General features: G+C 41.1%; 6 protein-coding genes and 2 long non-coding RNA genes across 13 annotated transcripts in view; 4 read left to right on the top strand and 4 right to left on the bottom strand.

The window, feature by feature from the left end:
* The window catches only part of mrps35 (mitochondrial ribosomal protein S35), a 17,101-nt gene extending 814 nt beyond the window's left edge, over positions 1-16,287 (top strand). Inside the window, exons 2-8 of the mRNA XM_026175320.1 lie at positions 2,500-2,552; positions 2,732-2,899; positions 10,565-10,625; positions 10,721-10,860; positions 12,384-12,493; positions 12,580-12,649; positions 15,787-16,287. Of these exons, the coding sequence (XP_026031105.1) occupies positions 2,500-2,552; positions 2,732-2,899; positions 10,565-10,625; positions 10,721-10,860; positions 12,384-12,493; positions 12,580-12,649; positions 15,787-16,056 (872 nt within the window). The 3' untranslated portion in view covers positions 16,057-16,287. The remainder of the gene's footprint in view (positions 1-2,499; positions 2,553-2,731; positions 2,900-10,564; positions 10,626-10,720; positions 10,861-12,383; positions 12,494-12,579; positions 12,650-15,786) is intronic.
* Positions 16,288-18,423: 2,136 nt separating this feature from the next.
* On the bottom strand, positions 18,424-21,973 carry mansc4 (MANSC domain containing 4). Its single transcript, XM_026175319.1, has 3 exons — positions 21,452-21,973; positions 21,244-21,378; positions 18,424-19,551 (listed from the first exon to the last, which is right to left on the bottom strand). Exons 1-3 carry the CDS (start codon positions 21,669-21,671, stop codon positions 18,716-18,718), a joined length of 1,191 nt encoding a protein of 396 aa, XP_026031104.1. The 5' UTR covers positions 21,672-21,973; the 3' UTR covers positions 18,424-18,715.
* A 1,948-nt stretch (positions 21,974-23,921) lies between these two features.
* On the bottom strand, positions 23,922-59,977 carry tead4 (TEA domain transcription factor 4; the record flags this gene model as incomplete). Its single annotated transcript, XM_026172254.1, has 12 exons — positions 23,922-25,030; positions 27,101-27,253; positions 28,682-28,822; positions 32,689-32,862; positions 33,424-33,554; positions 33,727-33,788; positions 34,057-34,100; positions 34,417-34,551; positions 36,056-36,118; positions 38,659-38,723; positions 50,610-50,950; positions 59,919-59,977. Coding segments are annotated over 12 exons (1,482 nt in total), but the record flags the coding sequence as incomplete, so codon positions are not given.
* Positions 59,978-60,755: 778 nt separating this feature from the next.
* LOC113027449 (uncharacterized) lies at positions 60,756-62,085 on the top strand. The gene is made up of 2 exons (XR_003273059.1): positions 60,756-61,827; positions 61,906-62,085. It is a non-coding gene; the product is annotated as an uncharacterized LOC113027449 (long non-coding RNA).
* A 2,158-nt stretch (positions 62,086-64,243) lies between these two features.
* Positions 64,244-96,013, bottom strand: LOC113026480 (DENN domain-containing protein 2A). Of its 2 annotated transcripts, XM_026175321.1 has the most exons (20): positions 95,581-96,013; positions 82,147-82,233; positions 78,459-79,493; positions 77,056-77,183; positions 75,699-75,811; positions 75,390-75,587; positions 75,110-75,203; positions 74,274-74,324; positions 73,835-74,022; positions 73,340-73,449; positions 72,601-72,670; positions 71,991-72,068; positions 70,880-71,020; positions 70,582-70,730; positions 68,758-68,935; positions 68,597-68,638; positions 68,328-68,433; positions 66,404-66,685; positions 65,310-65,396; positions 64,244-65,170 (listed from the first exon to the last, which is right to left on the bottom strand). In XM_026175321.1, the coding sequence occupies exons 2-20, from the start codon at positions 82,230-82,232 to the stop codon at positions 65,139-65,141; spliced, it is 3,168 nt and encodes a 1,055-aa protein (XP_026031106.1). In that variant the 5' UTR covers position 82,233; positions 95,581-96,013; the 3' UTR covers positions 64,244-65,138. The 2 variants fall into 2 exon arrangements, with proteins under 2 accessions (XP_026031106.1, XP_026031107.1); XM_026175322.1 differs by lacking the exons at positions 82,147-82,233; positions 95,581-96,013 and having other exon boundaries at positions 78,459-79,352; positions 79,430-79,484.
* A 15,374-nt stretch (positions 96,014-111,387) lies between these two features.
* LOC113026481 (uncharacterized) lies at positions 111,388-120,282 on the top strand. The gene is made up of 3 exons (XR_003272927.1): positions 111,388-114,573; positions 119,232-119,831; positions 120,023-120,282. It is a non-coding gene; the product is annotated as an uncharacterized LOC113026481 (long non-coding RNA).
* A 708-nt stretch (positions 120,283-120,990) lies between these two features.
* On the top strand, positions 120,991-127,322 carry adck2 (aarF domain containing kinase 2). 2 transcript variants are annotated; one of them, XM_026175325.1, is made up of 9 exons: positions 120,992-121,458; positions 121,994-122,564; positions 122,720-122,866; positions 123,006-123,134; positions 123,215-123,310; positions 123,417-123,695; positions 123,984-124,115; positions 125,934-125,987; positions 126,090-127,322. In XM_026175325.1, the coding sequence occupies exons 2-9, from the start codon at positions 122,073-122,075 to the stop codon at positions 126,228-126,230; spliced, it is 1,470 nt and encodes a 489-aa protein (XP_026031110.1). In that variant the 5' UTR covers positions 120,992-121,458; positions 121,994-122,072; the 3' UTR covers positions 126,231-127,322. The 2 variants fall into 2 exon arrangements, with proteins under 2 accessions (XP_026031108.1, XP_026031110.1); XM_026175323.1 differs by having other exon boundaries at positions 120,991-122,564.
* Positions 127,323-129,141: 1,819 nt separating this feature from the next.
* The window catches only part of srpk2 (SRSF protein kinase 2), a 71,513-nt gene continuing 56,475 nt past the window's right edge, over positions 129,142-144,179 (bottom strand). For 2 of the 4 annotated variants that reach the window (XM_026175326.1, XM_026175327.1), the window contains 9 exons: positions 143,221-143,261; positions 141,280-141,598; positions 139,129-140,049; positions 136,627-136,727; positions 135,689-135,796; positions 135,518-135,587; positions 134,102-134,194; positions 133,721-133,813; positions 129,142-129,920 (listed from right to left, as the gene is read on the bottom strand). In XM_026175326.1, the coding sequence (XP_026031111.1) occupies positions 129,736-129,920; positions 133,721-133,813; positions 134,102-134,194; positions 135,518-135,587; positions 135,689-135,796; positions 136,627-136,727; positions 139,129-140,049; positions 141,280-141,598; positions 143,221-143,261 (1,931 nt within the window). In that variant the 3' untranslated portion in view covers positions 129,142-129,735. The remainder of the gene's footprint in view (positions 129,921-133,720; positions 133,814-134,101; positions 134,195-135,517; positions 135,588-135,688; positions 135,797-136,626; positions 136,728-139,128; positions 140,050-141,279; positions 141,599-143,220; positions 143,262-144,179) is intronic. The other 2 variants (XM_026175329.1, XM_026175328.1) reach the window with 2 other exon arrangements.

The raw sequence follows: 144,179 nt of genomic DNA on the forward strand, positions 1-144,179 counted from the left end.
TCTATGTTTAGTGAACTTTGCAGTGTTGCTCTGTGGTGCAGCTATGACACTGTAGCAGAGTTTACACACTATGTCTACTTGATCCACGTCTGACTCCGCGAACCCATAATGTTTCCACACCACTGAAGTTTTTTTTTAGTTTTTTTTTTTTTACCTCTTTTCAACCAGCGGCAGTCACTCTCCTCTCCAAATAACTTCTGCTTAGCTTTCCGAGCTTCCGCTTCCCTCGGGTCCCCTTAATCAGTGGTCCCCAACCCCCGGGCCTCGGACCGGTACCGGTCCGCGAGTCGTTTGGTACCGGGCCGCTAGAGTTGAGGCTCAGGTGTGAAATGTATAGTTTTCAGGGTTTTTATCGGTTTTCAGCGTTATTTTGTTATCGTTTTTATCGTTTACTCGGTTTTCCTTGGTCTTTTCATGTGTGTTAGTAATAATGTTTTCGGTACCGGTACTAGTTTTATTTTGTTGTATTTATCTGCGGCACCTTAAAGGCCGGTCAATGAAAATATTGTCGGGCATAAACAGGTCCGTGGCGCAAAAAAGGTTGGGGACCGCTGCTCTTAATTGTTGTGACACGTGTTCGAAATGCAGAGAGGTGCGCTCGATTTGCCACACGGAGCAGCGCGAGAGTAAAGTACGAGGGAGGGGCTAATAATCGGCTCAGTCATTTTTAATGATCGTTGAAAGCCCAGATCGTAATCGTGATTAAAATTCGATTAATTGAGCAGCCCTACAAAGACAGATACTTATAGACGGTCTATGAACGAAGGCTCCTTTATCCAATTTTTCATTCCACTCCTGAGAAAAGAAAGTAATGCCAAGGCTAGTTAACTAAAACCAAAATAGTAAAGGTAAATTTGAAAAGAATGTTTCAGTTAACCAAAATCAAATTAACCAAAAATAAAAGTAAAAACTAGATTCTATATTTGTTTATATAGCTCCATCTGTCAATAATGGTTTCACCAAGGTGCTTTATATTGCAAGGCAAAGACCTTACAATTAATAGAGAGAGAATCTCAACAATCAGGCAAGCTGCTATGAGCTAGGGCTGGGCGATATTACCCAAAATTCATATCTCGATATAGCCCCTCCTGGCTGCATGTCGTTAGCGCAGTTAGCTCGTTAGCGCGGTTAGCTCGCTAACACGTTGACACCGTCCAGCCCCACGCACGGGTCGATCCGAGGTAACTCGCTAACGGAGATTTTCCTCTTTCATCTTGTCATTGCCTGCAGGTAAAGCTATGGGGGAGGGGGAGTTGTGTTCAGTGAAGGAGAGGCGAGGCCGAGTAACGTTGCGTAGAGACATAAGTGGACGAAAGAGAGGCAAACCTGGGCTCCACAAGTATAATTATAACGTAACATAGACTATATCGATATAAACGATATTGTCACATCTTATATCTCGTATGAAAATATATCGATATTTTTAAAAAAAACTCGATATATCGCCCAGCCCTACTATGAGCAAGTGCTTTGCAAGAGTGGGAAGAAAGAACTCCCTTTTAACAGGAAGAGTAGACCCAGGCTAAGGGAGTGGCAGCCACCTCCTAGGATACATTGTGGGGCTAAGGGGAAAGAAGAGATAAAATAATAGTTAAAGTAGCAGCAAAAGATGGTCCTAAACTTTAATTACCTCTGCCAAGGAGGTTACGTTTTTGGTAGCGTTTGCATGGCAGTCTGTCTGTAAACACGGTAGTTCGAAAGGTTTTGAATGGATTTTGATAAAACTTTGTAGGTGTGTAGAGCAGAGACATGTTAATCCATCAATGTCTTCAAGGTCAACTTAATGATTTATTGATCAAAAATTGAGAAAAAGCATTATAATGCAAGAACTGAATCTTACAAGTGTGGTATGTGTTGTCAATGTATAGCAAGTGCTGTATAAAGATTTTAACAAATTGTCACATTTGACCTCTGACCTCCTCTTCAAGGTAGATTGTTTTGAAGGTTAGTGTGATAATAGTGCTATATATAGCTATTTAAAATGATAGCTTTTCAGACTGATGAGAACATGTTGGCATGGGATACTTCTTCAGTATAGTTTACTCATTTTGTTTTTATTTTGTTATGTTCATTATAATAACAAGTTATATTCAAGTACATCATTTACATACATGTAGAGTGATAATAAGAATAATTTTTAGGTGTTTAACTCAGTCAAACACCTTTTTCATTTGATATTTATTACTTAACAATTAAATGAATGCTACACATTTACTTTATCCATATAAGAAATACATATACTAAATTTATTTAAAAGCAAAGTTAACTGAGTTCTTGGTTTACAGTGGTTTATTTATCTGTGCATTGACAAACTGAATTAAGAGCAAAAAAGCAAAAGTGAAACAAAGGTCCTGCATACAATACACAACCTACTGTTTGTTAAGAGTGTGTGATCACAGATAAAGTTGCTAGATGTAGTCTAATGTTTAACAACGTTGTGACATTTACTCTATTTGAGTGTTTTCATAAAAATATAATGTATATGATACTTTATTTTAGGCCTTCCAGACAGAGGTGGTAGAGGACCCTTTGTTCGAAGGCCCAGAAGAGAAGTGAGTGTGCAGCTTTTATCAAAACTGAGTGTAACACAATGCATGCACTTTGAATGATACGATAAAAAGTTGCCATTGTGGCTATTCAACAACCACCACAAAAAAACAATACATAAAGACACACACAGGCACGATTTTTTTCCTTCATGGTTTCCTTTGCACTCTGTGTGGGGTTAAAGGCAGGGGAGCCCAGGACAGGAAAGATGCCAGTGGATCAGGACTGGACTGCAGTTTATCCATCGGCCGCGCCCTTCAGGCCAGGATCCGTCCCCCTCCCTTTGAGGATGGGGTACCCTGTGAAGGGGGGCATTCCTCCAGAGAAGAAAGGCAATTTGGAGCTAATCAAGGTCAGACCTCATTACTTCCAGCATGCCCTAAAGAGGCCCTAAAGAAAACAACATTTTCTCCTCAGATAAAGTGATAAATATGCACAAAGTATGAATTAATCTGATAAAGAATGACAGAACAAATGGTTTTGTGATGAACTGAATGATTATTTACACAACATTTAGCTGCACACGTTTGACTCTGGGCTGTATCTGGATGTATTCTCTTTGTTTATCTTTGATGGTTTGAGTTAATTGAAGCTGGCGAGTGCTCCTGCAGTTCCAGTTGAGCCCTTTTTGCTCTCCTGCATGGCTTTAGTCGCTGTATCTCTGTGCCCGGATTACTGAGCTGCTATGTCCAGACACCAGCTGCTCTATCTGGACTCAAGCCACTTGCAGATCCGCTAGTTTCACCCATCACAGCTGGATATCTGCAGCATAACAATATTGATTTCATTCTCTCAGCTCATCATGAGGAGCTAAACTGCTGTATGTCCCTTGGTTACGCTTGGTGATTTGTTTTTTTCTTTTTTAATTATAAGTCATAGATGGGTTTTTGTGTAATCGTTTGCCACGACTGTGAACCATTAAGTTTACTTTGGTGTCAGTATAGGATAATTTATATAATTGTTTGTCTTATAATATCCTTCACTCAAAAGGATCAAGCGGATTTTGTTTTTCACTTTGTTTACATGCCCTTTAAAAGCAGCGTATTCTGAACAATTCAGTGCTGAATGTTTTTATCTAGAGCATTATAATGATTCTGTGTTTGAAATGTGTCACTTCTATTTTCTGGGATGTAGATATTTCTGTAACTGCTGTCCAACATTTTGGCCCATAGATTTATATATTATATACCTTACAGTTTCCAGCATTTACATTGGATAGCATCTATATGTTTGTGTTTTACTTTATGAATGAAAAGATGAGCAATCCATTTTTAGGGGCATTAAGAAACTCAACCTTTTTATATAATTTTAAACATATTTATACATATTTAAAGCCTTAAACCATATTTGGTTTGCTTATCTTTCAGATCCAGACCTTTTATCTTGAAAGGTCGGGTTCAACCAACTTATTCTAATATACACTTTATGGATCCTCTTAATATGATTTGTACAATAAGATTTTTTTTGTTTTTTCCAAGCTTTTATTTATGCAGATCTGAAAATGTGCAAGTAGATCATAATAGCAAAAACATGAATATGTGGAGAATGAGCAAAAAGTTCCACCAATAAAATTTTAAAAACAGAAGATATCTGTATTTAGGGGCACCACAGTGATGTAGTGGTTAGCACTGTCACGTGTTCAAATTCTGTTCTGCTACTCCAACATCCTCCATTAATTAAATCAGAACAAACACGTAACACCTCCAACAGGGGTTAAGGGTGAAGATGGTTTGAACTCGGTTTTGATATATTCTATTCAAAAGAATAGAATTTAGAGGGCCTTTGTTTATCATCACTTTAGTGGCCTCCCTCTGCAAGCGGAGTGTTGTGGTGGATCAGTGAGCATAATGATGTGCTTTCAGTAGGAGAAAAGGGTATAAATCATCCATTCAGCCGTCATCTTCAGCTTATCTAATTCAGCGTCGCAAAGGAGCTGGAACTTGTCCCAGCTGTCATAGGGCAAGGGGTGGGTTACATCCTGGACAGGCAGACAGTGGAACTGATCAGTATAGTTTTTTTTTCCAGACTGATACCGATATTTGATGATTTAAAAATTCCAATATTCTAATATATTGGCCGATATTTTTTTCCTTTGTTTCAGACGCACAAAAGATATATATAGCTAGTCATAACGTTTGTTTAATATATTATATTGCATAGATATATATAATTCATCTCTAGATAACATAACGATGCAGTTTAAAAACAGGGAAGTTACAGAGTGCCCCCTAATGGACAAACTATGACACATCAATGCTTATTCCCACCTCTTTTACTTTTTAAATTTTCATTTTTGGCCATTGTAAATGCCAATACCAATTTATTGGGACAAAGCTAATATGGACTGATAACATCAGGCTTTAGTGGTCATTCCCGTGCAGGCCTGACAGACAGCCATTCATACCTACAGCAATTTAGTATTGCCAAATACTGTTATGTGCATGTCCTTGTACTGTGGGAGGAAGATCAAATACCAGGAGAGAACTCCACAGGCGCAGGTAGAATATGGAAACTCCACACAGTGAGGCTCCACTTTTATTTATTTTTTTTTTTTTATTGAAGTTATCTTTTGTGTCTGGCATTTGTTAACGAGTTATATTTGATTGAAATCGACTCTCACTGCCTCTGTCAGTTCAGTTGGTGGTCCCCGATTCCTCAGTTCAAAAAATAAGTTATAATGGATGACTTGATTTATTGGCCAAACATTGGTGTTAGCTGATATTCTTTTTGTTCATTGTCACTGGCCCGTCTGTGGTTCATGTGATCTTTACTAATGGCAGCAGCTAATGCTGAATTCATTTTGTAGCTCTTACATCTGGGAGAAATTCGAAGGCTTGTGTTCATTTACAGATAGATGGAGGTTAAAGTGCCTCAAAACGGTTTTTACTCATTCGCAATAAAGATTTCTTTAATCTTTCAAACAAATATGGGAATGCCTAATAAAACAAAGTAAACCAAGAAAAATCACCTTTTTTAAACATCTGTACTAGAGCTGGGCGATAGAACGATAACGATATGTATCGCGATATAACTTTTACTCGATAGAGAAATTAAGCTATCGCGATAGACCTCGCCGCTCTTGTCCTCAAAAAAAAAAAAAAAAAAAAAAAAAAGGTCAGCCAATCCAAATTAAGTAGCGCAGAGCCGAACCAATCACAGCCGCAGCGTCACGTCGCGTGACTTGTTACGTACAGCACAAGTGCCAAGCCGCACGTGTGTTTGTTTGGGAAGCAGCCAGCGGGTAATGGAGCCAGCGCGTAATGGAGGAAATGAGTGTGCCAACTAGAAAAATCAACCGAGCGTGACCGAAGAGAAAACAGATGATGGTTCCAATGCCGGAGAGATTGTCGAACGGAAGAGCCAAAGAAGGTCCGTAGTGTGAAGGTATTTCGGCTATTTCAAGTCTGACAAAAAACAGAGTAGCGTGCACTGTAAATTGTGCCGAAAGCAAGTCTGGAAATACAATAAACCGGTGCATGCGTCACACTGTGCGCCACGTTATTGTTTCGGTGAAATGAATTTCTACAATACTGTTAAATTCTACTCTCTGCAGTGTTTAAATGCTTACATATACACACAGTTACTGTCCCTCCACACATACGACTCGGTTCTGCTTCTATGCCCCAGCTTTGTTTACGTTTTCCCACCGAGGCTTCTAGACTTCTGATTGGCCAATCCGGTTGTTCAGTGATGACGCGACGAATCCTACTTCCGGGTCTAAAGTAGTCTGCGTTTAATATGGCTTTTGTGTTGTTAACATGTTTAATGTTATGTATTTTCTTCTATTTGATCTCAAAAAGCTCCTAAAACAGTCAGTGATCCCTGTTGACCTCCCTCGGCTTTTATTACCGCTAATCATTTATTTAAGCTCAGTTTTTAAAACCTTAGGATGTAACTACAGCCCAGCCCATGCAGCAGTATATGAATGACTAACCTCGTATTGTGGATGGATTATCTCAGTTGTTCTCCTGGCTGAAGTTTGGTCCTTTTACAGCATCCTGCCATGCGATTACATTTGTTTCTGACCACCGAGAACACTCACGTTAACTTTTATCGAGTGGAAAAAAAAGTTAGCTTGTTTATATTATGCTAACATAGCTATGTCGCTAGCGGTCACGTAGCACATCACATCAGTAACCCTACAAACGTCACTGCTGTTTAGTTTTCTGTCTTCATTTATGCTGGAAGTGATAGCAGAGCTGTACGTTTTAATTTGTTTCCAAAACCCGCAGTCAGGACATGCTATATTGTATTTAGATAGAAGCTAGCGAGCTAACTCCCTGCTAACTTCTAACTCGGTTAAATGTCATAAATTCCGTTTTCATGGATGCCTGGATGTTAAACTCAATTGTTACACCTGGTAGAGCAGAACGCTGATCATTTTATTAAAGATGAAAGACTTTAGACAGTTTTTCAACTCTCAGTAATGCCACAGTGATCGTTTGATATATGGACCTGCAGCGGAGTTTAGACCCAGACACGGCTAGTGACGTCAGACTGAACAACCGGATATTTCTGCACGGTTAGGAATCTAGCGCCACCTGCTGCTTTGGCATGTTCATAGCAGCGTTTTCCTTCATTTCTCCCTTTGTGTGTGGACGGGATTATTTTTTAAAACGAAAACGGAAAATCTCCGTTTTCCAAAATACCCGTGTACATGTGGACGTAGCCTCAGTCTCTGACTGGAAGCGCTAATTCGTCATTCGGCTTTTGTCAGACTAAAGTAACTGTTAAAACTGTTTGAAAAGCTCAGCTATACAACAAGGAGAGATTGAGAATTTCCTTTTAGTTCTCAGTTTATTTGATATTGACAAAAGTTAGTCAGTTTTGTCTGTTCTTCTGTAAAACAAACTAAGATTTATTTTTAGAATTAATATTTTGTTTCTAAGTGGAATTGACAATTTAGTCTGTTTCGTTTGTTCTATTTTGAAACTTAAACGCTTTAGTGGCTGCCTTTTGTGTAGTTTGCAATATTTGCCTTTATTTATCTGAAAAAGTCTCATGTTCCTTAAGTACATCTACCCTGTTGAACTTATTATGGGAAATAAATATTTAAATAAAAACAAGCTGCTGATTATTTCACATTTTACTTGTGAGCAACGGCACATTTAAATCTTACAAATATAGTTATTTGGCTTATATCGTGATAGATATCGTTATCGCCTGAAATGAAAAAAACATATCGTGATATGAAAAAATCTCATATCGCCCAGCTCTAATCTGTACCAACTCAGTGGTTTAAAATCAAAGCATCTGGCTTTTCTTGTTACCATGCTCATGTTTTATCAGTAAACTGCTTTCAACTGCATCTTTCAGCTTTTTGTTGATGTTCTAACTTCTTAACACATACTTTCTGGCGCCCCACTTGATTGCAAATCAGCTGATGCAGCCCCAGAGATTTGCTTTTGAACACTCACGTGAAATGGGTGATGTTTATGTCTGAATATAATTCAAGCTCTGTTGTAAAGGTCATGAACTGTTTGTCATCTATAGATGAATGATAGTTTGGACGTAGATTGTATCATGCAGATCATACTCAGCTGTTCTAAGGAGCTCAGACTTGGCGGTAAAGAAATCTATTCTAGTGTGTGTGCAAATATAATGTGACATACTAGGGCTGTTCGATATAACGAAATACATCGGATGACGATATAAAAACGTCTATAGTTTCATTTTACGCAATCGTTTGTTTTGTGCGGTCGCAAAATAAACTGTTTACGGCAATATTTTTTCATCGTTTTGATGGTCACTGTAGTGGCTATATTAATTTCTTAAAGTTCTCTCTTTCTCTTATATTTTATATAACCACACTATGGATGGACAAGCGCCTGTTTTTATGCATTGTCGTTAGCAACAGCGACGGTAAGACCGTCGCGTGTCCGCTTGTTTATTTTCAACATAAACCTTTCACAATAAAGCTCAAGATCCTGTTGAGACTTTTCAAAATAAACTGAATCACGTGAAAGAGCAGATTATTTACGGATGAGAAGTAAAAAACAAACTGAAGGCCAGACAAACTCCATCCATCCATCCATCCTCATCCGCTTTGTCCGGGGCTGGGTCGCGGGGGCAGCAGCCTAAGCAAAGAGGCCCAGACCTCCCTCTCCCCAGCCACCTCCTCCAGCTTATCCGGGGGAATACCAAGGCGTTCCCAGGCCAGCCGAGAGATATAATCTCTCCAGCGTGTCCTGGGTCTGCCCCGGGGCCTCCTCCCGGTGGGACATGCCTGGAACACCTCACCCAGGAGGCGCCCAGGGGGCATCCTTGTCAGATGCCCGAACCACCTCAGCTGGCTCCTTTCGATGTGGAGCAGCAGCTGCTCTACTCTGAGCCCCTCCCGGATGGCCGAACTTCTCACCCTATCTCTAAGGGAGAGGCCAGCCACCCTTCGGAGGAAGCTCATTTCTGCCGCTTGTATCCGCGATCTCGTTCTTTCGGTCACTACCCACAGCTCGTGGCCATAGGTGAGGGTAGGGACGTAGACCGACCGGTAAATTGAGAGCTTCGCTTTTACACTCAGCTCCCTCTTCACCACGACGGACCGGTGCAGCGTCCGCATTACTGCAGCTGCAGCCCCAATCCGTCTGTCGATCTCCGGCTCCCTTCTCCCATCACTCGCGAACAAGACCCCGAGATACTTGAACTCCTCCACTTGGGGCAGGAACTCATCCCCGACCCGGAGTGGGCACTCCACCCTTTTCCGGCTGAGAACCATGGCCTCAGATTTGGAGGTGCTGATCCTCATTCCCGCTGCTTCACACTTGGCTGCGAACCGTTCCAGTGCGAGCTGGAGGCCCTCACCCGATGAAGCCAACAGAACCACATCATCTGCAAAGATCAGAGATGAGATTCTGAGGCCACCAAAGCGAAAGCCCTCCGCCACTTGGCTGCGCCTCGAAATCCTGTCCATAAAAATTATGAACAGAACCGGAGACAAAGGGCAGCCCTGGCGGAGCCCATCACCCACCGGGAACGAGTCCGACTTATTGCCGGCAATGCGAACCAAGCTCTTGCAACGGTTGTATAGGGAACGAATGGCCCGTAGCAATGGGCCAGACACCCCATATTCCCGCAACACCTCCCACAGGACACCCCGAGGGACACGGTCGAATGCCTTCTCCAAGTCCACAAAACACATGTAGACTGGTTGGGCAAACTCCCATGCACCCTCAAGTATCCAGACAAACTCCTTCATGATTTTCTGATAGAGAGCAGAATTCATGATTCCATCAATTTCAATAAGACGTCCAGGTTCTGATGTAGCAAAACAGCCACACATCATCACAATACCACCACCATGCTTGACAGTTGGTCTGATGTTCTTTTAATGAAGTGCTGTGTTAGTTTTATGCCAGATGTAACAGGACTCGAACCTTCTAAAAGGTTCCACCTGTGTATTGTCAGTCTACAGAATATTTTCCCAAAAGTCCTTTGGGTTCATGGAGATGTTTTGTTTTTTTCAGCAGATGAGACCAGGGTTTGTGTTCTTTTTGGTCAGCTGTGGTTTTCACCTTGTAACTCGTTTTTTTGGTCTCTTTCTTATTGTTGAATCATGAACACTGACCTTAACTGAACCAAGTGAGAACTGTAGTTCTTTAAGTCTTGTTCTGGGTTATTTTGTGACCCCCTGGATGAGTCGTTGATGGACTCTTGGACATGTTTATAGGCCAGTCACTCTTGGGTTATTCTCCATTTGTGGATGACTTTAACTGTGGTTTGTTTTATTTTTTGTTTGTTTTTTTTAGCCTGCTTCACTTTGTCAGAAAGGTTCTGTTCAAGTTAACCCAACTTACCCACACCCAAATTTAAAAATGACATTTTGTATTTACTCTGGTTATCTTTGACTAATATTGTTTGATCTGAAGCATGTAAGTTTGGCAAATATGCAAAAGAACAAAGAAATCAGGTAGTGGGCAAATACTTTTTCACAGTTTGTAGACTTGCTGATTTAAGTTTGCCAAGAGAGTGAAATCAAGAGAGGGAAAGTTTGTCACGTTTCTCTTTTTCTCTGTTTCAGATACCAAACTTTCTACATTTGACACCAGCAGCCATTAAGAAACACTGTGAAGCTCTGAAACGTAAGTTCATATTTTACTAATCTAGTTAGAGAAAAGCAGTTTCTTTCTTTCATTATTGTTCAGCAGCACATTTAAATGCCTTTCTGTGCTATCAGCTTTCTGTACAGAGTGGCCCTCTGCCTTGGAGACTGATACCAAGTGTGATGAGCATTTCCCCATTAAATTAGAGAGCAAAGAGTATGTGTCCGCTGGCCCTTCTCTCAGAAACCCTTCAGCTCGTATCGTCCATCTAACAGTGAGTTTTGCCATTTTTACTTGATGCTGACTTTAACTGGGTTTTGTTAATGTACAGGTGATCAAAAACCTCACATGTAAAATGAGATTAAAGATTTACTGGGATACATAATCACCAGCTGACATCGTGTCTGTCTGACTTCCTAGAAAGATCTTCATCGTCTAGTGACCTAAAATCTGCAAAATGATGCTATTGAGTCAACAGAGAGATTAGTCTTTGGTCATTACTTTATATTTCCTGTGCCAAGGCTCTGTCAATATTCTTGTTAATTGTTATGGGGTTTTTGGCAACTTTTTAGTTTTCAATAAAAGAAGTAACAACATTTTTTTAAAAAATAATATTTGCTGAGACATTTTAATATTCTTTTTAATCCCCCTCCCAAAACTAATCCATCAATATGCAATCCTTCCCTATGAGCAGGACCATACATGGAAATGCACGTCTCTTTAACTTAACTGCAAGAATCAATTAAATGTAATAAATAATGCCCTCTTAATTGTGAAGTTACTGGGCCTGTGTTCTATTTTACAGGGTGATGTTAAGGGTAGAGGAGAGAAAAACACAACTTCCTTCAGCTGAACCTTGACAAACAAAGCTGTTGTTTCCTTGTCCCATTCTATCACACTGCCTGTAGTCATTTTAACTCCAAAAAGTGCCAAAGAAATCCTGCTTTGCATCACAAACTGCCTTTGACAAATGTGCGATTTCTTTCCCAGACTGGAATGTTTGGGGTTTGGCTTTTTTTTGTTTTGTTTTTTTTACCATTAATCGCCAGCCATCTGCTCCTGACACATTGCCTTAGATTATATCAGCAAGGTAGGAATTAAACAGTAATCCAGGTGGATTAGGCAGGGAGATAGATTGAAGGGCAAATCTCACACAGTTAGATTCCAAATCTAGAACAAGTTGACTAAGCCCTTATTTGTAAGAGGGGTGGGGGGCATCAATATTTGAATTAACATATATTTTCTATTTTTGATTTGTGGTTTAATATTTTATAGGAGGAAAATCCTGGAAATCAATTCTGTGACAGAGGTTTATTTATGCTGGACACATAGTCTCAACCATTGTAGCAGCTCTGTGCATGTTTGTAACAGCAGTACCTCAGTGCAGTGCACAAAATAAATGTTCACCTGTGCTTTGTATTACCTATAAATGGAGTAATGTTGCATTGTTCAAAGCAGAGCCATAAACAATGTAGTGGAGGTAAAATCTATCATCTCTACAAGCAGCTTATGTGATTCTGGGACACGGCATGTGTTTGATCTGTAAAAATTATAGGGTTTTTTTAATCCACGCAGTCTAAGCTTTGCAAAGGTTAAAAAAATAAATATTACATATTGCAGTTCAGACTTTAGGTTTTATTCTTAAATCCTTAGAGACAGATGTATGGTGGAGTTATAGCACATAAGCACATCACATTTGCCCTAATCTCGTTGTGAACGTCTCTTTATTTAGTGAAGTGTCACGGAAGGACTAGATTTAAATTATGTGGTAATCTATTCACATCTTCAACTTTCAAGGTAAAGCTGTCCAGTTTGAACTTAGATGACCATGCAAGGAAGAAAATGATCAAACTCCTTGGCGAGAGATACTGCAAAAACACAGATGTCCTCACCATCAAAACTGACAGGTAAACACCTCTTCCTGAAAATATAGGGTTAAAAGAAGATTAAACTGATGTCCTCGTACATTTTTTTTTCTTCTCCTCTCTGCTAGCTGCCCGCTGAGACAGCAGAACTATGACTATGCCATGTATCTGCTCACAGTTCTCTACCACGAGTCTTGGGTAAGTTGTACATTTTTCTTCCACTCTAACTTAGTTCTTGTGTCAACTGAAGGGAGGTCCGATAAATTGGCCTCAGTGACTGAATACTGAAGGAGCAGTAAACTGAGTGAGTCGGACTTACTGAACTCACAGTTTCAAACAGGATATCCATGGTAAAAGTCTTCGGCCCAACTCCGCAACTCTACCTGGTGTTAGATGGGATATTTGTGCCTTTTCTACGTCCACTTGAGTTTCTCTTTTTGTTTTCTAACCTTTTGTCTTCTTTCAACAAGCATCCATTCATTTAAAGGCCAGGTGCTGTCTGGCATTACTCGTACCCTCTACAACCCGCTGTCACTTTTAACGCATTTGCCCTGGAGAGGTTTTAGTTCAAATGCATCATGATGTCTTACCTAATGCACCACTCTATGCAATGTACAAGTGTCACAGGGCCTTCATCAGCGGAGGGTTCTTACTTGATCTATTTTTTGCCATTATAAAAAGATATGTAATTTAAAATAATTTCTTTTTAGTGTGGATATGTGAAATATAAACACAGCGCTGATGTGGGGGAGATTTTGTGTGTTGTCTTGTATATTTGGTTTATGAGGACAAAAGGCAAAACTTCAATATTTTAGAAAAAACAGTATCTCCTGCACTAGATACCAACAAATTGGTACCTTAGACCATTTAGCAGAAAAGCCAGTGAAGTCTTATTTTGACGGCATTTCTTTTTCAGATTTCTAATATTTTTATATTTGTAGCTTCTTTTCATATGAAATCCCTTCTTTGTCATGATCATATCATGATCACCCCAGATTGGAATAAATGCAGTGCTGAGATCTTGAGTAACCCCCTTTCGTTATATTTTGACTTTCTTATACATTTTTTAAAAGTAATCCTGAGCAATAGTTCTGCAGCATTTCTGAAGGTCTTTAAAATAATCTTCGGGTATTGGCTACTTTTTCACTAATTTTCAGACCACTTCCAAAAGGAAATTTTCTTTTTTAATAACCTCCTAAGACCTGAACTCTTTCATGGCATGCATTTTTAATTTCTCTTTGCTATTTGGGCTGATTGGGACCTGATGAATGTAAAAACAAAGAATTACCTTTTTTTTTTTTTTTTTTTTTTTGTGCCAGATCCACACATGAGGACATTAGTTTAAATTTTGATAGAATATGAATCATTCAAGCACAACAGGTCAAGTAACTTAAGGGGCTAAACCATTGCTGTGTCTACACATAACAGATAATTAGCAAACAACTGATTTTAATTGTATTTTTAGGCACTTTGTTAATAACAGCATGTCACAAAACTGCTTAACTTGTTCCCATTTCTTTAGTTGAATCTGCAGTTACATCTACAAATGTAAAGTATTTTTGTAGCCACGAGGTGGTTCCCCAAGAGCTACTAAAACTTGGCATATCTTGACATGGTGTGCAGTGTTTCCCTAAAAAAATTTGAGGAAAATGGGAGAGTAGAAAACAAGAAGTGTCCTAAAAAACTATCGACAGCAGATGAACATTATCTAAAGGTCATGTCCTTAAGAAACGAAAAAAATCCAGCAAACATCCGACACGGACCCAAAACATTTTTTGACCCTTCAGTTGGTCCATCTATTGTTCACTGAAGTCTCCTCAGAAATGGTCTCAGTCGAATGACAGCTGTCAAGAAGCCATTTGTAAGGAAGAGAAACTGGGTCAAAGCCTGGGGTACACCAAGTTACACAAAAACTGAAAATGTTTTCATATCGTTTCATCTTTGGTGGCATTTACGTACAACTAGCAACATGGCACACCTTTCACTGTGGGCAATCTTGTCCATCTTGCTTAGCGATCTGAGAGACTAAAGCCCATTAGGGAGGTAGCAGAGTTGAATGGGCAGAAGGATGGCAAACAGCAGCATTGTCCAGTTGACATTTACCCACAGAAGAGGAGAAAACAGACTCCCCTCTCAGGTGTTGACCTTGATACTCATTCACATTAAGCAAACCATGCCACATCGGAGAGGTGTGCCACCAGGCCAACAGTGCTTAGGCACTGTTGGCATGAATCTGCAGCCAGCCACATAAAAGAGCACGATTGTGCAACCTCTGCCTTTAGGAGCTCTTCCTGACATGGCTTAGCCAGTTTAAGTTGAGAAAAGGCTGTTAAAGCCAGGAAGCAAAACACTGTCCACTGCCCTTTTGAACACACAATGGAAGGCACAGTGCTTGTCCAGCAGGCTTGTGGAAGCTGTGAGAGTGGCGTACTGATCAGGTTGTAACGATAGCTCACAAAGGGGCCAATTGTTAGCAGCCACCGAGGTGATTATATCTCCTCAGTCAGAGAGATGGACTTTGCCTGTTAATTCCAGTGTGTGCTAATTCAGGCCAGCGTTTGGGCTGACCGCTCAAAGCTGCCTCCAACATGCACACGCATTTACCACTAAGAGGCACTCTGCCTGCTTTTGTGCCCGCATGCCTAGCACCTGTCATTTCAAGAAACTGGGGGGCATTTAACCCACTGGTGAGCTATCAAATATCCTGCCTGTTGATCAAACTACTGAGCATTGCATACAGCAAACATCACAACACTTTGCATTGTTTTATTTTGTATTAATCTCTAAATGTGGAAAAATAAAATGTTAAAGCGTCAGTGTGTCAGCTGCAAACCCACTCCAAAAAATGTAAAGCTATTATTCATTAAGACTCAGTCACAAGGCTGAAGAACTGCTTCATGCTTGTGATTAACAGTAGAATAGCTGCTGCTTACCTATTCTGAAGTATTGATTGCTCTTCAGTCACTAGATCTGGACTTGCTGGAGACAGCATGGGGATCAAATATACATATATGTAGCTAATGATGGTCATTAACCTCCAAACACCTGCGAGCAGGACCCTGTTGCTGCCCTGCTTTAAGCTGCTGCACAATGGGTCGTATTGTTCTTCAGGGAATGTGATGAGAACGAGACAGGCGGCAAACGGAGAGTTACATATGGGAAATACCATCTCTGTGAGAGGAGCTTCAAAGAGTGGGAAGAGCTGAACCAGAACTCCAATCAAAATGTGGCTTGAATTACAAATCCAAACTTTCTTTTTCTTTTTCATAATTTAACCTGTGGTCATTTGTTTTGCTTGTTTAAAGTTAGAAATGTTATTCTCTTTCTTTCTTTAGAAAACTGAGGCCTGGGAGGCCGAGAAGACTGTGGCAGACATGGAGGACTACAGTTGGGAGGACAGCCCGTCTCAGAAGAATATCTTGGATGTACTCCTACGCATGAAAGTGGCAGGAGAGGGAGATGGTGAAGAAGTGCGACAGCAGCTGCTGGGAAGGAAAGACGTTCAAGACTATAAAGACTCGGTCACACGGCTGAAGAACGAAGGGGAGAGCGAGAGCAGCATGCTGCAGTACAAAGAGGCAGTCAAGAAAGTATTCAATATGTAATGTCAGTGAACAAGAGCAACAAGAAGAAACATTTTTACATACTTGGAATTGTCCCTGTACATAATGCATCAGGATATTTCAACATCATGGGTCTGAATGTGTTAGTTGTATATATTTTCACAAATATTCACTGGCATGCGAGGAGGTCATTAATACAAAGATAAAACTGTATGCGGAGTGTTTCATGACAAGGCGATGCTTTAACGCAATAAAAACATACTGTAAGAGTTACTGCTCTAACGTCTATCCCTTTCCCGCACTGTGAATTCAGAGAACAGCACCCCGTGAATGCACGCTTTCACCAGCAAGCTGTTGAAAGGTACTTTTAGGTCAGGGGCAGCCTGGTGTGATGAATTAAAGGTTAAACACTAAAAGCCACAGATCCAAAAAGCAATCTGTCATCAATCCCACTAAAGACGACTAATTGATGACCTAAACAATCCTTGAATCGTAGTCATTAATTGCTTAAAAGTGCCCATTAAGTTCCACCTACTACTGGTGTAGACAAGTGGCCAATGTTTTGAGGTTTGGCATCAATTACATTTAAAGTGACTGAAGTACATCAAAATGTAGGCCAGCCAAAAGGACACTATATCGAATTTCTTAAAGAAAATGGGTGTAGGCAGCTCTTGTGTTCATTCATTGCATCAGAATGAAACCAGAACCATTGCAGCTATGTTTTTGGTTGTTTCACCTAAACCTTAATGTCACAAATTGGCTCAAAGGAGAGAGTCCACACAAGAGGTTTTCTTAAATAGAAGATAATTTATTCAACATAATCTAACCAACAGACAAACATTACAAATGGGTTGAATCCAAGTGGAGTCTAAGAGAGACTAAACAGTTAATCTATAGCCTGAAAGGCACAAGGGATCTGCACTAGCTGACAATCCTCCCATGTCAGGCAATTGATAACAGGCCAGGAGTTCCTTCAGACATTGAGATGGTGTCACCCCCCACACCATCTTAAAATCAAGGTTCCACCTCAAAACTAGAACTTAACCTAAAAAGTTATAAATCAAGGTAACAGAAAATGTAAAAAATATACCCAGTCATTAAAGTGGCAACCGCAAACTACCTGTACTCCCTGCCAGCTCCACCCATCTTACCAGCCCAGGTTTTCCCTTGTCAGAGCAAATGAAGGGCAATGGGAAACTACCAGTAAAGAAGGTATCATAGAGTAAGGTGCTTAAAACAGTTTGTTTAAAAAAAAAAATCAAACTGGCATAGAGAAAAGCGCAACAAGTTTCCTCCCTTAAATAGCAGTTTTAATCTTGCAAGAAAACTGGTTAATTTCAACAGCAAATCAAAGCGTTGCTCCCTGAATGAACACCAGAGTTCCTCACAATGATCCCAGCACCATATGGCCTGCCTGCAGCTACAAACAAACATCACACTTCTTTGCAAATATTCCAGCTACAAACAAACCTGGAATTAAAGTTTGACTATGAACCAAAGTATCATACAACAAGGTTCCTCCAAAGCAAGGCTATCGAACCAATCAAGATGTCTAAAACGTTAACAAAGAGGGAACCGAACTAATTGCAGTTCTTACCCATCATACATTTACCAGTTGTGTACATTTACTGCACGCAATTGTACCACAAATATCTTTGAGAATTCCAAACACATTTGTAAGGCTTGCAGGAGAGCAAGGAGGACTACTCATAAGAAGTTCAATAGTGATGAACTAACCACAGAGTGCAGGCTATCTAGTCCTATTTATTGAGTACAAACTAATCTTAATCTCAGTCTTTAGACATATACTTGTTAGTGCTTGCACCACCAGTTCCACTGGCACCAACGAGCCAGAAACTTTGTAGTTTTTGGAAAGAAAACAGAAATGTTCCAAAGACAATTTCTTCAACCACATTCTCCACCACACTATTCAATTCATGGTATTTTTTTATTTATATAGTGCCAAATCACAACAACAGGTGCCTCAAGGCTCACTAAAAAAAAAAAAAACTTGGTTGGTCTCCTAATAAACCAGTTTAATCTGATGGGATGCATGGCTCTTACACATGTGGTTAGACTCACTCAAAAAGATAAAGACATTTGGTTTGAAGACCAATTTAAAAAATAGGGATTAATCCTGCTCTCTTCCAACATCGCCTAAAAAAATAACTCAAAATTAATTAATGTATGTAATTAATTAATCTAATTCATGTGTGGAAGTCCCTAAAACTTTGGTCACAGTGTTAAATATCCAAACTAGGCTAAGTATTTATCAAACCATAAGCTAAACTTAGCCATCAACACTGCATACACTTTAATCTTACCAACAGGTTTCAATATCCCGGACAAGCCCCCATTTATGACAAATTGGCACAAATTAGGTGATAAGGAGCAAGTCCACACAAAAGGTTTACAGAAATAAAAAAATAATTTAATTAACATAATCTAACCAACAGATAAACATCACAAATAGGTTGAGTCCTGTCGGAGTGGCAGAAAGAGACTAAGCAGTTTATCTGGTCCAGCTTTTATAGAACTGGAAAACACAGGTGAGCTGCCTTAGCTGTCCATCCCCATCTAGTTAGAATAAAACAAAATACTTTAACCTAAAATAATCCTTTATGTAATCATATACATTCTAAGTAAATTGTCCTTTCATTTTGGATTTCTTCCTCAACAATGTTACAAAATATCCTCACTTTCAGGAGCTCTCCTTGACCAGCACGTATTTTATCAGACGCATGGAGCCTCGTTTCCCTCTCCATGATGTACTGTAGCGTCCCATCCTCTTTCTTTGACCCCTCCAGCTCACCACCAGCAGGATAGAGCAACAGCAGCTCAGCAGCACTGTGATACAAATGGCCACAGCAACCAGCAAGGTGTCAGCAGCCACATACCACCCATGTCCGAGGCCTGGTAGGGTGTCATCTCCACTGGCTCCCTCGTTGCTTACTGTGTGGTTCCTCCCATGGTTGCCCTTGGTCTCATTTAGATACAGCTTGCTGCTTTCTGTGTAGCTTATAAGAGCTGCAGAAGTTGGAGGGCTGCTGGCCAACTGAGAGAAAGTGGCGGTGGGATGACGGGTAGGGGTGGATACTGGGGATTGTGGACTTGTGGTAGAAAAAGCAGACAGAATCTTGGAATTGTAATGGCCCAGAGTGCTAACTGTGGTGAATGAAGGAGATGGAGTAATGCTATCTGGAAGAGAAGTGGTGGAGACAACTGCGGCTGTTGTTTGTGCATACTTTTTTGAAGATGGGGGAGTTTTTTCAGTGGAAGGCACAGCAGTCGTAGTTGTGGAAACTGCTAAAGGCTGACCGGTGCTCTGCAGTGCTGTGGTGGCAATGACAGACGCCTCTGTGGGGGCATGAACTCTGCCAGCTGTAGTGGAGGGTTTAACGGGCGGAGGCGGATGAATAAATTGGCGCTTGTCTGACAGCAATGGCTCTGAGGCGTTATTGCGGCTGTAGTGGTGGGGTAACACACGCACGTTAGAGGTGAAGTATTTTCCAAACACCAACAGATCAGGATCCACACCTAGAATACGAAAAAATGTGCTTGTTTGTTTGCTTTTCATGTTTTTGCTGGTGTTTTTATCTAAACGTTTAATAGCGAGTGATTTTTTTTGTTATTCCAAAATAAGTGACAACTACAAATGCTATGCATCTTTTGCAAGAAAAGCAAAGCTGGAAGCAAAACGATTTTCAGATAATTTACTTCACTGAAGTTGGGAATCTCCTATGCAACATGCTAAAATCAGAAGAAGAAATATTAGAAATATTTGATTCTCAGTCGTATATATTTGCTTTGCCGCTGGTGGGGATCGTTTTAACTACTATTGGTCACTTGGATAAATATTTTATCGACTGATCAATCATATTTTTTACATAGTACTATGCAAAAGTTCCAAACAACTCATGTCTTTACATTTTTTTTAAAGTAAGTGAAGTAGGTGCAACAGTTTACCTACATGTAAACCTACATGGAAATGCAGTATACAAGGTAAAAACAGTGGTTGTACAAGTCTAACAAAAGTCAGTATTTGATATAATGACTTTTATTCTCCATTACAGCCTGAACTCTCTGAGTGAGCTTTCTTGTAATTTCTTTAAGCAGTCTTCAGCAATAGTTCTCCAGACTTCTTGAAGGACATTCAAAGCTCTTCTTTGGGTGTTGGCTGCCTTTAGTTCTGTTCTTTGTCAAGATGATCCCACCCTGCTTCAGTGACATTAAGGTTGGGGGCTCTGGGGAAGGCCAATGCATGACTAAAAGTGTTCCACTGTACACTTTATTGTCCAGGTATACATCGACTGCATTAGGCAGTGAGTTTGGGATCATTTTCATGCAAAAAAATTAAATCATTGCCAATAAGATACTTTCCAGATGGCATTGCATGATGGATCAAAAATCTGACTGTACTTTTTTTATTTACACCATCATGTCCATGTTTTGCTGTAGACACCCGCTGCTGTACCTCTCTCCAGGGGTGTAATTTCCAGGAGGGTTATGACCCCCTCAATGATCAGACCCAACCAATATACCCCCCCCCCCCAATAAAATTATGAATTATCTTGCATAAATAGACTGTTGATTTTCTTTATTACCAGCAAAATAGTCGCATGTTTAATCATCTGGGAATTTACCCAGATTTATTTATTTATTTAGACGGAGATCTTGACCCCCCCATGTTCAGCGCAAAGTTACACCGATGCCTCTCTCAAACATGTTATGTGTGTTTGCCAGAGGCTGATATTAACAAGGTGCTAAAGATACAATTTAAAATTGGGGGGAGGTTTGTATTGTTTTTTATACTTGAATGTTAAGAGCCTTAACACACAGACACACACAAAGTTATATGAAAATAGTCAGGAACAAATGAGTGAAAAGCAGCCACTGTCCAAAGAAAAAAAAATTGAAAGGGCTTCAGAAAGCCTGGAGAACTATTGCTCAAGACCACTTGACTTCCAAATTCCAAGGAAGTCTGACTCCTTGGAAGCAAAATACACAAAATCAGGGGTGACTCAAGACTTTTACACAGTACTGTATGCAGAATTTGAACCATCTATAGTTATAGACATTTACTGTAAGATATAGTATTTTGAAATTGTTATTTCAAATTTACATCTAATCCCTAAGAATCTAACAGGATCTAAAAGGATTTGATATGCACAGTATTCATATCATTAAAAGAACAGAAGTCCACCTCTACCAGACACTAAAGCGACCTACCCTTTGTGATATTGTAGAGAACAACGTTGTCTCTGTGACTCAGAATGCAGCTCCCCAGAGTCGGACAGTGGAGGTGAAAGCAGTTCAAGATTTCTTGAGTGGTATCATAGTGGAATATAGCCAGATTACAGGAAACTATGAGAAAAGACAGAAAGAGGATTAATCAGGAGTAAAAGAAGAGAAAACCAGTGATGATCGTATAACTCACAGTTTCTGGTAAGGCAACAGGTGCGGCTGCATTTCAGCGCGGTCTCTTCTTGATAATGCTTCAAAAGCTGCGCCCCTCTCCTCTGAGATTCCTCAATATCGATGAAAATCCCCGGGAACCGTCTAATCCAGCAGTTCTTATAATAGGAGGTCGGTGAGCACCTCGACTCAACGCGACACACCAGAGTGAAAACCGCCAGCAAACCCCATGCGGCGTTCATTGCGCATATTGTAAATCACACCATGTTAGATTGCAATCAAGACAAAGCCTCGACATATTTGGGAGCTGATTACTTGGAGTTGACAGGCATGAAATGGGGCCAGTGCTTTGGTTTTACTGGTGCCAGCTGTGTCACAACTACGCACCTACAGGAGGTGGAGACCCAGCCGTGCGTAAGGTGTCCAGGGCTGTGCCACGTGTGAGTGCACTAGGCTGCTTGACCAACATAATGGGATCAACTTACTTTACAAATAAAATCAACAAATGTTGATATTCAAATGTTCAAATTATGTGAATTTACACTGTGGCCATAAATACGTTTCATAATCTGCATTCGTTTTCCAGTGTTATCAAAGAAAAGGCCACAATGTGATGTGTTTTCTGTTTAGTCATATATCTGAGCGCATTTCCATAATTGTCGCAATCTGGTTTAACCCAGAAGAACCCACGCCCCTTTACGCATTGAGAAAAGTTCCTGTTAACGTTTCAACGCTAGCTGTGTCCCAATTCAGGGTCTGCACGCTTGAAGCACGCGCACTACGCGTACGAGAAGTGCGGAAGTGAGAGGCTTGTGAAATGGGACGGTATACTCTTCGTCGCGCTGTTCAGGTTGCCTAGCAACCATGATACTAACCGTGAGACACGTTACATACAGCTTTGTTTGACAGAAATGAAGGAGAAAAATGTTTTGTTAGTCATTCATTTTTGTCATGACATCACTTTGATTAGTTGAGTATCTGAGGCTGAGACCACTGGACTGGAAAACATGATAGTTGGGCTTCATTTCTGTGCTGAACAGTCATGTAAGATTAGTTAGTAAATAACAATTAGTTAATGTTGTTCATGTTCACTAAAGCCATCTCACTGTGGTAATGTAAATATAATATGGCCAATATTATATTATTGTCAGATTATTATGATATACATATATATATATATATATATATATATATATATATATATATATATATATATATATATATATATATATATATATATATATATATATATATACACACACACACACACACACACACACACACATATATATATATATATATATATATATATATATATATATATATACATATATGTATATATATATATATATATATATATACATATATGTATATATATACATATATACATATATGTATATATATCTGGAAGAAGGAACACGAGAAGCTGGAGAAATACCAAGGGCTCAGAGAAGAGCTCGAGAGGATGTGGAGGGTGAAGGTAACGGTGGTCCCCGTGGTAATCGGAGCACTAGGTGCGGTGACTCCCAAGCTAGGCGAGTGGCTCCAGCAGATCCCGGGAAAAACATCGGAGATCTCTGTCCAGAAGAGCGCAGTCCTGGGAACAGCTAAGATACTGCGCAGGACCCTCAAGCTCCCAGGCCTCTGGTAGAGGACCCGAGCTTGAAGGATAAACCGCCCGCAGGGGCGTGCTGGGTGTTTTTTTTTTTATATATATATATATAGGCTCCAGCTCCCTGTTACCATGGACTGGATAAGAAGTTGTAAGTGCGAGTTCACATATTAATAAAGTCACATGAGCATCGGAGTATGATGTGTAAGGTTTCTTACAATACAAAATATGGCGCCTTGAAATACTACATTTGTGATTTGCTTCTACACTTCTTCTTACACCGATTCTAACCTACCAAGTTAAATCAAACTAACAAAGTGTAATGTTGCCAAAACACCACTAGATGGCAATCGTCACTACTGTTAACAACATCTGTGTCTCTACTACATTAAAAAAGTGTATTCTCTGCGCTTGCTGTAGTAGTTCTTTTTTTTTAAAATATAAAATATCGGATGCATACGTGGATGTGATTAAAACTGTGAGCATGTAGTGACACTGCCCACCAAAAAACCCACTAAGAGAAAGTAAAATGTTGTTACACATTTATGTTGATAACTAATTCATGATTTTGGTCAGCTATTTAGCAAAAATAGCTGAAATTATTTTTTACTTTAGCCTCTTAAATGTGATGATTTGCTTACACAATCCTCTCTACATTAACAATCAGAGAAAATTAACGACCAACAGGTTAATCAGTCATTTTAATCTGCACCCTTAAATACTTACTTTTTGGTTTCCGGGGCCTCACTGGAGCAAAAGCACTGCCATCTGCAATTAGTTTTGACTTTCTTCAGCATGAGGCTGTTCATCCACTATAGAACAGTATGGTGCTCATCAACAACACCTTCCAAAAGTAAACTGATTTACTATGCACACTTTAAACTTTCAATATATTTATTTTATCACCTTTCCAGTGTGCACACAACATACTGGGAAAGCTGTAAAAAGCTGTCAAAGGAAAGTCTCTCTGACAGCTCTGTCAAATCCTGCACATTTTATAATTCTCCTAAACACGTTTATGCAGCGTGTAGCAGTTAGTGGAAATACTGCAAAACCAGCGAGGACTTATGTAAGAAACACTTGTATTTTCATGTGACACCTCAGGGCAAGTTACAGATGCAGACAACTTCGATAATCGGCTTACAAGTCCAAATCTGGTTCAAGTTAGCAGTGTTATTATGTGCCTTTTGTTGCAGTCAGACAGTTTTCAATCAAAAAACAGTAAGACAAGAAACATTCAACATCAAACAAAGTGAATACAAGTTCTTTTAAATCGTTTTAGCCACCTGTCAACGTAACTCTGTTAAGAGAAGGTTGTGGCACTGTACATAATCGCAAAACATTGGCACAAAAAAACAGTGATTTTTTTTCTTTCGGATGTGCAAATAAGGGATTCTCAGTATACTTTTATTATTTTTCCCATTTTTATATATATTTATATTTAAGTCACTAGATGGCACCCTGAGGCAGCCAGACTTCTCTGTCACAAACATCCCCTGCACATGCATGTGTGTAAAAGAATCTAAATTAAAAACAAGCGCTAGTAAAAATGAGATGGAAAAAAACACCACCAATTACAACTCTCTCATGCAGGTCTTCTTAGCTATGTTTGGCTCCTTTGGCATAGAAACCACAGTGTACACAGTGGTCCTCCTCTTCACACACAGCCAGTTTCAACTTCCACAGTCCCAAATCTAACTCTTGTTCAGCAGTAGTTGTGTTCCTGCACAAACCGTCACAGCCTGTGCTTCTCCAGGCTCCCGACCGCCTCGTATGAATTCATCTTGTAGAGGAAGTAGTCTATTGTTTAGTGTTGTTGCTCACCGGTGTGCTACAATGGGTCTAGAACTGGTAAGTTCAGAGTGAGAGGCCGTGTCAGTCTTTGACTAGCCTGTAAATATGATGCTGCGCTCCGTGCTCGCTAGTGGACACCTCGAAGACGTAGGCTATGCACAGCAGGGTTTCCAGTGTGTCCCTGTTAGTCACCACCTGTAGACAAACACAAACTGGTGTCATATTGTGAAGCTTCGTTTGTCGTGTTTTTACTTACAATGTAAATTTACCCACAGTTTGGACAACACCGATTTTTATAGCTTCTTCTTCTTTTTTTATTTTTTTTGTGGTTCTGGCAGAGCCGTGGCTTTCTGCTACATCACTAATGAAGTGAGCCTGCCAGCTAGTTTAGGCAGGCAACTCGAGCTCCACTGCGTCATACCCACGTAACATGCCTCCCTCTTCTCACGCCGATACCGAATACACCCTCCCAATTTGGCAGTTGATTTAAGCAGTAAAGTTTCCCAATGCTCACTTGGACATCACATTGCCACCAGTTCCCTTCATCAGTGCTCGCCGTTTCAACCTCTCCACCAGCCCAGCATCAACCTTTAGGCTGTGGGGATGGTGGATAGGGCGTATTTACTTATCGCTTCCCAGTTTTAAATGTAGCACATTCATGTGGAGTGATGAGCTTAGAGCCTAGACACCTAACCCTAACTAGTCTCCCTGGCCGGTTCATTAGTTAAATATACTGACTAATTACTGACACATACACACTAATAATGAGTAACTGGACACACAATCCCTTGGCTGAAATGGTGCTATTCTATACATAAGGCTGATATGTATCTAAAGTACTGCTTGGCATTCATGGAAAGGCAACATGCATAACATGACAGGAAAAAAAACTCCTTATGTTTAACAACGTTGCACTGAAAGCAACTTTTGTCACATCATTGTGCTCAGCCCTGCAGCATTGTCTGTGTGTATTGTCATCTATATGTATGTGAACATCTGTGTATGAGACGTTTGTGGTTCATATGAGCTAAATAACTCCATTGAGAAGCCTAATGACATGCTGCCATGTAGTCATCAGTGTGGGCTCAATATGGTCATTGTGCCTTTGCTAGGAGTGTAGGAATGGAGCCTCCAATAGAAGAAACACATTTTTAAAAACCCTGTCTTTTAGGCCCCTCTGGTTACTATGACAATACACCCCACTATCCACTGAGGAGCACACCGGCTCATTCAGAAAAGTCCAACTAGAAGGCATAAAATTAAAATGGTTCCAGCTGTTTCTGGTCTGTCATGGTTAACCAATTGAAATGCCACAGCAGTACTTAGCTGAAGACCACGGATTTCCTGTTTCACACCGGCTACAAAGCAGGGTGAAGTCTACAAAAAGAACTCTAAATTTGAGATATATATATATATATATATATATATATATATGTGTGTGTGTAGAGTTTTTGTCAATAGCCTTTTTTCCAATGACAATAAGACCATGACTGAATATTCTGGAGAGATGAGATCCAACTAATTAAGTTGTATAGAAAGGTGGGACAAATTTGGAAGTTATCCAATCAGAACTAATCACCTATGGTTAGACATGCACATTTTATCTGCCCCCAGTAACAGTAGACCTTTTTATTTATTTATTTATTTTGGTTGGGGGGGGGGGGGGGGGGGGGGGGGGTGTAACAGTTGCTTCCAAGCTCCTTGTTTCTCACGAAAACATGACAAAATGTCAATGCTTGGGAGAAAGATAAGAATAGAAACAGGTTGCATTTGATATTGAAAATAAGACCCTTAAAAGAAGACTGACTGTGTGGACCAAAACTTTTACACTTTATACTTTAGTCAGCTGGATAATCGCTTGATTTGATTTATTCAACTAAAACTAGACTAAAACAAAAAGAATTTAGATGCCTAAATTACGACTCAAACAAAACCAAAATTTATTTTCTGTTGTTGCATATTTGTAATTAGTTAGCAAGTGAATCCAGGGTGAAGTAGTGTGGAAATATATGATTTTATGAAAACAAGTGATTATAGTTTTGTATTCTCCATTAGTATTTACTAGTTGGCTAAACTGTTTATTTTGAGTCTAGTTTCTGAGTTGTGATGTGAAATACTTCGACCCCACTCTGCTGCTCATAATTTGAGTCCAAACTATATGATATCAGTGCAGCTTAAGAGAAGAAGCTTATTTCTTGTCATTAACAGCCTGGGGAAAGGTAAGCTGCAGTTTTATACGTACTACACAGATTTGAAAGTTGGTACCTGTAAGATAGTGAAGTTTTCCAGTACGCTGTTCATCATGTACTTCTCCGGCAGGTGTTTAAGCTTGTGGATAAAGTTGATCATGTATTCGCACAACGGAGAGCGGTGGATCCGAAACACATAGCGTCCATTTTCGAAACGCGCGTACTCCGTCTAGGGGAACAGACACATACGAGTGAAGTTTAATATCTGCGAACATATATCACACTGAAAGAGAATTTAAAAATGTATGGATGAAATGTGAAATCTGTTGCAAAAACGCAGGGATACATAGGCCACTGAAACTCAAATGGATGCATTGGATATGAACGTCTAGGTCTACTGTATGTGATAAGCAGTATTGTTTGTAATATAATATACCTAATGCGGCATATGGCATGCCAGATATGACAATAAACATATTTCTTGTGACAACCGTAATCAAATAATGAAGCCATTAAATATCATCATGTGGCCGATTGAGGCAGATGGCTCTACCTAGGGATATGTGTGTATGTGCTTATATTGTACAATCCATCAGCAGCGAGTGGGGGCGGGGCAGCTATTGTGTACGGTTAACGGGAAACATAACAGTTATTCATATTGGGGAAATTTGTGAATCGCGTCAGTTTACAGACCACAGATCAGCAGTAACTGACTGGAATCTGCGGTGGGGGTTATTCACTCCCCAGTGTGATAAGTGTGGCTTTTGATGTGGTCATGACCTCTTTATGTCGTAACATCACTCTTCCATCATTCAATCGGTGACGCAAACTTCCTGAATTGGAGCCAAATATATACGTTACTGCCGATAAATGGGAAAAGTGGAAGGTGTCAGTTTTGTAAAGCAGCTAAACTAAAAAATGATACTTACAGGAAAAAAATGGCTGACTAATAAATGTTGCTTAAAAATTAAGTGGTCACATTTTGTAATGTATTAATTTAATATTCATATCTCACCAACAAAAAAATTGAATCACTGATGACTAAAAATATTCCTCCAGCTGAATCTAGTTTTGGATGAAATTCACATCTTCTCAATAAGAACATTTTTAATAGCGATTAAAATCTTTCAAACATAACTATCTTATTTAACAAAAAAGCTGCAAATTTAATTTTTCTCAGTCCTGACTAGCATGTAGAGATATCCCAGTCTGTTGCTGGGTACATTTCCAGAGTGACAGCAGCTAGAATTACAGGTTATATGACGTTTATTGGTCCGACAAGAGTTTTTTTCATAAACAATTCTCATAAAAGGAACAGCTATAAAATCATAAAATGTCATTTCTGCTCATGTCATAAATATTTCAAAGGGCCTCTTTAATAAACTCTGAAGACGGCATTGCTCCGAGCCAAGAAGTTAGCCACATCTGTTAGATAACATCTCTACTGGGACCCCAAACAAATAAGAGGAAGCCTGACTCTTTGCCCAATGGGCACATTTGGATGAATAGGCTGGAAAAAGTAAGAAAAACAAATTGTGCCGAAAACATATGCAAAATAGTGCAAAAATTCCATTAACATGGCAGCATAAGTGTATATACTCTAATAAAAGATGACATAACAAATGACACTTGACACCTTCCAGTATCGCATTCTTACCTCAACTTTCTCCACCACCTGTTTGCCAAAGGAACAGACCTTGGTGGATGAGGTGATAATCATGTTCTCAGAGCTCTCGTACTGGCTGGACACACCATAAAAGAAGCTGCTGTCATCCTGCAGGTTTACACTAAGGTCCGCCTGGAAGGAAGAAAGAGATAATGTGTTAATATATACTTGGCCAAAGGGAACCATGGTGATTAAAACAGCTTGGTGGTGTATAAAGACCTACAAACCTCAGCCCCTTTAAATGGAGATGTGTGCACTACCCATGCACCACACTGCACATTCACATACTTGAGGATAAACAGTTCATACAGCTCTGTAATCTACAAATTTCCACACCTATGGATCTCTGCGTCAAAGGTGCTCCGGCTCAACAAAGCTTGAGAGGTAACCTTGGTAAGCCAAGAAGTGCTTACAGGACAGATCCTCATTTACCCAAGTCGAATCCAGCCTAAAGATTGCCAAGATGTACCGCCTAGCTCCCCTCTCATCTCTTCATCACCCCGTTCATCTTCATGGCTCATATAATTCCTCTGCCTCACTGTATGTATAAGCGTGCAAGATGATTTTGCATTCCAGTGGCATTGTGTTCACTCTACTTACAAGAAGCGTCCACTGGATTTATCTTGGACTTGTAGTGTTTCTAATCAAAAATCACAAAATCTATATAACATGTAGCAGCCCGAGGCAAGACGATAAGTTGCATAGATTGTGAAAAAGAAACTATTTTGACATCTGTCATAAGCAAGAACCAAAAGTGCTGGAATGCTGAAACGTTTCTATGAGAAGAATATGGCCTCACAAGTTCAAAGGCAGCTTAGATTCAACTTTCTTTATTCTCAGATGAAGCAGCTTCACCCACCTCTAATCCCCCCACTGGCTCAAGTTTGAACTGAGGTGAGCATAATCAGATTTTGGATCAGACTGAGGTGACGCCTCTTCTGTCAGACAGCTGAGCTGCTTTACCTTTTCCCCTGTCGGGCTCTTGTCTCCTAATGGGCCATTGAGACACAGCTCAGCCTCCTCTCATCTCTTCATCACCCCGTTCATCTTCATCCCTGGCTCATGTAATTCCTCTATTTGTCTTCATCCCTGGGGCCTAGTGACCCTCCTCAAACTGCCATTCCCTGCTTCCCTAACAGCCTGCGAGGGAATTCATCCAATTACAATCAGCAGCGTGCAATTGGCTGATTAGATCATGGTGGGCAGGCTGGCTGTGTAACAATTTAGCAGAGCCAGCTCAAATCAGATTCCCTCTGCACTTCAAAGGCGTGAGACAATCCGTTAGGACAGGGCCACGGGCGCCGAGGGGGTGAAGGAGAGGAAGATGGGGAGAGGAGCAGGGCAGAGAGTGGCCGACAGGGAGGTTTGCTGGAAATTCAATCTAGAATACCATAGCTTTGGAGACGGGTCAGCCGCCTGTCACCATCACCATGCCAACCTGCGCCTCAGCACACCCCGAAGTCACAACCTGCTATGTGGCTATATGACTGCAGTGATACCAAATAGCCTCTTTCCAGCTTTTACAATGGCTTAAATAAGGTTATCATATTTTCAGATGTGTTAAGGATTTCATTTTGCTTATTCTCATGGCCAAGAGCGTCTTTTCTGGGGGTTTCTCCACTGTAGCTGTTGAAATACCCAGCTGTTTTTGCAGCATTTCTGGGTTTTGTCATGGATGCCTTGAGAATTGGAGGACCCCCTTGGGACATGATAAAATGAACAGGCTTGGGGGGGGGGGGGGACAGTGTTATGAGCTTGTTTTCCTCTAGCAAGTTGGATATGTCATAACTGTTGACTCCACCAGGCTCTGACATGAATCAAGAGAGTAATATTTCACTGGTGACTTGTTGGGTTAATGCCACCCAGCATTTCTCCTGCTATCCCTATCTCTTGTTCACACCTTCTGTGTCTCTATTTCTACCTCCTGCCCGTTATTGCTGTCTTGCTCTCTTTTCTTTCAGTGATATATGGCGAGGCTACTCATCCCCTTCTTCCCCTCGCCCCCGATTCAAATGCCACAGCTCGACCAGCTGCTCTTCCCAACCCTGGAGTAAACTACTTCCAATATGGTGCCACTCACCAATGTCTTTTATCTGTCTACAATAAATAATATGTAAGTCAAGCATGTGAGAAGGGTAATGGCATACATACGAAGCCATCTGGTGGAATCGGATGCAAGGCGGCACTTTGAACCTGACATTCAGCATCTTTGGAGGCGTCACACAGCAGCAGTTAACGCTTTAATATACCATGTCACCTTGACATGGCCATATTTTTGTGTGAAACGATTCAGTAATTTGTTAAAGCAGTAAGATTTGACTGTTTTTAGTTACTTCAGCCTCCATTCTGCCTCAGCCATCAACATGCAAGCAACACAGCAAAGTGGTGAAAGTATACACAAGGCTGTATGAAACCTATGGCTGTTTACAACGCTTCTCCTCAAACGTACTTTCAACTCATTTTAAGCTTAAAGGTAATTCCACCCCACCCCAACGTGTCAGATTCGGCAACTGTTGGATGCCGATCTGTTTATTGAACATCAGTGGGAAACACTGAGCACTGCCGTCTGTCTCAGACAGCAAAACCTCTGCTTTGGATGTGTTTGTCACATAGATTTAACCCCACACAACCCTTCACACACTAAAATAATGCATAAGCCTTAACTGTCTGCCCATAGCCAAGTTATATATTGTTGTTGGATTCTTATAAACTCACTAAGTCTTACTGGTAAATAGACCGATTGTTTTATCTACTCTACACTGTCGTCATTTACCACATTTTTTTCTATTTTCCTATCTTGGATGAATCCACTGGAGGGCAACTTGGAGTTCAGCATCTTGTACAATAATACTTTGACTGGAGTAACCAGGGAACCAGTGATTGAACCACCAACCTTTAGGTTAGCAGATGACCTGCTCTATCACAGCCACTGGCAAAGAGGCTGTCCATCCTTGATTTTCTGTCATTTATTTACTTCAGAGTTGGTCCTTTTAAAAGTGTTTTTATTTGATATTATGTGGAGAAGTGAGGCAAATACTAAAGCAACATGGCCAGAGAAACAAATCAAAAGAATGAACAAAGTCAATGTCTGTGTCTCTTGCTCTCTTTCTCCCTTCTTTGTCCCATTTTTATGTCCTCAACTTGGAGTTTCCTCAGATTTCCAGTGGATAATCGGGAATCACACTACCATCTATTCGTCTGCTTGTATCTTATGCTGACTTTGTTATCATGCTTTATTCCCTAAATCACTCTCAATGTGTGATGGTGGGGGTAATGAGAGTGATTCGTTGTTGTCTGTGTGTGTGTGTGTGTGTGTGTGTGTGTGTGTGTGTGTGTGTGTGTGTGTGTGTGTGTATGCACTTTTGGTGGGGCTTATCTATAAATAAGAATATAAGGAGGGGGTATGAGGGTTGGTCAGTCTAATAGTGCAGAGACAGGTGTCTCGGATCACATTTCTCCTAGTGAAAGATCAGGCCTGCCACTCTCCCCAAGGTTCCTGTCACACACACACATTCACACACTCACATACACACACATCACAAGCAAATATACAAATACGCACAAGGCAAATGCATGTTGGACAGCAAGGCCTTCTTTGCTGGCATATAAACCACCAATCGGGTCAGGGAGCCATGACTTTCCATTCATTCTAGCCCTAAATCACACTTAAGTTCATTTAACTCCAATGCTTAAGCTATCTCAACACAGTTAACACCGCAAGGCCATTAACAGCCAACAGGTGGTACAAAACATTAACAAGAGCATTCACTGTACTCTCACTTCACCTTCTTGACTTCAGGAGGATTATATGATGATGTATAAAACATGCCACACACAGCTATCATACTGGGCTTTATATGGAGTAAAAAATTACAGTGGAGGTTTTCATCTGAAATTAGTTTGAGATAAACGAAGTGAGCTTAGAAGGAAGAAACAAGGGAAGATCATATAAAACTATTAAGAGATTAAAAAAAAACAAATGCAGAGAAATGTTTTACCCAGAACTTGACGAGAAAGAAAGCGTTGGGTGGCCCCTTGTCAAACAGCTCTTTCAGGCCCCCTTTCTTCTCTGGGAACTTGTCATAGATCTGCCTGATGTCCACCGACTCCAGATAGGGGTCGCTGTAGCTCGGATTGGACTGGCCGATATGCACAAACAGGTGCTTGTTGAACTGGAGAAACAAAAGTGCATATCAGGAAATGAACGCATCCAGAAATGGCAAATGTTTCATTTGCTGAATGCCGAGCTCTGTTGGCTGCTATCTGACATCTGTTATAAGAAGCCAGCCGCTACATTTGATCGCCTTCATTGTGATATCCCATCACCTGTCTCAAGGGTCCCACCCTTTTTCTTTCCACTTGCAACATTCCTGATCATCTGATGTGTTGTGTGTATTCTTTGAGATCATCTCATGATCTTTTTTTAGTTGCAGTCACACTTGGATAGTTCAATGCAGTTTTCAATTGCCAGATTAGCTTTTAACATCGGCTTTTGCCATAAAATAAAATCAAAAGTAGCAGAAAAGTTACTTATTGCCTTCAGAATTTGTAGCTTTACTTTTGTTTATAGGACAAAAATATTTCCTAATCAAGGTATAAGGACCACTGTCAGATGTAAATGAAGTGAGCAGGATTTTTTTATTTATTCATTTTCATTTTTTAAGAGTAAGCCTTTGTTTCAACTATGGTAATAATAACGCTAACTAAACCACTGATGGATCCACTTTACTTACAGTCTCCGGGTCTTGAGGTTGCTCTAGGAAGGCGGAGAACTCCAGCATTCGCAGCTTGGAGCTGGCAATACTTCGACCCTGCCAAGGGGGGGCACCAGGAGACATGGACAGCCCCTGTGTGTTATCATAAACTGCAGAAGGAAAGGCCGCAACCATGTGAACGTGTCGTTTGACTGTGACTTGAGTAAAAGTTGATAATGCAGCAAAATTGCTGCGATTTGTGTGAGCATTATGCAAGCTCTTTATGATGAGCTGGGTTGTCTCGGCACTTTGCTGACACGACAGCCTTCTGTCAACACCCACCTGTTATCGGGGCAGGGCCAGACGCTTGCATGGCATAGCTCTGTTGGGAAAAGGGCTTAATGCTGGAGAGAAGAGACAGACAAGAGAGGGGGAGAGACATTATGCACCGTCTTGGCCTCATGACCCCTTCTCATTTACTAATTGGAGCACCTGACCTCTAAAGACGCAGGAGCTAGAGTGGTATGCTGAATGTCAGGCAGCTGAAGACTTTTCTTTATAATTGCACTGATGTGTTTTCATTTGCTTTGAGATGAATTCCCCAGGTGAAATTTATCTGATGGTTAATAAACTTATAGCATGAGAAACTAATGATAGACAGCAACTACTTACTCTTCATGGCTTCCTGGCTGTGCTGGAAGTGCCCCGTGCCAAAACTTACAAAACAGAAAGAAGGGAAAGTACATTAAATTGTTGCATCATACCAGTAATCCTCATACTGAGGTGCTTATTATGTATTCAAGATGTAAGCCTGAGCTGACAAGTGCTTCTTAAAAGAAATCAAGCTTCCTTATTCACAATTGAAAGGTAAAAATTGTAAGCAGACAATCTGAATTCACCAAATAACTCGCCTACCAGAATATGATATACATGTACGAGTATATGATTTTTAAAACATTTGGATTAAACCCACAGAATCCTTGATGGATTCTGTGCTACTGCTCAGGGTTTTAGGAAGACGTGAAGACTCACCCCACCACTAGTGGGGTAAGCTGGCCGAGACAGGCCCTGGAGAGCCATCTTGTTCTGGAAGGCTGTGGGCGATATGATCTGGGCTGATGACATGGTGGCCATGCTCTGGAGGGCCTTGTCTTTGGCAGCCTGATCCTACAGAGACAGAAGACGAGAGAGCACGAGTAAGATTAAACAGACAGTAGAAAGCAAAAGGACAGCACTCATCAGACTCCATTTAAGTCTGCGTCCTACTTCTCCACTAACACAAGCAGAGCCCTAAAAGGGGAAATGAAAGGCAGAGGCCAGCTTGCATCATCGGTGAATCCCTGCCAGTCAGAGAGCTGCAGAGAAGGTGATATTACAGTCAAGGACCTTTAGGTCAAGAGTTAAGTTTATTGCTTTGGCAGGGGCAAGCCAGTGATGACAACTAGCTTCTGTTAGAGGTCATACTTTAAGTCACTGCAGGCAACGGGGTGATATGTTGATATATGTTGTACATATATTTATTAGTTTCAGGTTGGCCATTCTTGTATTTTGCTCGTTTGTGTTGTTGTGTTTGCACATCTCTGTTGCTTGTGGGGCTCGCACACAAGAATTTCACTCGCATGTGCTGTGCCAGTGTGCCTGCACATGTGATGTGACAATAAAAAGTGATTTGATTTGATTTGATTTGCTTACCATAACAATCCCAGAACTGGTAAATTCTAATGTCACAAAAAGGATTTTTTAAAAAGAGATAAAGGACAAAATGTTTAAACTATGAGGAATACTGTAAAGTGATATCGCTCTTGTTTTTGAATCCACTCCTTCAGCAGTCCGCAGACCACAGAGGACTACAAGCACTTGCCGCCAAGCCCAAATGGGCAAGGCCACGGGGTGCATTCTTCTTCCCAGAACTGGCTAACACAAGGGCATAGCTGAAATATGGGGGGTACATGTGGCAGGGATCTCAGTTACACCAAAGACGCATTTAAAAAAGGCCTGTCACAGGGGCCAACCCTGTGACCAGCGCAGAGCCCTGCCAGCTGAACCCTCGTGGCTACCATCCAAGGCGAGGAAGAGTCCTGTTGCCTGCTGTGACTGCGACTATGCGAGCGCATGCGGATGAGAAATGCAAACTGAGAAAGTACTGGGGGGACAGGGATGTGTAAATGCTCAGCGTACCACTCGGAACACTTTTATTGTGGCACTTAATAAATGTAATACCTGGCAGTAATAATGCAGGGATTCATATATTTCCTGAAAACTGTGTTTGGATCATCATATTCACAGGCGTGCACAGAAAGCCTCGGGCTTTGGGGAAACATGTTCACATTTCACTGAAATGTGCCAGCATCGCATTTAAAACCGGCACCAATTAGAGGGTGCAATTAAGATAGCTGGTCATTTGTGTATTTGTTTTAAAGGAATGTGAACGACAGCGCTTTTTTCTTCAGTATGAAAGAAAATAATATAGGGTAATTATATTTTCACCCCTTTTCCATCTGTTACTGCTCAAGCTGATTAATATCACCGCATTAACGGCACCTCAGTTCTGATACTTTGGTCTGATTATAGCCTGAAGTCAAATCTAGCAGTAATAGTGATAATAACAACATCTTGAATAGTCAAAAGCATTTTGAGAATGTATAAAAATAGTTTGACTCACGTAGCGTACCTTCAGCTTCACCTGGATCTCCCTGGCCTTCCGTCGAGCTAGAACCTGGATATGACTAGACACCTGGAAAGCACAGACAACAAAAACAACTGAATGTAATAAACCACAAAAACGGTCTGTTTACATGGTTTTCCCACTGGTCGAGCTTCCTCGCACAGTTTAAAAGACAAAGGCAGGTGAACTGGAAACTCTGGCCAAAGGTGTACATGTTTGACCGCGTGGCAACTACGAGCTATTCTTTTTCTAATCCACGGACGATCAGCAACTTTAAAAAACGGTGTTAATTTAAACCTAAGGTCAACTAATATTAATTACTATTACATGTCCAGTAGTCGGAGACAAACATTATCATCCATCTGAAGTTGTTTTCAAGCCACATGTGCATCACTATAAGTGATCCCTTTCACGTTGTCACTGTTATTTGATACCTGTTATTTGATAGGAAATGTATGGTATATCCAGGGGTTAAATTAGGATTTATGAGATTTATGGTTTATGAGAAAAGTGAACCATTGTCCACTGAGTTTAGTGCCTAGGAGTTTATTAAAGTAGTTACTTTTTTCTTCTGGGATACTCAGAGTTGCAAAGACTGTTCCTGGGAAGATTTGTTGCAGCTAAAATTTTATGTGTTATTTTTCAGTCCTGTTTTCTCTTGGTGTGTTTAAAAAAATGTATTTATGTACAGTGCTTTCTGGTTAAACAGCCTTTTAAATGAGGAACACTGAAATCTGTAAAGCCCGGTGAAAAGTATCAACATTTATTTTCTTTTTCCGGGAATTCTGACATTCCAGGTGTGCATATAAAGAAAAGATACCACTTAGCAAAAGTGGTATCTAAAGTAAACCTATAGGCTGAACATAGATTTCTTAACCACCTGTCTGTTGCCTTATTTTTTATATACTTAAATGATTAGATAGGTTTCATACTCACAGCAATATCACTTTTGCAAATGATACTGCATTTATGGTGCAAAACTGAAATTCCTTCAGTAATTGAACACTTTTAAAGAATAATGATTCTCTAGAGGAAATAATAATAATAATAATAATTAAAACTTAGCTACAGTTGTGATGGATCAATCCTGAGCACAATCCATGTTTTCCCAATGATCTCACTGTAGGAACTGAATACATGCGTAGCACAGCTGTCTGATGTGCACAAAAAAACCCCCCCAAAAAACCACACAGTTTGGATATGTAAGACCAAAATGAAACCCCAGAGGACAAATGTGCCACTTACTCAAATTGTGCACAGCTCCTTTTCTCACTTTGGAGATAGAATTAGCTATTATTAATCTCTGGCTCTCCTCCACAGTGTGTCTTTTGTCCTGTCTTCCCCCCTTTCACCACCAAATGGTGGCAGCAGATGGCTGTCCCTCTCTGATTCTGGTTGTTCCTGTTAAAATGATTTTTCCCTTCCCACTGTCACCAAGTGCTTGCTCATAGGGGGTCATCTGATTACTGGGGTTTTCTCTATACTATTTTAGGGTCTTTACCATATGAAGCATCTTGAGGTGACTGTTGTTGTATTTTGATGCTACATAAAGAAATTGGATTTAACTGAATTGTTTAACCTGCTGCTGTGTGTTACTGAAGTCAAAGAAAAAAGAAGTTTTGATCTGTCTGCGGTGGTGCATGAGACAGTGTCTAAAAGCAGATCTCAAGAGTTGGATGTATGTTTGTAACGCAGAGCTTTGGTGTGCGTAGCTGCTTTAACAACAATGTGGTATAAATGCTTTGCATTTTGGGCCTCTGCCACATGGAGATGCTTACATGGATTCAAATGTTTTATTCCCTTCATTCACTAATAAACAAAAACTATAAAACAAGAAAAAAAACAGTGATAGACATGTAACTGAAATGTATATACTTTAATAAAACGATAAGTAAAAAGTGTACAAACTACACACTAGTTCAAGTTTCAGTTTTTAAGTTATGACCTGTTAAACAAACTCATTGATAACTAATTTGCTTTTATGTATTTTTATTGAAACACTGTCATTTTCATCCCATTTCTCGCTTGAATTCTATAATTATGGGGTCTATAGTCTTATGTAGTCGTTCTGGAGAACAGCAGTCAGTTTGCCACAGATAAACCAGCAGGTGTCCCTCTCTGCCTCCAACCTGTCTTACTACTCATCTCTGATCTACCACTGCCCCTCCTTCTGTTTCCATCTCTAATCATCTCTTTTCATTCCCACAGTGTCTCCGACAGATGACTTAGCAGAGACCCTTTCTCTCCACATCCATCACAGCCCCATACATCAGTTCTTCCATATCAGATACCGGACTGAGGATTGAGTTCCAAATCCCTCCACGTCCTGCCTCAGTTTCCCATCCAGACCACTGTTTTCCCCAGCTTCGTTTCCCTACTAACAAGCACCAGATCCACAAGGTGGTGAAGATACAACACCGACACATGATCTTATAGCATCTGTGCATTGGGCCACGGCCCTAAATCAATCATCATCTCCAGCCCTCCAGGGATTGAGGGTTCAGTGGGGGGGGATGTATAGGGTGTTGGCGCATCACTCAACAGGAGTGGATTTTCTGAAGGGGTTCAAAAATAGAGGCTGCTACAAATGGTATTTGCAGAGAACTCACCTGCTTCCTGGTCCGCGTTTTCCCTGTGCGAAGTTTGATGTATCGTGCAATCAACTCATTTCTTCCTGCAAGGGTCCAAAAAGAGAGAGAGAAAAAAACATATTTTACTTTTTAATTACAAGGACCAGTTACTGGAAATTTTACAGAGGTTTGAAACAGATCTAACTCATCATCTAGTGCATTGCAATCGTACTGATGGACATGAATTGATTGTCGCGGCTTCTTTGTTAGGAAAACTGAAACAATTGAATAGATAAGGTAAGACAATCTCTGTTTACGTGTTCACATATCAGGAATATAATCAGCAAAATGAATAGCTTGAAACAGATTTGCCTGAGTGTGCACATTGTTGTAAGCATTTAGATGGCTGTACGTATAGAGAACTTTGCAAACGCACGTGCCCGAAGTAACCACAAGGCTGTCAAATGTGTCAACGCTGAAGGCAGAAAGTGTAAGTATATCGCTAAGTTTACATGTCTGCCTGTGAGAGAACTTGCATCAGTCCCGGGGTGACCCCCCCCCAGTATACGCTGAGCTCATATCCCCACAGTGTGTGCCTGTGCTCTGCCACTGCTGACAGACAGGTCCAATTGGCAGAGCAGGTGGAGGCTGCAGCCATGCGATCCTCAGACCGGACTCAGGACAGACACGACACAGGCCACTGACCAAAGGGGGTGGGTCTGGTGAGGCTGTAAGACAGCTGGTGTGTGTGTCAATGTTTATGGAATATGCTTTTACGCCTGCAGTAAATTTTGAGCTTGTTCTCTCCCATCCAAATTCCACAGTTGCTATAGAGGCCAACAATCACGTGGTTTCTTTAACTCATCTTCCAAATTAAAACTGCAGTGTAAGGCCTAAAATGAAAAATGCAGCCTTCGTTTGTTGTTGCTACTATAAGTGAAGGTTTTACAGGAAATGGTTCAACTTGTGTGTTTGTGTGTTTCTGTCATACAAATGTACACTTTGATTATAGTCATTTGTTGGGCAAAAATTCCACATATTACCTGGCTGCAATTTCTCAACCATGTGACTCTTTTGTAAGTGTAAATGATCACAAAATAACCAGTTTAATGTCAACGTGGGTGCTAGGAAATTCGAAGAGGCTTTTTTTTCATAATTGATTATTCAAGGGAGCAATTAGAAACATATTTATTAATGGAAACCCTGCAGCAACACATTCACATTATTTTAGGCACTACGAAAAAGCGAGGACACAGACAAACTCCCCGGATCACTCACATACTGAGTGAATCACTCTAAGGACCTCTCGTGCACCCACGCAAACTCACAAAAATATACACAACCAGTCACACAAGAGTTTGCTAGTCTTTGCACCACCTCTTAAACACGGTCATTTTTCCCCTGGCACCACATCTCCATGTGAATTAACACACGGATCAGTCACGACACACAACCTGGTATAAACCCGTCAGATTTTCCCCTCACATAGTGATGTTTGGGTCAGACCTCACAACGCTACTCAAACCGGCCAATCAGATGACTCTGAATGATGAAAAAATGGAAACCTAACACCTGGCTCAAGCCCCATCAAACATTTTGTCAGCCAGTAAAAGTGATCAGATTTTGTGCGGAATTCAAAACAGTTTCTACTCGGAGATCATGGTAAACTTAGATCCCACCCAAGCAGTTCACTCAGACATGAATTTCCACCTAATGCTTTTCGAAAGCACGTGTTAACGAAGGTTTTGCTGCTAAATATACAAACAGACAACCTTTCAACCAGACATCTGCCACTTGTAAAGCGCTTTCTTGAAACCTCAAATAGATAATTATAACGTATTACAACCCACGTTGTGTTCTGGATGGAGAGCTTTGATGCACTGATTAACTATCAGTTAAATCAAAACTAGAATTACATTTCATCACAAGTTCTTGTCTTGGTTTCACCATTTGCACCATCACTCTCACTCTACTCAAAGCTCTCGAACCAGCGCAGAACACCATTCCAAGAAGTCAGACATTGAGTAACACCAACTGGCAGACTAACCAGTTTAAAACAAGCCATCCGTTTTGTCTGGGTCTGCTTTTGTAGTAAGTTTATAGTTTTTTACTCCAAGTCAGTTTAAAAAACTGACTCTGTGACGGCATGTGTTTCTTGCCCCAGGAGACTTGTGTTATATTTCCCGACCTCAGCAATCCAACTGTAGTAAAATACTAAGCAGTGAGAGATTGGGTCGAGCACAAGCAAAGGTTTGATGGCCTTACTGCAAAAACTCAAAGGCAGATCTATGATTTCTATGTATATATATTCATATTCTTGTATTCAGGTATTTGAGCCAGGACATTCATTGCCACTGATTACGTCAGACATCGCTTGAAAACAAAACAGTGAGCAACTAAAGCAACTTAGGCAACTTGAGGCCAAGCTTGACTTTGTTGGCTGCCTGAACCAACTCAAATAGCTATAAATGACTTAAACTTAGATCAGCTTGATGAAACGCTTTTGGAAATGTGGGACTCACAAATTCCTACTGCACAAAAAATAAAATAAAAATAAAATAAAACAATGAGCAACCTATAGGTCTATGGTGCCACTGAGGAATTAACAATAAAATATATTATTCCTCCTTTCCCACTAGAAAAACATGTGGAAGACTTTACTGATCTGGTGGTCTGAGTCAAAAGGACTACAGTTCATGTAAAAACTCTAAAAGTGTTACACATTATATAACACGGTTGAAATATGCAGAAAATGTGTTTTCTTAACGTGCTGCTATGGTCAAGGTATAAGGACATGAATTAGAATAAATGAGAGTCGGTTTGGAGAGTAAAAGAGGAAAAAATGGTCGATATTATTCTGCCTAAAGCTTCAGGCCCCTGAAACACATACACACTCACACACACATTCAGTATTATCCAACTGTAGGACTGCTTTTGTATAAGGCTTTTGTGGACTAAACCCTGCTCCAAAATGCTTTGCACTCCAGTTTATACACACAACCACACAAGTCGATATAGACATATACTGGCACACACACACACACACACACACACACACACACACACACACACACACACACACACACACACTCCAGCCCCAGCTGCGGCATTCATTCCGTCTCAATCTTATTTTCCTTTCAGGGCTGTAACTCCTCAACCGTTTAGTGTTTATCAGGAGGTGCACTCGCTGGCCGATTGTTTGAGCCCCTAAATGCATATTTCTTTAATTCCCCAGGGATTAAGAAAGTGTTCCACATTTCCTCGCAATCAAACTCTTGAAAAGACGAACACAGAGCTTTGTCAAAGTCCTCACAGTACTTGACCTCAAATGAACATTAAGTTGCCTGCATTGAGTTCCTCACATTACAGCAGCAAGTTCTTCCAGTTCCCACCAATTTATCTTCAGTGTACAGTAAGATGTACATTGCATATCCAATAGGGATTTTCAAAGTAGCAGACACAGATGTGTGAGCATGTCTCCACAGATGAATGCAGTTCTTCAATTTTGTCATTTTTCTCGCCAGATTTTTTGAACCTTTGTCATGCCCTGAATGTAAGTTGTTGTAAAACTTGATCAACCTGTAAAGTGCCATTCTTAGAGCAAGCAAAAGACAGTGAGGTTAGAGCTGTAGCTCTAACCTAGAGCTGTAGCTTCCTGAAAGGCTGTATGGTTAAAAAAAAAACAAAAAAAAACAACAGCTCCTAAGAGCTATTGTTTTTCTGTTCTATAGTAAAGTGAAACAATTTAACAATTCAATTCAAAATTGAATGATTTCAAAATTATTCTGTCACCATAGCGATGGACAGTATGACAATATTGTATGTATTCCAAGCGATACACAACGTCATTAAGGAGCCGTCAAACACACTTCGCCTCATGCTCACATATCAGATGCCCTGCCACTCCTAGTGTGCTTGGGGAAGGGCCCCTCAAAAATACCCTCCAACACACCCATGAGATCAGAGAGGCGACTCAGTCACACAGCGATGAGATCATGATATCCAATGGGACCAGCACAGACAGAGAACCAGTGCCAGCCAAGGCTGCAGGAAAGTCAGTAGGAACATTATACCATCACCCAGTGGTCAGCGGTCTGATGTTGTTTATCACACTGCCTGCAGTCACGGACTCGTCTAAGGGGGAATCTGATTCTGGAAACATTTCTTAAGGGTATGAAAAGTGATGTAGAAGAAGCCAAGTCAGGGTTTTACTGCGCTCAAGATATACTGCTGGGCTTTGCAATGTAGGAAAAAGTTTATAATAATATCACCACCATATGAGTGAGGGAAACGTGTAAGTTAGAAGAGCTTCTATAAAGCTGTAATAACATTACTATAAAAAAAATCATCTATAACATTATTTCACACTTGGACCACCATTCAAAGAGACACACCTGTTAACTGTTAACAAGACAACTGAATGGTTAGTGGAAGGTTAATGTATACTTTGTTAGTTGCGTAATATTTTTTGAATAAGCCAAAGTAAAATGTATTTACAACATCCAACATGTACTGCAACAATACCACAAGTAAAAATTGCGTGGTCAGCAAACAAGATGTGTGACATGATCCAGCTTTTTCACTTCAGATAAGAATTTTGACACCTCATTTTAGGGCACTGGCCAATACTGAGTCACTGGGTTGTGACTCGGTGTTCTCTTTTCCTCCAATTTAAAGTTATAATGTCACTAGTGTCGTGCCTTGTCATATCGCCCGTGATTATACAGGTATAAATGTTTATGTGATGTCATATTGTGATATCATTGCTATAGGAAATATATTACCCACCTCTGAATGTGACAGTCCTTACAGAACCTTCAAGGCATAGTAATATTACATAGAAAAGCATGTACCCCCTCACAGCAATCTGATTTGTCATTTATATAACAGTTAACTTACAACGGTGACAAGTGGTTACATTTCAGCAAAGTAGAGTTATAAGTTATGAATGTTGCACATCTGATTTCGTATTTTTAGAACATGTACACTTTTTGTATGCCAAATGCTAATCAAATTAGTTGTTTGGATTATCAAACTAATAGTTGGGAGGTGGGTTTCAAATAAAATACTGGTGTTGAAATAAAGTTATTTTAAAAGAAACATTTCTATTTGTATAAAAGAAGCATAAAAACAGCTGCCCCTGTTCCAGCCTGTAGACAATTGAAAACATCTCTTAACTGTATTCAGTAATGGAGAATAAAAAAGTCATGCAAGACGTTAGAAAAGCTGTTGCCTTCTTTTGTCTTTTGTCTTCTCCTCTTCCTCCTCAGGCCTGTTGATAAAGATCAGGGAAAAGTGGACGGGTTTTGTAAAGTTCTGTCAAAGTCAACCGCCGGGCCTGGCTGGTAGTAAAATTCATAAATTTGCCCTTCAGAGATGCAGATGCAGTTATAACTGGCCCGGTCTGATCTCACTCCCTCTGCTTTTCAGTGTTTCTCTCTACCCAGTGCATTCATGACATTACCATATAGACACCGACTGGTGTGCTGGGTCCTGCATGGACTGTTTTGACATTTTCTTTTATCCATTATATATGTATATATGTGTAAATAAATAACCCTTTTTGCATAAAGTCCTATGGATATCCATACCACATTAACTGATACACATAAAACAATGTGTCAAATATCCATACACTACGCTGTGTTGCATCTTTGCCATATTTAAGCGTTAATAACAATAGCAATAATAACTGTTTAGAAATTCCTATGATACTCTCCAAAGACACATCTGTATTTGATGTGTCTTTGTATTTGTATCTGACCTTTGTATTTGTGTGTTTCTATGAGTTTCTATGTGTCATGCATACTTCCAAAAACCAAACTGTCCTATCACAGTAGTCGACTAGTCGACTAGTCACGATTACCTTGACTATCAAAATCGTCGACGACTCATTTAATAGTCGACGCGTCGTTTGAAGCTTTGTAAGATCACAAAAGACGCAGGAAAAAGTAGTAGAATTTAAGAGTGTAATAACGGACTAAAACCGAAGATGGCAGCACTGCATGTACAAGGATGCCAGCTGCCGTTAAACCCCGAAGAAGAAGAAGCTGTGTCCCAGAATTCATAGCGCAGCTCAGCTCAGTTTCCAACAATGGCGGCAGCTAGTTAGTTTTAATATTACTCTTATTATTCTTTCTGGGTCACAAAATAAACGTTTAACATATTTTCAGGCGAGAATGTAGCTGTGTAAACCTCAAATATCTGCTCAGTTTATCAAGACGCCACATATTTTCAAAAGCGCTCCGACGTTTTCGGAGACGTCTGTTACCCACTAGCTCGATAGCTAGCCGGGGGCAAGGCTAACTAGAGCCGTGAGAACACCGGACTCCCCGCAAATCGTTTTCAAACTCCCCACGGTCTTTTGCTACTCAGGTTAAACATATATAAGTCACTTAGATAACTTAAAAATGTTATTGTTTGGCTTTTTTTTTTTAAGTTCTGGGGTAAATCGGTTTGGCTGAGATTAAAGTTATAGTTTTACACAACTGAATAAACATCAAGCAGACAGCTGATTATCAGAAGTGTGAGATGCTCGAGAATTTACTCCGGTGTCCTGTTATATTTTAGATAGCAAGGAGTTTATTAAACTTCACCGAAACAATCTGCAAATTTCATTAAAATTTAATAAACTATCATATTGTCTTTATTTTTAGTTAGCACATACCTTAAACACTTAAAGCTGTAAGCTAATGATAGTTATATAAGAGCAGATGCTGCTGGTGTAATAAGCTGTACGTTTTACGTCCAATGGATGATGATCTGATTAGTCACTAATTGCAAAAATAATCGGTGACTAGTCGACTATCAAAATAATCGTTTGTGGCAGCCCTATATCAGAGTAACTTCCATGATCAGACTAGAGCAGAGGCGTGAAGATCTAACAGATTTCAAATCCACTAGTGTCTTAAGAGTTGCTATGACTTACGCAGGGAAGTGTGTGTGTAATTTTGCAGGCACATCTTTCTACTTGTTTCTTTCAACCTTGTAGATCTGAAAAGATTAAATAAAGTGGCAGAGGCAACCCTGTTGCATGGATGGTGCTGCTCACCATATCTTACTGGTTGCACTCTGAGACAGAGAGAGAAGTCATTGGTGAAAAAAAGGCGAGAGAGTAGTGTGTAAGATTCCAGAAGTCAGCAAAGGGGGGGGTGTCTCCGGACAGCATCAAATCCCATGACAGCCTTAAACCTGGAGTAAAGACTCCAGATTTCTCATGAGAACCTTCCATGTCATCCTATCATCATCCTATCATCACTAAGGTTTGGGTGTCTCCCATAAATGATTCATATGCAATGTAATTGCAGGAAAAATATATCCACAAACACTTTTGTGGCAGTATACTATTATCAGTTCATTAAGGTGATTAAATAAATGACTTTCTATTATTTCTAAATTATTTTCAGGTTAAACAAATAATGTCACTAATTCAAAATCTGGACTGCTACAAAAAAAACCCTAAGTAAATAAAAAAAACACATTATTCATTTTTCCAAACGACGGCACTATGTCTGTATCAGTGTCTTCATTTCACCTCTACCTACATATATGATCTCACTTCTTCAAGCAGGCAACTGAGGCAGAGCTACTGAAGGAAACCACTTGAAAACACAGGCCTTCAGCTTCCTCAAAGGTCACCGGGTCAACACTGCTGGTGAATCTCTCACTTTACTGCCACAGTCTGGACCTAGGTGAGGACTCGCTGTTAGCTTTCCACTGACCTTTACCGTTATGTTCATTAGGAGCACGACTTGAGACAAAAACACGTTTGCATCGCCTGACAAAAAGCGACAATGGGCTGACACGTTGCGCAAGCCAAGCGCGGTGGGAGCATGATTCACTGTGTGGGTATTCTTTGTTCTGAACTGACAGAAAGAATATGTCACTACTGTCGGGAGCTTTGTTGAGTTTATCCACTTCACTAACACAGACCTTTTTTTTTTTCCAAAGAGGAAATAAGACACGTCAAAATGTGAGAAAAGTGCTCCCTACACAGATGTTATGAAATCCAGAATGACAAAACCAAACAGCTGCATAAAACTTTGTGTGACGCAAGAGATAATAAAAAAGAGATAATGCTGCTAAATTTAAAAAAGGAAGGTATTAAAAAGACATCATTAAAAGAAAACAATTACATTTGCAAAAGCAGCACATAAATTAGCGTGGCAGATATATGGCCACAAATAAACAGGGGGAGATAATCATATTTCCAGAGCTACATTCTTTTAGTGAGAGCTGTCAGCACATTTTGGGACTTTCTTTCCATTATTGCAGCATGGGGCCTTCGTTCTGACCACGGGGCACATCGCTTGCTGAGAGCCACACAAGGCAGGAAATGTTTTCCTTGGCAGATGCATGTCGAATTACTGCTGAAGCACATAACCGCCACAATTTCCGTGACACCGTCCCTAATAAGCAAGCTAATACGTCTGTTGAGTAATGGGCACGGGGGCCGGGGCAATACATGGTATTATGGGAAAAAATGTGGCGCGTATATGCAGAGTATGCAGTGAAAAAGCTTTTATTCGATTTAGGAATTTACAATGCAGAAGGTGATCCAAACACTCTGCTTCTGTTTTGCCTGCCTGGAGACTCAATATCATATTGTTTAGCAAAGAATGGCATTCATTCTTCGAAGTGGAATTCAACCTGAAATTCGGAGCATGTCGTCCTCAGCCAACAGACACACAGTTATTTTGCTAACAGTTTGTTTTGTCTATGTATCCATATTTAACCTGCACTAGACAACTACAGTAAATCACATTTCTAAAAGCATTAAGTCATGGATTTACTATTTCATGTATGCCTTTAGAGATATTCTAAGTTGATATTTGATTTAGCTACCTGATTAAAGACCACCCATCTGCGCTTTAACAACATTAACGACACTAAAGACCTTCAAAGTGGCTTTGCATCGATTGTGGTTGCTTGAATAACTTGAGTTGTTGGCCACCGGTGACCTCGGGGATGGCGATAAAAGGGGAGCTGCAGGGGCTGCAAAGGCTTTAAGGGACGGGCTGCTCTTTCTGTTTAGAGGCAATGGGGGCAAAGTGGGCCATGCATGGGCTCAGTCCTGCCTCATTTCTCAAGTCATAAATCCGGATTTGCCACAAGGCTGTCAGGTTGAACTCAGGGAACAGCTGGAGGCGAAATGAAAGGCGGCTACACCAGCAGACACGAGAGAGAGAGAGAAAAGCGGTTGTTCATTAAGAACGAAAAGAGACTGAGACTAAAAGATATGAGGGCGGTAAATCAGAGATAGCAGAAAAACAGAATATGACTTCTACCTAAAATGAAACTGACAGATATACGCACAGCTGAGACAGGTGTGAGAGAGTTGTGCCGTGCATCGAGGCCATACACGACACCGCTGCCCACCTTGGTGTTTATTTGTCCACCCCTCCTCCCCCCTCCAGGCGCTCAAAGGGTAAACGTCTATTCTGGTTTAGGGTTACAGCCAAGCTGCCTTGAACCCCCGGGCTTCAAGCGTGCATGCCATTCTTGGCAAGCCGACGCACTCCCTGGCACGCATCGCCTGCCCCTGACCCCCACAGGGAGGAAGGGGTCCCTCAGTGCTTTCCTTGACAAAAAAAAACCCCTAACCCCACATCTTTGCTGATCCAGTCCTCCCCCACCCCTCGCCACGGCCCCGTGACACAGAGTGACACACCTGCCCCTCTCTCATGCCCTACTCCAACTATTATTACAGGCTTTATAAGGGTTTAAGTGATGATCAGAGGATGGCCATGACCTCAATAGGTCACCAAGCTAGGCCAGGCAAAGCTAACAGTTAAAGGAGCTGTCTGGCACGGTGACAAAACAAGGCGATGACAGAGTCTGTCTGAAAGCACCACTACCTCTGGCTGCTCTGTTTTCCACCTACCAGATCTACTATCAAACAGTCACTCAGGGGGCCAAACCATCTGTCGCCAAACATCTTTCAGCAAAATGCTGTAAAGGCATGTCACCTCACCTTCCCAACACCTGTTTGGGAATGACATTTTCCACACATTCATTATCGAAAGACCTGCAGTGTAGTTATGTAGCAACTACAAACTAAAGACGACTATTTTAGGGTTGAATTTGGGATGTTAGATTTCATATATGAAGATGAAATGTAGGGCTTCTTTTTTGAAATTTTGTGCTGGTGCTATAGAGCCATTTCGCCACTCTCACATGCAAGACCCATAAAAACTGAAAAGCTGCTACCACATCTCAGTGTGTTCGATATTTCATACTGTTTTTAAGCATCCCTATTACCTCTACAGTAACTTCGCATTTACCATACTGATAGGATGCACCATTCTATGCAAGCTCAGAATTTTTTAAATATAGCCAGGACTCAAGGTCTGAAGGTTTCTGGTTATCTGTCATATAACAGGAGGAAGAAGTACATCAAAGCATGAAATATTTCCTGTATCCACTTGGTGGCCCTATGATAATTGCCAAACACTGATATGTAGATGTGTTCGAAACCTAGCTGTCAAAGGCCACGAGGCACGGTACGCCCTAGACAGGTTGCCAGTCTGTCGCAGAGCAACTATTCATGCTCACATTCACTCCTAAGGGCATTTTTGGATCACCAGTTAACCTAAACCCATGCATGTATATGCAAACACATATCTAAAAATGTCACTGGCCCTAATTTAAGCAGATATACAGTTCAGTTTATAATGAGGCGTGTGTGGGGGTGAATATTTATCTCTTTTTGCCCCACAACAAGTTATAAAGGTTTGGAAGTATTCAAAGAGGCTCACAGGTGGATTTTCACAATAGTCCAGTTACAAGAAATCATTATGTTACTGACAAACCAGCAATGAACACATTAATTTCTCACAGTTTTGAATGCATCAGAAAAGTTAACTGTATATTAATCAATATATTATTCAAACAGCACATTTAGCACAGTCAAAGAATTTGGATCCCACCTCAGCTGTCTTTTCTGTTGAGGCAAAATCTAATTCATGGAGATACCTTCACACTATTTGCTTTATATGCCATGACCAACATTTGTGTTGTGAATGTAAAAAAAATAAAATCATTCTTAATTTATAAATGTAATACTTTAACACTCTTGCTACGGATGTCAAATGCATCTTACATCATGAGCCACATACAGCTCACTTTGATCTTAAGTGGCAAGACCAGTAAAAATCCCCTTTCTTTCAGTGTAAAGTAATTTAATCCCTGAGAAATGTCAATATGAGAAAAAGAAATGTAATTTCATCTCAGTTTTTTTAAATGCTAAAGAAATGCTGCAGAAATCTTTGGACCTAAATCTTGAGAAATAAATGTGTACAATTAAAGAAAAGGTTCGTTGCCCAGACTGTTCTGTATTTATAAAGCAGAAGGTTTTTGTTGTTGCCGGATTCTTTGCCAGGCTGATTAAGTTCCCAGGGCCTTATGTTTGACACCCCTAGTCTATAATATAAAATGGTCAGCTGTGACATGCCAATTTCTGAGTGTCTAAGTAAGCCAAATGATTTGCATGGTTGTCAAGAGTCAAGAGTGCATATATATATATAGCAAGTGAATATGGCTTAACCCTTTAAAGCCTCAACTGTGAATTAATTGTCATAAAATTCTTTTTTTGGGGGAAGTGATTATTAAACTTTCTGACAAATTTAAAAAAATCATCCATTTCTATATATATGTTTTAATTTGTGTCATATTTGCTACATCCAGCATTTTTTTTTTTTGCAGTTTAGCACTTGAAAACACATTATAGAGTTGTAGGTTTTTTTGGTAGAGAAAAGAACAAAAACACACACCAATGATGTAGAAGTCTTAACAACTCATAAAGACTCTGTGTATCAAATATGATACACTATGCATTAAGGACCTGTGTGTCTGAAAGTGTAACATATTGTTAAATCAAATTGGAGACTTCTTGACTTGTTTAATTTAAGGAGAATTATCCTCAACCCTGGTTCACATGAGAACATCATCCTGTCCTTCACAGGGAGAGTAGACTATAGAGATGGGCGTACCGTACATCTTGCCCTCATCTGAGAGGATGATCTTCCTACGGCCACAGGGTGGGTAGATGGCCAGGGCTTCCTGGAAGCTCTGCTCGATGTCAGGGCTCCACACACCCTCGGCATCATTCTCTAGGGGTTTGTCGAGTCCGTCCCCCAGCTCCTCACTCCCACCCCTGGGGGAGGGAGCTGGCACCCACTCTGCAGACGTGGTGGGATGACAGAGAGAGGACCACAGAGCGAGTGGTAGAGGGTCTGAGCTTTGTGGTAGATGGACGTGGAAGGAGATCGAGGTGTCCGCAGGGAGCAAATCTGTCTGTATGAACTGCACAGGTGTGATGGTGATGCTGCGTCTGGATGTGGCAGGACAGAAAAGAAAGGCAGAAGAGGAAAAAATTGAAGTGGTGCTCTGTCAGTTTACACAAAATGTTTTAATGATTTTACATTATTTCCAAAATAGTGTGTAGATAACAATAGTGTTTTTTGTTATCTAACAAGGACAACCACTTATATGTATGCTTTTAAACGTTTGATATCATTTGTGCTGTTACTAAAACAGCAACAATAGAACATTTCCTATGATAAGCATTTCACAAAACCAATGACTGTTATTAACTAACATTTTATAATTTTATCATTTATTCAGCTTATTTGGTCAGCAGCTACAACAGTTACCACACACAGCCTGTAAAGACCATTATTCAAAATCTTAGTTCTTTCATTTAGAAGCAGGGGTTAAAATGGACTTCGGTGCGTTGGGGAACCTGAAGATCAGGTGTAGCAATGCAGAATTAACCAGAAAAGAGTCACATAATAATTTGTTTTGTGCATTCCAGTACAATGTTCTTTGTGTACAGAATGTGATCAGCTGATTTGTGTTGCTACTCCGACATCACTGCTCTTTGTGGATTTTGACAACTGATATAAGCAGATCTTAAGTGAGCTACATGGCAGATTTCGATCACCTAGACACTACAAAGTTAGTATAAAAGGTAGCCTGGACTAAAGTGCCTGGTAACCAGTGAATAACACAAAACTAGTAACAACTTATTTTTCATGACATTTCACAAAAACACAAAAACACAATATCCAATATCGGAATTAAAACTAATAAATCAGGACAATAAAATTGAAAGATTAGGAAAATATACTAGCTGAGCAGCTACACCTGTCCTTTCCTCTCCTTTTTTTTGGGGGGGGGGGGGGGGGGGGTCTCTCCCTGGGAGAAACTGTACATTTAGCTCACAGAAACATTTTGTGACAAATTTTTGGAGCTGTTTGAAAAGCTGCAGTTTGAAACTACACGGCACCTTTAAAAAACTTTTTTAATTGCAATTTAACATTTCTATTCTGTTTCTGCTCGCTTTTTTTCAGTAGCTAACTTATGCTTAAGTACTAAATGTTGATTTACAACAGCATCATCAACAGATCACAGGGATGGAAAGCAAAAGGGATATGCTGAAGATGTAAGGGGCAGTGGGATGTTATTATTTTCTTAATACTGAGCAAATATCTTCATGCCTTCATAATATCTTCAGAAAAGTGAATCATGTTGAGGAAATGTCACTGAGACCCAGTTCTTAGCTACACTATTAGCAACCTAGCTGCTACATTAGGGCCATTATTAGATCACATCAGCTCAACATCTGCTAACCCTCACTGGGGGAAAAAAAGATTAATAATAAGTTTAATGCCAACATGAAAACAAATAACGGAGGGCATGTGGTGTTGGAGGAGAGGAGGGGTGTGACAAATGAGAAGACACATTAAAGTTGCGTCACGTTGCAAGTTGCATCCTCAGACACACTTAGACCCACATGCCAAGTGGAATCACAGCAGGATATTAAAGCCATGGGGCTTTTTTAAGGATTGTCCATTTCTTCACCAGCGCTATAAGTGACTGTGTTATTACAATCCTCAGCTGAGGTCCTAATCAATGTGTTTATGCATTGTTTGGGGTGTAAGAGTGTTGTAACAACAAGATGAGTTATTAAAACGATTAACTTATGCATTCCTGTGACTGTTTGCGACAGGGGGGGAAAACAAACAAACTTCTAAACAGTGCTGAAATCCAGAGGGAAGGGTGACAGTGTAGGGATGTTTGAGTCGCAGCAGATTCACATCCTGTTTTCCCTACGCACCAATTTCTTTAGGATATGCACACAGCCCTTATGTATATTTGGGAGGGGAGAATGAGACAGTTGTCGGCTCCACCGCTTCCTCTTGACAAATGGAGAAGGAGGAGAAAAACGGGAGAACGGCCACAATAGTAGGACGCGGTGAAGAAAGAGCTCCGCACTCATGAGTCAATACAAACAGGGGTTTGTGTCACTGACTTTTTTCCTGCCGGTGCTCTCCATGGCCATTTAGGGCAGCAACGAGAAAAGCGGTGACCATTACGTCAGTTATAATGCCAAACCTGAACGTGTGTGGAGAGAGTACAAGGATCTCAAACGAAAAAGGCTGTGATTGGCAAGAGATCTGGGGAGTGAGTAAGACTCTCCAGCCATCCCCCACCCCCTGCTCTCCCCACCCCTGCACTTCCTCTGAGCGCCCCGATGTTCCACAAAGCTTCCTGCAAGGCGTCCGGCCAGTCAGCCATTCGGCCCCATCAAATTCTGTTTCTTACACACGCATGAACTTACATGTGTACAAACAACAACGGATATAGATTTTAAAAACAACTTGAACCCACACAAACTCCAACACATGAAAAGCAAAAAGTCAGAAAACACTAAAAGCAGTATGCCATATTTACTAAGGGAGCAGACTGTCCATACACAAACCTATGAGCAATTCTTCTCAGTGTTTAATTCTGACGTTTAAAATATAAAAAGGATTCAGGAAAACGGTTCTACTTAGGATTAGGGTTTGTGAAAGAAGCATTTGAAGCATCCATTGGATAAGGTTTCATGGTTTCATCTCTATAAACTGCGAGAATTCCCATTTTAAAGATTTAATCATTAATAAAATGCATAACGCACTCGCCGTGTGTCCAGGTGATGATTCATTTGTAAACAGGAGTCAAACCTTTGAACTCTGGATAACCCTCAAGGAAAAAAATCTGACCTGATCCTGCACTCAAAGTGTGACATTGTTCATAATCAACTAGTTAACAGATCTTTTCTTGTGACGCTGTGAAGGTCAAAGTGGCACTGCTTTTATAACGTATGCTTAAAAAATACTCGGCCTAGCCAAGCATCTGTGTGACATGTGCGGTGTAACGGAGTGGCGTTAGTTTATCCACAGATTTTAACAGACCTATTGCCATTAAGAAGAAAACTAGGAAACCAAGTCACATAACATGGCTCGCTTAAACGATCCCTCCAGCCTTATCCAACCTAAGTTTTCTGAATTAAATCCCTCACATAACTCAAACTAGTTAAAAAGCTTATGTAAGGCGTAATCTCGATCACAAGCTCACCAGCTAGTCAAGAGCTAATGGATTGCGATAAAACTAAACTTTCTGAAACTGACAGATATAATCCCAGTGTGACATTTCTATTGTTTATGGACGCGATTTTAAACTAAACAACTCCAGTTCAGGGTCACTGCATGTCAAAGTGAGAACTGTGGGGGCCATAAACCATTAGTGTGGAGCTCTGTGCCTCTCTCGAAGCGTCCAGGAGGTTAATTAACCTAAGCCATGCCTTAAAACAGCCCTCTCCCCTCCCTCACGCCTCCAGACCAGCCCCAGCGTGGCCCCTCTACACTGGATCTGCTCAACAGGATAATCCCCCAGCTGGTGCTGTGGTCAAGGGGCCACGTAACCCCTTGGCTGCCCCGACTCCTTTACACAACTGTACACACTGACCAACTAAGCAAACCCGGTCATGGTTAAAACTTGTGAGACAGAGGGGGAAAAAAAAAACACACTTGGGACACACAAAAACACAAATATGCCCACACATACACAAGTTAAAACGCTAACAAAGACTTTATCAGAGCAGGGTCGTATGCAAGGCTGAGGCACACATACAGAGAAACAATGAAACCTTCCCTCTGACACACACACTGACACATATTGTAAAACATGAGCAACAAGCAGCTGCAGGTAGTTGAGCCTCAGGTTGTTCTGGACCAGAGCCAGCCAGGTGGGCAAGCAGGGCAGCTTTTTATAAACAACGTCAATCAGCTGTGCAGTTCAACACCAACAACACTAGTTATTGGAAACACTGTACTGACAGACACTGCTAATGACTTTGGTAATGTCCTGATTATTTTAATTGCACCCCGAGCTTCATCTTAGTGGTTTTAGCGTAAAACCTCATGTTCTTCAGAAGGAAACAATTTTCACCTATTAGCAGTGTTACTGTGAGCATGAGGCCACACAGGGACACAGAGACTGAGACAGATACTGTGTAGATATCCAGAAGTCACAGTACTTGCTACACTCACAGAGTGTGTCTGTGTGCGAGTGTGTGCGTTGTGCTGAAGTGGTCACAATCTCCACTAATCGGGCCGGGAATGTAAAGACAGGCAGAAAACATTCTGGCAAAAAGGCAGTAGTATGGGATCAGGCTACGTGATAGAAATAAAGTGGCAGTGAGAGCCTCTGGCTGCAAACAGGTTTGTTTTGTTAGGTTTTTGCTGAGAGCACGTGTTCTCTGGCACCAAGTCCCACTGGGCTGCCCCAGCGGGAGTCTCCGAGCTCCACACACTAAACAAACACAGTGGCTTTTGCATATTTTGCATATTAGACATAAAAGGACGACTTTGATACGGCAATGTCAACCCCTCACAGTATATTTACACATCACAAGCAGCAGCCAAAGGTTGTTTTCACAATCATCCTGTCGATATATTGATCAGTTGACTGATTAGCACTTAAAGTGCAAATGATCATCTGACAGCTCTGCCTGGTTGCACAGTCCACAACCCCTCTATGATCATTTGGTCTCACCGCTTGCAGCCAGATGTAGCGTTCACCTGCAGCAGGCTGCTCTAAATTCCCAGCATCAATCAAGAGTCTTATAGACTTGTGGCGACAGGAAGCTGTGCAAATAAAATCAGTCATGGTGGGTTTAAACTAAGTAAAACAGGGGGCTCCAAATGCTGGGCTGATAAGCAGGTAATGACAACAAACTATTAACACTAATAACATGCGGTATGTTAAGCTGCCAAAAGTTAGTGGAGTGGTTGTTCTCAACAGTCCAAGGTGTAAATGCTTCCGTAACTGCTTGAACATGATGAGGGCTGGTAAAGACTTTTGCTTCTTTTGTTAATTTGCTATTATAATACAGAATCCCACAGTTAAGACTTAACTTCTGCCCTTTCTACATGCCAGTGGGAAAAAGAGCTGAGGTCTTTCATATGAATCCCAGATAATCCAAATGTAAAGATTTATCAGACTGTCTGGAATCAATAGACAACACAGACACACACTGCACAGTGCTACGGGTGCTCAGCAGCGTTAGCAGAAAAGGAGGGGAGGGCTGTGCAAAAAGTCTTTGTTCTACAAGGCTCATATCTGAGGCATTATTCGTTTTTCTCGTGCAAGCGGAGGAGGAATGATCGCTATGTGGGATGAGTACAGGAAAAAAAAAAAAAGAAACTCCTCCACTGTGGAGAGGACCTGTCTCAGGGCAGCTATGCACACACAAACACACAATGATTCCCAAACAAGGATGAAAGCGCACATATTTCTCTTCTTGATCACACACCTTTTTTAACCTCCCCTCTCGTTCCACTCATTCACCCACACAAACACACAAACACATCCACCTCTAGGCCCAGCCACATCCACCCACACGCACACAAATGCTACTCCAGTGTGAACAAAGCAACCTTAGAGTTCAGATTACATTATAATTCATGTGTCTGGGACAAGAGTGAACCCAAAGCCTTGAAAACAGAAAGGCCAACCCCTCTAGCTGCCAGACTCTTCAGAGGAGGCTCTGGCAGGTGTGATTTTTACCCTTCCATCACAGTCACTCCTGCTCCTTCACACCTGTTGCTCCTCTGAAAAATATACTCACTCAGCTGACCTACAAACACCATAACACACACACACACGATCCACACTCTGAACTGTACATATATTAAAATATATTGAACAATGAAAAGTCTATAATACACTCATAAGGTTGAAATCTGAGTATTTTTATTGTTTTAAAGATCCGGTGTGTAGGATTTTGGTGGATATGCAGGAGGAAAGGAATAAAGTATCTATAAGCATGCTTTGCTTTGTGTATTAATACCTGAAAATAGGAACTGCTTTGGTTCTATTAGTTCTGTTCTCCTTTGCGAAGTAGTGAGTGAATGGACCGCGCTTTTCTACTCAAAACTTTTACTACAAACCTCATTCACTCAATGACACACACATTCATGCATTTTTCTAACTCTGTATATTTTTATATATTTTATTTATTGTTTACTCTATTTAATTTGTAAAATATGTGTACACACACACACACACGTAGAAAAATATTTAGTATACACATCCAGAAATGCATATACTATTATATATTGTACATATATTTATTAGTTTCAGATGTAGCCATTCTTGTATTTTGCTTGTTTACATTATTGTATTTTGCACAACTCTGTTGCTTGTGAAGCTCGCACACAAGAATTTCACTCACATGTGCTGTACCAATGTACCTGCACATGTGATGTGACAATAAAAGTGATTTGATTTGATTCTATAACTGCTTTGTGTAACACTCATACACACTGATGATGGATTCATCAGGGGCAACTCAGGGTTCAGTATCCTGCCCAAGGATACTTCGACATGCACTTCAGAGTAGCCAGGGAATCGATCCATGGTAGATACCACCATGTTTCTACAGTAGCCCAGAACAGACAAACTAATCAACAAGTCTTGATAGGACCTTTTCTTGTGTTTAGCAGCCTGACCTAAGGGACATGACAGGTATTCATCTGGATGAGCCAAAATGGACACAGCAGTAAAGCTAAAATCAGAAATTGAGACAAAAATAATAATATGAAATACTTTTTTTCTTTTCGCTTTGAAGCAAAGCTGCTTAAATGCAATTGTCCCAGCCACTGTACACACTGTACACACACACACACACTTAACTGAAAACATCAATAAAGCTTTGCAAACTAGTTTTTTGGGTTTTTTTAAAGATCGTTTTCACAGCTCACCTATTAATAGAGACTTATACACTATAAAATTGCTTTGTGTAGATTTTCTTTTCTTGTATTTCATTTCTAGCAGTTCCACAGATTCCCATGTCACTGTGGGTATTACAAAAAGAAACATGATCCAGAATCTATAATCCAGCATAAGCATGAAGGCCTCCTATCCAAACCACATTTACATCTTGTGTTGACTGATACACCGCTGCTGATGCGTTACAGTGTAATGAGAATTTAGACAATATAGTGCGTTGATGAGTGCAGACAGTTGCTTTCTAACTCTAAGAGGTTTACCACACTACATGCTGTTATTGTGATTCACATCGCACCAATTTGTCATAATCTGCAAAACTTTGAGCTGCCAAATCAAATACACGCATAAAGTAGAACTGCATAACTATTTTAAACTTCATTACTACCACCACTAAAAGCTGAGGAGTATGTGTGCATTGACGCAGTGTACAGCAACTAATTACACTGTATTTTTGGATTTTGCTTAAGTGCAAATACGCAGGGCTTCTTCTCTGCTTGTTTATTTCCATTTATTTTTATTTTTTCAGGTACAGCTTCTTTGAAAATAAAGAGTATGAGAACAAGTCTTGTAATGATTTACACAACTGTTAAAAGCTGAACTCAACTCCTCTTCAGTGTGCAACACTATGATGAGTACATTACGCCTTAAAGCATGACTACAACTATTAAGTGGATATACACTAAAAAGCAAATGACAGCTCCATCTTACCTCTTACATATGTCCTAAAAAGTAAAAAAAACAAACAAAAAAAACAACAACCCCATATCTCTAATGAATGATATCAAGTCATTTTAGCCAAAAAGAACATTAAAATGTATTTTTTAAAAGAGATCTGGCCAAGACGAAGGCAGAGACTGCAAAAAATACAACATCACAGTTCTGTGGGACATTTAAACAACCAAAAAAGACAATAAAGCACAATCATAAAGATACCAACGAGACATGTCATTTCTTTATCCTGACTACATTCAAGTTACCAGTATAAGCAATTTGGTAGATATTTACACACAAACATCGGAAATGACTTTTGACAGTTGATCACTTTTTTTTGCACAACACCAGTATTCAAAATAAATAAATAAAATAAAATAAAGTATTGGCAGTAATTAAACTGCTGTAAATGGCTTGTCGACCTGTAAGGTATCAAAGCAGATCCCTCGTGAATGATATCAAGTCATCTAAGAACCCTTCTGTCCACAAGGTAGAAGCTACAATCATTGTTTGTTCAAGTGATTTTTATACATCCTTTAAATAGTCTGAGATTTCAAAACTCTTTTTCGAGACAGACCTGGTCAAGAGAGCAGCAGAAACGGCAACAAATATAACATAACAGATATTTTAAATGGCCAAAAAACTGCTTTGATTATAATCTAGAGCGCAGGGTAAATGCATACATGCAAAACACGTCATGTCTTTAATTCCGCTGACTGTAGCCTATTTGCCGAACTAAACAAATATATTAGACATTTAAAAAAATTAAATAAAAAAAAAAAACCATCGGGAGTACCACAGTTCATGACATAATAAATTATAGTTTAAAAAGACACGAAGCAATTTTTTTTTATTTTGCTAGTACGATTCTACTTGAAGTTCTACCTCATCGTCCCACTGATGACATCATTTATCCCAGCTTTTAATCACACTTAAATACAATTCAATCAATAGCAGACTGAGAAGGCACTACCCTGTCAAAACACTTACACACTACTCACACTTGTTGAGAAGAAAAGAAGGGGAGTGGTGGAGGGCAGAAAACTTAATTAATCCTGCGGGTTAATAAATACACCGTTTGAATGATCCCGGAGTAAAACTTTACCCAGACGGGCGCTAATGTTTGACCGCACAGCCCTGACGTTATTCCCTCACACTAAAAAAAAAGAAAGAGAGAGAGAAGGAGAAAGGTTCCGGCTAAAGCACAGGGAGTCAGAGCTCACTTACTCCACCGCTGGAATTAAAAGAAGGGGGGGAAATGCAGGAATTCCAGCGAAGAAATGCGAGTAATTTATGGAATGTTGTCTCCGACAGCGAGTGTGAGCTGTTTCAGAGAGAAGGCGCTCAAACAACTGACTTCACATCCACATTGTTCAACAAACTGAAAGTTTCACTCCGACAGACCCCGCAACTGAAACCTGAACAGCGCTCAACACTCAGAAAACTGTGAAACATTTGCACCGGCTTACCTGGTCAAACTCCTGTTAGCAGTCCGGCAGGCAGGCAGGCGGGCAGGTAGAGTAGTATTTTATTTTATTATTATGATTTTTTAAAAATAAAATAAGGAGTCCATAGGGGGTTTTCTTCTTATTTTTTTTCCCTCTTTGTTTGTTTTCTGCTGCCTCGTCTCCTTCCTGAAGCCGCTTGTTTGAAGCGAGAGGAGGGCAGGAATTTCAGGAATTAGCCGTGGTATGACATGAAGCCTGGAAAAAGCCAGAGAAAAAGACCCAGGGAGGGAAGGAGGAGGGGGGAGACAGAGGAGGGGAGGGCGCGAGGAGGTCTGACCGGCCAACACGTAATGACGAAAAGGGGGAGAGGAAGAGGAGGGCTCAGAAAGGAGAGGAAAGGGTGGAAGAGCATGGCATTAAGAAGAATAATTTAAAAAGAACTAAAACAGAAAGGATACACAATATTATAGCACTCAACTTCTTCATGAACACTGACAATGGGTGTACAAACACACCATTTATAGGACAAGCGTGTTACACTGGATTCCCACTGTAACTGAAATCACTGGTTTAATCCTTCAAATTTTATTAAGCTTTATATCAGGTACAATGAACGACCGTTGCCACAAATGTAATATTTCAGATCCATACTATAGGGGCTCAACAGTTTTTTGCCTGCTATAAAGAATCACTATTGCACTTTGACTTGTTGAATAATAAGTGCATATACTTTATCCACCGTATTTCTATCACTTGTGATACACCTGAACAGATAAAGCTACCTTAAGCGCTGCTATTAAATTTATACTCTCCAGGCCTTATGCCTTATTATACTAAAGAAACAATATTAAATATGTCTTTAAAAATAAATTGCCCATATTAATGTCTATCCAAGATGGCTATCTTTTTTTCAAAAGTTTTTTTCCCCCCATATAACTTGTAACCTTTTGCTTTTCAGCTCTAGTTTGCTTATTATGTCACATGATCAGACCAAAAGGCGATAATATTGTTAGACTCGGGTATATTGTGCAAGTCATTTAAGGCCTGGAGGCATAATTGTCTGAGATGTAATTCTGAACTTTGGACTCTTCCAAGGCTACATATGCGGAATAACGTGAACTGGGTAACAGAGCCCCCTGCTGGACATTCTGGGTGGTGCGTGTGTTCGTTCAGTGGAAAGCCATCACAGTTCTCTCTAAAGGTTGTAACCTGGGGTTTATTCTAGCCGTACTGTTTTTAAGACTCACAGTCATGTTCATTTGGACAAGCTGCACTTGGTAATATAGGAAGAGTTCATTCTTGGTGATGTCCTGGTTATGTATAAGTACACAGAAAGCAGAGGCAATGTCAAATTAGGCGCAATGTAATTTTTGTTTCAAAGATTAACAACAACAATAAAAAAAAATGTGTGTGATGTTGGTGATAAAAGCCATATGATGCTGTCCTTTCAGTATTTTGAGCTTCTATTTTAAATTGTCCACAGCTCTGCTTCAGCACCACAGATCAGTGACGGCTCTAGATAACATTTTGGGTCACCCGAAAGAACCACACAGCTGTACAGTTTATGTCATGCTGTAATAGAGCAGCCAAATAGAGTGACACCAAAGAAGCATTTTTCCTCAAATAAAAAACTTTTCACCCCTCAGCTGTAAAAGGCTGTTGGTGGGTGGGTGACATGGACACCCAAGTTTGCAAATAGGTTAACTGCCATGGTCCCTGTGCCTGCCCAGCCGGCCTCACAAGGCTACACTTGTGTTTTTGCTTTTTCTCTCTCTCCCCTACCTCTCTGCCTGGGCGGAGCTCACAGCTGGCTCCCACCCTTGGCTCACACAGCTGTTGGCGATCAGCTGATGGCGATCAGCTGATTACCGATCTACTATTTGAGGCTGGGTCACAGATCCTCTCATCGCTGGATGATTGAGCTACTGACGTTAGTCTTTCTTTTGGTCTTATACCTTTACGCCCTACCTTCGTGATTTGTGAGTGATTTCTCCCTTCCCTATTCCAGTTTATCTTCCCGGACCTGTGACCTCCCCGCGGTACGGACGTGTGTGAGTCGGATGTAAGGACGTGAGCGAGCGTGAGAGAGAGAGAGCCTTCCCCTAATCCCCTGGAATCCTGGACTTTCCCCTGTCACTGTATATAGTATTGCACTGGTGTGTAAATAAATCGTGTTCTGATACGTCAACCTGCTCTGCGCTTGAGTCCCTGCTTTCAGTTTGTGACATTAACTTGAGAATGGAGCGACGTAGGAGCTCTAAATCGATACTGTAGGTGTATCTACTAAAAATCTTGAATCTCAGTGACATCAAGGTCAAGGTGAAAGGTCGTTTTCTGAAAATCTTGTGAATACAATAACTTCAAAACAAGGTTACATAGGATTTTGAAACTTTTTTTTTTAAATTCCCCTTTCGCCCCTGTGGGCAGTCAATCCTTCAAGCTTGGGTCCTCTAATAGAGGCCTGGGAGCTTGAGGGTCCTGCACTGTATCTTAGCTGTTCCAAGGACTGTGCTCTTTTGGACAGAGATCTCGGATTTGTTTCTGAGATCTGCTGGAGCCACTCGCCTAGCTTGGGAGTGACTGCACCGAATGCTCCGATTACCACTGGGACTACTGTTACCTTCACACTCCACATCTTCTCGAGCTCTTCTCTGACCCTTGGTACTTCTCCAGCTTCTCATGTTCCTTCTTTCAGATGTTGCTGTCATTTCGTATTGCTATGTCTATTACTACAGCCGTCTTCCTCTGCTTGTCTACCACTACTATCTCCAGTTGGTTGGCCATCACCATTTTGTTTGTCTGTATCTGGAAGTCCCACAGGATCTTAACTCGGTCATTCTTGACCACCCTAGGGGGCATCTTACATTTTGACCTAGGGACTTCCAGGCCATAGATGGCAAAGATGTTTCTGTATACACATGCCGGCCACTTGGTTATGGCGTTCCATGTATGCCCTGCCTGCTAGCATCTTGCACCCTGCTGTTATGTGCTGGATTGTCTGAGGGGCATCTTTACACAGCCTGCACCTGGGGTCTTGCCTGGTGTGATAGACCCCAGCCTCTATGGATCTTGTGCTCAGAGCTTGTTCCTGTTCTGCCACGATTAGTGCCTCTGTGCTGTCTTTCAGTACAGTCCTGGTGGTGTGGATCAGTGACTCTGTGTCTCATTCACTTTTGGTATACAGCTTGATGTCATCCATGTAGAGGAGGTGGCTGATGATTGCTCCATTCCGTAGTCGGTATCCGTAGCCAGTCCTGTCAATGATCTCACTGAGGAGGTTCAGGACTGTGCAGAACAGCAGTGGGGACAGCGCATCCCTTTGGTAGATCCGGTACTTGATGATGACTTGTGCTATGGGCTTGAAGTTGGCCTCTAATGTTGTATACCACATCCCCATTGAGTTCCTGAGAACTCAATGGGCTTCTTGAGAAAGCTCTTAGGGTCCTGTTGATCTTGTATAGGCATTCCAGGTGTGGGGCATCGAGTCATAGGCCTTGTTGTAATCAATCCAGGCAGTGCACAGCTTGGTCAGCCTAGTCTTGCTGTCTCAGCTGACTGCTTGGTCTACCAGTAGCTAGTGTTTTGCACCTCTGGTATTCTTGCCAATTCCTTTCTGGGCCCCTCTCATGTATTGTGCCCCATTCACCGCTATGATGCCTGACAGGAGCTTGTGGCACTTGGGCAAGTTATTGGCCGGTGTTTGGATGGGACTGGTCCCTTCTGGGGGTCCATGGGGATCAGGACTGTCCGGCCTTTGGTTAGCCATTCTGGGTGTCTCTCATCGACTAGCAGCTGGTTCTTTGGTACTGGAGTGCTGACTCCTGGAGTGCAGTCAGCTTCTTCAGCCAGTAGGCGTGAACCATGTGGGGGCCTGATGCTGTCCAACACTTCATACTGGACATCCTTTCTTGGATATATTTCTATATATATATGTGTATACATATATATGTATATGTATATAGATAGATAGATATACATATATGAGAAAGTGAGAGAGAGAGATAAACAGATCTTCATATTGATCTCCATATTGTCAGTTTTATAGCCTCTATGTTTAACTTTTAAAAACCGCATAGATCTAGAAGACTGGCTAAGTTTCTTGCTCATGCATTGGCTCCTGCCAAATTCTTAGACAGCATCCCGTGTGTATATATAAGTTTCTATAATGTAAAGAAAAGTCTGAATCTGAAACCTCTTAGAAATTACACTGGTTTGTTGGCTAGTCAGTGGAGACTAAAACCACTTCATAACTTTATGTCTTCAAAAAAGTGATAATATAAGCAGAAAATTATGGATTAATTGAGTAAAGCTGCCAAAACACAGAAATGGGATTTGAAGAACAGGAGTCGTTTGTCTAAATCAAATCACTTTATTTATGAAGTTTCATTGTATGTTCGATCATATTAAGGCAACCTTAGTTGTTTTTGTGAAACATACTGATACTAATTGGCTTAAGACAAACACAATTCATCAGCTGAAGCCCACATCCTTTACTGACAGGCATATTCACATTGATTTCCTTTGGATCAGTACGTGTTTATCGGTACAATAGCGTCCATCAACAGTACATTTAATTAAAACAGTGGCACGTATACCCAACAATCCAAAGTGGTCTACAAACAGTCTAGACTCTGTTAAATAAAGTGTATTAGAAACTACAGGAGATTCCTTTGGACTCATTTAAAAGAAATTAAAACAAGAGATTAAGTTGGTCTAAAAAAACAAAACAAAAAAGCAATATAAATTAACTTAACAGCCTCCTGTTGACAAAGAAGTTGTACTATTGCATTTATAGAACTTCCTATAGAAAATACATGGAATGTATAGGACAATATTGTACAAAACTGGATCTTAAGGGACACTCCTCCTTACAGGTTTACAGTTGAAGTTAGTGATGAGAACACTGTTCCTAAGAGATTTACACTGTGTTATACTGTAATACACTGTAGGAGATTAGTGTAATCTGTAAAACATTTAGACTGTAAGACCAGACACTGTTGCTTTATCGTGTTTGTGGGGAGTTTTGGAGCACGCTAAGTAAACCCCATCCAACACTGACAGAATCATCGGCGATGAAGCTGAGAGCTAAACCAGCTCTTCATGCTAAGCACTACATATGAGTCCAGTTCCATTCAGGGGCCTTCATTTGTTGTAACCCAAAGACACATCTCCATCTGTGCATGCTCTGTATCCAGGGACTGCACCTCCTTTTAGTTCTGCTTTCAGCAATGACTCCGAGTCTCATTTCTTGGAAAGGAATTTCATCTTGTTTCCTGGAAAAAGCAACATATCTGCATGAAGACACATTTGAGACAAAGAGCATGTTTCCATAAAGAAAAACTGGAGGATTTTACAGATGATGAATTGATCAGCTGATAAGCTGACTGCCTGAGGCTGTGCAGAGACTCTCACCTAGGCCCTTCAGGAACTTGTTGACCCCTCTTTGCTCACTCCCAGGCAGCGAGTCCAAATATTCTTGTGCTCTCACCTCAAAGAGACCTGGAGGGGGAAAAAAGAACTCGTTAAATGTGCTGTGGTATACAAAATGTAACTACAAGTTCACACTGAAGTCAGAGCAAAGTCCGAATCATCGGTGCACTGAAATGTTTCTGATCATTTTCTTAATTTTTTGGCCAAAAAAAGCATAATATCACATCGCATAATATCATTGCTCAAAAAAGCAACACTTTAGATCTCAATAAAAAAAACAAACTGCTGGATAATGGATGGTACTCAGCAGTATGTATGGCACACATGTGCTTGTATTCATGCCTGACAATGTTAGGGCATGCTCCTAATCAGATGACAAATGGTGTCCTGGGGAGTTGCCTCCCAGATATGGACTGGGAGATCACTTTTGTACAGTCTGCAGTGCAACCTGGTGGTGTTCTTTTGGACTTAGGTCAGGCGAGCGTCAGTCAATGGTGTCAATTCCTTCATCCTCCAAGAACTAACCACATACTCTTGTCACATGAGGCTGGGCATTGTCCAGGGCCGGCGTAGAGACTGACAATACGTCCAAGGATTTTATCCTGATACTGTCACGACCTGCAGGATCGGCAAGGCGCTGATCAGCATCTCTTCACTCCTAGCCCCCCTTCTCTTCTCTTTTTCCTCTCTCTCTCCCTCTCCCCTGTTTTGCCGGGGCGGAACTCATGGCGGGTTCACGCCCTCGGTCCACGCCTTCCCGGATTGTGCACACCTGGGCCTCATCAGACCAGCTGGTATATTAGAAGGAGGAGATCAGCTGTTCAACGCTGGATTGTTGTGAAGGCTCTTGTCAGTACACACCTAGCTCAAGTTTGCCGTGCCTCTGTCTCAGAGACTTAACGTGTTCCTTTGTTCCTAGATTCCCCGGACCTGTCCCCGTGTTTCCCCGTGTGGAGTGTGGAAGGAGTGACAGGTCGCTAGCGGAGTGGCAGTGCTCATCCTGTTCCTACTTGCACAAAGGAGCAGATACACTTTAACAATGTTAAAGAGCATTAACATTGCTTATAGCTTATTACCTCTGAGGCCTTGCCTGCGCAGATCTCTCTCCTGGATGAAGCCGGTGAACATCTGAGTCTCCATGAACACCTCCAGAAACCTTCTCAAACTCTTGGAAGTGACTGCTTTGCGAAAGGCCTCACGCTGAAAGGATGAGGAAGAAGTGGGGCTGGGCAAGGTGGTGGAGGAGACAGACTCCTCCTCCCTCTCTGTTCCACCCATGAAGAGGGAGTAGTGGCCCACCATCTCCACGAAGAAACGAACAAAAGCCTCCGACACCACTGTGCTCAGCGAGCTAGAGTCTGGCAGAGAAAACCATCGGAGAAGAGGGGTAAAAATTAGCCACCCCCAAAAGCAATTACAACAAAAAACTGCTACACATCAGAAGACATACAAGGTTGTTTCACACAGACTACTTCAAAGTATTGACACTGATCTAGATCTTGATCTAGTTTGGGAAACAGACTTTGGTTAGACTGAATGTTCCAGCAGTGTTGGAGTGAACTCTGTTGGAAAGGTTTGGCGACCACAAAGAACATGAGATTTATGCAGAGTTACACCACATTTATGGTTTTGTATTTTTAACCACAACATTTCTACTTTGAATTTCGTCATACTTCAAGGACCCTTTAATGCTAAAGGTGAATTATTAAGGAGGAAAAACTTGAATACTGAAATGAAGCTGTCCAGTCATATTAAAAATTTAGGGAAAATGATGAAAATCTCTGGGAATGTTCTCTTGGAAAATTTCTTCGGTGTACCACAAAACTATGATCAAGTTGCAGAATGATAAGTTGTAGGTGTTTCGTACATACCTATATATTTCACTGGAAAACAGCTGGCAATGAACATTAGAGCTGTGGTACATAATATTCATTACATGAAACCCAGGAAGATATGACTGGTAACGAAAACACTTCAAAGCTTTTTAAACCAGAGATTTGTGCAGACTAATATCACTAAAAAGAAGGCTGTGGCAATTAATGTAAAAAAGAAAGTTTCCACAGGACTTAGGTGCACCCTTACTGCTTTCATAAGAATTAAGATGTTAAGTAGTAGCCAGGAGTTACTAATCAAATGCACTCTTGTGAGCACCTCTATAAAAGCACAAGTTTTGGCAAGAGTGGATACCCCAGCAAATTCACCTCAGACCATGTTGTTCTCAGAGAAGCTGCCAAAAGACTAAGAGCTACATCTCAGACTCTTCAGGCCTCATTTAGCATGTTGCATGTTAAAGTTCATAACAGTACAATTAGAAGATTGAACAAGTATGACTTGTTTGGAAGGGTTGCCAGAAGACAGTCTCTCCTCTCTAAAAGGAAAATGATGGCAAAGCTGCATCTGAACAACCCACAACACTCCTGGAACAATGTCTATTGGACAGACAAGAGCGTGTTTTCACCATGTTTGGTTATAACACACAGCACCATGTTTAATGAAAACCAAACACAGTATATCAAGACAAACACCTCATACCAACTGTCAAACATGGTGGTGGAAGTTATTTAGTATTGTAAAGTCAAATGCACAGCCAACGGTCTGACAACTAAAGCTTGGCAGAAACTGAGGCCAATAATCCCAAGCACAGCAGCAAATCTACAACAGGATGTCTGACACAGAAAAGAATTAAGATGTTGCAATGGTCCAGTCAAAGTCCAGACCTCAACCTGAGTGATGTGCAGTGGCGGGACCTAAGAGAGCTGTACATAAACCAATGCCCGCAAACCTCCATGAAATGAAGCAATACTGTAGAGGACAGTAGCCAAAATTCCTCCCCAAGAGACTGAAAGTCACACTAAAGATGCTTACTTCAAGTTATTGCTGGTAAAGGTGGTTCTGCTAGTCCTGTGAAAACTTTCTTGCTCATAGTACATTCTGTTTACACACCAAAAAACCAGAAAACCCACATTATATATGCAAGAAATAACAAGTATGACAAGTCACCATTGGGTAGATCTCCTTTCTCACAGGCCAGCTCCCTTCTCTTGTCCAGCACATGCTCCAGAGCTGCCTGCAGCTTATGTGGAAGAATAGAGTCCTCATCATCCAGCTATAGAAGAGGAAAGAAAACTAATTTAAACAAACTTAACACACAGCCCACTCCACAAAACATCTTTTACAGTCACAACAAGGAACTCTTGTGTGACTAGTGACATTTTTTACTGTGCTCTTTCTGTTTTAATCTCTTTTTTTTCCCTTTTCTTTTTTTTTACCTGTCGAAGGAAGCGGCTGTTGCCGAGGTCAACCACCAGGACCTAACAAGAGGGAGAATGATGTTATTTCCTGAAGCTATTGTTCAGTATAGGAAGTGCCCAGAGTAAAGGGCATCACGGGCAATAAATTACAAAAAAACGAAAGAAAAACCTTCTCTTACTTCTTCTATGGGCAGCTCTTTGAGTCGAGGTAGAGAACTGGAAAGGAGGCCAACTATAAAGGGAGTCGGAGTGCAGACTATATCCAACATGGACGGTGGGAGCACCGGGATGTATGTATGCTGCCAGGTGAAGGGATAGAGTAGAGCCACTACTGCATGACAACACTGAGACAACGTACTGTGGAAAGAGAAAGAAAGTGTGAAAAAATATTGTCATAATCTGGTAAACAGATGAATAAATCTTCCAATAAAACCAGAAAATGGGCAAGTGTTATCATTTGTCTTCTGTCTTACCTCCCTCCCTCCACCAACCACCTTACTTCCTATTAAAAGCGAGTTTTTCTGTCCCACTGTTGCCAACTGGTTACTCATAAGGGGTTGTCTGATTGTTTGGATTTTCTCTCTATTATCCTACGATTTATGTTATAGTATAAAGCGCCTTTAGGAGATTTTGTTTCTCAGGTCAACTTTAAACTTTAAACTAATTTAACATTAGTATCATTCACCATGTCGTATGTAATCCCAAATCCCTGTACTATTAGATAAAACACTTCTATATTGGAATATATACATAGAACCTGTAACTATTTTAATATGAAAGCACAATGTAGGCTATTCTTGTACTGAGATAACATTATTTTCATATCTAATCCCATTTAATATGTTGGGAATTCCCAGAAATCATAGCTAGTAAACATGGATAATGTCCAGACAGTGATAATAATAGCTTTTGCTCTTTGATTCACATGTTCTGGAGAAATGTTGGTTCATATATGATAATATATCCTTGACATTCACAACAAAAGGAAAACACAAAATCACAGTAAAAAAAAAGTCTAAAATAGAAAGAAAATCCCTACCACAAGATGGCGCTATCCTCCTTCTAAAAAATAACTTCCCCTGCCAACCACTTATTAATGTGGAACATGTTGAGAAAAGTTCATTTATATGTTTCCCCATTCAAACCCGCTGTCACCCTAAAATGAGTGTTTTAATGGAGTGTGATGCAACACTTGCAAACTCTATACAGTGACAGCAGACACACTCACACACTGTTGGCTTAATCGCCACTGCATTTCCATCTGCTTGCAGTTAATTCATTATTTTAAAAAAAACCCAAAAAAACAATTAACGAGGCCAAATTTCCACTTCACGGCAGAGAAAGTGCAACAGCTCTGGTAAAAATGCTTTTAATGTAAGCTGTTTGAATACTATGGAATACTGTCTGAACACCGTAGTTTGAATACTAAGGATAAGAAAACAAAAACACACAAAACAGTTCACTCTGAAGAGCTTCATCAAATAATTTTTATGCTTTATGTATTCATACAGCATGAACCTTTAGGGTGTTTAAATCAGATTAAGAGGGACTTCTGTAGACGCCACATGTGTATCACAGCAGTAAGAAAGCCCTTTGGGGGTGGGGTGGGGAGGGGGATGACAACTATTGTGACGTATGAAGTGAAAGGTTCGAAGGAACCATGTTTGTTTGTAGACGTCAAACTGCACACATGGTGTTAGCTCAGCAGCCATGCTTTAAAGCCTTACTCCTTCTTGTCTGGCATCTATGACAGTTTTCCAGGGAAAAACTGATTGTTCCCCAGGCGACTGTATAACACAACAGCATTCCTTCCTCTCACACTTTGGTCAGCAATCTTCTTTTCCCCAGACTGCCTGTCTACTTGAAATCTCTGTGTCATATCATTCAAACTCTCTGATCTTTTCAGCATCACAACCCTGTCTTGCATAGTCTTATCAGCAACGATTTATGAAGCAAACAAACTAAATAACACAGTGGCTGAACCCAGCAGCACGAGAGCCAACCTGAGTTTGTCAGCAGTGAAGATGACCCTGCGCTCCAGCAGCAGGGAGGCAAAAACTCTGAGGAGAAGACGCAGACTTAATGAAGAGAAGAGACATTCAAAGTCTACGTGTTCCAGGCGGGAATCTGATGGGCGGCACAGTTCTATCACCTGCAGTAAAGAAAGAGGCGTGTAAGGCACACAAAAAGAAGAAAGAAGACCCTTAGATACAAATTACAAAGCTACTAATGCGATTATTTCTATAGTTTTAAACAATGCTGATTTGGGTAATAGACTCCTTTGTAAAAATGTCTTTGTACCTCTGTCCCAGAGCCAGGTAGGAAGTTTTTGACGGTGATAGTTCTTCCTGGAGCAGGGAAGGGAGCCTCCATGATGCCTCTCATGAAAGGCTGCACCAGGGCAGGGGAGATCGCCCTCCTCTTTTCCACTTCATCCAGAATCTGCAAGAGACAGGAAAGGGAACACTTTGGTTTCAGCACCAGCAACCTGTAGTTATTGTGTTACAAAAAAATGACAAAACTCTATACAAATCTAATTTACCATTCAAATATTTGGGCCAAAATGTAGTTAAAAGATAAAATATAATAACATCTCCGTAATCAAACTTTACTCACCTCCCTGCTATTTATTCTTATAGAATTCTGGTTCTTACTTAATTAACATAATAATAATAATGTGCTGGATTTTGCTCCTGCTCTCTCCTCCTGTGGCTGTGCAAGTAGAAGGCCCTAGAATGCAACCATACTGCCAAATATAAACGACCATCTAACAGAAATTGCTGCAAATGAAAAAAAAATCTATCTTCTTGTCACTATAGTTCCAGACTCAAATCCCTAATTTTCTTTTAGGAAAGTGGATATTATTAGCCAAATGCATTTATTCTGACCATAATGCAGTATGAATATGGCGCCACATTAAAACACAACAAACAGCTAACACCCTGACTCAATCATGTGTACTCCTCTACTCTACAAACACACTCTACGCATCTGTGCTGAATTAAAGCGTGTGTAGCTGATTGACTACATGTTGAAGATATTTAGAAAACTCTTCCATGTATGTGTCCTTAGTAATCAAACTTTAGCTATAGCATATGTACGCTGCAAAGCATTTACACAGGTCAACATGCAGATGAATCTAAGGCTCATTACAGGGGAGCTCTTCCACTGAAGCGACCACATCAGCTGCGTTGCACATGTGTCGCTTTACTGTAGCCATGGATACGAGCCCCTGTGGGAAAAGGGACTGGGGAAAGTGTGGGTGGAGTTCTTTGGGCACCGAGGGTGGTACTTTTTAATGGTGGTTTGTGTTAACACGTGCAGTTCAGAGCAGTGTAACTGAATGCAAGTCACGGCTCTGAGTATAGTTTGCACATTTGTGCCTGTGCTTAAGTCACTGCTGTGTATCTACCTTGGAGAAGAGGTCAAAGCATCCCAGGCGGCTGACGATACAGTAGACTTCAGGGAGCCTTCGGCCTTTGCCACTGGGCTGTGAACAGCCAGAAGGAAAGAGACAGACAGGTTCATAACACAAGACTGCTCAACCAACTACAACTAGAGGATTAGAGCAGTGAAGCAAACCAAAGCCTTTATTTGACAGAAACTTTACAGCTACATTCATGAAAAAAAAACAAAAAAAGTCATCCATGTTGAAGAAATACGTTGGAATGAGAAAAAAACAGCAGAAGGCTTTAAACCAGTGGTTCTTAACCTGAGTTCGATCGAACCCTAGGGGTTCGGTGAGTCGGTCTCAGGGGTTCGGCAGAGCCTCAGTCGTGATATGCACGGCTCATTTTGTGCACCAGTAAAAAACATATGTATGTCTTGAATTTGAAAAAAATCCCATTTTATTTTGCACTAAAGAGGGATTCAGTGAATGCGCATATGAAACTGGTGGGGTTCGGTACCTCCAACAAGGTTAAGAACCACTGCTTTAAACAGACTATAATGAGGGATTCGTTTTATTAAGCCTGAATTAGCAGAAACCTGCGACCGTAACAGGAAGCATTGTAAGAGCATACCAGTAAACGACGGCAATATCCAAAACGTCTGCTTCCATCTTCACCAGTCAGTACAAATGAGAAGGTCTCGCTGGGGATGTAAAAGGGAAAGATAATTCAAACAATCATATAAAAAAAACATCTTAAAACTGTTAAATCACAAAAAAACAAAAAACGCAGGGTCAGGTTTTTACCACCAAAACCTTACTTTGTACTTAACACAGAGAGCCCTCGGGACAGGGTCACTCTGGAAAACAATCGCACAACACTTCCTGACCTCTACCTGACAGGTAATCATTCACTGCTGTTAACCTTCATGACAGGGGAGAGTGTCAGCCAGTCCACTTTAATCATATGCTTGGTTGCCCTCACCCCTCAGACATCTGCCTCTGGATAATTATTAGCCATCGCCATCACACAATCATCACTTCTCAGAACAATGTGTACATTGACCGGAGGCATTGAGTAATGCAGCTTGTAGAGCAAACAAGGAGAGTAATTTCTGTAATAACAAGTTAGGTGCATGGTGTTAGAGCTACCATTTCTCCTGAAGGCACTAAAGATTTGCTAATTTCCAGTAATTTGTCAGTCATGACTGATTAGTCTTTGGGACTTTCAGCTTTCAACTTTTCAAGTGATAATCAGTGAGGAAAACAGCTGAGTGAGCTGTCACCACTCCAGAGGGAAATTCCCGTGTCCACGTTTGCTTTCACTTCACTTTGTGCTTGTGTGCTGTGGCAGCATTCAGATCCAAACTGACCTGGGAAAGTTGTCGACGGGTGCCCAGTCTTTGGCGTCTGGGAAACAAAACTGCGGGATGACCTTCAGCTGGTCCTCAGTCTCTCGCATGAACTTAAAGCTCCTTTCAAGCTGGATGAGAAAAACCCCCACATAAAATAAAGAGATTCCAAATAGAGGTCAAAGCATTTAAATTAAAGAAAGAAACAGCGACAGTTATTTGCACAGCAGACGTGTAATGACTGAATATATAAAGAGTCACAGTTAAACTACTTAGTGCATATTTTGGCCCCGCATGTCTGAGTTCAATCAGTCTTTGATTTTAACTTATTAAAATTTTCTTCAATCAAAACTAAAGCAGTATCACTGCTCAAATCGCCACACTGCTCATAAACTGGGGTGTACATGTTTCCTCATAAATAATGGTCAGGCAGACAGCAGACAATGTCGATTTTCAAAAAGTTTACATATAATATTCAGCTTCACTCGTTTTGCTCCAGTAACACTTCTGTTTTACCTTGAGAGGAAACTGCTGTGTGACTTCCGGCAGGTACGGAACTCCAGCTTTGGTCTTATGGAGCGCAACAACTATAAAATACTCAAAGAGTTTCCTCTCCTGCAGTTCCATCAAATCCCTCTCCAAGGTCCGGTACCGCCCCGTCTGCCTCAACATGGACTGGACCGACACAAGCCGCTGGCTATGAGCTGTGGAACACAGAAACACATTTCATCAACATGCATGTATGCGATCCACAGATGTGTGTGTGAGTTGCAGTGAACCCACAAATTACAGCCTGCATTTCCAGCTTTAGCTATATCACAGAACTGGAAGAAAACTACACAAGCTCACATCGTGCTTCTTTGTCATTTATATCATTAATATTAAAATGTCCTGCTGAATGAAAAACATTTACATTATAGATTGCACTATGTAGCACGTCTGTTTGGATTTTCACCTTTTAGTTTCTCCTCCGTGTCGCTTTCCGACTCGCTGTTCTCGTCTGTCACTGAAAACAAAAGAGAAGAAAAGAAAAGAGATTTATAGCACCAGTAAAGTCGGAAAAGGCCCCCAAAATATTAAATGACTTATGCAATACTTGTTTAAATAATGAGATAAAGGCAAGACTGCAAAGCACATGGAGTGGGTTGACTGCTGAGAGTATTAAAGGTAAACTATTAATAAACTACAACAAAGAAAAAAATGAAGAAATAAAATAATTTGTGCCAAAGGGTACATATTCTTAAAACAATGATCACAATCAAAATTAATATGAGAATTTTTTTTCCAGTTTGTCAAATTTTTTCTAGACCAAACAGTTATCATAATAGAAAACAGAAAGTTTTATAGCAGCACGTAATATTTGAATGTGGGCCCCACATGGGCTTTCTATTGCCAAGCACACTGTGGACTTAGTTGGTGTTATACTGTATTTAATGGCAACTGGGAACCCATGATTGTCTAAACATTGCCTTGCATGGTAAAGTCCTGTTTTTCTGTCTATGAGTTGCCTATTTTCTGTGTCTTTTGTTTTCATTGGACTACCAATCTAGTTTCCCTTATGAAGATTACTAAAAACTCCACAAGGTGCCAGACAATCACTGAATTAAGTAAAATTGAATTCATGTCTCTACTTGAGATGACAGACATATTGAAAAATGCAACCTCCTTCTTGAAAGCGCTGCAGTAGCGGACGCAATGTTTCGCAAGTTAAAGATGTCCGTGCAGTCAGTTTCAATTTTCTTTCACTAAATCAGAGATAGACAGTAGCCTGGTGTTCACTTGATGGCTCACCTCTCCCTGAGCTGGACTCAGCAGACTGAGACACCTTCTTCATGCGTTTCTTCCCTCTGCGCGCCTCGAAGATCCCATTGATCTTCACCACCATCTGGAGAAGTTGAGAACAGAAACACAAAGGCTTTAACCCTTTAAACTGATAAACAAAAATGTGCCTGTACCAAGATCCTTTCAGTGCAACCTCAGTGAGCCCTTTTCATTAGGTACTCTTCCACACAGGAAACGTACAGTAGAAATGTTCTTGCTCCTCTTTAAATCCCAAAGTGGGAGTTCGTACCTTAGGGATTTTCCTCCGTCTGCGATTGTAAGGGTCCCCTGAGAGACACGGGGTGTCGTCGGGGCTGCTGGGCGTGGAGGGGGGGCTGATACGGGAAGGTGAGGAGATGCCAGTGTCTCTGTTGGTCTTACGTAGCTCGGGGATCTTGAAGCTTCGTCGCTCCGAGTTTTGTCTCAAAAAGCCGGGCTTGGAGGAGAGCTGATAGGGACAAACACATTTTAGCATACTTTTAGGTTAGGTTAGGTTTTCCGATTCCATTGGATCTATTTGATTATCGTATTTATCCATATTTATCCATCCTTAATGTACCTTATTTGGTGTGCTGGGGACAGGAGATGAAGAGGCAGGTGAAATGCATTTGCTTCCCAAACAGCTTCTCTCCAGCTCAATATCTTCATAGGGGTTCTCCTTGGACGGGGGATCTTTAGAAGCAAAAACACATGTTTTTAACGTCACAAGTTACACAATAGCGCGCTCGTTCCACAGCACAGATAAGCACTCTTTCCATATCACTCACGTTTGTTTTGCCAGACGATTCCTACTCCAGATGTGCGGAGAGCTATTACAAGTAGCAGTATGTGTAACCCAGCTCATATTTCATCATGATAAGACTTTTGCACAGCTAAAGTTAAAAGCAAGCCCTGCATATACGAAGTGGGGTAGCTTTCCAAAGCCTGTCTCTTTCTTTCTCTCCATCTGCCTCTGACTCTCCCCTGCTCTATCAATCCATCCACCAGATGTGACTTGTACGCAAATAAAGAGGGACGTTCAGTTCCCTGTTCCTTCTTGCTCAGGAAAAAGACAAAGGAAAAAAAGAAAAACAACAGATCAGTGTGCTGTTTTCCACATTGCTTGCTGAAGAGAGTGTCACACTAATCTCCATAATGTGTTTCTGTGTGCTATCAGCTAGTCAAACCCATCAAAGAGGCACGAGACTGAACACATGTGATGGCAACAGTTGCCTTCCTCTCTGTCTGCAAACAGTGACATGCGACTGTGTGTTCATAGGGTGTTTGTGAAAAGCTTGTGGGTGGAGGGAGGCAAGACTTCGAGGACATCACAAGCATTCATCACTGCCTCCCTGAACAGTTTTATTAGTAGACATATAGTTAGTCTGACTCGCTTTACCCATGGGAGGTTATTGAGAGTTCAGTGAACAATGTCTGAGAGTTTTAACTAACACTGCTGTACAAAAGGAGGAAACTAACAAGGTTAAAATAAGCTCCAGCATCACTCAGAAGTAGTTGAACTTAATTTGATTGTTGCCGGCAAAAACAGCCACCGTTACATACCAGTCTGCCCCCCACCCCCACCCCAACCCCTCCCCCACCGCCATCCCAGAGCCCTGACAATCACAGAAGCCAACCTCAGCTACAATGCAACCTCACACAACGCCACTATTGTGTGTTATGAAATTAAACGCGCTCTAGGTGGGGCCGGCATAATACGACAGACAATAAGTGAGGAATTTCTATTTATAATTTTTTAATAAAAGCTGAGCGGCAAAGCTGTAAATTACAAAAAATATAAAAAGAGTAAAGAGATTTTGCCCTCTTTGTCAACTCTGTCACTGAACTCTTTCTTTCTTGCAAACTTTGAGTCAGTTTATGAATTTGCGTGCAAGGCAAAATGTTACAGAGATAATTTTTTGGTATGTAATATTTACCTATTATGTCCTCATAGACATTCTCCTCTGATAAAGTGCGTGTTAAGCCCAGTCTGGATTGATGATACCAGTTCACCTGGGAGCTTTCTGCAGACGACTGAAGCAAATCCTCAAATTCGTAGGACTTCCTGGTGGACAGAGGAGCACAAAGACGAAAGAGTTTTGACTGACATCTTAAGGCGAACATGTGTCACGGTAATGTTGTTGATTTTTTCTTTTCACTTGCAAAACATGAAACTGATATTTCAGTTTGTTAGCTGCATCGTCAAAATAAACACATCTGTTTCATCAATCCAAATGTATCCACTGGAACACAATGCATACATTTACACATGCGTGCAATCAGTAAATCAAAAGTCTTGGAATCAAAGTAATTCTGTGCAATTTTACTGCATTAGATTATACAGAATAATTATTTAACAGAGTACATCACAGTATCATGGCTTGCTCTCTTTATATGAAATAAAGTTAGATAAAGTAAATGCAGTGTCGCCGCTCTGACGCAGTTTTAGCCAAAACTGAACAATACTGGATGATGTGGATCTGGTGACTGGTGAAGGCACATCTATGGAAAAGCACCCTGCAATGGACACTCAAGAGGGAGACAGCCTGACCAAACAAAGGGCTTGACACAGCAACACACTTGAGCACACACTTGAGCGAGGCCTCCACATATGGTATGGAATGTAACAGATTCAAGCCAAGCTCCGAAACAAGAATTCAGACCACTGGAAAAAGCGAACAATAGATGTGCTCAATACTGCAGAGTTCACATTTTTTTGGTTTCCCTACAGAGAGTCCTGCTTTTTTGATTGTAACCATCTGAACTGAAGGGCTACTGAGAGCCGAAAAGTCAAACATCTTTAACCGTTTGCAATCAAAAGACTACTTTTCAGATCGATCAGATTTTGCACTTTTAACGTAATTACGCCAAATGAATTTTTAAGAGCTCATTTTTTTGTAATTCTGTGAAAAAGCAAAGCTTTTTGACATGACTCTTCATGTTGCTCTTCTATTATTCCAGTGGAGTTGTTTTGGATGGAGGAACTAGTTGCGTCGGTGTGTACATTCCTGAGATCAAACCAATGAGCTCATTTTGTGGGATATTTAGAAAAAAGGATGAGGTCACCGGTGATTCTGATTTACAGCAGATGTGGGAAATGTTGTGCACCTCCATGTTTGTTTAATGGTGACGGGGGAAGGGTTTAAGGACATGTACACCGAGCTATCGCCGGCCAATCCAGTTCCCACTTTACAACTTTTGGAAAATTTTAGCTTTTGCGGTGTGTGGGCTGGGTTAACTTTATTTTTCCACATTTTCAGCATGTTATTAAACTTGAGTAAAGATCTAACATTCTTGGTCAGGAAGGATATTTTTCCCTTCTTTCTTTTCAGTGTCTTACCTGTTGCTACTGTTACGTGCTTTATCTGCCCACGGTCTCCTGCAAACTCCTGGGGGTGGGCACGTGGGTAGAGGTGGAGGAGGAACGGAGGGCAAAGGAGGCAAGTTCCTTCTTCCCTTTCCCAAGAAAGGCCCTGAAGCTGGGGTGGCGGGCGGCGTGTGGTGCTGGAAGGTTCTTTGAGGTTTAGGGAGAGGGTTTATAGATGGAGCACCTGGCTCATTGTACACATTCTCTGAATCTCCATCCCTCCATCTCCGTGTCCCACTAGGTCGAGCCATGTCAAAAGTCCCAAAAATGGGCTCATTGCCCCTCTTTTCTGTCTCCTCCAGCTCTTCCTTAGAGGGAGGACAGAAGTAATTCCCTGGGAATGCCAGTGAAGGTCTGTCAGGAACCTCCTTTGTTGCCTTCTCTAGTTTCTTAACATGAGTTAAAACACTTTTCTTGTCTTGGGGTTGTTCTGTTGGCTTAGAAGCCCGAAATTCCCTCTCTACCATCACTTCTCTGTCTTTGTTTGCTGGGGCTTCTGGGGATTTAGGTCTCGAATCCCCCAGCTTACCAACATTCTCCTTCCCCGAGTCTTGTCTGTCCCAGCTGACAAACCTCTTGCTGTCTGTCCTTTGGACTTCTGTAGTTTTGGATTCCTTTTTCCTCACTGTCTCAGCTTCCTTCAGTGTCGCACTTAGTGGACATGTTCCTGAAATAGTTACTGGGACAGACTCCTTCTTGCCCTCCCACTGGGATATCTTATCACGGATGCTGGCGGTTTTGGCTCCTGCTGGGCTCTTGTTGTGGTTCAGCTTAGCGCACAGCCCGTTTTCCATGTTGGGAGCCCGTGGGTCAGTAGCAGGAGTCGTGGCTCTCCTGTGAGCCAGCATGGAGTCAGGAGGACCTGGGCTGAGGAGAGGAGAGAGGTGATTCTTTATGGACACAGCGGTGTCCCTCCTGTCTCTGTCCACTGGTGACCCACACACCTCTTTGGGCTGGGGCACCACTGCTGACGGAGCCTCGCCAAGCTTCAAGCCACAGCACTGGAGCCTAGGAAGGAAAGATACGGAAAGATGAGCGTGCACACAAATTAAAGGAGAAAAAATACTAGAGAGACATGGCAGTAAATCAGTTAATTAAGAAACCTGTACACGGAACTAAAGGACACAATTAAATCTCATTATTGTTTGATTTTAATGCAGACACAATGAAGAACCAAAATGAAAATAGCAAAACACATGGTAAACTCTGCATTTATACCAGCGTCTTGCGCAATGACACTTCAGATGAGCCCCTGACATTATTAGAAGAAGCTGCACACACTAATACACTTTTGACAAAGCCATAATATGGAAAAGGCCAACAGAGAACACAAAAATACTTCAAAAATAACATCTCAAAAAAACCACACACTATTCAGACAAGCTCTCCTTAAACCTGTCAAAAAGTTTAGAAATTCAACTCGACACATGACTGCAAGACTACAAAATGTTTGTTATAGATTATGATCTTCCATAACCAGAGCTTTTATGTCATGTGGGACAAAAGAAAAGGTTCAGTCGTTCTGAAACAGTGTATTACAGTTTTTAGGAAGGAAGTTTTCTGCAAGCTTGAACAAGAAGAAAACAAAAGATGCAACCAGACTGTGTGGAAGGAGCGAAAGGAAACCGAAAGAGAAAGAAAGGCAAAAGCTGCAGGCTTTTCTTGGTAAAGCAGCAGTGAGAACTATGTAGATTAAAAAAAACAGAGGGAGGGATTACATTGGACTGTTGTCAAATCTAATAATGAATTGTGCAATATTTTTTTTTAAATTGTCCACTTCCGCTTTTACTGTACACAGCAGAGAATCTTAAAATTGGCCACACAATCCCAGTGCTTACGGTTCCACCCAAACCGAGCTTTGTTTTACGGGCCAAACAGGAATTCTTGTTAAAAGAGTTCAAACATCTGTTGGGTGCCTCTGTCTCAGCTGTGATTCACTCCTGGAACATTACTGAGTCATGACTGTTTGAACTCTGGGTTTGAGGGTCAAAGTTTACGAGCTACACACAAAGCTATTTCTGGAGAGGGAGATGCAAGTATGCGCAGATGACGAGAGGGAGCTAAGTGTGGACGTGCATCCTTTCTTTTCCGCTCCTGACCCACAAAACTCTGTTCTAGCCCAAAAGCCTATTCATCAAATGACTTGAATTTCCAACAAACAGAGGAAATGTGGCCTTGCTGGGTGACTTCTGATGACATTGCTGGATGTGAAAACCAACAGTCATGCAATCTAGAGGAAATCTCCAGGGAGGGGGAGGGGGGAATTACTTTCCTCAAAGACCTTCAAAGACAAGGCAAAACTTGATGAAAATATGATCACGGAGGAAAAGATATAATTCTCTTCCAAATTAGGAAGGTCAATAAAAAACAAAAGTTAAGGAGAGCCAGATTAGGTAGAGACAAGTGACTGAGTTACAGAAAAAGTGGAGCCAAAGAAGAAAAAAAATGGTAGTCTAACAATAAATAGCGGACATTTACTGCAATGTAACTAAGGGCAGATTCAGGGTCACCTGGGACAGCTCTAACGCTGTGCATTATTGAAAAGGAAGGTTTTAAGCCCAATCTTAAAAGTAGAGATGGTGTCTGTCTTCCACATCCAAACTGCGAGCTGGTTCAACAGAAGAGGGACCTGGAAGATGAAGGCTCTGTCTCTCATTCTGCTTTTAAATACTCTAGGAACTAGAGTGTGCCATCCTAGAGCAAAGTTCTCTATGAGGGTGATACGGTACTTTCGGTGGGTCTCTGAGGGTGGAAAGGAGGCTACTGCAGGAGTGTTTGAAATGGACAAAAATATTCATCGGCTTTGGACTTTTCCCTGAGAGAAATGTCTGGAACCTTTTGAGCAACTGTGACTGGCATGGCAGGCCCTCAAAACAACAGACATCAAAATCTTCCACCCCTATTGGCACAAACAAAAAGGAAAATCCCATCATTATAATCTAAATAGAAACTAATGAATGCTGTAAGGATGACAGAAGGGGCCTTGGAGAGTGGTCATGGACGCATCAGACAGTGGCAGCAGGGGGGCAGTAACAGTATCAAGATGCCAGATGGCTGCCTCTGCCCTGTTCTGCTCCCCTTCCCTGCTATTGTTGTACTGTTGAGCTTAATGAAAAGGGGGGTCTCCTCCTTGCTTAAGTCCACTTCAGAGTTTTCTGTTGGCTATGGGACCATTTCTTGAAATTTGGAGGAAGTTGTGCTTTGGCCAGCTAGTATGTTCCACTACTGGCATTAACCGTACAGTTATTTATTTGGGGTGGCTGTGGTTCAGGTGGTAGAGCAGGTCATTTTACCAACTGGAAGGTTGGTGAAGTGATCCACGGCTCCTACTGTGTCAAAGATACTGAACGCCCAATCAGTTTCCCCGAACACAACCATTGGAGTGTGTTTGAATATCATTGTGTGTGTGATTAGGTTGCAGTAAAAAGTGAGTAGAAAGAAAGTGTATAGGTACCAGTCTATTTACCATTCGTATATCGAAGCTCCTCAATTAATTTCATAATGACAGATGAGTGTGTAACATCAAACTTATTTCACAGAGGTAAATGTCCTTGTTTAGGAGGACAAAACAAACACCATACAAGTTGGAATCAGATACCATACTACACGATATCACAGAAGCAAAATGGCAACCTATTCAATTGTCTTTTAAGGCACCCACCCGTTGACTGATTGGTAGATGCAGTTGTCAGTGTTTGTACAGAGCAGCAGGGCCCTCCCACCGGTCATGGTGCTAGCAGCTGGCATCCTGAGAAGACAGGTAAAAAAAAAAAAGAGAGAGAGAGAGACGGTCAGCCAGTCAGTCAGAAAGATGGAGTGTCTATTAAAAAGGAAAACAGAATTATATTTCAGCTTGCAGGTCAAAAAGTTACAAAAAAAACAGTATAAGCAAAAATATTTCAGCTTGTATTTTTTCTCATAAATAGGCAGACATATAGATTGATGAACGAGGACTGGGTCAAAAGAAGATGCTCCTTTCGAGGACTCTCTTAGGGAGTGGTGTGTGAAAGTAAACTACCAAATGGCTCAAACAAATCTCTTATTTTAAAACTCCTTTTTGAAGACAGCTGCAGAAAAGCAGACCTCACAGACTGCATGGAATACCACCAAACTACCATTCCTCACTTGGTCAGTAATTGGAGAATAGCACTGAAAAACGCCTAAACAGCCAACAGGCATATTAGGTTCCCATTAGCCATGTGGCATTATGGAAAAATACAAAAAAAGAAAAGAGAACCACACTGTAATGCAATTAAGATCCATTAGGATTATATCGGCGGTGGTGAGACAGGAGCACTCAACTTTTTATGTTATCCTCAGCGTTTTGCCCTTTTTTGCATTTGCCAGATCAGATTTCTGATGCACTGCAGCACACACACACATTTTGTTTTTGCACATTACTTCTTTCATTTCTGACAAGAGCTTCCGTAATTTGTTGTCTATCTTCCAGCCACACATTTTCCTGCTGTTGTTTATCACAGGAAAGTAGTGCCGATGCGAGGGTGAGGGGACGTGCTCAGTTTTAAATTATTACTGGGTCCATTTGTCAGCGCACAATGAAACCAGATCCACTTGGAGCGCAGCAAGGCCATCCATATGCAACACTGAACTGGAGCCACTGGTGCACAGTGCTCATTGCTTGGCCTGTAAACACTGGTGGAGGGCTGGCATGAAGCAATAGGCCCTGGCCTTTTGCTTCTGGCAAGTAGTAGTAGACGCAAGGAAAAAAAGAGATAGTTCAGGGCCAAGTCCTGCTGTATTCATGCTTTTAATTCTACAGTAAATTCACAAAGCCACTAATACATGCATTGCCACCCTGCTGCATAGCCAAACACAAAACCCCATATGAAAATACACCTACATAGACTTCTACATCCTGCCAAGGAGTCCATATGCCAGGCCCACACGCGGATTTATGTGTTTGACTTCTACCACATGTGCTCGGATACTTAGAGGTGTTTGCAGGCCGTTAAACATTTCCTGGCCTGGCTCTCCCTCTCTGAGGGGTATGTGAGCCAAATTGACCCAAATTCCACAAATTGTTGTCCTAACTGCTAGTGAGGGGGGAGACTCCAAAAAAAAAGTCAAAATATCAAATGAAAAAAAAGTAAATTGCAAAATAATATAAATAGCTGAACTCTTCCCTGAGCTAATAGCATAAATAGCCCTCAGGTTTTTGCTTTATGTGTTTTTCTCTTTGAGAATGAAAGAGCAAATGGAGTATGAGGAAGAGTTGTGGTCTGGTCTGATTAGAAGCTGACCACAGGAACAATGTGTCATCCTTTTTAGCTTCTAGCTTTTGCCCACAGCTCAAGCCATTCATTCTTTTGTGTTTAGCTCCCCATCAGTCCGAAGCCTAGCCCCCGAGGGAGGAGGAGGAGGAGGAGGAGGGAGGTTTGCATCAGCCATCCACTGGCCTGTAGGCCCAAATTATTTTCAGCTGTGAGCTGAGCGGGGTCACATGTTTGAGGAGAAACATCAAGTGATTTTTTTTCTTCCTCCCCCACCTGATTATTTTCTTCTTACAAGAAAACCCCAAAAAAGAAACGAAGAATAGAAATCCAGCATGGAAAAGAGGGTGGGCGCGGAGAAGCATGAAGACTTCCACAGGGATGTTATGCCGTAATTAAACTGTAAAACTTTTACGATTTAATTCTTTTCTGTGTTGCAGAAGGGCGTTGCATGTCACGAGGGGGAAGGGGGTGGGGTGGATGGAAGACAGGAACAGAGGAGAGCAGTGGTGGTGCAGCTGGAGAGACAGGGGTTGTCAAAGCCAAAGAGGAAAGTAGATATTGCAAAGAAAAATATGAGTATACTGTTGCACTGTGAAAACAGTGCATGCTTTTAGGCTGTCCCACTTCATTGTTAGGATCCCCAAGGCCAAAATTCTCAGCCTTAAAAGGTAATTTGGTATTTTCACGCGATTCTGTCTTACTGGATTCTAACATTTTGACTGATGCGCTTCCCAGCACTTGCCTGAACCTGACGAGCAGCAGTGTATTGTATTCACAGCTTGTAAAAGCGGTAAATTCGACAGCATTGCTGGTTTTACAGCATTCGGTTACTGAGGAAACTTTTCTGGGAGGGTGCTAAGGCTTTTGTCTGCAACATCTATTGGCAGCCATTGTTAACGCTGACCTCTAGAAAAAAAGATGGCCGCCATAACAATGCAGAGGTTGAGAGAAGTCATCTGCTGAGACCAATAAAAACATCACGGGGAAACTGCGACCCAAAAGACCTCTACCTGCCCCGCCCCCTTCAGCCTCTGTCCTGTGATGTGTGACAGGCTGCACATGTGGGGCAGAGGAAATGGAAGGAGTACTGTTCATCCTCAGCTGCGTGGATGACACAGGAGGGGAAAATCGCCTGGAATGGAGATAATTGTCTGATGTTTATGACAATTATGGTTTGGATACCAAGTGATTTATCTACAAACAGTACTTCTGCTGCATTCTGTCATGCACTGACTCTATTGCTGTTTCTAATATTTATATTATTCATCCAGCGATCTGAAGAAAAAATCAATGACAAAAATATATCTAACAAAGGACAAATTTCAAAGCAGTCATGGACTCAGGATGGAAAGAGTCTTGGTGGTTGGTAAACACTACACAGCACTAAATACCTTTAAACCTTTAAACCTTAAAAGATAACAGAAGCTGGTGTCAGAGGTAGGGCATCAGAGCCAAGCATCAGTTGCATAACAAACCCCGTGGGAGATTTTATCAGCAGATGGGCCCTCGGTATCTGGACACGGACAGATTCACATAAACACACCGAAAATATACCACAGAGAGAGGGATGTTGCTTATGTTGCTAAATGTCAAAAAATACACGCTGAATATAATGGTAAATGTACATATAAGAGAGAGAACAGTTTTTAAACATGTTTATGGTTGTGGTAAAAAGCCTCTCAGTTCTCAGGTATAATGGTCCAGTGCTTACCAGGTCTTAAAATTAGGTAAACACAACGAAAAAGTGACATATTGCACGGTGTAATTCTTTATTTACTAAAAATAAGCCAAAATGCAGAAGCACTCTGTGAAAATCTAAGTATAATAATAATCATTAGTAACTATTTTTGCGTGACTTCATCACTCTCTTGTATCATCATGGAACAAATTTGGCCCACACTTATTTTTCAATTCATTCGGGTTTGCGGCCATTCATTTATGCACAGCTCTCTCAAAGTCCTGGCATTTCAATCAGGTTGAGGTCTGGGCCATTCCAACACCTTGATTGTTTTCTTTTTCAGACATTCTTTTGCAGATTCACTGCTGTGCTCTGGATCATTATCCATTATCATTATCAGCTGTCAAAGACAGCTTCACATTTGACTGTAGAATACTTGCTATACTGCTATACAGAGGAGGTCATGATCAACCCAATGAATGCAAGGTGCCCAGGTCCTATGGCTGTGAAATATCCTAAATATTCACCCCTCCAAAAGGTTCACCATGCTTGACAGTTGGTGTGAGGTGTTTGTGCTGACATGCTCTGTTTGATTTTTGCAAAATGTGTCGCTGTGCATTATGGCCAAACATGTCCACTTTGGAGACACTGTTTCAGAAGTCTTGTGGTTTGCTAAGAATTTTGAGTAATCCCTACATCAAGTGTTTTTCCAAGGTATGCTGTTATATGTTATATGATATATGTTAGCAAGCACAAAAAATTACCCAGCTAGACACACAGCAGTCCTTTCATAGATGATGCTGAACTCAATTATTTGATGACAATGTATTGATGCTTACACAAATTTTCTACGCAAGGATCTACTTGTTTGACTAGTCATATATGGTAAATGGTAAATGGCCTGTATTTATATAGCGCTTTTCTAGTTCCTAAGGACCCCAAAGCGCTTTACACAACCAGTCATCCACCCATTCACACACACATTCACACATATATAGAAGTTGACCTAGTCTTTGCTATGAAGTGCAAATATATTTTTATGCATTCAGACAGTGATATTACCAGTCTTACTTTTCTAACTTGGCAGAATATTATTTTTTTTGTACTTTTGCTCCAAAAATCATCTCAGGTGTTGATATTTGGTGATAACTTGACAAAATGTTGCTATTGGAATGAAACCTTTATCAGACTCTATGCAGGGGGTGCTGTCAGTGTTTCACTCTCTGCTTCATCAGACCTTTAAGTCACTGTCAGCAAGCTGTGGGCCGGCTGCTGTTATCAAACTCGGGAGGCCTGTCTGCCTCTTCTCTACAGCTGCTTCTCATAAAGATTTCATCCTCCTCTCCGTCTCTCTGTCCAGCCCTGCAGGAACAGCTAACACCATGACATCATCATTCCTCACTTGTCCTTCCCCAAACTTGTTCTTTTCTCTCTGTCACTGCGAAATACCTAAAAAGGACAAAATTACTCAGAGCTCACACTTCATTTCACAGATATCACAGCTTGGAGTAAATACAGCAAAGTAACTTTGGGTGGATAAACTACTGGAGTTAGCCTTTACATAACACTAAAAAAATTATTGCCCAAAATGTGAGTTATAGCAAGTAAAGAAGAGACGATCATTCATGTTCTTCTGATTCTTTCTGCAACCAAGGCAGAGCTGGAGACCGTATCCCTTACATGATGTGGTTCAGTATACGACGTGCCAAAGCCGTGCCTGTGATCAATTTAACACTCCACTGCACATTTAGCCAGGTTCTTCTGGAATGGCAAACTTGGTGGTTTTTTTCCTAACCGTCCTTCACTCTTTTATTTCTCTCTTTCATTACCGCTCTTTCATTCCTACTTAGTCTTAAAGTTGCGGGGAGCAAAGTATGATGCAGAGGAAGAAGCAAAGGAAAAAGGGGGCGGGGTTTAATACTTTGCCCACTCTCTTCCATACAGAAAGCAGAAATCATGTAGAGCCAATTTATTGTGAGGCATATGTTAGGAATCCCAACTGGCACGCTGCCTTGAGCCCTTGCAGGGCTTGGAAAGGTTGTGCCTGATTCTTAAAGAAGTAGGGCAGAACGGTTTGATGGTAAAGGAAAAAATGTACAGAGAGGAAGAGGAGGAGATGGTCTGGCAAATAAAAAATGGAATTTTATCACAACTCTGCAGTCTCCCTCTCTCTGCTTCTCTCTTTGTGTCCTGTTCAGGGCCCCTGCTGCTTTTCCAAGCTGATTCCATAGCAAGGCCTTGGAGAAAATCCAAACAGAAAGACTCTGACTATGAGTGCCCGTGTACAATATTTGGCCACGCACAGAAACACTTTTACAAGCCTGGAAAGTGCCCACTCACCGACAAACACACATATGCACACACATTGTGCAACGTGCTGTCCAAACCCATTGATAATCCCCCTGCCCCGCTGTGGTGTGTCCCCTTGGCCCTCTCCCTCCATTGTAAGAGGAGGATGGACGTGAGACAGCATTGAAACTGGGTTAGCCTCAAAAGCAGACAGGAACTGTGGGGGGATACCATAAACAATTAATTTCTCCCTGTGTGTGTGTTTTTGCTTATCAGTCCATTCTAAATATACCATTGTATCCATTGTTATATTTCTAATGTCGCATATACTGTATAGCATTTCTTGTTATTGTGGTTGTCATTTTTAACAAGAGACTCCCGATGACTGGTGTCTAGAGTCTATCCCACTGGGAGCTGGGATCATGGACCAAAATATTACCTCAGAAAATGTAAACAAATCTTAATTATGACTGGGGTGACAAAGAAAGCCACTGCAGGCGCAATTAGGGCGTGAAGGCACAGCCATGCAACAGAATGCGACACCATTTGTGAGGCTTTTTCACACATCAAGTGAGTACTTATTTATTTGTTTGTCTTTGTGCACTCATATGAATAGGAAATGTGATTCAGTTCGCCGGAAGCTTAAGTAAGAGCAACCTCCTGAAATGAAGTCATTGGGCTTTTCCGCACAAAGTGTTTCTGCTTACAAATTCACCCCATACAGTAAGAACTTGGGTTTGCTTTTGATAAATGGGACAACTTTGGCTACCACAAGGTCAAAATGGCAACAAGCAGAAGGAAAACTCCACACAAGCTCAGCAAAATCCTCCCCAAAAGTCCTTCGCACTTGATCTCCACTTGTCAAGAGTTTATAAATGATTCATCTCAGGCTTTTAACTCCATTAGAATTTGTGGCTTCCATTTTTCATGTGGTTAGCAGGTCAGTCGTACACTAAAGACTTAAATGTGATATTGTGATTATGTTTGGGAGAACGTTTAAACACTGTTTGCAAGATAAATGCTGAAAATCAGATTGATCCTCTGAGTCTTTCTTTTTAAAAACTCAACTGACCCGGTGGAAAATTGCAAAATGAAGTATTTCCTCCATCTTAACAATGGATTTTACTAATCAACAACACAAGCTCAGAGGCTACTAAGAGGCATTAACTATCTCCATCAGTGAAGAAAAGCTTCGTGAACAAAATGAGAAGAAAAAATAGAAGTGAAGGATGATGAGCCTGACTTGTAGGCATAGCAAACAAATCTCTTTTTCTTTCTATCCCCCCATCTGGGAAAGCGTGTCGTATTTCTTCTCCTTGCAGAGGTGGAGCATCTGTTCGCCAAATCCCTCCCATGGACTTGTCAGCCCCTCCTGTCCACTGACACAAAGCTCCCATCAGCACAGCTCTGACTCATCCCCAGTCTGCTCCCAATTACCCTTCTGGCTCCAAAGACCAAAGACCTTGCCAACTCATTCCAAGGCCAATTTTCAGCTTTCAGTTTGGCCTACATTACCCCCATAACATTGTCCCTGTTAAGTCCAAAATAGGGTACCTTTACAGCTAATACACCACTTTAGTTTGAGCAAACCTGGAAGAATGTAGTTTAAATCTCAAAGTGCTCAAAAAGTGCTTTTGGGATTTTCTGCATAACTAGAATGACATTTTTCAGTTCAATTCAATTCTGTTTTGTTTATATAGCACCAAATCACAAAGCAATTGCCTCGAGCCACTTCACTTTGTAATGTAACGGCCCTACAACACTAGAAAGAAAACCCCAGCAATCAAATGACCCCCTATAAGCAAGCACTTGGCAACAGTGGGAAGGAAAAACTCCCTTTTAACAGGAAGTAACCTCAGACAGGACCAGGCTCAGGGAGAAGCAGCCATCTGCCACAACCAGCTGGCGCTGAGGGGATAGAGACAGGACAAAAGACAGAACACATTTTCAACACCAAACTCAAGGAAGGAGTGTCAGAAAAAGACAATCTGATAGTCACAAACTACTCAGTGACTCACCAGATGTGCAGAGGTTAGAAATTAAAATGTAAAACATTCAGCTCCTATCCCACAAATACAATGGGATTGCCCTATGCTAAGAAACAAGGTCTCGGTCTAGGAGCACCTGTAGTTGCAGCTCATATAAATTATCACTTACATAGTAAGTATGGTCTTTGACAGGAAATCTTGCCAAACAAAAGGCAATGAGACTTTCTATTTGATGTGATGAATTTCAGCGGATGATTTCTTAACACCCGCAAGTAGCATAGCGATAGAGGCGCCTCTTACGCACACTTACTGCTGTCACACAACCATAGATGTCTATGTTTTACCAAGCCCTCGAAGAGATGGAAACAATCCCAGGGCATGACACCTGAGACCTGGCTCTGCTATCAACAGCACCCAAGGGGCCAGGATTTTACAGACATGCGAGGAAGCGTCACTTTATACGCCATAATTCATGTGGGGAAAACACATCCAACAGTAAGCAGCATTTATGGCTATCTGATATTATACTGTGCTGACACACAATGTGGGTTTCTTGAGCCTAATGGTAAAACCTTTCCTCTCGGAGAAAGCTTCAGCCTGCGCGAATGTGCTGCAGTGAGTGGACTTACACATCCTTTCAACAATAACCTGGCTTCTTGAGCACACTAACATTATCCTCTGGGCCCCTGATCAAATTTCTCCTCAAAGCCACAGTCTCTGAGTTGAGCTCCAATGTCAAAAAATCCTCTCTCTCTCTCTCGTTCTTTCTCCTTCCTGTTTTTTTCACGGTTTCATATTTTAAGGGTTTCACTTGAGAATTCCCACCAGAGATCCCACCCCCCCATCCCATCCCCTGCTCCTCTGCATGCCTGCACAGAAACAGATTTTTGTAATTCGCCGCCAATCCCTGGGGGAGCTGAAAAAGGCGAGAGCTTGGGAAAGTGCTCTTCTGGAGTGCAAACTCCAGAGTCAGAGCTGACGTTTTTGACCTCCACACACCCCTTGACCGACAACTGCGAGCCTGGGCCGAGCGCGCTGGTGGATGAAGAGAGTTTAGCACCAGCGGAGCAAGCCAAAGTAAACTGATGTAAAGACGTGCATTTCCGCTTTCGTGTCTTCAAGAAGAAAGGTGTTTCATTTTGTCAGTTCATCTAACTGATTTATAATTTCTGTATGATACCAGAGTCACTGAAAAACTTACAAAGAAGAAACTTGTGCAAAAATGTATTCTGTTTTTTTAGTTAAATATTGCTAAACTAGAACTGCAAACCAGCCAATAAAGCTTTGAACTGTATTGCAATAAAATACAGAAATTACATTATGAAAACCATAATTAAGCTGGAGACAGACAAAGAGACAACTACTACTTTCTCTCCATCTAACAAGACAGTGCTTAGATGTGATTTGGTATGATCAAAGCTGCTCTGTGTCTGCAGATTGTCTGGGGCATCTACTCATTATGTTGTTACACTTTGATGAAATCTCCAGCTCCAGGTCCAGATAAAGTATTGTTTTAATTGTCATTTTAGAGTAGATCACTAAATTCACAGGTAAACAACCTGTAAATTTAGAAAAGAGAAGAGATTCAAACTGTGCACTAACCTTTTCCCACTTTGCTTGGAATGCCCATCATAACAAGGCAACCTGAGCCCAAATCAATGAGGTGTACAGCCACATTATAATTACACTTTGAACCCAGATGGACACATTCCTTTCCAGACTGCAGCCTTCTCCACCTACAAGTATGTTTTTTACTCCCACCAAGTTGGGGATGTTAAGCAAAGAGTAAATGCATGTTTCTTCTTAAACACAGTGTTTGTAGATGTGCATGGAAAGGTTTTGTACCAGTGAGGCTGTAAACGTTCTCGCCTGTATTTCCATGTCTTTGTTTGAATCTGTCTGCGCCTGTTTTTCTGCATGTGTGTGCGCATGTGCGTGCATGTGTGTGTTCGGGTTTATGCCACACGCCGCCAACGGGCACAGGCTACAAAGCCACACGGGGCTGGCACTTTGGTTTGGATGGTGGTTGTCAGCACTGGTTTTCCCGTGATGATTTTCCAAGGCCACATCTAACAACCTGCCATCCAGCTGCAGCTGCCTCTGTCTATGCCCATCTCTCTGCTAGAGATTCACATTCTGCACCGCTGTCTATGTAAACAGCGCAGCAGGACAGAAATTCGGCATGCCATGTCCTGTTAAACGTTCCAATTAGTGTCACAGCAACCATTTTCCCTCTGGCTGTGGTCAGAGCTCTTTTTAATATAAGTCAGACATTGAAAGAGAGAGAAGATGCCAGACAGAGCGACAGCTTGCATGCGAGAGGCTGGGGGCACCCAGATTTCTCTGTGTGTATTTGTGTGTGTTTGTGTCAAGGTTACGGGTGAACTTGAAAGCTATATGGCCAGCTGCCAACTGGATAAATGACTCCAGTATCCAGTGTGATGGTATGCATTATCCGTGCATAAATATATGCATTTATGTGAGTTGAAACAGGATTCCAGGTCTCTAAGATGGTACGAATTATTCTTGCATCCGTGTGTGTGTGTGTGTGTGTGTGTGTGTGTGTGTGTGTGTGTGTGTGTGAGAGAGAGAGAGAGAGAGAGAGAGAGAGAGAGAGAGAGAGAGGAGGTATCAAAGGTTGTTTTTTTTTTACTATGATTAAACCCATGGCCATCTAACAACATCACAGATAAATGCCCACTGCCACCACAACTTGGAAACCAGAGGAATTCTTTGACCATCGCTTGTTCTTTCAGGGTATGTCACTGTGGTAACAACGGCGGCTGTAGGAGATTGGCCTGGGGGGATCTTTAAGTTGCACGCCACCCTGCGGAGCAGCTGTCAAGAGCAGAGCGCCTATAAGAGGAGGGGTGGATGGGCCGTAACCTCCTAAAGGCCTGCTGTCACTTTTTGGAGTTGAAAACAATAGAGGAGACAGATGTCACGGACACACACACACACACACAGAGAAACACTGCTAAAATATGCACACAATACAGTGAAACTGCAGTACACAGATATGTGCACGGGCTTCATGTGTGCACAGCTGTCTGATACATTTGCAAAACAAATCCATGAAAAGTGTGGGTCCGCGTAAAAACAGGTCCGTAACAGTTAACTTTCTTGCAAAATAGAGACCTTTGCGTCAGCACGGAGCTAAAACGCTGCTTTCCTGGATGTACTCGTACTCTAGTGAGTCATTCCAATGAATCAAGACTTATTTCTCCACTTCAGTATGCATCCAAGTAAAAAAAAACAAGCCAGTGCACTCATGAAAGATGACCAATTTGTCACAATACTAAACATCTGGTGTTTCAGAATTCAGGACCCCCCCCCCCCCCCCCCCCCCCAAACACACACACACAATGAATACATGCTGATGAAACATTCTCTGAGTAGATTTAAGCCCTTGTGCTTTGCATGTGTTGATGTGTCTAAGTGTGTTTATCATGAGGGAACACATAGATGGACGCTGAGTGAAAATAACATGGATATGAGTGTGTCAGGATTTTGGTGTGAAAAGTCAAACAGGGAAAAGTGGAGCAAATGGCTGAGAGCAAAAATGAGTAACAGAGGAGGGGCATGACTGAAAAATAGGGAGGGTAGAAATCCTGTGTGATGAATGCAAAGTCACAAGTGCTGACTTTTCCTCTACAGTGCATATTGTCTTACACCGCAGCCATGAAGGCAATTAGCCTCCGATCTTAACTCAGAATGCAAAAATCCAATCTGCCAGGCCAGTTTGTGTATGATAGTAACACTACTACCAGACACAAACACAGAGACAGACACAATGTGTTTACAGGAAAAGACTGCAGCTCACTTATTATAAGTTTGCTGACTAGCAGACAGATGGTCCCTGTGTCTTTATCTCCAGCTCTATAAACCTTCTCTCTGCAACGCTGGGGGAGTCAGCCATTCTCAATTCAATAAACGTCCCAGCCTTACCCATTTAAGTGAACCTAAAGTACAGAAAAAAAAAAGTTTGGCTGCGCCTCAGTCAGAAATATAAATATTCCAGTGCTGCATGTTCCAAGGATTTTGTTCTTGGGTTTAATGATCACCCAACAGACTGAAATACTCGAGGAGACTTGAGGAATCCACTGGGATGGATTATATTGGCTGACTGATAGCCATCCTTTGCTTACAGGACATGGCAGACGATCCTTCAGTTTTACAATCTGCTTTGAAACAGAAAGTACTGTATCAAACTTATTATTGTCTCTTTGACCACTAGTGGCATAGTAGAGCAGTGTTTTTCATCCTGCGTGTGCACGCCATAGAATGCGTTGTTTTTATGAGACAGAAGTATTCACGTTTGGATAACAAGGTGGAGCGCAAAGTTATGAGCTAATGCTACCACGTATGGTTGGTAGCTGCATCTTTAGACTACATAGGTGCAAAGGACAGACAAATATAACCGCCTTATATGGGCATTTCTACTTCAACTGGCTTTCAACACAAAAAGCAACCATATTTGCTGAAGGAAACGGAGAGGAGATGTTACGGCTGGCGTTCCGCTTTCTTGGCAATACCACATATCATCAGTACAACAATGATGGAAAGATGAAGTTTCTCCAGCAAGTTTCGGAATATTTCCAAACAAATAAAATTTTGTAATGTTGTTTTAAGAGGTAGGAAATGCATTCAAGAATTTTGCTGAGAAAGAAGATAAACAAGACTGTGTTTGTTTACAGTGAATTTAACATCATGGTGCTTTTTTTATTATCTCCTGGGACATATCAACATATTACAGTAAGTTATAGTTTAACAATAATTCACAACGGTGACCTCTTTATATGTAGGTGGTGATTTTGTAGTATTAAATACTCTTTTTACAGCCATGCCACATATTCACTTTGCAGCATAGCCAACATTGTGATGCACTATATTTTCATTCATTCTTTTTTTTAAAAAAGACTCCTTCTGGTTGCTTTCTGTTTCTCCATGGTTACTGTGCAACTTGTCTATATATTTAAAGAGATACTTAACAGCTATTGATGTGGATATCTACATAATCCACACTGTCCTGTGAACCAGAGTCCAAAGATAAAAGGTTGCTAAACAGGAAAAACTGAAAAGAAGAAAAGTACTGTTGTGGACCTCTGTTTAATGACTACAGCACATACAGTATATTATAACATATGAACTGCAGGCTCTCAAGTGTAATGACATTTTATCCCAGCTCCAAACTCTCACTAATGCATACTCGTGCATACAGATCATTTCCCGATATTGGTAAGCTGACATTTTTCTGGAACTACCTGAGGTTTCCACCCAAGCTTGCCCCCTCACAACAACACAAGCAATGCATGAAGAGGTGCCTTTGTTCACCACGAAGAATGCTCATCTCACTTATCCCCTCTTTTCTGTCTCTCTCTCTCTCCCTTAACAAGCCAAGTTTGGAATGCAGCACACACTTTGACCATTATCCAAATTGTCACCAGACCATCTACCCACACGCTGTTTTCATTTAATAAACGCTGAGAGCTGACAACCGTTGAGCACGCATGTGCACAAACAGCTCACAGAGGTCCAGAGAGCTGAGATCCGTGGACTTGATTCAGATGTTTTTTTGACTGACTATTTGAGCAACACTCAGGATACCTTAACTGCAGCCAAAGCAGTCCGGGATAACCGGTGACTCATAAAAATTCAGAGGAAACCATACCCTAACTTCTGTCGTACATATTGCATTGAAGAAACATGGACGCGCTTTCTTTATACAAACAAGCATTATATGTGAGGACGACTTGTAAACGCACAAAGATTGCTTTAAATCCTTTGCCAATACTAATTTAAAAAAAACAAAAACCAAAAGTAGCAGTAGCTTCCCAGGAAAAAAGTTTTCACTTAGTTCAGTAAAAACAATAATTTATAGAAACATGTGAGAAATGAAATCTTACCTTTCTGAGCTGGGTGAGCCCTGGTGAAGTGCTCCTGGGGCAGTTTCTCATTTTGCGAATCCTGACCCCGCAGAAGACAGCATCCACTTGCATGCTTCCTTTGCATCAGAGTATTTTGCCTTTCTTCCTCTCTCTCTCTTCCTGAAGTTTGAGCAGCCTTACCCCTGCCTCTCACTTCTCTCACTTTGCATTGCCCTTGTCAGTACCTCCCACGTATACACACAGAAAAAAGACACTGGGTGCAGGGTACAAAAAATACTCTGAAAAAGTCACAAAGTTGGGGATATGCCTCCTCCTCCTCTGTTCTTCAGTCTTCTGCCTGCGAACTAAAACCTTTACGGCTCCTTATGCCGTAAACGCACACTCAGAGACTCCCTATCTCTCAGTGACACTGACTCGCTCTCTCTCTCTCGCCCCTTCTCAAACTTTTCCCACCCCTCCTTCCCTCGAGCCACCCCCTCCCCTTCTTCCTTCCTCCTCTCGCTCTCTCTCCTCCTTCTTCATTTTCCATCATCACCCCCCTCCCCCCCCACCACAACTCCTCCCACCCACCTAAACCCCCCACTGCTGAACTAATCTGCAGCTGGCCGGGTGATTGGAGCCCTGGTTGCTAGGGAAACCGAGTGGAGGGGGGAAAAAACTGAAAGAATGGCGCAGGAAGGGCCAAAGCTGAGCGCAAGTGAATACATAAATAAAAATCCAACTCCGGGAGCCAATTAATCAGTTTTATCTTCTCAAAGACTTCACATGTGACCAAAAATCAGTGGCAACAACAACCACAGGTAGTTAAGTGCTCCAAATGCTCAGTGTGTGTGTCTGTGTGGTAAGATTTCAGAGATTTCAAAGAGAAAAATGGTTTGAGCTGATTACTGACCTATCCGTGTTAGGAAATACAGACTGAGGAATTCAGCTCCTCATCTTAAGCCCAAGGCAGCAGGGTAACTCAATGATCCTGTGGAGAAAGCAGAAAACAAGACCAGACAGGCATACTGATGACCAGGGCCATTGAATATTAACTTGTTCAAACCCACACACACTCTCTCTTTAGTAAGTGCATTATTGGAAGCTTAAAGACATAAATTCTTCCAAACCTGTCAAAAATCACACATGAACATGCAGTGAAATAGATGTTAAAGAGGCCTAAGACATGTCACATCTTAGATTGAAAAATGTTACCTAACAGCAGCACTGCTCTGTGAGCGCCTGCAGGTGTTGTATACTTTAATCAAGCATTAGTTACTTTTTTTTTTTTTTTTTTGCTTAATGGGTCCATTAAAGTTGAAATATGCTTTATTGGTGTGACCGTTTCTGTATACAAGAATGTCAAAGCGCCAAAATATGAAAACATATTTAATGTAAAGTTGTACAACAGTCAGGTGTTGACTCTGGGTGATTCATGTTTCAGAGTGTGTACTCTGTGGTAGTTTTTTCCACCATAGATAACTAATAACACACATACACTGCTGTTAAAAAGTATTTGCCCCCTTCTGAGTTTTTTTTTCTTTTTTTTGCTTATTTGTCTCACTTACAGATTCCATCAAAAAATAATTAATGACACAAAAATGCAAATGAGTAAATGCAAAATGTAGTTTTTCGAGCGTTTATTTTATTTAGAGGGGGGAAAAGTTATCCAAACCTTGTAACTGGTTGTGCCACTCTTGGAACAAACTGCAATCAAATGTTTGTGATAACCAGAAGATAAGGAGTCTTTCATAACACTGGCTCATTGGTCCACTCTTCTTTGCAGAGTTGTTTTAATTCAGTAACCCCGGGGGGTTTCCGAGCATGAATAGTCTGTTCAAGGTCAAAAGGCCAAAGGATCTCAGCCAGATTTAAGTCTGGACTTTGACAGGGCCACTCTAACCATTCAGAGGTGGACTTGCCAGTGTATTTCAGGTCATTGTCCTGCTGCACGAACTGATGGCTCGATATAATATTTCATTATTTCCTGGTAGACAGCAGAATTCATAGTTCCATCAATTACAGCAAATCGTCTTGGTCCCGGTGCAGCAAAGCAGCCCCAGACCATCACACTACCACCATCATGTTTGATTGTTGGTATGATGTTCTTTTTATGAAATGCTGTATTAGTTTTACACCAGACTCAAACCTTCCAAAAAGTTCTTTTCTCCTCAAAACCCTCCCATGGGATTTCTTTAGATGTTCTTTAGATGTTGTTCCGGGTTCATTTGTGACCTCTCCGATGAGTTGGAGCAATTTTGGTAGGCTGGCCACTCCTTTTAAGGTTCACCACTGGGCCAAGTTTTCTTTGTTAGTGGATAATGGCTCTCACTGTGATTCACTAGAGTTCCAAAGCCTTATACATGGCTCTGTAACCCAGGCTGATAGATGTCAATTACTTTGTTTGTATTGGCTGTACTCCTGTATTGGCTTCCCTTCATTGGCTTCCTGTTAAATCCAGAATTAAATTCAAAATCCTGCTCCTCACATACAAGGTCTTAAATAATCATTCCCCATCTTATCTTAATGACCTTGTAGTGCCATATCACCCCATTATAGCACTTCGCTCTTGCACTGCAGGCTTACTTGTTGTTCTTATTTAAAAGTATTTCAAAGTAGAATGGGAGGGAGAGCCTTCAGTTTTCAGGCCCCTCTTCTATGGAACCAGCTTCCAGTTTGGATTCGGGAGACAGTATCTGTACTTTTAAGATCAGGCTTAAAATTTTCCTTTTTGCTAAAGCATATAATTAGGGCTGGATCAGGTGACCCTGAATCCTCCCTTAGTTATGCTGGGGGACTCCCATGATGCATGACCTTTCTCACTCACTATGTGTTAATAGACCTCTCTGCATTGAATCATACTTGTTATTAATCCCTGTCTCTCTTTCACAGCATGTCTTCTATCCTGTCTTCCTTCTCTCACCCCAACCGGTCGCAGCAGATGACCATCCCTCCCTGAGCCTGGTTTTGCCAGAGGTTTCTTCCTGTTAAAAGGGAGTTTTTCCTTCCCACTGTCGCCAGAGTGCTTGCTCATAGGGGGTCATTTGATTGTTGGGTTTTCTCTTTATGTATTATTGTAGGGTCTACCTTACAATATAAAGCGCCTTAAGGCGACTGTTGTTGTGATTTGGCGCTATATAAATAAAACTGAATTGAATTTGTTTGTCAGCTGTTTCTTTTGCTCGTGCAGCTATTTGAGATCTTTAAGCCTACTTCAGTTTGTCACACAGGTTCTATTTAAGTATTTTTTTTTGATTGAACAGGTCTGACAGTAATCAGGCCTGGGTGTGCCTTCACAAAATTTCAAACAGCATTACTTCAGCAAAACAACTATCTTGCTGATCTCTGAGCCTAAACCCTGACCTCCCCTTTGAAATGCAAGAGAGATCTAAAAAGCCTAGCTTGTCCTTCAATAGCTGTGGGGGTAATAGGGTGGAAGGTGGAGGCTAGCAACATCTGTTTGGCATTTATGCCACCTTATTGTGTTGCTGAGTCCTCTATCAAGCCTACAGCTGGGATCCTGAGAGTGTACTGAGCCCACTGTCCAGGGGAGTCACATCATGACTATGAACACAACTCAAACAAGTTCTCAGTGCTTGATGGTGCATAGTAGGCTATTTGCAAGACCTCTGTTTTTAGCAAAGGAAGTGGCACTGAAATCACACCCAAAGTGTGTTTTGTTCCCTGTGCTGCCCTTTCCCTTAGCCTGTTATCCTGGAAGCTGTTTTACTTGCAATCCATGATTACGGAAAAATGATAAAGAAACGCCTGAGCACTCTCTAAGGAAATTTGTTCAGGAATATCCTGGCACTTCCAATAAACACACAATTCTTTGTCACACCGCACTTGTTTTTGTGAACATTTTTTTATTTTGTAATTATCAACAAATCAAGAAAATAAATGTCAAAGCTTTTCAGAGATAGCTATCGTTTACAGTCATACAGAGAGTTGCTACTTTCGAATAAGACTTCTCAACTTCCCCATAAAGAGTAAAACAAACACAACAAAACTGTTTATGGTTTCATAACTTATCCTCTCTTCCTCTTTCTTACTCCAGTCACCTTACTTCTATTTTGAATCACAGCAATAGTCCTGCAGTGACGCCTGTTTTCTTAAGGAATACTTGGTTATAAAACAAAAGACTTATTTTACAGCATTATGAATGAGCAACTGGGCCATTTTTAATGACACCACACAAAAAAGTTTCTTCATTATACAAAAATCTTGAGTAAACTTCACCTGAAACATATAAAGTCAACGGTTTATTTATTCAAAGTAATAATCATCAATGACAACATGTTTGGTGTAAACTGAATGTATATCAACCAAGCACATTTCTTTTAACCTGATTCCATTAAATTTACATTATTTTTACATTTTATAGATTGTAGCTATGTAGCTAAATGACATCATAAAATTGTATCCTTACTTAAACTCAGCATTTACGGTGTTCTAATATTTCAATTGCATTAATTAGATCACCTCTCTGACCCTTGTACTTCCGTTTTTTCTCCCTTGCATCCTTCTTGTAAGATAAGAGCAGGAAAAACAGACTGAACAGGCTCCCAGAATCGTGTGTGATATGTCTCCATCTATGGATCAGATGACATCTTTACACAGACCTTCAATAATTAGTGTGGATGCTTAATCAGCATCCACAGTATTGTTCTTCTACTTTTCATCTTCCGTATATTTTTTGGTCGCTATCTCCTTCAATACCGTTCAACTTAGAAAAACTTAGCCATTGTTGTCCTCTTTCATCTAATGTTATTATTATTGTAATAGATGTTATGGTTCTTTCATAAATGCCACCAATGCACAGTCTCCTCCGAATATATCTGTAGATGATGTTCACCGTCTTGTCGATATTCTTTCCCCTGCGCAACAGAGCAAAAGAGAGAAAGTATTCAAATTTTATATTTCTCAGTATTTGTATACAGTGGTCCCTCGTTTATCGGAGGTGTTATATTCTGAAAATAACCAGCGATAGGTGAAATCCGCAAAGTAACCAACTTTATTTTTTACAATTATTTTAGATGTTTTAAGGCTGTACAAAACCCCCTACACACTTTTCTTAGACTCGCACGAACATTTTCACACTTTCTCTCTTGTTTAAACACTCTCAAAGTTCAAACCTTTGTAGAAAAATAAGTCCAGTATTATAGAATGAAACCAAAGATCAAACCTTGTTTTCAGGTACAGAACATGAGAATAGAGCAGCTGCCAGAGAATTCAACATTAATGAATCAATGAATCATAAGTCCAATTTTTTGTGCAATAGTTATCTTCCTCTGCCTTTTTGGTCCTACCACAGGTGCCTTTGACGGTGCAAAACGTTTCGTCGACATTGTTGCGTTTGTTGGGGAAAAAACGTACAAACATACAGTACAGCACTTCAGAGTCACACTGCTGGCGATCGATGTAGCGATTTTGTACTGTACAGGAGAGAGTGCTCGGAGGCTAACAGGCATCTCAGAAAACGTTAGAGCACTTATGCAAATATGTGATGTGTTGATGAATCGAGCAGATATTTGAAGTTTACACAGCACCATTCTCGCATGAAAATACCTTAAAAGTTTATTTTGTGACCCAGAAAGAGTAATATTTCAAACTCCGCCACTCTGTGTTCCTCCGCCACTGCCTCGTTTGAGTTTTGGACGAAATGGATTCTGGGATATTGCATTTCGTCATTTCGAGCTGATTGGAGACCAGAACAGTGATTAGCTGGTTTTGTGGCACAAATATAACTGTGTAGAGAAAGAGTTGAGCGCGCACGGGCAGAAATGTTGAGAGCGTTAAGATGGCGCCGGTGAGGTCGGCTGCCGTCACGACTGCTCCGACCACTTTTTCTTTGTCTTTGTTTTTTAAGTTAGTTTTCAGCGTTTCTAAATCGGCAAAATCATCACCATTAGGTATGACAGTGACACTCTTGTTTCTATTGGTATACAATGTACTCACAATTCGAAGTTTTTAACTCCGGATCCGAGCTGGCCGAGTGAGATCTTGAGGGAGAACAAAGGGAAGCGGCGGCCTAGAGGGAAGCGAGCCGGCGTCACGAACAGGCTGAGAGCTCGTGCACACCGCACACCTCTGCCTAGCATCCTGCTCGCCAACGTCCAGTCACTGGAGAATAAGCTTGACGACCTCAGGGCCAGGGTAAAGTTCCAGAGAGACATTCGGGACTGCAATCTCCTCTGCTTCACCGAGACATGGCTGAACCCCGCGGTGCCGGACCACGCCATCCAGCCGGCCGAGTTCTTCTCGGTTCACCGCATGGACAGGACACGGGACTCGGGGAAGTCAAGGGGAGGCGGCGTGTGTTTAATGGTGAACAACAACTGGTGCAACAGTGCGAACGTTGTTCCTCTCACACGCTCCTGCACACCAAATCTGGAACTACTGTCCATCATGTGTCGTCCTTTTTATCTACCTCGGGAATTTACATCGGTCATTATAAGTGCCGTTTATATTCCACAATAAGCGGACACGGTCACCGCCTTATGCAAGCTGCATGAGGCACTCACACAGCACTAGACACAACACCGGGGCCCTGTTTCAGGAAGCCGGTTTGGAAAACTCAGAGTGAAAAACGACACTCACGGTTGAGTAACCCCGAACTGTCCAACTCGGAATATTCGGTTTCAGAAAGGCTGATAACAATTAGTTCAGTCAACGCGGAGTTGCTTTAACCCCAAGTGAAGCGCGCGGACGAGGATACATAAAGCCCTGATAAGCGGAGCACAGATTAAGCGAGTCACCATGGAGACGGAGGGAAAGAAGGCGCGGTCAATGTATTTCACAGCGCTTGAGGCCGAAATTCTGATGGCAGCATATGCCGATAACATGCAAATTCCGCGGAAAAAAGTAACACAGCCACAGCTGCAAAAGAAAGTGAGCATGCATGGCAAAACATAGCCGACAGAGTCAATGCGTGAGTGTTAATATAAACATTGATCGAGGGATTTCCACCCATTTAACACGTTATTTTATCATATGTTATTTTATTTGTTATTTTATACATTTTATTTTGTGACGTGATGTGAGCGCAGGTGCAACCCAACAGGCCCCAAACGTTCCTGGCAGCAAGTAAAAATGAAATATAAAAATATAGTCCAAACAGGTAAGGTGTAATTGTATTATGAGCCACAGTGCTTGGTCAGTTTGTCCCATGTAAATCAATTGCACTTAGAGGCTACATTAATTTTCTTTCTGTAAGCACTTATTGAAATTATCTGAGCACATTACAAGTACATATTTGCTTACTCTGTATGCTCAAATGTGGCCCGTTATAGCCAACAGAAAAAAAGCGGAGGCCCGAAAAACAGATGGGGGTCCTCCACCACCACCACTCACAGAGGCTGAGCAGTTGGCCCTCAGCCAAAACAGTGGGCGCCCTGTGGCCGAAGGCATCTCTGCGGGGACATCCTCTGAGTCAATAACCCCGCAAGACACAAGTGCCTACATAGGGGGTAAATTCAAAATAATACATGATGTGCATACATCCTTTCTTCACAGTCACCTTTGCAGTGCTGCTCATTCATTTGATAAACTCTTTACCATAATGGATTATTTTGTAGTGAAGTTATTTTCCTACTGATTTTGCCTTCCCTCAGCCTTGGTTGTCTTTGAGAGCATAATGACAATGAAGTGTAAGGTGCTTGGTATGTTTGTTAATTGCCATTTGGTCCCTTGTAAGTTATAAGTGACCTGTATAAACCTCATATTCTATCAGTTGATGGTGGTGGTGTACTGCATCTGGTGCAGCCTCCTGTTGAGCCAGACCAACATGCAGTTGTGAGTACTCTTAATACTCCACAGATTATATGAGTTTACAGTAGAACAGCAATGTTGTTTATTTCTTTACTACAGGAAAATAATGAAGAAACATTGACAGCTGTTACAGAGGAGGAAGCAACAGAGACACTTTATGAGGTTTACATCTTTTAATACTTTGTGTACAGGAAATACAGGCGACCAATAAAGCCAGTTGAACAAAAAATCTGTTTATTCTTCTTTCAACATGTTGAGGTGATGGGTCAAAAGAAATGATTGTGACATATGGTGTCTCTGACTGCGCTTCCATCTTGTATGTCCGTGGGAGGGTCAGGATGTTCATGGTTTGGATCACTGCTGATGTTTGGTTCAGAAGGACAGTGTTCTCCTCTAATTGTGGCAATGTTGTGAAGAATCACACATGCCACAATAATGTCACATGCCCTTTCTGGGGTGACCCTGAGTCTTTGCAGGCACTGGAACCGGGCCTTAAGCATTCCGATAGTCATTTCAATTCTGGCTCTTGTCCTGCAATTAGCCAGATTATATCGCTGCTGTGGGCCCGGTTCAGGGTCAGAGTAAGGGGTAAGCAAATAGGGTAAACATGGATACCCCCTATCACCAAGCAAGTAGCCAGTGAACTCTCCTAAGACAGAAGGATACACTTCAGTTCAAATGTCCCTGAAGCAATTGGTCTTTATATATTTTAAAGTATTCTCAACTCACCATGTCCAAATTTTGTGCTCAGTGTACATTCACGGAATATTTGTGAGTCATGGACAGAGCCTGGCCACTTGGCTTCCACATTTGTGATAATGTTGGCAGCATCACATATGATCTTCACAGTGCAGAGAACACAAATTAGCATCCATTACTATGATGAAATAATTTGTTAGTTTGAAATGCTACAGGGAACTATGTACCTGTACATTAATGCTGTGGAAAGACTTCCTGTTCACATAGTCTCCTTCATTTACTGAAGGAGCAATAATTGGAATGTGAGTGCCATCTGTACAGCCAATCACGCCTGGGAACCCTGAAAATAAATGTGCAATTTAAGTAGTAGTCCAAGTATCACCACATCATACATTAAGTTTTGGTCATCCTGATACCTGCAATTTTGTGGCATCCCTCTTTGATGAATCTTGTGGGTCTATGACCGGGGAACACCACAGACGAGTACAGGAGACGTTTCAGTGCAACTGTAACATTCCTGACTGCCCGACAGACGGTAGCCTTGGAAACGTGCTCAGCGTCACCAATATTATACAGAAAGCTCCCGTTTGCAAGAACCGAAGTGCAATACAAATAATATGCAATGAACTGAGAGCATGTCCGCGATGTGTCACATGCGTAATATATGGCCTGAGGATGTTATCCAAATAACTTATAGATTGTGCTGAGAAACGGTAACGTTCACACAGAAAATCATCAGGAAATGATAAAATGTCCAAACGCGCTCTGATCACTCTCTCCCGGCGGAGAGCTCTGCGGAGAATTTGGGCTTCACGATCTACTGGCTCTTCAAGGAAGTGGTACGCCATGTCCGACACTTCCTACTGTCAGGTTTCCGACAAAGGGGCGGAGACAGTCAGGGTTAGTTGTAGTAAACCTGCTAGGGGGCAGGTTAGCTTCACGGCGTGTGTCGTCATAGTGACTCACTCAGGCTGCAGCTGAACTCGCTTTGTGAAACCGAAAACCCAGAGTTTTCGTTAACTCAGGCTATACTTACTCAGTTTTTCCACTAAACCAGCTTCCTGAAACAGGGCCCGGGACGCTTATTGTGACGCAAAAATAAAAACAAAGGCCGAAACAGGAAGTTCCGGTTCAGAGGAAGGTCGCGCGCTGGACGGATCAATCGGTGGCCGCGTTACAGGACGCACTCAATGACGCAGACTGGGGCATGTTCAGAAACAGCTCCGATGATGATGTCAACGTGTTTACGGAAGCGGTTGTGGGATTCATCGGGAAACTAGCGGATGATACCATGGAGACAAAGACTATCACAATGTTTCCCAACCAGAAGCCGTGGGTGGATAAAACCATCCGCGACGCTCTGAGATCCCGCACCGCTGCCTACAACACGGGACTCACGACGGGGGACATGGACCCGTACAAAGCCGCGTCATATAACGTGCGGAGGGCGGTGAAAGAGGCGAAGCAGCGCTACGGGAGGAAACTAGAGTCACAACTCCAACAGAGTGACTCTAGGAGCCTGTGGCGGGGACTAAGGACAATAACGGACTATAAAGCACCAACAACCGGTATGACGAATGCGGCCGTGACTCTGGCAGACGAGCTAAAGACTTTCTATGCTTGCTTCGAGGCTGCAGCTAAGGACTCCAACAATGCTAGTGTTAGCGGCGCTAACGGCTGCAGACAGGAAGATACTGCCAGCACCGGAAACGTGCTCGTCATCTCCGAGCATGAAGTAAGGAGAGCCTTCAAAAGAGTGAACACCAGGAAAGCAGCAGGACCAGACGGCATCCCAGGTCGTATCCTAAGAGACTGCGCATACCAGCTAGCTCCTGTGTTCACTGAGATATTCAACATCTCTTTATCTCAGTCGGTGATCCCCACATGCTTCAAAGAGTCCATCATTGTTCCTGTCCCCAAGAAACCCCACCCTGCTTCTCTCAATGACTATCGCCCTGTAGCCCTCACCTCAGTAGTGATGAAGTGTTTTGAACGCCTGGTCAGAGACTTCATCATTTCTTCACTACCAGACACACTGGACCCACTACAGTTCGCTTACCGTCCAAATCGTTCCACAGACGATGCCATCTCTCATCTCCTCCACACATCACTCACTCACTTGGACACTAGAAAGGGGAATTATGTTAAAATGCTCTTCATAGACTACAGCTCTGCATTTAACACCATAATTCCCTCCACACTCACCACCAAGCTGGAGCATCTGGGACTCAGCTCATCTATGTGTCAGTGGATCTCCAACTTCCTAACTGGCAGACCACAGGCCGTAAGGATGGGCGGACATGTCTCAGCCTCCACCACTCTCAGCACTGGAGCCCCCCAGGGGTGTGTTCTGAGCCCCCTGCTGTACTCTTTGTACACATATGACTGTGTGGCCACTACCAGCTCCACCACCATCATCAAGTTTGCTGACGACAAATATTATGTTTATTTATATTTCTTCATACATTCTTATATAGTTCTATATTGTGTATTTTGTTGTACAGTTATTTTATTTTCAACTTTAATTTATATATTTTATCTTATTCTTTCCCAGTTAAATTTACCCTTCATTCTAATTTGTGTTGTACAGTTATTTCATTTTTAACCTTAATTTATATTTTATTCTTTCCTAGTTAAATTTACCCTTTTTAATTTTTCATATTTATTTCCTATCTTATTCATAGCCTTTTCCTTTTTTGTTTTCTTTAGGTCACGAGCAGTTGTCCAAGCATTTCACTACATATCGTACTGTGTATGACTCTGTACGTGACAAATAAAATTTGAATTTGAGAGCGCAAGCAACACGTTGAGAGCGAGCGCAAATGCAAAAACTGAGTGAGAGGGGCTGCTATTGTGTATGTGTATGGATAATAGCAAACACCGAAATACATTTTTTGCACGCAGGAATGAATTTTGTTCACTCAAATTCAGCTTTTTTTCGCTCAAAATAATTTTTTCCTGAAAATACAACACTTGCAGCTGCAAACCTTTTTTTTTTACATGCGCTCAGAATAGTGGCACAAAAATAACGCCATACATATATATAGAGACCATTACCAGCAATCATTCATTAATTTTTTTCTGTGTTTTTTTTTTCCACGGGTTGTTGATATGCTGTGTAGGTGTGTACTTGACTGGCTGATATCGACATAATGGGGGAAACATCTGACTATTGTTCACCTGTAGTTTGAATGCTGAACATTTGCATGTTTAAATCATAAGAACTGTCACTATACAGAGATGTGCTTCTGAATGTGGACGATGTGCCTTCTGATTTTGTAATGCAGTTCTGTTTGTGTTAAGTGATGTAAACATCCAATCGATTTACACTCTTCAAACGTCAAAATTGATCATTTGATTTTTTTTATGACACAGTAATGGTGAGTGTTCCCACCTTCTGCTCTTTGTAACTTAATGTGATCTTTCCGTTTTCGTGTTTTGGACATGATTTTGGAGTCCATCTTCGCAGTAGCGATAAACCGTAAAATAAAGCTACTGGAAATGTACAACTCTACATCCGTTCTTAGAACAGGAAGTTAGCATTTTCTCATGCACAGGGTCTATGAGCTGTCTGCCACTCTCCCAAGATTCATCTTAAAAACATTTGTTTCAACTGCTGCTGTGTGCACAGTGTTTGCTCTACTCTAGCCATCATTTTACCCTCAAAACTCAGCCATTGTTGTTCTCTTTACAACAGCGTGTGTTTCAAAGCTAGGAGATGTAAACTTTTTGAACTGTGTGGATCCAAGTAGAGGGATCACATTTGAGTCATTCAGTGATTCAAAGAATATGAACTTTTAATATTCAATCAGATGTTTTCTGACTCTAAATTTTCTTTTGTCATTACTCAGCTTTTTCTCATCTCCATTTTAAACACGTTCAGCTATTTTTAAACTTCTTCTGTGTCAGCTTTCAACAGTTCTGCACTTTTGTTTTCAGGTGAAAATTCTGCATTTTCCAGCTCATTCAAAAATTTTGACTTAACATTCAGCAATTATTTCATTTCAGCTCAAAACATTCAGCTATCAGCATTCACATAATTTTCACAAAATGCATTTTATAGTTATAGTACTTATTAGAGTCCTAAAATAATTAATTTTTTCTCTATATATTAGTAGAACCATGAAGTTTTCACTTTTCCGTTCCCTGAGCTCACTCTGGGTGGAGTTTTTTTTATCCTCCTCTCACCTCATGTTGTGTATTGTTGTCGCAAAGGAAACTTTATTAATTTCCTTCGGGATTAATAAAGCTTTTCTGATTCTAATTCTGATTATCTATTTATTTAGTCATAATTATTATTTTTTAATCACATTAGCACAACGGGGTGACAACAATATTCCACATACTAGAAATGCTGCTCAGTATTTCATAAATTACATTTTTTAACAAATGTTGGAGTAAAAACCTAGTTACAGGGAAAATGTGTCTGCAAATATTAACTAAACATTTCTACAAAATTGCAGCAACATGGGCATAATGATACATGTGCTGAGGTGAAACTAAACTTAAATAATATTATCACAGTAGTCTGTTCACCACCAAATTAATTATCCTGGTCAGCTGGCTAAAAGTCTTTACTTTAGCAGCCTAAATCGAAGGCTAACATTAGCATTTGTTAGCATCAGCCAAAAAGGGCTGAGGTTTAAACTAGGGCAGTGTAACTTTGCCTGAAACCCCTTAAAGTGAACATAGGTATTATTATAGTGTTTATTAAAGTCCTCCAATAATTTTTTTCTCTCTATACATTAGTAGAACCATGAAGTTTTCACTTTTCCCTGTTATCTACATTGCTGACTTTCGCTAATTAGCTAGCTAGCTAGCTAGCAGTCACAGCTGTATCTATGAAAACTGGTCTGGCCACTGGAGGGAAAAACTGGTGGTATCATAGCAAAAATTATTTTAACATTAAAAAAATGGAAAGCTTAAAACTAAATAACCGTTATTTTTAAAATGAGTCAGCAAAATATTCCTGACTTATCTGGAGACAGCAAAAACCAGTTTACAAATGACAGACCTTATTTTGAGTTTGATTCCATAAAAAGTGACAAAAACATTAGTGTCCGTTGTGCGTGGGAAGAAAACTTCTTTTTAAAGCAAACCCCCCCCCCCCCAAATTTCCAAGCAAGCACCGAGTGCGCTACGACGTAATGGGCAACTCACAGAGAAACTCGCGGATTCTTCCACTGACCGCTGCGGCACACCTTCACCAGGGTAAACCTCCGCCTATGCCACTCCTGCTTTACAGGTGAAAATAGAGCAACAGGACCACTAGTCTTTGATGTTATTTATTTTCTGCTGTGTTTTACTTGCATCTATTTGAAAGAGTGAGTGTAAACACACACAAAAAAAATATTTTATGTGCTGGAATGTGCAGAAAATAGGTTTAAATGTTAAACAAATTTCTTCCAGTCAGAGAATGTTGCATATAATTTAATTTTTGCTTGATGCATAAAGTTTAAAAGGTTAAAACTAATAAAACAAGTTTTAAAAAGAGACTTTTCCATTTGATTACATTTTGTATGATGGATTATGCAGAAAAAGTAGAATTGGGCTGAAAGATCTATCGCTTTATCACCTATTCAGGTTGTAAATCGTGTTTTTAAAAAGTAACTAAGTAATTAATTACTTTTGAAAATAAGTAATCAGTAAAGTAACGGGATTACTTTTTTGGGGGAGTAATCGGTAATTAGTTACTGATTACTTTTTTCAAGTAACTTGACCAACACTGGTCAGGAACAAATGTAATCGCATGGCAGGATGCTGTAAAATGACCAAACTTCAGCCAGGAGAACAACTGAGATAATTCATCCACAATACGAGGTTGGTCATTCATATACTGCTGCATGGGCTGGGCTGTAGTTACATCCTAAGGTTTTAAAAACTGAGCTTAAATAAATGATTAGCGGTAATAAAAGCCGAGGGAGGTCAACAGTGATCACTGACTGTTTTAGGAGCTTTTTGAGATTAAATAGAAGAAAATACATAACATTAAACATGTTAACAACACAAAAGCCATATTAAATGCAGACTACTTTAGGCCCGGAAGTAGGATTCGTCACGTCATCACTTAACAATCGGATAGTAATCAGCCACAACTATTTTCAGTTGCATTCAGAAAGTTAGTCATGCAGGTCCATATGACAGAGAATATGCATGTTCTTTTTGTTTTCACATTATAATTTATATTTAATTGTGTTGTGGTTTGCAGTGTTTTGTGTTGTTTCACTTTAAATTTATAAAAGGAAAAAGCTGAAAATTTAAATAGTTAAAAGTTGAAATGTGAATAGTTGATTTTTGTATTATATGATTTATTTATTACATTTTATGTGGCGTGAATAAATAAAAGTATATTTACGGTGGCCCCTACAGACAAAGCACATACAAACTTCAAATCACGTACGAACCCTGAAGCACGTACAAACTCCAAAACACGTAAAAACTCAAAAACACGTACAAACTCCGAAGCACGCACAAACTCCAAAACACGTAAAAACTCAGACGCACATAAAAACTCAAAACACGTACAAAAGACAACAGAAGTGCTCCAGGATGCTAGGGGCAGTGTTGAACTTTTGTTACCTAGTGGCTACACAAGCCAGCAAGTACCAACAACCGGATTTGGTGTGTGGTAATAACAGGTAAATGAACTTTTTTAAGCTTGCAAAGAAAAGCGTCTGGACTTCTTTAAAGAAGTCCTTTGACTACGATGACCTGGATGACTGAGAACCTTCACAGACAGTGTTGAATATTCTTACACAGGTTTTTCTGTTATTTAAAGGAGGAAGTAATTTATTTTATTGCAACCTGTAATTTACTGTAGTTAACTTTTATTTGTTGAATTGTTTACAAAAGGTTTGAGGTGTGAAATAAACTGCAATGGAGTTTGAAAACAAAATATGTGTGTGTGTGGTTGGAGGATGTGTTTGTGTCGGGAGGGGGCGAAAATGTTCTTGTAAAACAAGGCTACATCCACACGTACACGGGTATTTTTGAAAAGGCAGATTTTTCTATGCGTTTGTGCCTTTCGTCCGCACATAAACGGCGTTTTTGATCACTGAAAACTGAGATTTTTTTAAAAAACTCCTGCCAGGATGGAGATTTTCGAAAAGTCCGTTTTTGCATTTACATATGGACGAGGTAAACAGAGATTTTGTCACCCAACGTCAAAGTGTGCGCCTCTTTTTACGTGGCGGTATGCCCCCACGTTATTATTTACATGAGATTAATTTCTACAATGGAGGATATAGGCAAAATACTGTTGTTGTTAATCTTATTATCTGCAGTTTGTACATGCTTACATACACACACAGTTACTGTGTACATGTGGACGTAGCCAAAATGGGGCCTAGCAAAAAAAGTTTGAGAACCACGGCTCTACAAGGTAAGTGAAATAAAAATGTGAAATAAAGAAATCGTTCAAAGTGGGCTAGGTGCTAATTTTCAGATGGCAGGTCTACATCTAGAATTAAAAATAAGCACAAACAGACACATGTTGGCATCTTGATGCAAATTTACTAAAATCGCACGTGCAACACTTTCTACATATTTGACAACAGAGGAAAAACGCAAAGTTTGGATGTATTTTTAATTTGGATTTTTTTTTTATTTCACGCCGAATTAGATATTTTAAAAATCAAGCCCCAAATCACAAAGTCTCCTCCCTGTTTGTAGTGTAAGGTCAAAACCATACAGTACTACAGAGAGCCCCAACAATCAAATGATCACCCCTCTGACCAAATACTAGGAGACATTACCAGGAGGAAACTTCCAACGGAACCGGGCTCAGAAGGGGCGGCCATCGCTGCAACCGGTTTGGGGTGGGGGAATTAAAATGGAGACGAGATGGCCTGAATTACAGTTGTTAAAATTTGGATTTGAGGGCAGATCATAAAATTTGATGGTGATGCTTTCAATTTTTGACTTGGTGCTAAGATTCTGCTTCAAGATATTAAAAGAAGCAGGGCAGTGGGGAAAAGCCAGAATGGTTATGTTAATCATTGCTGGCTTTAATGAATCACCTAAAGGGTTTTCGCAGAGCTTTTCCCACAGTAGGAAAAAAAAACCTGGAAATTTTGGACTTGTTTTGGAGGAATGGGGATGATTTGGAGCCTGATTGTTATATGCCTTATCAGAGCCTCATCAAAAGACAAATCATTTGCCATCGCAACCTTTAAGACATTGTCTGGGGAGCCAAACTCCTTGATGAGGTATTTGGCTATTTTCTTCATGAACTTTTCCTTGTTAGTTGTCAGACTTGTGGCGGACTCTGTGCTGCTGAGTTCAGGCTGTATCAGATCTTTCAGACGGTGTAGTACCGTGTCTAGTTCTTTTTTAGTAGATGCAGCAGTCCTGGCAACCCAGTGCTGAGTGTCAGTTTTAGATTTGGTGATGACTCTCAGGAAGAGCGAGAACACGAACTGACTGGAATTCTTCTCAACATCAGAAGATGACCCTGACACAGAACTCATCTCTGACTTTAAAGAGGAATCTTTGAGAGAGCCTGAAACGCTGGCAGAGAATTTTTTGGGAGACATGGTCCCAGATTTTGGTGTTCCAGGTGATTTTTCAGGTGCCAGAGAACTTTTTTCTGGTGACATGCTCCCAGATTTTGGTGTTTGAGGTGATGGAACAGATTCTTTACCACTGCCATCTGAATCTGTGCTTGTTTCCTATGTTGGGGTCCTTGTTCTTTTAATAAAGTTCTGAATGTCATCCATCGCCACAGAAACCTTGTCCTCAATCATTTGATCTTTGCCCTCGTTCTCCACCCAGAGTAAAAGCTTTTGTAAAAACTTTTCTACTGCGTATTCTACGAAGACATAGAGGACTTCAGCAGAAAAGGGACAGTTTGAGTCATGTGCTGGTTGTGGAGTCCTGGAGATGACTGTGTCGGAGAGGGCTCTACCCATTAGAGGCTCAGGAATTTGATAAAGTCGACCTGTCATAAGTAGATCAAACAGTCTTCCAATGTTTTATGGATGATGAAGTGTTCTTCTTTCTTTGTTAACTTGTCAAACCTCTGATCTAATGGTGTCAAATTGCGAAGTGTGTTTCGGGAAGGGGCTCGACTGAAAGGGGGACTGAAAACCATACTTTCATCGGAGGACACTGTTTATACTTGTGGAACTTACACATGTTTTGTAGACAAACAACAAATTTCCTGTTTGTCTTTATTACTTGTCTCAGCTCTTTTTGCAGTTTTTCAAACTGTTTTTTCGCAAACATGGAAAAGCGGTGTTTGCGCGCTTTGAGCCCGGAGTGTGAGGTGGATGGCAAACATTTAGAGAAGTCGTCTCTCACCTTGTTGATAATTAATCCTGCAGTAAAGGCAGGTTTGGGTAAGCTACATCTCTCACAGAGCTCTTCACTGCTTGAATGCATGTTCCCAAGTATCTCATTTAAGATGTCAGCTGCAACCACTTCTACTGGGGTTGGAGCTCGGATACTTTGGCTGTCTGCAGTTGATGTTATTTTGTCTCGTTCTGTTAGAACTGATTCTTGTGGGATCTCCATTTTTTCCTCATCCTCATCTTTTTCTGTCATCGCTCCATCTGAGCTGCTTGATGACAAAATTGCAGAAATCTCTGCGATTGCTAGTTGCAATGGCATCTTTGAATCCATACTTTCTGTACCGGAATCAGACCCTCTTGACAGGCACTGGCAGCGCAGCTTACGTGCTACATGCATTTTAAGGCACGAGGCAGCGTGACAAACCATGCGGTGCAGCTTTTCAATATTACTACATTTCCCGCTAACATAAACGGCGGGGTCTTGCGGGAGATTGGGGCTTTTTGTAATGAATTCAATTGCTGAGCTTTTCGGAGATCCCTTCCTCAACCATCCGTGTCAGCTCGTCAGCGCTCTCGTGTCGCTGTTTTGGGACATTAAGAGCGCTGGCGGCTGAAATCGAGTCTCCAAGGAACGGGATTATTTTTCCCCCATCTAAAGGCTCTTCCCTCGCCATGCAATCCTGAATAATAGGAAGGGCTACTTTCAGGATTCTGCTAGAGGCGATCTGAATGATTTCACAAATCATATCAGCGAGCACCGCTCGGACGCCGGAGTAGCATGTGTCATTTTTGATCATGCTCCACTGAACTTCAGAGAGCCTTTCAAAGCACCTGTTGATAAGGTGGCATAATATGGTCTGCTATGACCACGATTGAAATCTCATTTTCGCTGTGTGTTGCCATTATCGTATCAATAAAATGAGATTTTCTTCTTTTGAGAAGAAAGGTGTGAGAATTTTCTTGTTTTAGAGAACGCCGACTGTTGAACATTTGCAAACAGATGAGCAGTGATTTGTCTGTCTGAGAGCTCCTATTTAAGGGTTTAGCTGCCTGTGACGTGGCTGACAGATCAAAGCAAAAGCGAATTCCTTTGATCTGCCAGTGACGTCACAAAGAACGCACGCGCACACGGATAAAAGCCCCTAGCCCACGCTCACAGCTGCGCAGCAGCAGATTTGAGTTGGCCCGCTATATCCCAGGATTCATTGCGAGTCAAAGGTTTAAGAAAAATGGCGGACGGTCGAAGCGACGCGGTCCAGATATAAACTCGAAAGTAAGTACTGGGCTTTTATCTCACTTCAACTATACAGCGGAACAAATGTTAGCATAATGAAAAGTCTTAAAAAGTCACATTTAGCGAACCCTCGGCTAAGTTACATGATGTTAGTGATATCCCCACTTAACGCGGCTCTTTGGTCGGTTAGTTAGTTTAGGTTTCTGCCGAAGCTGGGTCTGTTTTTCGGTGTGAAGCCAAACGTATTTAAACGTTTTAGGAAACGCCGAGCAGAGTGTTGACCAAATATTTGGCCCGCGAACTGTGTTGAGGGCGCGGACTCAACCATGCTGTGCTGAAGTTTGTCCTTAAAGAGCTCTCATCCTTTATAAACCACTAATAATGAGACAGGCAGTAAATGGATAAGTCCTCCTCTTGTTTCCTGCTGTTTTTGTTATCCTTATATCAAACAACCAAGTCTGTCACCTTTGTTATAAAGACCAACACTCTGCATGATCATGTCCTGTTTCTCCTTTCTCTGATTAAAATACATCAAGTGTGTCTTTGTGATTCAGGGCTCGCAAAATTTCAAAATCCCTGGTAGCCCTTTGGGCAGGGACTCTTCAGTTTTTGGTAGCCCAAAATAAATTTAAGTAGCCCGAATAAAAAAAGAGAGTAATGTTTTGATTGATGTTTTGTTTCCTTTACAATATTATACATTACAGTATAATTGTAACGGAAACAAAACATTAATCAAAATATTGTTGAAACACAAATTACAAGATTGTACAACAAAAATTACAATCATCAACTCAAATACTTGGTTCTAATTGAACAGAAATTTCTAAGAACTTGTAAGAACTGTGTAGAACATGAATCGGTCTGTGTCAGATCCTGAATTTGAAATTTCCACTGAAGTCACGGGTAAGAGGCATGTGGAACCAAGATCGAGGCCATTTGCTTTTTGAAGTTTGCAAAGACTGCTAAATTTTGCCAGTGGTAGTTCACTCTTTGCAACATAGTACGCTGTTCTAAACAGATTTTTCAGGTTTATTTTTAGTATGTTATTTGCAATTGGTGTTTGTTCTGGGAAAGATATTGCAGACTGAGCAATAATGCATTTCTTGCATTTCTCATGGGTTCTAATGGGGGCCTTTCTTAAAATGACTGGTCCCAGTAACAAAGGCGCTTGTCGACTCAGAAATCGAGGGAAAACCAACAACTAGGGGTGGGCAATATAAACGATATACGATAGAAACGATATAAATTTGGCCAACGATAGAGATTTTGACTATATCGCGATAGCGCATGTTGATGATGTCATCAAGCTGCGCCTGTTTTGGTCGAAAGCATTGCAGCGGCTAAAACCATTATCATCTGTAAATTATACCGGGCGTCAGTCACAGGAAAGAGATGAAGCACTTTTGAAATATGGGGAAAGCCAAAAACCGTGCTTCCTCCACTTCCGTAACATTGATTCATTAATGTTCAATTCTCTCGAGCTGTTCTATTCCCATGTTGTTGCAGTATATTAATAACTAACCTCGTATTTTGGATGAATAATCTCAGTTGTTCTCCTGACTGAAGTTTGGGCCGTGTATAGCATCCTGCTATGCGATTGCATTTGTCCCTAACCACCAGAATCCCTCACGTTAACTTTTATCGAGTGAAAAAAAAGTTGGCGTTCATCCTCCAGCTTCACTGTGCTAATGTTATGCTAACATAGCTGTGTCGCTAGTAGAGCTGGGCGATATAAGATTTTTTCATATCACGATATGTTTTTTTCATTTCAGGCGATAACGATATATATCACGATGTAAGCCAAATAACTATATTTGTAAGATTTAAATGTACCATTGCTCACGAGTAAAATGTCAAATAATCAGCAGCTTGTTTTGATTTAAATATTTATTTCCCATAATAAGTTCAACAGGGTAGATGTACTTAAGGAACATGAGACTTTTTTAGATAAATGAAGGCAAATATTGCAAACTACACAAAAGGCAGCCGCTAAAGCGTTTAAGTTTCAAAATAGAACAAACAAAACAGACTACTAAATTGTCAGTTCCACTTAGAAACAAAATATTAATTCTAAAAACAAATCTTAGTTTGTTTTACAGAATAACAGACAAAGTGACTAACTTTTGTCAATATCAAATAAACTGAGAACTAAAAGGAAATTCTCAATCTCTCCTTGTTGTATAGCTTAGCTTTTTAAACAGTTTTAATAGTTACTTTAGTCTGACAAAAGCCGAATGACAAATTAGCGCTTCCAGTCAGAGATTGAGCATGCACCGGTTTATTGTATTCCCAGACTTGCTTTCGGCACAATTTACAGTGCGAGCTACTCTGTTTTTTGTCAGACTTGAAATAGCCGAAATACCTTCACACTACGGGACTTCTATGGCTCTTCAGTTCGACAATCTCTCCGGCCTTGGAACCATCATCTGTTTTCTCTTCGGTAACCTTCGGTCACGCTCTCAGTTGATTTTTCTCTAGTCGGCACACTCATTTCCTCCATTACCCGGGCGGCACGGCGGCTGGCTGCTTCCCAAAAAAATACACATGTGCGGCTTGACACTTGTGCTGTACGTAACAAGTCACGTGACGTAACGCTGCGGCTGTGATTGGTTCGGCTCTGCGCTAGTTAATTTGGATTGGATGTTCCTCTTTTGTTTTGTTTTGTTTTTTTTTAAGAGGACAAGAGCGGTGAGGCCTATCGCAATAGTTAAATTTTTCTATCGAGAAAAAGTTATTTCGCAATACATATCGGTCTATCGCCCAGCTCTAGTCGCTAGCAATCACGTAGCACAACATTATATACCAGATAGTCCAACTTCAGTAACCCTGCAAATGCCACTGCTGTTTTGTTTTCTGTCTTCATTTATGTTGGAAGTGGTAGCAGAGCTGTACGTTTGAATTAGTTTCAAAAATCTCTGTCAGAACATGGTATGAAATGTTTAGGTGTAAACTAGCGAGCTAAATTCCTGTTAACTTGTAACTCCGTTAACTTTAATAAATTCTGTTTTCATGGATGCATGGATGTAAAACTTAATTGTTACACCCGATAAAGTAGCAATGCTGATGATTTAATTAAAGATCAAAGAATTTAGTTTTTAACTCTTAGTGTTCGTTTGACTTTGGGACCTGAAGTGGACGGAGTTTTGGACCCAGATTATTCCGCGAAGCTCCTCACTACAGCAGCCGTAATGCTCTGACTATCCATCAAGCCGTGCGGCTTACCAAAGTTGTACTACAACATTTTTTAACAGATTTCTGCACGCAAAAATCGGTTCGAGGTCAGTAAGCACAACCAGAATTCATACATAAGGCACACTCTCGATTTTTGAGAAAATTAAAGGATTTTAAGTGTGCCTTATAGTGTAGAAAATACGTTATACAGAAGAAAAGAATATATCGTGATATACTGTATATTGTTACCGCACATGCTTCAAATTAAATCGCGATATGAATTTTAGGCCATATCGCCCAGCCCTACCAACAACACACCCGGCAGAACATTATGTTATTTACACGGGTGCACATAAGTGGTCCGCATGTGCACATTCGCTGTCAAAATAAAAGATGCGCACCAGATAAGAAGTTGCAACGCGCGTTTGCGTCCATATAAAAGGCACTGTTTTTGTCCGCTAGAGTGGGATTTTCACGGCACATTCTGCACCAAATCTCTGTGCGTTCATCATTTGTTTGAAGCCAGCTCACCTCCTGCAACCACTTTTCCGAGAATACGTGCTTCTTTTGCGGTTCGGACATTTCTTTGGAGGTGGAGGAACACCAAAGTAATTGCTTAAAGGAGCTTGCTTCTTCGACATCTTTAAGAGTTCTAAACAAGTGTCTGTCCCCCTCTGGAAAATCTTATGTACGCAAACACGCGTTGCAACTTCTTATCTTGTGCGCGTTTTTTATTTTGACAGCGAATGCGCACCTGCGGAACACTTATGTGCAGCCCTGGTTATTTAGCTTGTTATATTGCAGCCACAGAAATTTGTCCATGAAACCATAAAGCTGCACTTTCTTTTTGCCTTATAGTCTGATTTGTCAGAACTTTTCCGTTTTGTGGTAAGCTTTTCTTTGGCTGTCACTTCTTAACTCTGACCTGTCTTATTTGGCTCAGCAGAACTAAAATATATATCCTGCTGCTTTTACACACACACACACACACACACATAACGGTCAGCGATTCTCTGCGCGATCAACCTCTCATATGTTTAAGCTTGCTGCGGGAGATTTCACTTGTCACTTGTTTGCATAGTAAGCTAACGATTAATAAGACGATGTCAGAGGAATTGGTGCGCAAATTATTGTCACTCACCAATCAGTGCTGTCGCTCTCTATACACAGTTTGCGCGATTGCAAAGTGAAAGCAAAAAACAAGCACAAATTCAAACGCGATTTAAATATGTCACATATTGACAGTGGCTCACCGATGCCAATGACACAATTACCCAGCTACATTTCCAAAAGAATGCAAAAGCATTGACATATATTTTTCCTTCCTACAATAGCCCGACGTGCAGGGCAGAGATAGATTTTGGTAGCCCGACTGGAAAAATCGCTAGCCCCGGGATGTCGGGCTAGCGATTTTACGAGCCCTGTGATTATAAGAGAAAACAGTTTTCATCCTGCAAGTTAGCAGATATTTGATAAACTTCTGCTGCTTTTGTTGCTAACTGCCATGGTTGATTTCCTTCCGCAAGTATCCAGAGTCAGAAGAGACTGAGAAGGTGAGGGGAGTCTGGGCAGAGGCTCTCCACCCCTGATAGACACGAGGATAGACCCAGGACATTGTGTGAAGAAGAGGAGGAGAAAAAGGAGCAAGCAGCAGCTGATAGATGCAGAGGAGAACGGGGGGAGTGCAGACAGCTCTCTGTAGTTGAGGGACTGGTAAAAACATTGAAAATGCTTTCTTGATATTTGCTTCCTGTATTTGCTGAAGTATTTCCAACACAAACTGTAACAGCTGCATACAGGGAACCACTCACTGATGTTTATCCTGCAGGACAGGATCTGACTGGGAAAGAAGGAAAAATAAGGGAACCACGGACAACTTTGATAATATTTTGATTTATCCAGAATATATTCAGTTCAAATATTGTTTTCATCACAGTGGGATTGTGCTGGTTTCAGTGGGGAAGGTATGCAGCTCATTTAAATACAAAGAGCTGTGAAAAGTTGTTCATTTATAAAGTGTGTTAGTATTTTATAAGGATGTAATGTTTCTGTATCATTTCTCTCCTTTTAGAGCCTCTTACCCAAACATCAGCCTGTTTAGTGCTCTCATATCTTCAACCTCTTAAGTAAGTTGTACAGAACAGTTTTCTCATCAATAAAAGAATATTTACTGCATCAGTGTGTCTTCATTTCATCCGAAACACACAAGGATCAAATCTCTGACTTTATTTGAATGTATACCTTATAGATCCCCGTGGTGGAAATTCCTCTGCATTGCCTCAGGATAGCCACTGATTTGAATGTAATTCTCTCCCAGATATGTCACACAGAGCTGAAACGACAGTTTTCTCCGCTGAAAGTCAAACGAATGACATCAAATAAAGATTTTCTCTATATCTGTCCAACATGCCGTCCACCACCGCTGTAGCTGTCACGGTTGCTTGGCAACAGAAACTGTTGTAGGCTAGACCGTCAATTCACTTCAGGTCTTCTCAGCCTTCGAAGGCTCCGGCTCTGTGACTCAGTCACCCTGGTAACTCCCAACAGCTGAGCGACAAGTACTGATAAATGTTTCGCTGCACACTGTGAAATCTAATATTGTGTTTAATTAAAAATATTAAGAAGACTGAACTTTTTTTTTAATCAAATTGTTATTAGAACTCAGTTTAAGTAAGTTAGCAGTTCTTTTAATTCAAGAAGCTGATCAAGTCAGTTTATTTGAGTAGTGTTAAATTCTAAAAACTAAGTAAGCTTTGTAAAAACATGGATTCTGACCATCCTGAAAAGTTGCCAGAGGTACTTGATTCAGTCCACAGGATCAGTCAACGACGTAAGTCCTCTTCTGAGCTGAGTCAATAGTAACACCAAGGTTCCTGATAGGAGGTTTGGCAAATGTAACAAGTGGACCCAAGTTTTCCATAACAGTAGGTACAATTTTTTTAGGAGCACAAACAAGGACTTCAGTCTTCTCATTTAGCTGAAGAAAGTTTTCAGCCATGCAACCTCTAATGGAGTGTATGCAAAATCTGTAGCTTGGAAACATCTTGGGGCTTAAAGGAGATATATAACTGAATATCATCTGCATAGCAGTGGTAAGAAATATCCTTAAAAGTGCTCAATAAGTGCTGAAGAGGAAGTAAATACAACATTTCCAGCTCATTCAACATTTTTAACTTAACATTCAGCAGTTATTTCATTTTAGCTCAAAAACATTCAGCTATCAGCATTCACACTGCAGTTTCTTCAGAAAATTCATTTTCTAGTATTATTAATCGTGTGCTTTTGCAAATAATAATAGCAAGAAGCGCCTACAACAGACTGCGCACGCGCAATACGGAGGTTAATTTGAGCCATTGCTTCTGCAAGTTAAGTTGAGAAAAATTATAATTTCTTAAATACAGAAGCGTGACACGAGACAGACCCACAATGTGTGGGATAAGAAGTGTAGACACGAGAAACTAAACGTGTTTTAATTTTTGTTTTGAAACGCTGAAAGTTTTTTTCGTGATTGTCACTGCACCTTTAAGATAAAACCACGTGACCTTGTTGCTATAGCGTCATATCCGGACGTACTCTGTCAGTGCAATGTTTCCATAGATGTTGTGTTATCAATGGAAACGAGGAAATCCACATTTAATTAGCTGGCACAGCAACGCCAGCTGAAGCATTAAATGTCCGGTTTGTCCACATAAGTAAAAAGAGTCATCGAGTTTCTTCTCGTCTGTCAAGAAACTGCAGTAACTACCGAGTACCGTAAGTTCAAATATTGCTACCAAATTGTAGAAAAATAGCTAAGTATGCTTGTAGCCTATTGTAGCGCCAATCTAGTTTGCATCTTTACTTTAAAGTGTAATCCTCTGGGTAAAACCTGCAGTGTTTACCAAGAGAGCAAAGATTATATTTTACAGATGACTCCTAAAAGGTGTTTCGCAATACAAAACTAGCACATGTGGATCCGTTCAGCTGCTGGACTGAGCTAGCAGCTGTGTGACATTATGATCACGATAGCCCTTGGAGCAAGAGGAGCCCTCCTCAGCTTGAGGTGCACTTTGCAGAGAGCAGGCTCCTTTGCAAGACTTGGACTCATTCAGAACACCAGATCCGGTTTTGTTAGAAGGGGGCAGATTTTAACCCGCATACCCAAGATTACACTGCTATGTTGGGGTGCAGTCAACGGTTCTTTAAGTGCAGTCAGATGCCAGGAAGTTCTTGTTCAACCCCAGGCTTCGGAAAAAAAGTCTTTGGCTAAAATCCAAGTGCACAGACTTATATTTTTTCTTCGCCTCAGCTTCCGGGCGTTGGTCCTGCTCTTCAAATTTGTCCCCCTTCTTCTCCTTTACCCCTTGGTTCTGGTGTTTACCCGCTGGATGCCTCATTGGCTCGATGCTTTGCTGTGGGTGACTGAGACCTCTGGTCCTACTTTCATCAAGCTGGGGCAGTGGGCTAGTACTAGACGAGACATCTTCTCTCAAGATTTCTGCAACCGTTTCTCCAGGCTCCACGTCAAGGTACGCCCTCACTCCTGGGCTCATACCAAGCAGTGCCTCCGGCGGGCTTTTGGGGAGGGCTGGAGAAGGGTTTTGGTGTTTCGGAGTAAAGAACCGGTGGGATCAGGATGCATTGCACAGGTATACCGAGGCTGGGCCAGGGTGGACCAAGTGGAGGACCCAGCTTTCCAATCAATAGTAGAGGAGATGGAAAAAGACGATTTGTTGGAAGCCTGGGAGATCCCTGGTTTAGGGGGCATGGCAAGATCTCTGAGGCAGCTCTGGAGGGGGAGTGGGGAGGAAGAGAGCAGTGAGGACAAAAGTCTTCTAGATGGTCAGCAGGAGGAGCGCCTGATACCTGTGGCAATCAAGGTCAGTCTTGCAAGATTGTTTCCTCTCCTACAGATTCACATCACAGTCATGGAGTGTAAATAAAGGAGAACATGCTGTATGATTTTTTTTTTTTCTTTCTTCTTTTTCTTGCACGTTATGTTGGGTGTGTATAAATTGTATCCGATTCGTTGTAGGTGGTCCATCCAGGAGTGAGGAGACAAGTGGAGATAGACCTGTTGCTCATGAAAGCAGGTAGTTGGCTTCTGCACTGCCTGCCTGGACTCAAATGGCTCAGTATTTGTGAGATAGTGGAGGAGTTTGAGAAGCTCATGACCAAACAGGTGATGTAAAAATATTCAGACTCCTACATTTAACCTGGCACAAGCGTTTTTTTGACTTTGCACATGACTTTTAAATAGAGCTTTAGCATTCTGTGTACTAAGACAGGTCACAGTTAGGTGCGATTTCCATGCGTTTTAGATTGATCTCCGTTTTGAAGCCAGAAACATAGAGCGTTTCCAGACGAATTTCCGTGATTTTGATTATGTAAAGTTCCCTACTCCTTTGCGACCATTTGTCACCAGAAGCATCTTAGTGGAAACCTTTGAAGTGAGTATAATGATCTGCAAGTAATTGAGGTCATTAACTGATGACAGCATAGTTCAGTTAATATTCAGCCTCCTTTTCAGGAGAGTGAACCCATTTCAAACTACTTGAGCTCCGAGGTACCCAAGGAAGTGAAGCAGAGGATAGCCAAGATGGGAGTAGACACGCTGCTGAAAATGGTAAGATCCACAACCCAAGGCAATTGGTGTAAACGATAAATGTTTTATATACTTAAGGATGTGTGCAGAATGCTATCATGTGACAATGTAAACTTCTTTATTCCAGGTTTTTTTGGATAACTTCGTCCATGGGGATCTTCATCCAGGCAACATACTTGTCCAGTGTCAGGGTCCTCTCGCTGGCTCGGGAGACGGTACTGGTATTTCAGGGGAGCACCATGGGAAAACCACGCTCACTGATTTGTTGGACACGGTGGTGGTCAGTGTCAGGCCACCGCCGTGTCCTATCCAGCTGGTCTTGTTGGATGCTGGCATTGTAGCCCAGCTCAGTGACCGTGACCTTGCCAACTTTAAGGCTGTCTTCACAGCTGTGGTGCTGCGTCAGGTAGGAACCGATGCAGGAAAATTTTATAGCTTCTTTAAGATGTACTTTGTGCCATTTTATGTAAAGTGCCTACAGCACTTAAGACTAAGTGTTGTGGGGGTGTCTGAATGAAACTGTGAAGAACATCAATGTATAAGCTGCCTAAATGTGAATGAGAACAGTCTTTAACTAATCTGCAATGACGATAAGTGTTTGAACAGTGACACAGCTTTGGTCATTTGTACACCACCACCCATGAAACAGTCACAGAATTTCTTGTGTGGCTTTTTTTTTTTTTTTTTGTCCCAGGGTGAGCGTGTGGCAGAGTTGATTCTGAATCATGCCCGAGCTAATGAGTGCAAGGATGCCGCGCTGTTTAAAAAGGAGATGGCTGAGCTGGTGGATCATGCCCTCAGCAGCAACACCCTCTCACTGGGAAAGGTATGAACCAACATTTGCATTGTGTGTGTTATGACCAGGATGATGATGGTGGTTAATGTAATACAGTAGAAGACATTATAATATTATAGAATACTTTTATTTTTAAATTTAGCACTCCTTTTGTGATTCCAGCAACTTGATACATGTCTATTTTGTATCTGTATTGTTTGCTTTTAGAATTTTTAATCGTTTTCCTCTTCACTACAGCTTTCTGAAAAATGAAAATGTGTAGATAAAATAAATTGGCCTCAACATAAATTCATGCAAAACTATTCTTATCTAAAAACCTTCTAGTGAAGCAATAAACTGTACGAGAGGCCTGATCATAAAAATCCAAAACCAAAGCTGTTGTGAATTTGGCCAATCCAAACTCAAATCAGTTATTGGTTTTCATTTTTGTGTGTGGAGTCAATGTCTTTGTCATATTTGTATGTGGAAGTTACGTAAACTATGAGGAAAGTTTCTTGATGCATTCTCAATCATCCAGGAAAGTAAATCTCCAAAAGTTGATTCTGTTCATCTGGACGTAGCGTTTTGTGGGAGAAACGTTTCGTCACTCATCCAAGTGACTTCTTCAGTCTCAGCTGACTGCAGGTTTCCCCAATCTTATAAACAGTACATTTGCATAATGACTGAAACCAGCCCACTGAAGGAACAATGGGCTGGGAGGTCAGTTCCTTAATCCTCGTTGGGATCCTAATTCCTGTGGCAGGTTAGCCTTCTTAGACTGTGAGGTTTCCGTCAGTAATGGGGGACATCTAAAAGCTGACGTGTACCGTAAACCTACACATACGGATCAATATTTAAGGTTTGACTCTCATCATCCACTGGAGCACAAACTGGGTGTCATTAGGACGCTACAACACAGAGCGAACACCATCCCCACTGACACAGCGGCCAGGGAAGCAGAAGAGCAGCACATCAAGAAGGCCCTGAGTAAATGTGGTTATCCCAGCTGGACTTTTGTCAAAGCTGGAAAGGCAACTAAAGAAAGCTCCAGTCGATCCAGGAGAGAAGGAAAACCGCTGCCCAAGTGAAAACCTTTTAAACCCCAAAACACGCTGCGCCAAAACTTGGTCTACCCTGAGGATCGGGTCCCCTGACACAGAGTAACATAGTGTACGCTGTTAAGTGCCAGGAGGATTGCCAGGATTTATACATCGGGGAAACCAAACAACCTCTGGCGAAGCGGATGGCACAACACAGAAGAGCTACCTCGTCAGGCCAGGGCTATGCAGTCTATTTACACCTACAGGCCAGTGGACACTCTTTCAAGGATGAGGATGTACAGGACAGGGAGGAACGCTGGTTTGAGCGCGGAGTCAAGGAGGCCATTTACATGAAAAGGGAAAGACCATCTCTGAATCGAGGAGGGGGCCTAAGGGTACATCTTTCGCCATCTTACAATGCTGTGATTGCAGCCATTCCCCAACTCTGTGACTGGTACTCATGGCCATTGATCAGTGGGTTTTGGTCAGTGGTTGTTGATCAATGGTCATGAGAATTTGCATAATTAAGATTAAGGAACTGACCTCCCAGCCCATTGTTCCTTCAGTGAGCTGGTTTCAGTCATTATGCAAATGTACTGTTTATAAGATTGGGGAAACCTGCAGTCAGCTGAGACTGAAGAAGTCACTTGGATGATGACGAAACGTTTCTCCCACAAAACGCTACGTCCAGATGAACAGAATCAACTTTTGGAGATATGAGGAAAGTTAACACAAATGTTAACACTATGGACAGGCTTCACTACATAATCAGTGATTTTTAATAGTGGTTACATAGTTCTTTGCTGGGGTTTGTTTTCTTTGCTTGCAGGTCCAGGTAGCCGACTTACTTTCCAGAGTCTTTGGCCTACTCATCAAACACAAGGTATAACATCACCAGGTTTTTATACTTTAAAAAAAAAAATTGATCTTAACAGAATCTTATTTATCTGTCAAATATATATTTCGCTTGTCACCGTGTTTCCAGGTCAAGCTGGAGAGCAACTTTTCCTCAATAATTTTCGCTATCATGGTGCTGGAAGGCCTGGGAAGGTCTCTCGATCCCAACTTGGACATTCTGGATTTAGCCAAACCCCTGCTGTTGAAGAACTGTGCCTCGCTGCTGTGATGCACACACAAAGGAAGCAGCTGTATAATAAATGTACACACAAGCGTAGTATGCCTTTAGTGGATCTACAGTTCATGTGTACATCCTAATAATACCATGACGTTTGTCTTTAGGCTTACAATGCAAGATATTCCTGTGTGGCATACACGTCTCCTCCACATTTCCATAGTGGTGATACCAAAATATACCTCATTATATGGTCAAATTTGTGGGTATTCCCACTTTTATCACTCCTATTAGGAAATGTGTTAACTGTTTGACTAAAATATCCACTACACCCCTTGAAGTTTATTGCAGGCTGTTGGCTGAGTCGGAGGGGGGAAGTGGCACCAGAGGGCATTTGTTGGGATTTACGATCTAAAACAAAATACTGCTAAAATCACATGTTGATATTTTAAAGCACATTTTAATGTTTAATGACTAATATTGATCTCAGGACATCTATTATCACTCCATCCTTTATTGAATCCTAAAAATGTAATTGAGTGGACCATGTTTGCTTCAGTGTGAATCACAATGTACTGTATCACATTCTTATACACTAGGTTGACAATGTGTTGACTAATTGTAACACACAAAACTGACCTGGGTATTGTAGCATACACTATATTGCAGAAAGTTTTGACTCATCTGCCTTCACGTGCATATTGAACTTTCATATTGTTTAATATGTGGGCTCACCCTTTGTCGCTATAACAGCTTAAAGTCTTCTTGGAAGGCTTTCCATAAGGTTTAGAAGTGTGTTTGTGGGAATTTTTGACCATTTCCAGAAGCACATTTGTGCAAGAAGCTCTCTATGCACTGTTCTTGAGCTAATTTCTGTAGCGACTGACTGTGCAGCAAGTTGGTGACCTCTGCACACTATGTACCTCAGCATCCCATGATCTTATTACACAATATAATACCACTAACAGCTTGCTGTGAAATACTTAGGAGTGGGGAAATTACTTTATAGACCTGTGACAGTGGAAGTGCTTGGAACACCTAATGATTTGGATGGGTGAGTGAATCCTTTTGGCAATATAGTGTATTTTTGAAATTATTAGATTGAATGTGAGTTATTCATGTCAATAAAAAGAGAACCTGTAGTGACTTTGTTTTCTATTCATTCGATGCCTTTAGTTTGCGATCATAAGTTCACCGGACATGTTTAGGTCGACTGCTGCCAAGTGCAACTTCAAAGCAGAAAATTCACTGCATCAAGGGCACAGGATCCATTAATTTACAATTTTATTAAATCTGTCAATGAAAAACAGACAAGACGCGATTCTGTCAATATCATCAGGAAGAACAGTCAGCATGGCTGAGAGTGAGTTCAGGAGGTTTTGGTGAAAAAGAAACCAAATAAAATAATAAAAAGAACCTCATCACAAAATCCTTTATTGCAAAACTGTTGAATTTTTTTCCCCATCACGGGCCTGGACAAAGCAGCACTATTCAAGTAGGGAGGGAGGGGAGAGGTGCAAAGTGTAAAAAAACAAAACAAAACCTCTTAATAATAATAATCATCATCATTAATAATTGCAATGAAAGAAGAAATAAAAACATCTCTAACAGACAAACACAATCACCTCAGTATAAGACGAGATTCTGTTCACGGTCACGACAACCAGAGAAAAGTTTTATTTTTTTCCATTTTTTTAAATGAATTAAATAGTTTTTAAAAATATCTCACCATTTACTTATACTCATCTTTTGTTTTCATTTATTGCGAAAAAATAGGCAACTGGACTAATTGTGATGATGCGAGTTTGTGGTTGTCTGTGTGTTTGACAGAGCATTACGGATTAAGTAGAGAGATACAGTGGAACGTCTTGGAGTGTTGGCACTGAGAGCAGCAGCAGTGTGGCAATGCAGTACTCTCGTCCAGCCACCAGGTGGCGCAGTTCAGTCTGAACATTCCTGCAGGGTTGAGCTGTGGCAGCCCACCCAAAAACAAACAAAAACAAAAAAACACTATATCAGAGGAAGTCAAGTTCTGCCAACAACCACCTCTGTATTTTCTTTCTTCTTCTGTTTTTTTGGAATGATGCTTGCGTGTTGAAATGTTGTCCACGGTCGCTTATCTGTGTTGCCAAATCTCAGTTCTATATACAAAGGTTTCAAATCCCTGAAGGACATCTACAAAGACAAGTGCAACCTCCGTGTGACCATCCCATTTCTGGAGAAGCTCAGGGAAGAAAGGGTTTCTTTATAAGGGCAAAAAAGGGGAGAATAGTACCAATAAGTTCTGGTAAACGTGCCACAGTAGGAATTAACAGAAGTGTTCTCGGGAATAAAAGTCAAGGAATGATGGATCAAGATTTAGGAATGTCAAAAGCTGGTGGAGAAGGGGACTGTAAAGTAGCCACCTTCATTTTGGGGGCGGAGGGATGGGGGCACCAAATATCCTAACCTAATGTAAATCTTTCTAACAGAATGTTCAAGAGGTGTGATGAAACAGGAAACAAAGCATCCATCATTTGTTTCTCATAATCCTTCATGCTGCTCCTTCAGTCTTCTCCATGCATTGTTAAAAAGAGTCTCTAAAGACCAAGCAGTTCTCCTCTTTGTTGAACTGATTGTATTTTTGCACAGCCCACACTGTTTCTGTCCTCCTTTTCAGTGTGCTGCCCCCTGGAGGACTGGCTGCCCTCCAGCTTTCTGCAGCAGTCCCCGGGCAGGATCATGACGCTCATTTAGGAAGGGGAGAGAGGCAATGTGGGGAAACAAACAGGTCACATGGGTGTTTTGGGATTCCTGGAAGAAATTAGGGTGTAAACTCGGAGTTTGATATGGGAACTTCTTCCATGGTTAGGAAAGGAAGTTAGATTGGGGAAAAAAGACGAGGGTCTGTGTAGGCAGATCTTAAGCGCAGGCACGTACGCTCATTTTCACACATGCTCAATAAGATGCGCACACACACACACACACACACACACACACACACACACACACACACACACACACACACACACTCATCTGAGTTTGAGGCCCTGGCTGTGTAAAGGTCATGGCAGATGGAGCTGTGGGCCATCAGCAATACATCAAGGCTACTTGTTGACTTTTCTTTCAAAATACTGAGAAGATCAGCAGCTGTCCATCGCCCGAGACAGATTTTTAAAAAAATTATAATTAGGAAGAGACAGACAGATGTAAGAGACTGACCGGCATCCTGACGGCAGAAAAAGAGAAGAAAGCACATTTCTTTCAGGCAGAGCCCAACTTCTCCCTTTTCCAAAGTGGGCAGCATTCATCCTCCAACAGTCTGATTGTTTTTGTCATTTTATCTCCACAAGTTCGTCTTTACATTCCTTTTGGGAAAAGAAATGTGGGAGGTTAAGCATTTTCAGGTAAGCATGAAATGGATATGTGAGATAATGCATTAAGGAGGTCCTTCTCATCTGTTGCCAGCTTCTTTCCACATCGGGGTTCCAAAGGCTGCCACCAGGGTGGGGGTGGTGTTTGGGCTAACTGTTGGGTGGGCAGCGGGGAAGAGGAGGAGGGCGTTGCTCAGTGTTTGTGGCTAGGAGTTGAGCCACGGGTGATTGAGGCATTCGCCGGCCGAGGCCCTCTTCTCAGGCACCATCTCCAGCATGGGCAGAAGGAAGTGAGTGAACTGACCGGCGTCTTCGTGCGACCAGCCGTACTTCTCCACCAGCACGTCAAACAGGGACCACGGCTTCAGCTTGGTGATGTGCCGCAGTTCACCTGCAGAAGGCCACACACAGCAGAGTCACTGGCATGGTAGGATGAACTGGAACGTTTGAAAAATGTTGGTCCCAACAAATTTAAAAAAAGGATTTCTTGAGTAAAGGAAAAAGACTGGTGGTATATAATGTTGACTTGCTTTCCACAAATACCAGAAAAAACATGAAAATAAGCAAGATCTGGAATCTGTAGCCAAATCCTGCTTATTTTCACCATCGTTTTGTTTCGGTACTTGGCAGAGCACAAACTGTGTGTTAATCTGCTAAAACTAAGAGATGTGACTGCGGCATAGTTGTTTTTGGCTTTTTTCTGGGATTTGCTGATCACGAGGAAAAATACAAAACACCACCAGCCGTATCCTTTAACTCTAGAAGCACCCAGACATGCAGATAGTACAGCTTTAGCTTTGGCCTCTGAGATTTCTGCCTTTTCTCCAGAACAGTGGAGTTAGAAAAAAAACAATGGTGCCCACATCAGTGAAATCCTGATAATTCAGCAGCAACATCTCGTTACAAAAACAGTTTAATTTCTGTTCAGAATTATTTAAAGAAAATGCAGCAGAAAAAGTTGACAGCATTCCAAAGTCTTGCTCATAAGGAATAATCAGAGATTACTGTTGTTGTGAAATTGCTTTAAACAAATAAAACTGTTATACACCATGTGTGATTAAACTTGACACATTGGTAGGAAACATGGCAGTCGGAAATAACTTTATTAAGTTAAAGTGAAAAGCATGCTTTGTGGTTTTTATTTTAAACCTAACGCTATCTGTGTAGTTATTTGTGAGTGCTCACTAAGAAACTATTGCAATGCAATTTAAAAATAACATTTTTTGTGGATTACTTGTTTACACTCTACCTCTGCTCCAATCAGCTGGTTGTTTATGTGTAAGGCTAACAGGGAAGTTCCAGGAGTGGCCTCTTATGGACAAATTATGCAATATTAGCACTCATAACATGTCTGAAGGGTGTTTCTTTCATCTCTTTTCATCTACTTTTTAAATATTCATGGATTGAACATTATAAATGTTACCAAGATATGATCAAATAGCCAGTATTAGCCAATATATTGGTCCCTGTCGATATATTGTGATCTCCAAATATCCACTTGCTGTAGGGATTACTGAATAGCTGTGTACACAACTAGAAGTGACTAGTTATACATAATTTTCTTTATGCCTTGAAAAGCATTCAATTTGATATTTAAAATGGTGCAGGAACCTGCTCACCATTTTTTCAATTACTAAAAAGAAGCTTCTCGTGCATTGTCATGATTCAAGCATCATTAACAGGAAACTGACAACACTTTAATCACTGCCATGTCATTACACAACCAGTCCTTATTTAGTGTTAGTGTTATTGTAAAAACAGGCTTATCACCTCAGAACAAGACTTGATCAGTTTTCGGACTTTTACCAGAACCCTGAACTTTTCCATACATCACCCAGCGGCTGATGCTGTCAGATCAGACATTGCATGGTCTTTAACCTGAGAGCTCCCTAGTACAAAGAGTGTGTGTGCAGTCTGATTGAAGCCATATGAGAAAAACGCGGGTAAATGTATGGTGCAATCATAGTGAGCGAGAAGGTGTCGCGGTGAAGTGACTACAGTCAAGCCAAATTTCTCCTGCTACATGTGAGAAAAGCAGCTGTGAACAATGTTCCCACCAACATTATTAAGAGTTCATGTGTAAAAAGGCTTTAACATCATTAACGTGCATGCTGCAGGTATCAATACAGCAAACGTTAATCTAACAGTTGAAGAGGTTGCTGCTGAATCTTTTTTAAAATGTAAAAATACTACTGGAGGCAAATCTATATTTTTTTTTTTCTGGGTATTTTGGTGTACCGGTCATATAATCAGATGCCACATTAGGCTGTGATTATGCAGGCTTCAGCCAAACAGTAGCTGATTTCACTAATTACTTTGCCTCTCTGTGTGTTTGAAGGTTTGCTAATCAGTGAGGTGCTGTACCAATGGAGTGAAAACCTGCAGAGTCTTGGCAGAAAAATACACAATAACAGAGGGTACAAGAGGGACAGAAATAGCTAAAGACCTGGTGAGGTAACAGAAACAGAAGAGAAAAGAAAAGGATGGTGTCTATTATTCAGGAGAGGAGGAAAACACAAGTCTGACAGGGAAGCAAGCAAGTGTGAGCGAATGATTAATGATCGGAGCGATCGAGACCGAAGGTCCGGTTCAAACCACGGCTGCCATGGTAACCTCTTTTTCCTCTGCAAGATGGGAGAATGGAAACTGTTAAGAATTCTCCAGCTTTGTGCAAACATTCATTAGGAAATGTGGTTTTTGTTAGCAGGATAAACCCTTACAGCTGTTATTCTTTCCTATGCAGAGTATAGTTTTTCCAGGTGTTTTTGCCTCCAATCAATATATCAGTGCACATGAAGTAAACAAGCTGCCAAGGCCGTCTGACTGCAACATGCAGTCGAAAGCGTCTCGGCAGACGCGAGAGAGTCGGTGCGAGGAAGTCAGACCCGATTAACAGAGCACCCGGAGATAAAAGAGAGAACACTGAGACATCAAGTGCAGGCTCAGACCTCAGATAGAGACAGGATCAAAGGAGAAATATTCAGGTCTCATGACACATTAAGAAGAATATATGAGCAGAAAGGAAAACGAGAATGAGTGAGAGATTGCAAGGGTTATCAGCTGTATCAATCACAGGTCCATGAACTTACCATGCTCACAGGTGAGTAGGGTCAGAGAGGTGCATGACATACTAGAGAGAAGCCTTATACACTGTCATTGCTACTAGTTTAACTGGCTTTACCTGGTCATAAACCTGTAAACTATTAATCCTAACTTTGATATATAGGAGGCACTGATTAAACACATTTAACTGTTTCTTTTGGAATTTACAAAGGATATAAAACTTATTTGTTGGTCGGGATATATAATAAAAATATGTCACTGTGTTGTCTGTGCCATGGGGAAAAAAACTGAATGAAAGGCAGATGTTAAATATCAAAGTGTGACATAGATTTTAAATCAGAGGTAATTATAGCAAGCTTACATTTATCAGTCTGGTTAATAATAACTTATAATTTACAGATATTTAGTTAATGTAAATATTCAACACCCGATCTCCTTGACAGTGATCACCTTCTGTATGAATTTTACTGACTAGCAGAGATCAGAAATGATTCTTAAAAATCATTTAAGAATCATTAAAAAACAGATATTTTTCCTATTAAATGCACATGTGGAGTTTTCTAGAAGTGCTTTTAAAATCCTTTTTATTTTGTTATTAAGTTATGGAAACTTAATAGAATCCGGCAGTGTTTAAAATAGATTTATTGCACACATTTGTTTATTTTATCTGCTTTGAAAATCACTTCATTTTGATGTTTTATTGTCAATTCATTTTACTTTTGCTTGTTTCGAGGGTTCGGGTTTGCTCATTTCAGTTTTAAATGAATAGTTTTATTTATTTGGAGTATTTGCTGAGTCGGCATTTATGAAGTTCAGAACAGGCAGCACAACATTTAATGCCATACAGATGTGTCAGTCTTAATAAACAGACAAATCAATGCCTCCTGATGTTTGCTGGGTTGACAAATTTGACCACACTGACAGAGACTAAAGGTAAGGTCATTTCCTGTTTAACTCTGTTTTAGTTTAGTTATTTAAAAAAAAGATAATCATTTTAGTTTTCTTTTAGTTGTTACTTTTTCACATCTATTGGTTTAGCTAACTATAACAGCCCAGCTCCTGACACACTACCGCTGTCCCTTTGGCTCACACTACCCTTAACCAGTCATCAACCACGGAGTCGTTTACCTTTCTTGGTGAAAAACTCTCGGCTGTACTTCCCAGCAGCGACCACTTTGCGTGGGACCTTCCCAAGGAGCTCCATGATCAGAGCGATGTGGTCTGCCCACCACCACATACGTCACAGAGGGAACAAGCACGGTTCAGCATTACGGCATGCACACACATCAACACGCACATACACTGGCTGAATGGTACCGACACACACTGATGCCTTGGGGTACACCGCAGACGCGCTTAGAGACCGATTGGTAATGCAGTGAGAAGCTTGTTCTCGATGTTTTAATCATACTTTCAAATCTGATTTTACAATGGTCTGCCAGTGCATAATTTCTGTCCCTCTCAGACATCCGTGTGTCCCAGTCCCACCAGCTCTCTGGCCAGCGCTACCTCTTCTGTTGAAGAACTCCCGGGAATATTTTCCGGAGAGCGCAAAGTGCCTCGGAATACAGCCCAGCAGCTCTATGATGTGGGCTATGTGGTCTATGGAGGAGAGAGGCAGGTCGGAGGAGGGAGAAGAGAGAGAGAAAAAGAAAAAGAAGAGGAAGGGGGCAGGAAATGTTGACAAAGAAATAGAAATATAAAAAGAGTAAAGCCAAAGACGGTAGAATTAATCGAAAGAAGGATGAAACACAGTGTAAGAACATTGTAAATACAAAAAAGGGACAATTACAGGTACAAAACATTGAAAAAAAAAGGAAGTGTGAGGTATAAAAAGATTGGGGGGGGGGGGGGGGGGGGCATAAGGAAGGGATAAAGAGAGGGAGGGAAAAAAAAGAGTCAGACAGTAAAGGAAACAGCGTGTGTTAGTGAGCTGTGCCTCCACAGGTGAGGAAATGAAATGAATAAAGTGACATGTATTTAGATTCAGATCTGAACGAACTGGATTTTCAATCTGGCCTCAGTAGCGGGAGATCAAAGGTGACCCTCTGTAAATAAGCATGCCAGAATAAAACTGACACTGGCTTATTGCCTGTGCAGAACAGGAAGCAGGGAGCCAACTGTGTGTCACATGCTCTGAGGGGAAAAAGACCCCCCCCCCCTGAAAACACAGCACAATGAGCTGAGACAGATCAAAGACCAGATGAGGGGAAGTGATAAAGAGAAATGTGGGGGTGAAGCTGCACAGTTTGGTAATGTGACATGTTTTCGCGAGACATAACATTTAGAAGAATTAGTATGATTAATAACTGGAGTCCACATGCAAAGGATGGAGAAAGACCAGAAAACAGATACACGTAATCTCACAGGACACTTGGCTAATGTTGGGCTAAGGTTTGAAGTGTGGGCTTGGTGTGGATGTGTGGAGGCACAGCAGCAGATTCAAGGGACAGAATTTAAAGTGGATAGAAGGATGTGGGGAGAGGGGTTGACTAAACTTTAAACTAAACTGATTTTGGCAATTTTTTTAAGCGCTAACAATACAAACTACCTTTTTAAAATTACAGCTTTTCTCCATTATCCGATAAGACACAAAAGCCCCAACATTATTGCATAGGGATAAACAAAAGTATATTTTTCAAGTCTTTTTCAATTATTTATTCTATTCGTCCTTTTATGATTTCAGTTCTATTTTAAAATCTGTTTTACATTTCTATATAAAGTTGATCAAATAGTGGAGAAAAACTGTGAAGCTAATTATTTACGCAGTAATATCAAACAGTTTAAACACTTTGCACCAAACATCTCCAACATTCAGTTTAAAGTTTTAAGATTAAAAATATTCAGCATTAATTCTCCAGTGGAAGCTGCTGCTCCTATATTTGGAAATAAAACAGTTTGTGCCATAAAGATTTAAATACTCACCCTCATCGCGGGAGTAGTCTTCTCCAGAGTGAGGCTCAAACAGGTAATCTCCAGTGGCCAGCTCAAATGCCTACAGGAGGACATACTGAGTACGCCTCTCAACGAATGATTGCAAACTAGTACAGCTGCATATATGTATGTAATAATGTTATTCATGTGTGTTCTCCTCACCATGCAGGCGGTGCTCCAGATGTCAGCAGGAGTGCTGTAACCCGCTCCTATTAGGACTTCGATGGAGCGGTACTGCCTTGTCTGAATGTCCTCTGTAAAGTGCTTATGCTGTCCGCGAAATAAGAGGAGAGGAAGGATATTTGTTACTAAAAATTTTTATTAGGATCTATCAATAAAACATAGTCCCCGTCTTACATCTTGATATGTTTTCGTCTGATCAGGGTCCACTTGTCTTTCATCTTTGGAAACCAAACCCTGTTAAATTCTCCGTGCAGTCCTGCCTTGCCGAGTGCAGCTGGCTCAGTGTGTGTTACAGTCTCGATCTAGACATGTGTGGGATGCTTTTATTTACACTTTCATCTGTTGTTTTGTGAGACTGTGTGTAATTGTTGTGCGCAGGATTTGGGATCAGATTAGCGCATCTGAACGATGGGTTCTAGCGGCGTTAGCTGCTGGAACGCGCCTCCTGCCAGTACATTCGTTTCAACAGCCGGTCTCTAATAATGGCTGCTGCACACAAAAAAAAAAAAGCCTGCTGAAAGCAGAGCTGTAATTGGACCGCTGAAGGAAACTCGGAGTTTGATGTTATGCTGCTTCTTGTTTTCCTCTCTAAACCTCATTAAAATATCTGGACCTGTGCAACCTGTGGCGACTTGCCCGCCTACACAGGTTTCAAATATGAATTCTTACAGTGAATAACAATCATTTATACAGGGTACACAGAACACACCTCCAGAAACTCTCAGGCCTCTCTGAGTATGAAAGTGAGCTATTATGTCTTTAAAAACTACAGCATAATGCACCTGTGGTCACCTCTGGTTACAGCCTCTGTACAACTCATTATTCTGTTTGTCTTCAACAGAACATAAAAGGCTTCACCTTTCACTATTTAAAAATAGTCAAAATGAAATAATATCAAACTCCAGCTGCTTTCTTACCACCCAGCATGCATTTCCAAGATCAGCAATTTTGACTCGAATAGAGTCTGCGTTGCGCGGATCTAGAGGGTTGATCAGAAGATCTGCAGCTCTGGCTCTGACTGTCAGGGGACATAACGGGACAGCGCAGGATTAAACATACAGTAAGAGACAGCGTTTATACATGGTAATGTTCGAATAGGCGTGCATTTAAAACAAGGATCATTTCAGGTTTTTCTCTGGAAATCACGCCAGTCATCAAGTTACATGAGCATCCACTGACAGTATCACAAAGCCATGTAAAGAAGTAATGTGATGAGAAATTTGGCACCTTAATTCATTTACTGATACTAAAAAGAAGGCTGTAGATGGATGTTAGGTCAAAAAATAAAACCCTAAATGTATTTGGACACTAAAATGTAATAATGAGAAACGATATTATACTACATAGTAATAACATAATAGAAGTTAAACTCGAAACACAGCAGTGGTTATTCATGTTAGGGCGATCTATAAAAGTACATAAGATGCCGGTCTCAATTTTTAATTAAAATTTATAATTAATGTTGAGAGGAAGTCCAGCAAAACAAAATCGTGTCAATACTATATGAAGGCAATCAGATTAATGCAGATGAAAATAACTGACACGTAGTATTGGCTCAGTTTATTTTTTTTAATATTTCAGGATATTATTTTTACACACTGCTAGGCTTCAAAGTTAAATATTAAAATATACTTTTAGAAGGAATATTTTTAATGGATCAATAAATGATTGAAATTCCACTTTTTATTATTAATAATATTTTTAGTTTGAATGTTATATTATGTTTATTTTACATATAAAAATCATGCTGTGATATTTCAAATATGCTAAGATAAAATAAAAAGTTTATGAAAAAACAAGATGGGACAACAGTAACACTTCAAAAGCAACTACAATAAGAGCTTATGATAACGGTTCATAATAATGAGTTTAAATTTGTTGTGTAGTTAGAACCACTGCACTGCACAAAGTTTACTCAGACTTGGACTTGTTTGAAGTTGGAGATAAATCCTGTAATTAAAGTAAAAGTTTAGAGCCAACTGGTGATACTGAATCACAACAAGGACTTCAGACAATCACTTCAGTGAGATCTTGAATAATGTTTGAGTGTTTCTGGGGGCCTTTTGAGCTTTTATTGTGATGGGACAGTTGAGAGTAGACAGGAAAGCTGGAGGAGAGAGCTGTAGGAAATGCCCAGAGCATAGCTGAACCCAGGCCTCTGCAATAGCAGAGGGATATAGGTTCCTTTCTTCAACTCTATGAACTATACTACCTGTTGTATGTTCCCTAACAATAAATAATGGTAGAAACTCTGAGGCACAAGAACTAAAACATATGTATTGATGGCTTGAAATGTTTTAACCACTGTTGAGGTGAATAACAAGACTGTATAACAAGAAAAATGGTGGTAGCAGGAGAAATTGTAAATGGTATATTGTATTAAAAAAGAAATAAAAATGTATTCTTTCAGCTCAGACAAACAATGTTATTTTACCAGTCAGGACTTTTTTATTACCCAAAGCAAGAACACTAACTCAAATAAACAGTTTTGCACCAGGCTATGGGGGAAATGAATTTACTGCTAAAGCAAATAGCATGAATAACCAGTAAAATCAGATTAAAAAAAAACATTAAAAGGCTTTTTTATGGGTTTCAAACTGAGGCAGAAATGAATAAAATGAATTAGTGCTACTGTCGATGTGCTTTAGTAATTGTCTCATGTTGAAGTGCTGTGTTAATACGTACACCGATGTGGTGAATTGTCACAGTGCTTACACAACAACGGCTAAAACTTTAAAATTAACTCTTAGGCAGTTGTTTGATATGATGGTTGTGTTGTAAGGAGATTGCTTGGCTGGTGTCTCTCTGTGCTGGAGCTATTGGGGAGTCTGATGAACTAAACCAATCCAGCTTAGTTGAGAGCAACTTTGTTGTTGTTCCCAGATGTTGACTCCAGTTCTTGTGGAGTACCCCTGACCATCAGTGGTTTAAATAGAGATAAACCATTAATCAGCAACAAAGTCCAACTCATCTGGTCATAATTATCTCAAGAGCCACTTTAATAATGTTTAGTGAGTGTCTTTGTCAGGTCGCACACCTATCGAAGCATTTGGAGCAGTCTAAGAGTAAAGCTTTGTGGCAATTTCCAAGCGTCATTGGTCTCTTTTTTGCGGGTGATGCGAGCTAATGTCTCAGTGCTTCACATGACAGAGGTGTGCATGAGTCAATGGGTGAGAGAGATTGGAGTGGACAGTGCATTAGTGGGCGGTGGTCACAGTGCTTTAGCCCATCACTCCATCACAAAACAGTTACTGACATTTTTAATTTGATCACATCTGGCATATTAATTTTCATGTTATACCTGCACCGGATGGTTGCTACACCCACTATCATTAAAATCAGTACTATTTTTCAGCCATCGTCGTTTACATGCTCAGTATTAAAGTCTGAGTTTTGAAATTGCTGTAATCCTATCTTACCTTTCGGTGTGTCTCCCGTGCTCGAGGAGGACACGGTGCGACTGCGGTCTGCAGTGGGGCTGTTGGGTGAAGGTCCTGCTTCAATGTCTGCCGTACCAACACAAATGGTGTTTCCTGGCTCGGGATCCAGAGGCAAGTCGGGAAAAATGGGAATTGTACCTAGATGCCGCTCACTGGAGCCATTGGTGAGTCCTGGCTCTCCAAGCTCGCCGTTATACATCTCATAACCAGAGCTCAGAGAGTTGTCCCTGTCTGTGTAGCTGAGCTCAGACTCCACCAGGGGGCAGAGAAGAGGCTCTGGGGTGGGGGAAGGAGGCGGAGGCGTGCCTGGGTTTGGTTTCAGTCCCTCAGAGCCTAACAAAACATGGCCGTTGGTTTTGACCGAATTGGTTTTATTGATGTGGGGTTTGATGGGGGAGGTGTTATCTGTGAGGAGGTCAGTAGTCGTGTCATCATCCTCATCTTCCTCCTCCTCTTCCTCCTCTTCTTCTTCTTCGTCCTCCTCCTCCCCCTCTTGCTTCTTTGAAACCTCTTCTTCCACCACCACCACCACCTCCTGCTCTGTTTTGCTCTCACTCTTTGGCTCCTCTGTCTCTTTATCCTCCTCCTCCTCTTCTTCTTCTTCGTCTTCTTCTTCTTCCTCCTCTTCCTCCTCCTCCTCTTCTTCTTCTGCTACCTTTTCTTCTGTTTCCTCCTCCTCATTCTCATTCTCTCTCCCTTTTAATCCCTCTTCCTCCTCTGCCTCTTCTGGCTCAACCTCTGCTTGTGTTGGATCTCCGCTGCCTTCCTCTGAGGCGGGGGGAATAGGGGCATCTTTTTCAGCGACAGGCGTAAGCTCCTCTTCTTCTTCCTCCGCCTCCTCATCAGGGTCATCATCTGTGATGTGGGTTGCCTCGCTCTGCTCCTGGGGAGGTGCTGCACCTAACATGGAGAAAAAAGGAAAACATTATAGACAGTTGGTGGGCGGGAGGAAGATGTACAGTAAGTGGAATCAGACAAGATGTAGGCAGAGAGAAAAGGAGCATGAAAAGAGAAGAAAGATCGGAGTGAAGGTAGCAAAGCGAGAATACAAGAATGAAAGAGGCAGAAGGTGCAGAGACAGAGGGTGGAGGAGGGAGACGGAGAAAGACGTTTTTCTTTCTTTCTTTTTTTTTCCCTCTCGTGAATCAGCCGAGGCTTCCATACACAGCAGGACTAGCGTGGGTTGAGTGATTGGAGCCAATCCACAACCTATTCATTCACAGACAGACTAAAACCAAAACCATACAAATACTCACACGTGACGCAGATCTGTCAAAGCCAAGATCTGCTCTGGGATAACTCACCTTCTAGCTATTCACAACCTGAATACATTTTTTTAATTAATTGCTCACTTTTCCCTCAGTGTATTTGATTGGAAACAATAAATGCAACCAGAACGTTGCATTACATCCCCGGGCTGCAGGAAACATTTCCTTTAGCTTAAATGGAGTCCAAATAAGAGCTAACTAACAGATTAGGAACAGTTATCGGACGCGGAGAACAATATATGTTCGACTTTCTCCAGCTTGTCTTCAGGCTTCCGATTAACAGTGTTTTATTTTTTGCAACATTCAAGCCCGCCTGATAATCAGACTCATTTGCCAATTTGTCTCACTTAAATTGAGACAAAGTGGCAAATTAAGTTCATCTGAAATCTGAAATGCTGGCGATGATTCAGAGCGCCGAAAAACAGGCTGTGAGGAGGCAATGCAGCAGATTCGCTGCAAGTAGCAAACTAATTTACACAGCCTATAAATAGCCTACAGGATCACAGGAAACCACCAAACAAACATTAAGCAGATGTGACAGGGAATGTAAATGAGCCGAAGATGTCGCCAACTGGTATTTGAGTTTTTTTTCTGGTGGACCGTAGTCGTGGTAACCTTTTTGAAGGAGGAGCGGGATATAAGAATGCATATAACATGATAATAACAGGTGTATTTATGTACTTTTGATAATTATAATGAGAAAAGTGCCTTTATGCATTTTTCTATTCCAAACAATTACAATTATGAATGATCAAAACACCTGAGTCATATCTGACACGCTGAAGCACTACTGATTGATTCACAAATGTCTGAATGTAGTAAAATTGCTTATCTTTACAGTCACCCTGCAGTCATGACTCACATGTATGATTAGTCAGCCTGATGGGCCTCTCTCCTCCCTCCTCCTCCTCCTCGTCCTCTCCGTCCTCCTCATCGTCGTCGTCATCGTCGCTGTCTCCCAGGGACGTGCTGTGGCCCGGAGGCGGTTGCGGCGGCTGCAGCGGTGAAGGCAGGTTGCGGTCGACCGTCGCCTTCTCCCCTCCTTCTTTGGCCTTCTCTTCCCTCCTCTCTGCCTCCCTCTCCAGGGCTTCAATCTCCAGCATTCGCCTTTCCAGAAGCTCGGCTTGCCGCTTCTGTTTCTTTTTCAGCTTCTTCTTCTTGTTCTTGGAGATCTTTCCAACCTGAAGGGTGAAAAAAGAAAAGAAAAACACAAAAGAGGGAGAGAAAGTCAGTGAAAAGGGAAAACAAAGAAATAAGAAAAGGTTTTGATACTTTTGAGTGTTGTGTTTTCATTTATATGTTATAGATGTTCACTGAACTGAGCATCAGAGCTGCAGTTTTGTGCTTTCCATTTCAAATTTTAATATCCTCTGAGCTTCAACTCTTTAAAGTTCCACTCAGCTTAGACAATAGTTTTGCATCTTTCAGTTACATTTTTGCTGTTTAGTTATATATACTTATATTTCTATTTTTATTTGTTCCAATGTTAGTTTAGCCTTAAATTATAATATCTAAATCATTTATCAGGGGCAGGACTGTGTGACTGGTGAGTGTGTCACACATACACTATGTTGCCAAAAGCATTCACTCACCTTTCCAAATTATTGAATTCAGGTGTTTCAATCACTTCCATGGCCACCATATAATCAAACAGCTAGGCATGCAGACTGCTTCTACAAACATTTGTGAAAGGCTGGGTCGCTCTCAGGACCTCGGGGAATGATAGGACACCACCTGTGCAACAAGTCCAGTCGTGAAATTTCCTCACTTCTAAATATTCCACAGTTGGCTGTTAGTGTTATTATAGCAAAGTGGAAATGATTGGGAACAACAGCAACTCAGAGTCAATAACTATTGACCTCCAAACTTCATGTGGCCTTCAGATTAGCTCGAGAACAGAGCACTGAGAGCTTTGTGGGGTTTCCATGCAATTCAAAGTGCCGAATGCAGTGGTGTAAAGCACGCTGCCACTGGACTCTAGAACAGTGGAGATGGGTTCTCTCCAGTGACGAAACACATTTCTCCATCTAGCGATCAGCAATCTGGGTTTGGTGGTTGCCAGGGGAACGGTACTTGTCTGACTGCATTGTTTGGTGGAGGGGGGATTATGGTGTGGGGGTGTTTTTCAGGAGTTGGGCTCGGTCCCTGAATTCCACTGAAAGGAACTCTTAATGCTTCAGCATACCTAGACATTTTAAACAATTTCATGCTCCCAGCTTTGTGGGAACAGTTTAGGGATGGCCCCTTCCTGTTACCACATGGCCGCATGAATACACGGATGGTGTGGAAGAACTTGACTGGCCAACACAAAATGCTGAGCACAACCCAACAGAACACCTTTGGAATGAATTAGAGCAGAAAAGATGATCCAGGCCTTATCGTCCAACATCGGTGTCTGACCTGACCTGATGTGCGTCTGGAAGAATGGTCAAAAATTCCCATAAACACACTCCAAGACTTTGTGGAAAACCTGCCCAGAAGAGTTGAAGCTGCTATACCTGCAAAGGTTGGCCCGACATTATATTAAAGCCTATAGATTAAGAATGGGATGTCACTCAAGTTCATATGTCTGTGAAGGCAGCCCAGTAAATACTTTTGGCAATATAGCTTATCCTGCCTTATATGGAACAACAGACTACTAGCTACAGGTAAATAACTCTAAATGAGACAATTAGTGCGTTGCTTTTTAATATTGTGCTGTGCGTGTCTGTGTGTGTGTGTGTGTGTGTGTGTGTGTGTGTGTGTGTGTGTGTGTGTGTGTGTGTGTGTGTGTGTGTGTGTGTGTGTCCCATTTCATACTCACATCTGTTGTACTCACCGGTTTGAGCTGGGGGGCTGTGCTAACTGATAAAACAGAAAGCAAAAAATAGCAATCAGACACTTTCAAGCATCACTGTCATCAGTCCGTCACACAACCGAGACAGAGGTTTAAGAGTTAAGAGTGCAAATCATGCATGTCGCCGCATGTATGGTCATTTAAAAACCTGAAACACTCAGAAACAAAAAAGTAAATCTTGTTATCAAATCGAGAAAAATCACTTTCCACGCTCTTCCTGTATTGATAATGTTTATGTTTTATTCTTTTTAATGCCTTCTTCTTCAGTTATTCAGTTATTATTAAGTCCTATCTTAGGAGCTATGCTGAGCTGCTAATTGAAGTTAGCTTATCATAACGCAAGCAGTGTAAAGTACTTTGGCATTCGTGTATAGCAGTCATAAATAAATAAAATAAATTTCTTCTCACATGAAGCAGAAATAGATGAAATTTCACTATAAAACACATGTCTACACTTATTTCTACACTTATGTTAACGTCAATTAAAAAAAAAACGATATACTGCTTATCTTCAATCAGAGACAGCGTGTCTTACTATGAGCACTTGCTCTTGTTTTGACAGTTGATGGTTTTGTGCCTGACATCACGCGTGTAGAAATCTAAGCAGTAAAACTTGTTACCCCGAGGCTCAAAAAGACCCTGTTGGCTGATGCAAGCAATTGACAGTTCACAGGGGGTTCACCAAGGGACAGGGGTTCATGTGGAGTTCATCAGGAATAATTTTGAGAACTTTTAGGGGTTTTTTTTAAAGTGGAAGAACGTTTTGACAAGAGATGGGTTAAAAAAAGCAACAAATGTCTCTGTAAAGGTAAGCAGGTGAGAAGAAACTCAAGGCTTCGACACTTCTTGTAGGAGTACGTCAACATTAAACATAAGAGAAATCTGTAATAACAAAGAAGTAAGAAGTGTAAATGAATACACTAAAC

This window comes from Astatotilapia calliptera, chromosome 7 (assembly GCF_900246225.1).
Source record: "Astatotilapia calliptera chromosome 7, fAstCal1.2, whole genome shotgun sequence".
NCBI classification, from domain to species: Eukaryota; Metazoa; Chordata; class Actinopteri; order Cichliformes; family Cichlidae; genus Astatotilapia; species Astatotilapia calliptera.

Coding starts and splice junctions, on each gene's coding strand:
- LOC113026480 (XM_026175321.1), bottom strand. CDS start 82,232: ATGCCAGCTGCTAGCACCATGACCGGTGGGAGGGCCCTGCTGCTCTGT. Junction 73,450..73,834: donor CACAGCAGTTTCCTCTCAAG/GTAAAACAGAAG, acceptor TTTCTCATCCAG/CTTGAAAGGAGCTTTAAGTT. Junction 72,671..73,339: donor CCCGTCGACAACTTTCCCAG/GTCAGTTTGGAT, acceptor TTACATCCCCAG/CGAGACCTTCTCATTTGTAC.
- mansc4 (XM_026175319.1), bottom strand. CDS start 21,671: ATGAACGCCGCATGGGGTTTGCTGGCGGTTTTCACTCTGGTGTGTCGC. Junction 21,379..21,451: donor CTGTTGCCTTACCAGAAACT/GTGAGTTATACG, acceptor CTTTTCTCATAG/TTTCCTGTAATCTGGCTATA. Junction 19,552..21,243: donor TCTCTACAATATCACAAAGG/GTAGGTCGCTTT, acceptor TTCGTATTCTAG/GTGTGGATCCTGATCTGTTG.
- adck2 (XM_026175323.1), top strand. CDS start 121,701: ATGATCACGATAGCCCTTGGAGCAAGAGGAGCCCTCCTCAGCTTGAGG. Junction 123,135..123,214: donor TCTTAGTGGAAACCTTTGAA/GTGAGTATAATG, acceptor CCTCCTTTTCAG/GAGAGTGAACCCATTTCAAA. Junction 124,116..125,933: donor ACACCCTCTCACTGGGAAAG/GTATGAACCAAC, acceptor CTTTGCTTGCAG/GTCCAGGTAGCCGACTTACT.